At 45.8% G+C, this 144,179-nt stretch overlaps 2 protein-coding genes across 3 annotated transcripts; both read right to left on the bottom strand.

Annotated features, from left to right (window-relative positions):
- Positions 1-41,704: 41,704 nt before the first annotated feature.
- LIX1 (limb and CNS expressed 1) lies at positions 41,705-106,872 on the bottom strand. Of its 2 annotated transcripts, XM_056112611.1 has the most exons (6): positions 106,579-106,872; positions 86,724-86,887; positions 57,783-57,923; positions 55,587-55,682; positions 44,274-44,351; positions 41,705-42,003 (listed from the first exon to the last, which is right to left on the bottom strand). In XM_056112611.1, exons 1-6 carry the CDS (start codon positions 106,658-106,660, stop codon positions 41,716-41,718), a joined length of 849 nt encoding a protein of 282 aa, XP_055968586.1. In that variant the 5' UTR covers positions 106,661-106,872; the 3' UTR covers positions 41,705-41,715. The 2 variants fall into 2 exon arrangements, with proteins under 2 accessions (XP_055968586.1, XP_055968587.1); XM_056112612.1 differs by lacking the exon at positions 55,587-55,682.
- A 12,839-nt stretch (positions 106,873-119,711) lies between these two features.
- On the bottom strand, positions 119,712-136,442 carry RIOK2 (RIO kinase 2). Its single transcript, XM_056112528.1, has 10 exons — positions 136,333-136,442; positions 134,369-134,507; positions 133,187-133,303; positions 131,133-131,308; positions 129,474-129,562; positions 127,204-127,395; positions 126,554-126,646; positions 125,304-125,771; positions 123,334-123,427; positions 119,712-119,958 (listed from the first exon to the last, which is right to left on the bottom strand). The coding sequence occupies exons 1-10, from the start codon at positions 136,396-136,398 to the stop codon at positions 119,794-119,796; spliced, it is 1,599 nt and encodes a 532-aa protein (XP_055968503.1). The 5' UTR covers positions 136,399-136,442; the 3' UTR covers positions 119,712-119,793.
- Positions 136,443-144,179: the final 7,737 nt, after the last annotated feature.

The following is a 144,179-nucleotide window of genomic DNA, read 5'->3' as shown; positions in this document are numbered from 1 at the left end:
TTTGCGTCTGTTTGGTGTTGTTCCATTCTGTCCCCGTCTCACTGGCCATGCAGGTACTAATGACTTTGGAGGTCCGGATGTATGAAATATCTCCTCGTGTCCCCTTTCCTTATGGCCTCTATGGGCAGTAGTTTTAGAGTAGTCTAGGGATTTTTTTACTCTGAGCTATACCACGAAGATATGTACTTTAAAACATGTATATAGATCTTGTTGCTCCTTTTTCCTGTTCACGTCATTGTGTACCCAGGCCTTTGCAGGGATGCTGAGGTACATGATGAAAATGAAGGTTCATTCTATGAAAAAATCTCCTTTGTCCCCTTCCCTTATTGCCCGTGTGGGCAATTGCTTGTAGCGTAGCTTTTTTACTCACTGGTGGGGGGGAGGGTAGTGGTGGATTTCTGGTGTTGCATCTTTTTTTATGTGTGTATAGAAATGTTTGCTACTTTCTTGTTGTTCTTTCACTCTGAGCACTCCCTTGTTTGGACTTGTAGGGAAAAGGTGGATGACAGAGACCCAAACCAGAGGGGCAGCGTTTGCTCCCTTCCCCTGTCACCGAAAGTAGCTTAGAGCTTAGCTTCTTCAGGGTGTTTTTGTTTGCCTCATTTTGATTTTTTTTTTCCAATGGGGAGTGAACTTGTTCGGCAACATAACATAATTTTTTATTGTATATAAGTATTTTTGCCTCTCTCATGTTCGCTTCGTTTCAAATCAAGTCCTTTGCATGACTGTTTAGGGACTTAATGAAAGCTGAGATTGATTCTATGAAAACTCTCCCCAATTCCCCTTCCCTGATTGCCTTGATGGCAATGGTAGAGTAGGTGTTTGGTTCTCTTTTTTTACTGGGATGGGGGGGTGCATGGGTATAGCTGTTGAGTGTGTGTGTGTGTGTGTGTGTGTGTGCACGTGTGTGTGTGCGCGCGTGCACGCACGCATGCGTTTTTAATGTAAATAAATATTCACTGCACTGTGTGTTCTTTCCTCTGGCCCAGTTCTTTCTCTGGGGCACACAGTGAAACATGGAGGTCCATGAGTATGATAAATATCCTCTGCTCCCTTCCCCAGTTGCCTCTGGCAACAATTTTATCATTTGGGTGGGTTGTTTGTTTAAGGGGAGGGATTGTTTAGGGGGTAGGGAATGTGTGACCCTGTTGTGTTTGTGACTGCATCTCCCCTCCTCCCTGGCCCATGTTGCCTCTGTAGGCAGCCGTGAGTGAGAGGATTTGGTGGATGCTTTTACCTGTTTGTGTTTTTTATTAAATTACCTTGAATTACAAAGTTACTTGGTTTTTTGAGGGATTACTATTTAGGGCAAGGGGTGTTCTTCAACAGATGTAAATACCTTTCTATTTCTTAGTCTTATTTTGTATGTAGAGCTCTGCATGGCTTTGAGGGACCTGATAAAATCCGGGCTCGGTGGGTTGACAGACCATTCCTTCCGGTCCGACCTGCCCCCTCTTCAGCAGTAAGTAGCAGGTAGATTTGTTGACTTGTGGTGGCTTTCGTCTAGCTGTCTAGGTGTGCGCCTTGAAGATATAAATAGATGTACTGACATGATGTGTATATATCCCTGGCCTCTTTGTCCCCTAGAATTACCCTTTTTGTAGTCAGCTCTTTGCAGGGCTCCAACTTTAGCTAAACAAAACTTCAGACCCACCTTGCCCTGCCACCCGGCTTGTAAGCACAGAGTGTAGGGGTGCAGTTAATGGTCCTGTAAGCATGGATGGGAGGAGACACTTGAATGTGGCGGATCAGGAGAGCCCATCAGACCTACAGCTAGAGGTTGTGGATTTGCACTGGAGGAAGAGGCGAAGGACAGGCTGTAGTTTGGAAATACCAGGAGAACAGTTCAGCGCCAGCCCAGTGCTCCGGATCCTGAGCGGTGTCCTCTTGAGGTCAGGGTTTCTAGTCAACCAGGAGAGTTGGTTGTAGCATTGTCGCTGTGTGCCCGGTAAAAATCATTTCAAATTTCGGAATGAACCTTTTGAGTTACTGCCATGGACCCAAAACCTAATCTGGAAAGAATCTTGGGGGCTTGGGGTGGGGGGGAACCTTCCCTAGCAGAGCTCCTCTGGGAGGCTGTGCTCTCCTCACCGGCTCCATTGGCCTGGGCCACCATGTCCTATGTGTCCCTTTTCTCTGCACCCTCACTTGCTCCAGCTCTCTTCAAGTGCTCTCAGGAGCATGACCCCGTGGGATCTCATTAGCCATGTGTTTCTGCCAATGTGTCAGACATGTGTGCAGACCTGTATGTTTTGCGTTCAGCATTCGTGAATCATTCATGCACCACCTGGTAAGTGTTATGAGTTCACATTTTCCATCATCAAAGAAAATGCATGTGAGAATCTGTCCGTAGCTCTGCCACCTCACCGCCTTTCCTTCCTTTCTTTCAGCTGCTTATCATTATAAGTTTTGCAATTTGTAATGAATATAATGCTAACAGTTTGCCTTATTATTATTAAAATCATTGAGTGGTAGGAATCCTAGAAAATTCGCAGAGATATTATTTACCATATCAAAATCTCAGGTTCTGGTGTTGAAAAATTAGTAACTTTACTGTTTCTTAAATATGTAAGGGGAAAAAAGTTTATTTCTGACACACTTAACTTTGATCCTCTATAAAAGGGAAGGAGGCATCTTTTCGGACTAATGGTCGTCAGTAGTGATATTTCTGAACATATTTCTGAACAGTTCTTAATGTGAAATGCTTCAAAGGGAGTAAAGGTAGGGCTTAGTGGAATGAAATGCTCCAGAAGTTAAATGCTAGAAAGCATCAGTAGAAAACTACAGCCATGTGTGTCCGTGTATATAAAATAAGAATTAAAACATAATTGGAGTATCTGTGTTAATCACCAAACTCACAGTGAGACAAAACTTACAATTTTACACCTGTCTTGATTAAATTCAAGTGTTCCATGTCATTGTGAAAAAAATTTAAAAAGTCTTTCAATACTTTCAAAAGTAATAACTTTAAAACGTGTAAAGGTGTTATGTTTTTTTTTGTACTTAAACTCTATAAAGATCTCCAATTCCTGGAGTCCAAGCTTGTGGGTAGAATTCTGAATTTGTATCATCATCTGTCTTTTCGTGGATGATTTGGAAAATAGTATGTACATATATATATATAATATATATGCAGATTGTGTTGTTTCCTTGTAAAGGGAAAAGGCTTATTTTTCTTTATACTTTTGACAACTTGTTTTGCATATGAACAGCACTAAAAGGCATGTGTAACTGCAAGCACTGTTGCTTTCCTTGTGAAATGAAAATAAAGTATTTAAATATAATTGTTGCATTTGGATGGGAAGAGACACACATGGAGCGGTCTGTCTTCACGGATGACTCATTCAGCCAGGCCCAGACATGTCCCTGAGCAGCCTGGGCGGCAGGACCCAGCCTGGCAGCACCCCTGGCTCTCGTGTGGACTGTAACAACGTCCGTGGCAGCTCCCCTCCTCCAGCGTGCAAGCAAGAACACTGCAGGTGCCCCAGTCCTGCGCTAAACACTAGCAGAAGGCCCCGGAGGGAGGGTGGGCATCAGGAGCTCCGGGGAGTGGGGATCAGGTGCACGGCTTCCTGCAAGGGCTTTGCAGAGTCGATCTGCCCAGCTGCTCACCTGGTTCTGTGCCCACATGACCCTGACAGTGAGCTCAGGGCTTCGAGGTTTGCAGAGGTGAGGCCTCCTTGGGCCACTGACCTTTCACTGTGCTAAGGCGGGACGGTGAGGCGGTGGGCTTCGCAGGGGGATGCAGTGCTTGGGGCCAGTGCTACCTGAGGCCCCAAGGCACAGTGTTCTCTGCTGCTCTGACCACTGTGGGGAGACCTGGGGCTTCAGTGACTCATCTTTCTGTGGGTGTGGTTTGGGGGCCACCCTCGGTGGTGCTCAGGGGTCACTCCTGCAGTGCCGGGACGAAGCCCAGTGCCTCCCTCCTGGACTCCCGTCAACGCCATCCTCGTGTGCTTTACCTTTGGGAATGGTTGAGTTTTCTAAGAACCCCCCAGCACTGCTCAGAGACCCAGAGCCACTTCGGCCAACACTATGGGAGTCTGGGGCTTGGGGTCTGAGCTTGGCTGCCACTAGGATGGCACCCAGGGTGGCTCCACGGGCCAGAGGGCGCTAGTGATCAGCTCGGAGCTTCACACAGGTAAAGTACACACTCCACATCTTTGGACACGTTCCAGGCCTCTCCTGTAGAGTTCTTGTTTGAACTAAATAATTTAAATGTCTCTACTCCCACATGAATAAGGAGGGTTTTGGTTTTATTTTTGGTGGTGGTAGTGGTTGGTGCTTTTTGGGGGCTGTTTTTTTTTTTGTTTTTTGGGTTTTTTTTTTTTGCTTTTTGGGTCACACCTGGCGATGCACAGGGGTTACTCCTGGCTCTGCACTCAGGAATTACATCTGGTGGTGCTCAACGGACCGCATGGGATGCTGGGGATCAAACCTGGTCGGCCGCGTGCAAGGAAAACGCCTTATCCCGCTGTGCTATTGCTCCAACCCCAGGAGGGTTTTTCGAACGGAAAGACCAGAGTGTATTTGAAATACTGTGAAGAGCAGACGACATCAGTCAAGCCTGGAACAATTCCTTGCTGATTTCCTTTCGCCCCTGTTTTCTCCATCAATACACTACGAAGACTGCCCAACTGGAACTACTGTGGCATTAATTCATCAATAACTGCCTTGCATAGTGCATGGTATGGGGCGCATAGTATGAGTGATAGCACAGTGGGCAGGGCACTTGCACGCAGCTGATCCTGGTCAGGTCCCCAGCACCTTATATGAGCCCCATACCCAGCAGGAGGGGTTCCTGAGTGTGGAGCTGAGCATTGCCAGGTGTGGCCCACCCCAGCCCATCCCCCCAAAAATAAAAGAACCCCAACCCCAAGATCCCTGCAAACTACACTCTGGAGCATATGTAACTAATACCTTTAGTTACAGATGGAAATTGGTTTTAATTAGGGATTCATGATTTGCCAGGTAGGAAATGAAAGAGGGGAATAATTCCAATCTAGCCCTCTTTCAGGCTGAGCCTTGAATTTGCGGGGTTAAAAATTACACCTCTTGGGGATGGAGTCATAGCACAGCGGGTCAGGCATTTGCCTTGCACACGGCTGACCCACGTTCGATTCCCAGCATCCCATGTGGTCCCCCGAGCACTGCCAGGAGTAATTCCTGAGTGCATGAGTCAGGAGTGACTCCTGTGCATCACCGGGTGTGACCCAAAAAGCAAAAAAAAAAAAAAAAAAAAATTACACCTCTCAACTGGTCAATGGTTGGAACTAACCACCAGTTTGTTTGGGACTGAGGTAGGTAAGATAGAGAAGAGACCTCTCTGGCAATAATCACTGGTGGATGATCATGCTGGAGGGTTAAAAGTAGGCAAGGGATATTCATGATAACCTTTCAGTATCAATATTGCCCAAAAGGGGAGAGAGACATAGAGACAGAGACAGACAGAGAGAGAGAGAGAGAGAGGGAGAGAGAGAAAGCACCTGCCACAGAGGCAGACTGGGGGTAAGGTGATAGCAAGGAACCTGGGGACACTGGTGCTGGGAAATGTACACTGATGGAGGGATGGATGTTGTAACACTATGACTGAAATCCAATCATGAACAGCTGTGTAATGCTCTAAAAAAATTAATTTAAAAAAATTACACCTCTCCACTCTCTCCACTTACTTGCAAACTTTGCAGAAGGCACCAAAGGGGTCCTGGTCGAATTCTAGCCAGAAACATCACATCTTCCTTGCAGCACAGGTTATGGACTACTACACAGCACCTGCTCAGGGGCTTCTTAAACCTTTTCCTTTCGCAGCCCCGTTTCACCAAAGCAACGCAGCACAGACAAGGATTGGATTCTGGGTGTTTTTGACCATTATACATTCAGAAACATTTAACATTTGTGACCCTCACATTCAATTACCTGACCCTTTTGGGGTCCCAGCCTACAGTTTAAGGAGCTAGGACAAGGGCCAGGGCAATGGTACAGCAATAGTACAGGGTACAATGAATGCATTGCACACCATTTCAACCCCCAGATTCAATTCCCAGAACCTCATTGTGGTCCCCTGAGCATCTCCAGGAATGATCCCTGAGTACAGAGTCGAGTAATCCCTGAGCACCATCAGGTATGGCCTAAAAAGCCAAAAAGAAAGCTAGGCCCAAGTCATTTTATGGATAAGCCACCAGACGTGACCCCGTAGCTAAGACCCCTGAAGTATGTTAAATTTGCCAATACGTGGTCCACCTTTGAGACTAATGAGGTGCAGTGCACTCCAGAGACTCTTCTGTGGGGGATGAGGGCTAATAGCATTTGTATTCAAAAGAGACAATTCATTATGACGTGACCCCCTTATTTGAACTTTTAAACTTGGATGATGTGACCGATGCAGATACTGTGATCGCCAAGGCACACGTTTGTGAACACATGTATTCCCGCTAACGCATATGTGACAGTGTAGCCTCTTGGGTGCAGGACAACTGTCCAGGAGGCTCTAGTGTGCTTCCCTCACCTTGGAAGGGACATTTAGGAAGAAGGGACTGGCGAGGTGCCAGGTGCCATAAGCCAGTGGGCTGGACAGAAGGAACATCAAATTCATCAACTACGCCTAGTTGAGAATACCTACAGGTCAGAGGAGATGAACTGAATCCCACAGTGACTTGGAGGCTGCCTGGGATGAGTCTCCTGTCCTTGGGAGGGTGATGGAGTCCTAGAAGTGGCTGTGACTGCGGCCGCACCCCGAATTTCAGCAGACTCCTCTTGCTGGCAGGACAGAGACTTCTGAAAGCCCTGATCCTAAAGTAATTCGTTTTCTGTTTTCAGTCTGTTTTCTTAGGGAATGTCAGTGGACCCTGCAGTGATCTACCACCCGTGCACACAATGTCCTTCCTGCCTTGAGTGATCCTGGGCTCAGAACCCAGAACCCCTTCAAGACTGTCACACAAACCGCAGAGCTAAGGGTCTTCCTGAGTGCCGCACATTTCCCAGGACTCAGGAGAGGTTGGAGGCATCACTCACCCGCCTGACGGACTCTCCATGGCCTCCCCATCCCTGTGCTGTTATTGGGGGGTCTTTGTCCCTCCCTCCTCAAGCATGCACCCACTGCCCAGGAGCAGGCCGTGCTGGCTGCTCTCTTCCTCCCAGAAACCCCTCCCTGACTCCACGCTGCAGCATCTGCTCCCAGCTGTGCCATGCACTCTTTGGGACCTCCACTTAGTGACGGGCCACATGGTTTCTACGACTGGTCTGAGGCCTTTTGCTCCCCTGTCATGCTTTTTGCCATCTTTCCTCTATCTGTAAGCAGCTTTTCCCATTTTTATTGGGGTAGCAGGATTTACAATACCATTAACTACACTTTCTTTTTTTTTTTTTTTTTTGCTTTTTGGGTCACACCCAGCGATGCTCAGGGGTTACTCCTGGCTCATGCACTCAGGAATTCCTCCTGGCGGTGCTCAGGGGACCATATGGGGATGCTGGGAATCGAACCTGGGTTGACCGCGTACAAGGCAAACGCCCTACCGCTGTGCTATCGCTCCAGCCCCCTAACTACACTTTCATGCATGCATTGTACAACACCACCTGCTGTCTGAGCACAACTCTCTCCCTCTGTGTCCCAAGGGTCCCTCCCAATCTCCCCCCGGCCCCCGTGTAAGCTCCGTTCTATAGACAGAATTTCAAGTTCCAATGATTTGGGCCACTTTTTGTTTCCTCACTATTTCTTTATATCCCACATATGAGAGCCATCTTTTATTTTTAACTTATTTTGGTGGCACCATCTACACATACTTAGATGAAGGAAGCTAAGCTCAAATTCTATAAAATTGTAAGTCAACGAAAAGTTGATAAGAAAGCTCCCAGAAGAAAGCAACATAGAACTTTCAGACCTCAGTGCCAGGCTGTCTTCACCAGGGCAACTCAGAGGGGTCAGGTGAGTTCCCCTCCCCACCCCAACAGAGCCCCGACAGTTGAAAACCTCCAGAACTCAATCACCACCATGCTCACAGCCGCTCTTCACAGGCTTGGACGAGCTTCACCCATGAGTGAATTTGCAGAAAAACGCATATATGTGGGACCCGTGACTGAGATCTCCAAACTCGCTCAGAGTGGAAATAGGCCTCCTCCCTCCATCTCCCAAGTTGACCAGTAGCTTGGCCGTCACACCTACAAACTGTCCCTGGCACCATATGCCATATAATCTCATCAACGGCCAAGATCCAGATCAGAAATAAAGCTCCCAGAAGAGAGCAAATGAGGCCTCACCCCACACGTTCGGACGAGCCTCACACATGGAAGGAACTGGCAGAGGAACCCCGGTGTGTGGGACCCGGGGCGTAGAACTCCAAGACTGCTCGGATTGGGACTGGGCCTTCTCCACCCAAATCCCACATCTTCCAGTATGTAGGCCTTACACCCACCAACTGCCCACGGCGCCATGTAATCCCATCAACGGCCAAGACCCAGAGACTATTATAAAATCCAGCTCCCGGAAGCATCTTATTATCCTGGACATCTTATTATCTAGTTCTTACTCTGGAGAACCTGGCAGGCTACTAAAAGTACCCTGCCCACATGGCAGAGTCTGGCAAACTTCCCGTGGCATACTCAATATGCCAAAAACCAGTAACAATGATGGGTCTCATTCTCCTGACCCTGAAAGAGCTTCGAATGTGGCACTTTCTAAAATCTCAGGGCTAGGACGAAGGAGACGTTACTGGTGCCTGCTCAAGGAAATCGATGAACAACAGGATGAGAGTGATACAGTGATCTCTGTGTGTACGTGAGCACGCACAGACACATAAAACCACAGACACACACACACACACACACACACACACGGGTACACAGACACACATTCATACGTGATCATACACACAGACACACACAGATGCAGAGTTACACACAGGCACACACAGACTCGTGTACATACACAGACACTTGCATGAGACCAGTAGAGACATGGCTAGAGTTACAGGCACCTGGGCCACGTGCTCCAAGTGACAGGAGACTAGGAAAAGCAACTTCAGGAGAGTTACCAGCAGCGGAGACATTTCTCGAAGTGGCTGGATCATGATGGCTCCAGTTTCTGTCTCTCACCCCTCATGGAGTGGCAGGCGCTAGTGGCCGTGGTCCAGAAATACCCAGCAGCCAGGCAGGGAGCTGGCTGGAGCTGTTGTTGATGGGCTTGGCTCCTCCCTCAGTGGTAGTAGACCTGAGCACCCTGGCCCATGTCCCCAGGACCCCTGGGACCCGGGGTAGCCTGGGGCAAACAGGAAGAGTGTAGCCTCAGAGGCTTCCTGCCCCGAGCTGCTGCTCAGACACATGGAGGGCAAGCCCTGGCTGATGGGCTCCCCATGAAGAAGGCTTCCTAGGGACATCTCCAGTCTGCAGAGGGCTGCAGCTCAGCTTCTCGGCCCGCCGATGCTCAGGATACTGCAGGCTGCCTGCAGATTCTGTACACGTAGACCAGACTCGAGTGTAGGTGGGTATTTGGGGCAACAACAGGCAGTGAACTCCGGCAAACTCCCTGTGGGACTTGGGGCCCTGCAGACCCTACAGTGCTTGTTCAAGGGAATGATTTTTTTAAATTATTTTTATTTTATAAAGTAATTGACATTTTTTTTATTACATTTAATTTTCAAACACCAATCCCACCACCATTACACCTTCCCACCACTATATTTTGGGTGTTTCCATCCCAACCAGCAGAACCGAAATAATATAGTATTTTCCTCTAAGGTTGATGGTCTCATACTTTGAATCCCATGAAATGCGGTGCAGTACTCTTAGAGTATGGGTAGGGTGTGCCCTATGAGGTTCACATTTGTGGCTGTGCGGTCCAGGAAAAGGTTGAGTTCTGGAGGTTTTCAACTGCTAGGGCTAGGTCCCTTGGACAGGGAGAGGTCTCACCCACCCTCTTTGGGGTGAAACAACCTGGCATGGGGTCCGTTGGCATGGTTAAAACATTAGGAATGATGTTTTAAGATGGCGCTTCAGGATGCAGGACGCTAAACTCACCATGTCACACGTTAGGTATGGGGGCATGGGCCCTTATCCTCCGATCATGGTCAGCCAGCGGTCAGGGACGGGGGGTGCAGGAGCAGCAGGATAAAGACTTCTAGTAGCTCAAGTGTATGTCCCCACTCTGTTCCCCAATCCTTGTGAGTCATCCTACCCCCTTGCCTACTGGTGACAGGTAATTTCTGCCTGGGCTGTGGCCTTTAGAGTACATGCCTAGTGTGGATAAGGCCCTGGAGTTAGAGACACTGCTGGGCACAGCCAAACAAAATCATTTCTGGTTCTAGCCAAATAGTAGAGGTGAAAGGCAGCACTAGGAAACTATAAACCAATATTCTTCCTAAACAGATGCAAAAGCCTCTAAGCAAATACTAGCAAACTGAGTCCATCAACGTACACAAACAATTCCATATCACAATCAAGTGGGACTTCTCCAAAGAATGGAAGCGAATCTGACAGCCATGTTCACATCTGATGTGAATTAATGTGATGCATTGTATCAATTACATATCACATATTACACATTAAAACACACACATGAATCATCTCACCAGATAAAAGAGAAAAACATTTGAGAAAACCAAAATTCCCTTCATGTAAGAGTAGAAAAGAACTAAAAGGCACTTAGGCATTTTGGCAGAATCCATAATATAATGATGGGAAATTTAAAGATTTTTCTTCTAAAATTAAGAGCAAGATGGGGCTGGAGCAATAGCACACTGTATAGGGCGTTTGCCTTGCACATGGCCGACCGGGGTTCGATTCCCAGCATCCCATATGGTCCCCAAGCACTGCTAGGAGTAATTCCTGAGTGCAGAGCCAGAAGTAACCCCTGTGCATCAACAGGTGTGACCCAAAAAGAAAAGAAAAATAGGAGCAAGGCAAAGATTTCACTCTCACTATTTTATATTTATTTGGGGGGTTTCATCCAAACCCAGAGGTGCTCAGGGCTTACTCAGGCTCTGTGCTCAAGGATCACTCCTGGCTCTGCACTCAGGGAACTATATGGGATGCCTGGGATTGAATCAGGATTGATTGTCCACCCGCAAAGCAAATGCTCTTATCCGCTGTGCTGTCTCTATGGCCCCTCGCTAATTCTATGCAATATTGTATTAAATTTGGTTGTTGCCATTGTTGTTCTTGTTGTTGTTTTGTGAGTTTTTTTTAATCAGAACGATTGAACAACAAAATGTTTAAATTAAATAATACAAATTAGAAAAGAAAGTCATATCTCTGCTTGTGACGTGATCTTATATACGTAGGAAATTTTAAATTTAAAAAATCCTATGACAGACAGTAAGATAACCTGATTGATAATATCGAGTTTAACAAAGTTTCCCAAAACAAGCTCAAAATTTAAAAACTCAGTTGTGTTTCTACATATAACGAATGATGAAAACAAAGTTCAATCACTTTCACCGACCACAGAGGCGGCTCAACAACAGAGCATGGGTCTTGCATGTGTGAGGCCTGAAGTATAATCCCAGGATTTACAACAACAACAATTTTATATACAATGATGTTCAAAAACTTAAGATCTCTAGGAATAAGTTGAATAAAACACAGTCAATGCATACCCAACTGAAAACTGTGAGAACGAAAAGCTAGGGGGGGTCTGGTAGTGCTTGTTGGGGGCGAAACAGTGCCTGAAACCTAAACCACCCTGAGGCACGGAGGCCACTGACACAAAAGTCCCATCTCAGGAGCAGAATTCTAGGCCCCAGGACAGATGGATGACTCCATGAGAGGAGAGGTTCCGCCATGGAACAGAGATCATACAAAGAATAGCAAAAGGAGATCAGTATCAACTTCTCAAGCTATGCCCCTTGCCAATCACCTTAGCAATGGGTGGGTTGAGGACTGGGAGTTTGAAAAATCTCTATAAACTAATCTGGCAGAGGCAGAGGCATGTATATGCCTCTTCAGTGGGCAAGGCCCTCACCTTGCACGTATCCAATCTGGGTTCAATCCCTGCCATGTATCTTCCCCTGAGCCCCACCAGGAGTGATCCCTGAGCAAGAGCCAGGAGTAAGGCTTGAGCACCACTGGGTGTAGTTCCAAAACTTAAATAAAAGGCCCTCCCGTTGATCGTTGATTTGCTCGAGCGGGCCCAGTAACGTCTCCATTGGAGACTTTGTTGTTACTGTGTCTGGCATATCGAAAACTTAAATAACAACAATAAAAATAATAAGTGACATCTCAAGTAGAGAAAAGACAGCTGAATTCTCGGGTTAACTTCATTTAACTTGTTGTAAGATACTCTTTTGGTTGAAGTATATGAAGAAAATCTAGCTGATCGTAGACATACAATTGTCTTAAGAAGCATTTTAAGTTTTTTCAGATAATTGTGGACTTCCTCTTGGAGCACCAAACCTTTGAAGTCGTTAAATTTGAAACTCTAGTTGCAATGTAATCTGCACACCTCAGTAAATCGTTTTTGTACATTCATTTGGCTCAAGTGTGCTCATCTGTATTAAACTTTGAATGGATCTGTTACCCATGAATAATGTTGAAATATTATGCAGAAATTTGAGTTCTTGAATTTTATGCTTTTTATGCTTGAGTTTTGGATTTTGGCCTACACCCAGTGGTGTTCAGGCCTTACTTCTTGCTCTGTGCTCAGGGATCATCCTGGCAGGGCTCAGGGGACCAAATATGGTGGTGCCAAGGATTGAACCTGGGTCAACTGTATGCAAAGCAAGCACCCTACCCAAGTACTGTCATGCCAGCCTTATCCCTGTCTGATTTGATATTTGGAGAATGTCATAAAAATGGTCTTATTGTGTATAAGTTTCCTTTCCTTTTCTTTTCTTTTCTTTTTTTTTCTTTTCTTTTCTTTCTTTCTATCTTTCTCTTTTAATTTTGGCTCTTTGGGTTACCCAGAGATGCTGCCAGCCTTATCCCTGTCTGATTTGATATTTGGAGAATGTCATAAAAATGGTCTTATTGTGTATGTTTCCTTTCCTTTTCTTTTCTTTCTTTTCTTTTCTTTTCTTTTCTTTTCTTTTCTTTTCTTTCTTTCTTTCTCTTTTTATTTTGGCTCTTTGGGTTACACCCAGAGATGCTCAGCGGTTATTACTGGCTCTGCACTCAGGAATCACTCCTGGCAGTGCTCAGGGGACGATATGGAATGCCGGGAATCAAACCTGGCTCAGATGCATGCAAGATAAATATCCTGCCTGCCATACTATCATTCCTGCCCCATCTGTGTAAGTTTCTGAGCTTGGCTTTTTTCATTTTGCTCAGTGTCCTTGACATATCCAAATTATGTCTGATTCCACTGTTTGTGTTCATTGGATAGTATTCCACAGAGGGGTACACCATGGTTTGTTTCAACATTTTCCTATTGAGGGGCATTTTGTTCTTTTCCAGTCTGAGCCTCTCACATATCAGTCTTCTTTCAGGGGGAGTTGGACCACACCCAACAGTGCTCAAGCTTTGCTCCTGGCTTTCCGCTCAGAAATTACACTTGGTGGTGCTCGGGGGACCGTATGAGATAACAGGGATCAAGAACAGATGACTGGTTAAAGAAACTTTGGTACATCTACACAATGGAGTACTATGTAGCTCTTAGAAAAGATGAAGTCATGAAATTTACATACAAGTGGTACAATATGGAAAGTATCATGCTAAGCGAAATGAGTCAGAAAGAGAGGGATAGACATAGAAAGATTGCATTCATCTGGGGGATATAAAGTAACAAAGTATGAGATTAATACCCAAGAATAGCTGAGATCAGCACCAGGAGAATTACTCCATAACTTAGAGGCCAGCCGGGTATCCTAGAGGAAAGGGCAGTTCAGATAGAGAAGGGAGCACCAAATAAAGGGTGTTTGGAGGATCCTCCCAGGAGGGGAGATGCATGTCGAAAGTAGACTATGGACTGAACATGTTTGCCACTCAATGCCTCTTTTGCAGACCACAACACCCAAAAGGAGAGAGAGAACACAGGGGATTGCCCTGCCACAGAGGCAGGGTGGGATGGGGGGATGGGGGTGGGAGGGATATTATCCATGGTGGTGGAAGATGGGCACTAGTGGAGGGATGGGTATCTGATCATTGTATGATTGAAACCAAAGCACAAAAAATTGTAAATCTACAACTGTAAAAAAAAAAATAAAATAAAATAAAGGGGAAAAAAAAAAACAGGGATCAAACTCAGGCTAGCGTGTGTAAGGCAAGAGCTGCATCTGCCGTACTCTCTCCAGCCCTCATATTTCAATCTTAATTTGAATTTCCCTAATGGCTTTTAGTGAAAAAAATACATCTCTTTTGTAGGGCGGGCATTGAGTTGGAGGAGGTTGGGACATACCTAGTCTTGGCTCTGTGTTGATGGAGCACTCCTAGCGGGGATGGCATCCCTGCATGGTGCCAGAGAATGAACTGGGGTTGGCCACCTACGAGACAAGTGCTTTAACACTGTACTATGTCTCTAGCTGGGGAACAAGCCTTTATATGTGCTGATTACTTCATTCATTCACTCTTGAGGAAATGTCTGCCTAATATTGAGGCTTGACCAAGAAACCTTAGTTTATCCTTTGTTCTTCCAAGTAGAAATAGTGTTTCAGGGGCTGGAGTGATAGTACAGCGGGTAAAGCGCTTGCCTTGCAAATGGCAGTCTCAGGTTCAGTCCCTGGCACCCCCTAGGGTCTCCAAGCAGCCAGGAGTAAGCGGTGAGCATTTCTGGGTTTGGCCAAGAGAGAGCGGTGGGGGAGGAGGGTGCGGGAGGATGGGGAGGAAAGGAAGTAGGGAAGCAGAGAGGGAGGGAGAAAGCGAGAGTTCCATGGGGTTCTCTGAGCATCGGGTGGGCTCCGGGCACTTGTCATGACCTGGAAACTGTCCAGAAGGCACTTGCTCAAGTGGAATCAGTTGATGTTTGATGATTGATACTGTCTAGTGTCACCAGAGACATTCTCTAGTGAAACTCACATCATGGTTGACTTAAAAAAAACTATTATGTTTGAAAAATGGCTTCAAATTTACCCTAAAACTATGAAAATCGCACTTGCCTTTCACGTGCCCGTCCAGGGTTTGATCTTCAGCATCCCAGATGGTTCCCCCAAGCCCCACCAGGAGTGACCTCTGAGCACAGAGCCAGGAATATGCCCTGAGTACACTAGGAGAGGCCTAATCCACTCCCCACCCCGCCAAAAAAAAGAAAGAAAAAAGTAGAAATGAGGCCAACTGTAGTTGCATAAAGTGGAAGCTGGATGGGCTGTTCCTCTCCATGCAACGTCCTAAGGGACCCTGAGCCTTTGTCCAACAGATCTAGAGAGGCTGGACTTGCCGGAGTCTCTGCCCTTCCCATAGACAGACAAGACCTATCTCCTCAGGAGGACTTAGCTACAGCTGACTGATGTGAAGTGAGAAGAAGGGAGAGGTGACAGCCTCAGGCAGGGAGTCTGCCGGTTCTCACTCCAGCCACCTCAGTCACTCAAGAAGTGCCTGAGGAAATCTAGGACAGATGAGCCTCTGAGTGAGCACAGTACACAGCTCAAGTGCCCTCAACCCCAGGAGGCAGCCTGGAATCCGTTTGTTCTGCCAGTGTCAGGATGATCTCCCCTACCCCACCCCCAGGGGTTTCCAGGGGGGAATCCAGGCTGGAATGAGAAATTTCTCTTCACCGGAAGGATAAGCCAGTCCTAACCCCAGGTTTTGCAGATTTGTTGCCTTGTGCTCACAGAAAAGAACTACACAAGGAGACAATGGTGAAGTAAAAGAGCTTTATTTATAAAGAGCCTTATTTATAATGAGGAAGTGGGGGCGGGGAGGAGAGAGAGAGAGAGACAGAGAGAGAGACAGAGAGACACAGAGAGACACAGAGACAGAGAGACAGAGAGAGAGAGAAGAGATCAAAGAGAATGAGAGCTAAGTGCGTACATTAAGGTGGCAATGCCCCCCCTTTCCCCCAGCCCCTGAGAATTTGGAGGCTGTAAATTGTTTTTTTTCGGGGGGGGGGGGTAGTTCTTCCAAACTGTCCTCACCTGGGGCTTTCTACCTAGTTGAAAGTTCATTACCATGGAAAAGAAGAGTGAAAATTTCCAAGGTCCTCTTTCATGCCCTTATCACAGCCATTGGTTCCTGCTGGAGCTTCTCTTGGAAGGGGGGGTCTAGCCTTCTCTTGGAGGGGGTCTAGCCTTCTCTTGGAGGGAGTCTAGCCTTCTCTTGGAGGGGGTCTAGCCTTCTCTTGGAAGGGGGTCTAGCCTTCTCTTGGAGGGGGTCTAGCCTTCTCTTGGAGGGGGTCTAGCCTTCTCTTGGAGGGGGTCTAGCCTTCTCTTGGAGGGGGTCTAGCCTTCCCTTGGAGGGGGTCTAGCCTTCTCTTGGAGGGGGTCTAGCCTTCTCTTGGAGGGGGTCTAGCCTTCTCTTGGAGGGGGTCTAGCCTTCTCTTGGAGGGGGTCTAGCCTTCTCTTGGAGGGGGTCTAGCCTTCTCTTGGAGGGGGTCTAGCCTTCCCTTGGAGGGGGTCTAGCCTTCCCTTGGAGGGGGTCTAGCCTTCTCTTGGAGGGGGTCTAGCCTTCTCTTGGAGGGGGTCTAGCCTTCTCTTGGAGGGGGTCTAGCCTTCTCTTGGAGGGGGTCTAGCCTTCTCTTGGAGGGGGTCTAGCCTTCTCTTGGAAGGGGGTCTAGCCTTCTCTTGGAGGGGGTCTAGCCTTCTCTTGGAGGGGGTCTAGCCTTCTCTTGGAGGGGGTCTAGCCTTCTCTTGGAGGGGGTCTAGCCTTCTCTTGGAGGGGGTTCTGCCTTTTCTTGGAGGGGCTCTATCCTTTTCTAGGAGGGGAGTGGGTATCTAGCCTTCTCTGGGCCTGTGCCGCCAAGCCAGAGTCTCATCAGACCCCAGGTCTGCATCCACAAAGTGGGTTTGGCAACAAAGCAACTTCAGATTCCATCTTGGTTTTATTTCATCCACAGAGTTCATTGCCGGGCCTCCCTGACTGCCTGCATGCTTCAGCTTCACTGAGGCCAAGTTGCCGTTCCCTCCTCTCACCCTCCATTTTACAAATACGGAACAAAGGTCTCAGTAGGGTCAGCGAATTTCCAAGGTCCTGCAAAGCATCTATGTCAGAAAAAAAAGGGCCAGATCTCGCTCTTCTAGCTTTATGAAAACAAAACCTCGTGGTGGTTTGCACGGTTCATTGCTGTTTTGATCCACGGCCGTGTTCCATCTGTGTGGAAAGAACTAGAGACTTGGCTGTATTTGGAGCACCCACCTAGCTGTGCTCGTGAAGGGAGCCTTTAGCAGAAGCCGAATGACAGTAGCCAAACTTTCTTTTTCTTTTTGGGTCGCACCCGGCGGTGCTCAGGGGTACTCCTGGCTTCGCACTCAGGAATCACTCCTGGCGGTGCTCGGGGGACCATATGGGATGCTGGGAATCGAACCAGGGTTGGCCGTGTGCAAGGCAAACGCCCTACCCGCTGTGCTATTGCTCCAGCCCCTAGCTGAACTTTCAAACTGCTCTCACAACTGTCCTGAGTATCTACTTGTCAGTGAGGGCATGGAAAGAGGCAAGTTCATTGGGAGGATCCAGAAGGAAGGAATCAAGGGGTTAAGGGCCGTGGCCACAAGCATCAGCACCCCGAGGAGTGTGCCATGCACACTAGAAGAGCAGGGGCATCATTTCACAGCCAGGAAGAAGAAAGGGGGAGATTTCCCTCATGTGGTTGCTGGGAACATTCACCCACTTCTGAGTATCTTTAATTTCCCTCCCTCTCGCCCTTCTCCCCTCCCTCCCTCTTACTCTTCTTCCCTCCTTCCTTTTTTCCTTCTTCCTTCCTTCTTTCCTTCCTTCCCTCGCTTCCTTCCTTCCTCCTTCCCTCCCTCCCTCCCTCCCTCCCTCCTTCCCTTCCTTCCTTCCCTCCCTCCCTCCTTCCCTTCCTTCCTTCCTCCTTCCTTCCTTCCCTCCCTCCCTCCCTCCTCCCTCCTCCCTCTCTCCTTCCCTCCCTCCCTTCCTTCCTTCCTTCCTTCCTTCCCTCCCTCCCTCCCTCCCTCCCTCCCTCCCTCCCTCCCTCCCTCCTTCCTTCCTTCCTTCCTTCTTTCCTTCCTTCCTTCCTTCCTTCCTTCCTTCCTTCCTTCCTTCCTTCCTTTCCTCCCTCCCTCCCTCCCTCCCTCCCTCCCTCTCTCCTTCCTTCCTTCCTTCCTTCCTTCCTTCCTTCCTTCCTTTCCTCCCTTCCTTCCCTCCCTCCTTCCTTCTTTCTCTCCCTCCCTCCCCCCTTCCCTCCCTCCTTGCCTCCCTCCCTCCCTCCCTCCCTTCCTTCCTTTCCTCCCTCCCTCCCTCCCCTCCCTTCCTCTCTCCTTCCTTCCTTCCTTCCTTCCTTCCTTCCTTCCTTCCTTCCTTCCTTCCTTCCTTCCTTCCCTCCTTCCCTCCTTTCCCTCCTTCCCTCCTTCCCTCCCTCCCTTCCTTCCTTTCCTCCCTCCCTCCCTCCCTCCCCTCCCTTCCTCTCTCCTTCCTTCCTTCCTTCCTTCCTTCCTTCCTTCCTTCCCTCCCTTCTTCCCCTCCCTTCCTTCCTTCCTTCCTTCCTTCCTTCCTTCCTTCCTTCCTTCCTTCCCTTCCTCCTTCCTTCTTTCTCTCCCTCCCTCCCCCTTCCCTCCCTCCTTGCCTCCCTCCCTCCCTCCTTCCCTCCTTCCTTCCTTCCTTCTTTCCTTCCTTCCCTCCTTTCCCTCCTTCCCTCCCTCCTTCCCTCCCTCCCTCCCTCCCTCCCTCCTTCCTTCCATCCTTCCTTCCTTCCTTCCTTCCTTCCCTCCTTCCCTCCTTTCCCTCCTTCCCTCCTTCCCTCCTTCCCTCCTTCCCTCCTTCCCTCCCTCCCTCCCTCCCTCCCTCCCTCCCTCCCTCCCTCCCTCCCTCCCTTCTTTCCTTCCTTCCTTCCTTCCTTCCTTCCTTCCTTCCTTCCTTCCTTATTTTGGGATACCCCCAGCAGTGCTCATGGCTTACTCTGGGCCCTGTGCTCAGAGATCACTCCTCGGAAAATCTCAGGGATCTTATAGGGTTCCAGGGATTGAATCTGAGTTGGTTAAATGCAAGTCAAGAGTTTCACCCACGCCAGCCTCATGTTCACCCAATTCTGAAGTCAGATCTTGGTTTTCTCCTTGATATCAGGGATTTTTGGCTGCTCTGGACAGGGGACAGGAGAACGAGGCAGGAACCAGGGATTGGCTGGAGAATCCATGATCCCTGTGGCCAGGACGTGGGATGGAGCTGCAGAGCCACCTTGAGGGAGGTCTCTCTCTCTCTCTCTCTCTCTCTCTCTCTCACACACACACACACACACACACACACACACACGAACTTCTGCGTACAGATCAAGGATCAATATGAATTATTCCTTTCAAGCAGCCCAAGTGCCCATAGATTTTTGCCTCATCGTGTTGTGGTGTGAAGTGCCCCAAGCCACAATCTGCAGATGAGCATATCTGTGGTCCTTGGCCCTGCGGTGCCCGTGTAACTGACGGCGGAGACTGTACTAGTTCGTCTGAGGGGCCTACTGCCCTGCTCTCGTGACACAGATAATCCAAACCGAGTTCTCTGGCCAGGGCACAAGCCACAGATCACAAGAAGACCTTCCTGTCCCTGTCTGGGCAGGGAAGGGTTTGTCACTGTCTGCGCAGGCCTGCAGGGTCCTTGAGACTGCCAGCGCCTGTGGTGGCTGCACAGATGCTCTGGTCCCAGGGATGCAGGTGCTTTGGCACCCAGAGGGGACCATGTGGAACGCAGAGAATTGAACCTGAGTCTGCCACATGTAAGGCAATTGCCCGACCCGCTGTGCTATCTCTCTGGCCCTGGTTAAAATCTTGCTGTTGGAGGTTCCTTTGGTGGCTTGTGTGAAGTGGGGAGGAGAGAGGCAGAAGCTTCCAGAAGGAAGTCTGCTGCTTTCCTCTACCAACCTCTGTCACCCCCGGGAAGGCTCTAGGAGAGTTAGGACTGATGAAAGTCTGCAGTGAGTCCCTCCCTCCTGGCGGGGATGTTCACGTCCCACCAGCCATGCCTGAGCCCACTTGTTTTTGGAGGACGTGGGAGATGATGCCTGTGCCCGATTTCTCTGGGAGCTGAGGACTCAGGCTGGCGAGAGGAATTGCTTTTTCCAGGAAAAGAAAGTCAGTCCTAGGATTTCCCCCATGCCTTTCAGGTCAGCTGATTTTCCCTCACAGACTTTGTCACTTGGAGACAAATTGTAAGGGGTAACAAGTCTATTGGGAAATGAAGGTGGGGGAAGGAGAGATGGATGTTAAGATACAGACTCAAGAGAACGTGCAGGAGCTGGAGAGATAGTTCAGAGGGTAGGACAATTGCCTTGCTCACGACCGACCCAGGTTCAATCACTGGCACCCCATATGGTCCCTCGAGTACCACCAGAAGTGATTCCGAAGTGCAGAGCCAGGAGTAACTCCTGAGCACATTTGTGTGTAGCTGCGGGGTGGGGGGCAAAGGAGAGAAACACACACACACACACACACACACACACACACACACACACACAGAGAGAGAGAGAGAGAGAGAGAGAGAGAGAGAGAGAGAATGAGAGAGAACGTGCGCGCCTGTGCTAGAGAGAGAGACAGAGACAGAGACAGAGACAGAGACAGAGACAGAGACAGAGACAGAGACAGAGAGAGCACTTGGATTTCTCCAGAGCAGAGAGAGCACAATGTAACCTTTTAGGAAAGGTTAAGTATGATTGTTTTCCATACATGCCTTTGGTCCAAATTCTTTCACAAGCAGGAGCTAATAGAACTCTTCTTCCTGGGAATAAGTTTTGGTCCGGTGTTCATTCCTTCCATTCCTGCGGCAGCCTCTGTCCTCGCATCCCTGGTGCTCTTCTCATTGCCACCCATCAGTCTGTGGGTCTGAAATTCTGCATCTCCTGTCTTCCCAGGCTCCTGAGGTGGCTCCTTTGGGCTCCGTGCTATTAAACTGATTCCGGTTTTAGAGACTGTTTCCCTCAACATTACCAGGACCCTCCCATCATCCTGCCTGCAATGAAAACATAGATTTTTTATTTTTTCAAAAGGGGCTTGTGGACCACACTGTGTGGCACTCAGGGGCTACTCCTGGCTCTGTGCTCAAGAATGCCCCCTGCTGTGCTTATAAAAACCGGATAGTGTGGATGAAACCGGGGGCTCTCAGCATTGCAAGGCAAGGGTCTTACCATCCCTCTGTCCTCATAGGGTTACTTAAAGCAAGAATGATCTTTCAGTGAACTCCAGTAGCAAATGTGACATAACTAAATCAAATTATAGCTGAGATTCTGGTGGTAAAAGTCAGAAAGGAACATAACATATGTTTTAGTCCTATAAGATGCTCCATGAAAAGTGGGGACAGAGGTCAATCCAATCCTGAAATGACTCTCGGAGCAGAGCTGCTCCTCACACGACACAGACCCAAGGCTTTAGGAGAGGAAAGGACACCTTTCCATGTCCTGGGCCACTGATTTCTCACGAGACTTAAATTGAGTTCACTGGTTGCCTCGGAGGGAGACTTAGTCCAGAGCTGAGTTAGGTGGCAGAGAGGGAGCAGGCATAAATAAGGCAACCAATTTAGCCAATCCGGATATAGTGGATGCAGGAGGACATTGGGGGCAGAAATTCTGATGATGGGGCTGGAGAGACATTACAGGGGTAAGGAAAGTGTTTGCCCTGCACACGGCCCATCCAGGTTTGATCACCAAGCACCCAAGTGTGATCCCTGAGAGCAGAGCCAGTGTGGTCCAACCGCCCTCAAAAATATTTGTTGTGATTGATTCTTGTGGGTTATAATTCTAGGATCCCCCACTAAAGCTGTCTGTGGTCTGTTTAGAAATACAGGAGCTCACAGTGAGCAGAAAGGCAGGTGTTCAGGGCCCGACGCTGCTGCAGAAGTTGGCATGAACTTCCCTGTGCCCACAGGGGGGTGCTGCAGCTGCGGCTTGGGTGCTGAACCCCTGCCCCAAATTCCTTGCAGGCAGAAAGAAACTCCAACCTCAAGCTCTGGCCTTTAGGAAGACTGTTCTGGTATTTTCTACAAATGGTGTTTGTTTCTCGTCTCCCTACTCAATCCTCCTTTTTTCTCTTCCTACCCAATCCCCCAATCAATTCTAAATTTGCCATCACAGTCACGGTCCTCCCGTTGTTCATCGATTTGCTCTAGCGGGCCCAATAACGTCTCCATCGTGAGACTTGTTGTTACTGTGTTTGGCATATTGAGTACGTCACGGGTAGCTTGCCAGGCTCTGCCGTGCAGGCAAGATACTCTCGGTGACTTACCGGGCTCTCCGAGAGGGGCGGAGGAAATTTGCCATATACCCCACTAAATTCCCTTCTTCTTATCCTCTTCCTCAGCCCCTTTTGTTCCTCCTCCTCCTCCTCCTCCTCCTCCACTTCCTCCTCCTCCACTTCCTCCTCCTCCACTTCCTCCTCCTCCACTTCCTCCTCCTCCTCCTCCTCCTCTTCCTCCTCCTCCTCCACTTCTCCTCCTCCTCCTCCTCCTCCTCCACCTCTCCTCCTCCTCCTCCTCCACCTCTCCTCCTCCTCCTCCTCCTCCTCCTCCTCCTCCTCCTCCTCCTCCTCTTCCTCCTCCTCCTCCACTTCTCCTCCTCCTCCTCCTCCTCCTCCACCTCTCCTCTTCCTCCTCCTCCTCCTCCTCCACTTCTCCTCCTCTCCTCCTCCTCCTCCTCCTCCTCCTCCACTTCTCCTCCTCTCCTCCTCCTCCTCCTCCTCCTCCTCCACTTCTCCTCCTCTCCTCCTCCTCCTCCTCCTCCTCCTCCTCCTCCACTTCTCCTCCTCCTCCTCCTCCACTCCTCCACCTCTCCTCCTTCTTCTCCTCCTCCTCCACCTCTCCTCCTCCTCCTCCTCCTCCACTTCTCCTCCCCTCCTCCTCCTCCTCCTCCTCCTCCTCCTCCTTCTCCTCCTCCTCCTCCTCCAGTTCCTCCAGTTCCTCCTCTTTCTCCTCCTCTCTTCTCCTTTTTTTTGTCTTGGCATGTGTACCAGGATTTGGGTAGGGCCAGAACACTTGCAAAGAGTTAAATTGCTCCAAAGTGTTATTCAGCTCTAAAATATATGGACTCAGAATCCACACTTCCCCCAAAGCTAGTTGGGATTTCTCCCACATCTTGTTCTTGGTCTCCACGGTTTAGTCTTCTATCCAAGAGACAGACCCGAGACTAGATGAGATCAACACTGACTCCATGTTGTTCAGAGTCCGTGTTTAAAGGCAAGAAGTAGCTGGAGGAAAACTCAGCGAACACCAAACACACACACACACACACACACACACACACACACACACACACACACACACACTGTCTGCGTGAATGGATTTCAGTGGAATAGTTTTCACTCCAGGTGGGAAAGCTGGCACAAAGGGGTATTATTGAGCAATAATTACTTGTATATGCTAAGGTTGAATTCTTGGGGGGAACGGGGAGGGATTGCCCCAGAGGCATTTTCTTTAAGACCATGAGCTAAACGATGAAATTTCATGAATTTGAGATCCTGTGATTTAAAGAGTAATTATGTCTTTTCCAATGCACCTTTATTTAATTTCCAAACCCTTAGCTGAAATCTGACCCCAGGAATGTGAACAGGAAGGGGTGGGAAAGGTCCTTGCAAGGACCAGGGATCTCTGAGACACATTTGTCTGATAAACATCCCTTCAGTCGTGCCCGGGGGTCCCTGGCTGATGTGGCTTTGCTGACATTATACACAAATGTCTCTTTGCCTCCAATGTTGAACTAATCAGGTCTGTTTTTTGTATTTTTTTTTAAGTTCTAAAATGAAGAAAAGAAAAAGGCTTGAGATCTTGATATTCATTTCTCTGTTTCATTTTTACATCTTATCACTTTTTTTCTCCAGTCTTGTGAATTGTGGATAAAGGAAAACATAAATTAGTAAATGGAAAATTGAATAAAATGTCTTTTTTTTTCTTTATTTGAGAAAATACAGGCATGGCTGGGTACCACTTGAATTTGAAGATCAATGTTTTAAAACAATATCCCAGGACTGTTTATTAATTTACATAATAGATTCATTACCGAGTCCTGGCTTCAACTGAGCGTGGAGAACTTGATTGAATGTGCCTTTAATGAAAAACACTACCTGAAGCAATACCAAACACCTACTAAATTGTGGTGGTTAGCAACAGACTTCAGATGCATGGCACGGCGGTAACACTAATGAAGTACATTGCAGCAGGAAAGGCAAGGAGGGGAGGAATGGAGTCTCACATATGATTATACTTTGGACAGGCAAAAGACCACCTTTAAGAAGAAAGGGGAAGATAGAAGAAATAGGAGAATGTGTTTTCATTTCTTTTTTACTCATTGAGTCTTCCAAGTTTGCCCCAATAAATGTGTAAACTGCAGGGTACATGATACCATTGTTATTATTATTTATAAAAGCAAGATACTTCAAGTCCTCCAAAGACACACAAAATGTAAGATTGGGGTGGGTCCTTTTCGTGCTGACTGATTTGAAATAAAAAAGTTGTTCATCGTTTTGCTGCCGTCCCTGACACCCAGAATGGAGCATCTTAAAGATGTGCTCTCTCTCTCTCTCTCTCTCTCTCTCCCTCCCTCCCTCTCTCTTTTTCTCTTTTTCCCTCCCTCCCTCCCTTCCTCCCTCTTTCTCTCTCTCTCTCTGTCCCCTTTCTAGCCAAAACAGCACAGGAAGCTTTTATTGGGTTAGGTTTCCACAAGAAATTGTGACGCTTGTCCTGAAAGCCTTGGTTCATTTGCTCTAATTGCTCCTGACTTGAAACCAAACAAACCCCTTTTCTAACTTATGTGATTTCTATTCTTCCAACTCATTAAATAATCTCATTTAAAAAGCCTTTAAAGTCGAACCAAGTTTCAGGTAACCAGATCCCTTTCCTTTGTGCTTTCTATTTTATTTTATTGAATTGTTTTTTGTTTGGGGGCCACACCTGGCTCTGTCTGTGCTCAGGGCTCACTCCTGGCCATAGACAGTGCCAGGGAGGGGCTGGCCAAGGCCAAGGCAGCACCTAACCTTCTGGTCTCTCTCCCACCCTTCCTTGCCACTTTTCCGACCTGCTCCTTTCCCACTTATTCCTTTGAGTGAATTAAAAGTGGAAAAGAAGCAGATGTGAGTCTCACTGTTGATTTTGACTCCCACCCACCAAGAGAGAAAAGAAATGATTGTTTCAGCTGAAACATGGTTTTCGGTGATAGATTATTCGTTGCTGCTGTTTCTGAAACTCTTCCGTTACTGTGTTTTGGAAGGTGGGTGTGAGAAAAGCTTTTCTTTTTCCCTTGGATCCAGTCCACTTCTTTTGTTGGTTTCTTGGGTCATACCTGGCAATTCTCTGGGGTTACTTCTGGCTTTGTGTTCAAGAATTACTCCAGTCAGGACTCAGGGGACCATATGAGATGCCGAGGATCATCCAGGTCTGCAGCCTGCAAGACAAAAGCCCTACCAGCTTACTCTCTCTCCAGCCTGGGAACGAATCCACTTTTTAGCCCATCAGAAACAGCAACTGTTTGAGTCAGTCACTTTCTGGGCCTTCCTTGTGAGAGGAATTTCAGGAGGTTTTGTCCAGGCAGGGACTGGGACTGTGCCCCTCTTCCTACCAGCCTGTTTTTCATTCACACGACAGCGAAGAAACAGAGTTTGAGAAGAGTGGTCGGAAGGAATGAGCCAGCCTATGCTGGCTTACTAGGATTCTCGCCCATTTTCTCTGGTTTCTGACCTGACTTTAGTGGTCTTGGATACAAAACTCCTTCTTTTCTATTTTCAGATCAAGTCATCATTTGGGGGAGTGAATGGAGCCACACCCAACAGTGCTCAGGGCTTATTCCCGGCTCTGCACTCAGGGATCACTGCTGGTGAGCTCAGGAGACCAAATGAGATGCCAGGAATCAAACTCAGGCCGACTTTGTATAAGGCAAACACAGGATCCACTGACTATTTCTCTGGTTCCAGGTCAAGTCAACTTAAAGGTCACCTCTGAGAATAGTTATTTACAAGTGTAAGACAACAAAGGGGCCAGAGTGATAATACTGAGAGCAGTGCATTTGCCTTACACAGGGTTGGGCGGGGTTTGATTGCCAACAACATATAATGTCCCCTGAGCACCACCAAGGGTGATCCCTAAGCACCAGAGGTGGTGGCCCCCTAAATATAACAAAAAAAAACCAAGACAAGTCACAAGAAAGAATCATCAAAGTAGAGTTTTGAAATGAAAATCTAGACATTCTAATTGGGACTGCCCTTGGGGATTATAGTAACCTGAAAAGGAAAAGTAGTGTGTGTGGGGTCAGAGGGGGACCTCAGTGGGCTAAGTAGAGGCTTGCCTGAGTTTTCATGGGCCCATTCCTAGCACTGCATGAGAACCCCAAGAAACACCAGGAGCAACCATGAGCCCAGAGCTGCAGTAACACATGACCACAGCTGTTTGTGACTTCTCCAAAAAACAAAACAAAATAAAACGACGCAAAATAAAACATTCAGAATAGTCTTAGTAAGGTCATGGAAATTGAGGGTAACAATAATTACAAACCCTGAAGAGCCAATAAGCTTTTCTTGCAATTTGATGAAGAGAAGCTTAAGAACCATGGTAGGAGAAATAAGAAAGTGCCCCAAATAAATTGTAAAATGACGAAGTCAGACACAAGATACTGTGAACACATATTGGAACTCTGTATATGTAAAATAAAGACATAAGGTGTGAGGTAAAGTCACTGGTAGTTTAAGTCTTTTTTTTCCCCTGTGAATTTACTTTCAGAAAAGCTGAAGAGCATTTTTTATTTGAACAATTTCCACAGTGCCTTCGGGTGGCTTTGGAAACATCAGATGGCTAATGGAGAAACGGATTTTAAGTCTGAGTTCCTGGTTGTCAATCCCCAAGGAAAATTGCAAGAACCGAACATTTGGGCATTTGAAATCGGGTTTGTTGTTTCTTAGTCGGACAAGAAATTTGTCAGCTGTTATTTTTATGTCCTTGACTCATGTAAAAACAGATGGCTAATAGTAAGAAAGTATACTATGATCCTGTTGAGAGAAAACTGCAAGATTTGGCAATCTATCATCAAGAGATCTCTGTGGGCAGTGGAACTCCAGGCAGTCAGAACAAGCATTTGAATAGCTATCAAATCTCATGACTGTCCCATTGGGATTTTCCCTGCTGAGTTTTTTCATCTTCCAGTTCCGTCTGCATTTGCCCCTAATGTGCACAGACTGTGATATCACCGCAGTGCTGGGGCCTCTCCCTGTGACTCTCCACCAGCCCAGAGGCAGTGGTCCTGAGTGCTGCCCTGCAGGGACACCTGGGCCATCTGGTGGTGCTGGGGCCAGGTTCCAGGGGTGCCCCAACAGTGCTCAGGAAACCACCAAGATTTCCATGCACATCATCTACCCAGCCCTACAGCTGCAATGTACATGATTGCACAGAAACTCTTCATCACCAGCACATGAGCACATATCACGGATTCTGTTTTCTTTTATTTTGTTTTGGGTCACACCCAGTCATGTGCAGGGGTTACTCCTGACTCTGTACTCAGGGATCACTCCTGGCAGTGCTAGGGAGGACCATATGGGATGGTGGGGTCGAACCTGGCTCTCCCACATGGAAGGCAAGTGCCCTACCTTCTTTACTATCTCACTCACACTTGTCTCTCTCTCTGTCTCTGTCTCTCTGCCTCTTTCTCTCTCTCTCTTATAGGCCCCATTTCCCCTTCCCTTCCCACTGCTCTTGTTTCTGTGAAGCTGCAGAGCTTGGTGGGGTCACAATTGCAGGCACAAGGAAGTGCAGAGCAGTGCCAGGGATGGCACCCAGAGGGGCATGGGGAGCTGCGATGGGGCTCAGAGTCTCGTGGCTCCACCAAGGAGCCATATCCCTGGATTCCTACACATGATTCATTAAAAAAACAAAACAAAGTAGGCTTAACTCTTAGGTATTGCTCTGGTTTTTTTAATAAGGGTAGGAGGTGCTTGATTTTGTTTGCTTGGGGACCACCACTGGGAATGCTTAAGGCTCACTCCTGGCTCTACACTCAGGTATCACTCCTGGAGCCGCTCAGTGGGAAATATGGGGAGCCAGAAGCCACGCGCACGGCAAACACCCTGACTCTGTCCTATGTCTCTGGCCCTCTGCTTTGAGAATCATCTTCCTAGGATTCTCAACTGCAACTCTCTAAAGCTATACTCGGAGCTTCCTCCTTCTAAGGGCTGCAGAAAACAGGTGAATGCCCTACAATAATCTGAGGTTCAAATAAGAATGACATAGTAACATTACATATTATAGCAATAGTATTAAAGAAATTAAAAGTAGGCGATGGGACTAATTTATAAGGCTATTTTGGCCTAATATATCTGAATGTCATTTCAACATGCAATCAATTTGAAAAGCATCAATGGGATCTCTTACTTTTTTTATATGTCAAGTTTTCCAAGCCCCGTGTATATTCACAACAGCCTAGTACATGCCAGTATTCAGTATTTGCCTGTTTATGTAGCCACTAGCTACGTCGGAAGCCAGGGAAAGTCCCAGGTTATGAGACTAACTAGTCTTCTTTTGAGTGTCCCACAGTATTCTGCTATAAAATTATAGCAGAAATAATAAAAAATGAGTATTTACATAATTCTTTGTGCACTTATAAAAATGCCTGTGGCACAAATTTTATTTTTATTGTTATTATTTGAAGAGCCACTTCTGGCAGTGCTCAGGGCTTACTTCTGGCTCTGTGCTCAGGGCTTACTCCTGGAACACCCAGGGAACCTTATAGGGTGTGGTGTACTGAACAGGGATCAACCATGTCCAAGGCAAGCACCTTCTCCACAATAGTCTCTCTCTCTCTCTCTCTCTCTCTCTCTCTCTCCTCTCTCTCTCTCTGACCCCTATAGAATGAATTATTAGAAGTGAAAACTATAAGATCAAAGGATCAGAACTTTATGAATTTGAATTGAGCTGACTCCAGAAAAGACTAATAATTTTCTTTTTTTTTTTTAGTTTTTATTAGTGAAACACCTTGAGGTACAGTTGTAGATTTACAAATTTTTGTGCTTGGGTTTTGATTATACAAAGATCAAATACCCATCCCTCCACCAGTGCCCATTTCCCACCACCACGGATCCCGGTATCCCTCCCACCCCCCCATCCCCCCCATCCCACCCTGCCTCTGTGGTAGGGCATTCCCTTTTGTTCTTTCTTTCCTTTTGGGTGTTGTGGTTTGCAAAAGACGCATTGAGTGGCAATCATGTTCAGTCCATAGTCTAATTTCAACATGCATCTCCCCTCCTGGAAGGATCCTCCAAACACCCTTTATTTGGTGCTTCCTTCTCTGTCTGAGCTCCCTTTTCCCCTAGCATGCCTGGCTGGTCTCTAAGCCATGGAGTAATCCTCCTGGTACTGATCTCGGCTATTCTTGGGTATTAATCTTCTATTTTGTTACTTTATGTCCCCCAGATGAATGCAATCTTTTTATAAGACTAATAATTTTCACTCTTGCCAGTATGGTATGAGAATGTTCATTTTCTTACAATTCACCAATGTGGGATAATAACTTATTATATTTTGCTAATCTGATTAATGGGAATATTATGACTTTTGGTAAGTAGTGACATTGAAAATAGAATTTCTAAGTTGGGAATGTCTCTCAGCAGTAGAGTTATTACCTTACATGTGTGAGACTCTGGGTTTGATTCCCAGCACCTCAGGGAAAAAAATATCTATTTTTTTTAAAGTGTCTGTTGAAATAAATAAATAAACAAATAAATAAACTGTCCATCGAACTTTTCTCATGCCTGAATAAAACTGCCTTTGCTTCTCTGGGTTCATGGAAATAGGTATGATTCTTTGTTCTGTATGGTTAGATTCTGGAGACTTCTCTACTCTTTCAAAGTTGAGCTTCTTACCATTGATGTTTGGGAACTGTCTGGGAAGCCTGGTGCAAGTGTCAGGGTGGTCTCAAGCTTCTGGTTCAATACACAGAAACTGTCTACATGGCACAGACACTGTCACCCCAAGTCGCACATCTTTATAAAGATTGAGCAGAAGAACACAGGTATTTCTCTCCTATGCCCTATCTCTCCTATTATGCCCTGAGCCTGTAAGAAGTATGCTTATATCAAGAAAGTCTGGAGCGGGGCTGGAGCGATAGCACAGCGGGTAGGGCGTTTGCCTTGCACGCAGCCAACATGGCCGACACAGGTTTGATTCCCAGCATCCCCTATGGTCCCCCGAGCACCGCCAGGAGTGATTCCTGAGTGCACGAGCCAGGAGTAACAGCAAGGAGCAAGGATTCAGTGAAAATGACAAGAAAGGCCTTCATTATCCCAAAGTCTGTGGCTCCAGAGAGGTACCACAAGTCTTAGGAACTTGGCCACATTTCCCAGAGTCCTTTGACTTTGTTTCTGTTCTCAATGAGTTTTTTTCTCTTTTAATTGGGGATGGGTGTGGTTAGGCCACACCCAGCAGTACTCAAGGGTGAGGTTCTGGAGATGTGCCACGGTTCAGACTTGAGTTTTCTACATGAAAGGCAAGCACCTTACCCCCGTGCTGTTTCTATTCCTTCTTTTTTGGTTGTGACTCATGGGGGATTGGGTCGCATCCAGCGAGGTTCAGAGGTTACTCCTGGTTCTGCACTAAGAAAACTACTTCTGCCAGTGCTCAGAGGACCATATGAAATATTAGGTATCGAATCCCCTGGTCAGCATGTGCAAAGCAAGAGCCCTAACTCCCTGTGCTATCTCTCTAGAGTTACCCCTGTACTAATTCTCTGGCCTAAGAGTCCTTTTCTTTTGGGGGGATGATGGGAGTGGGCAGATGGTGCATACATAGCAGTGCTCATGGCTTATTCTTGGATCTGTGTTCAGGGATCATGCCTGGCTGTGTTTTGGGGGCCGTATGGAGTATCAGAGATCTAACCTGGGTCAGACACATGTAAATCACGCACCTCATTCCTGTACCCCTTATGATTCTTCTTGAGAAATATTGCTGTAAGGGAATTTTTGTCAGACCATGTATAATTTCCCAAGGGAAGACTGACCTTCCTTCCTTCCTTCCTTCCTTCCTTCCTTCCTTCCTTCCTTCCTTCCTTCCTTCCTTCTTCTCTTTCCCATATCAGGGGAACACCTCCCTCCCTCCCTCCCTGTCTTCCTTCCTCCCTTCCTTCCTTTCTCTCTCTCTTTCCCACATCTGGCAGTGCTCAGGGTTTATTCTTGGCTCTGCACTCACTCAGGGATCACTCCTGGTGGGGCTCAGGGGACCATATCAGGTGCCAGGGATTAAACCTGGGTTGGGCACCTGCAAGGCATGCACTTTACCTGTAGTACGATCTCCTCCACCCCAAGGATGTATTTCTTTTAAAGACAATGCTTATTTCAGATTATGAATTCTAGCTGTCTGGGATGTAATTCAGTGGTAAAGTACAACCGCACATATTCCATGTATGAAATCCTAGGTTTGACACCACTAAGAGGGGAGGGAAAAAAAGAAAAGAAAAAAACTGTAAGTTGGCACAAGCTCTGTGGAAAACCAAGCAAAAATGAAAATTCCATATAATACAATGATTCCACTCCCTAGATATGAAAATGCTAATTCAAAAGGATATTTGTACCCTTGCATCAGAACAGTATTTTCACGATAACCAGTGTATGAACTCAGCCCAAACACTGCACAAGGTTCTGGGGTCTAGATAAAAGGTAAAAGGTAAAGGCCCTCCCGTTGATCGTCGATTTGCTCGAGCGGGCCCAGTAACGTCTCCATTGGAGACTTTGCTGTTACTGTGTCTGGCATATCGAATACTCTCGGTAGCTTGCCGGGCTCTCCGAGAGGGGTGGAGGAATCGAACTCGGGTTGGCCATGTTGGCTGCGTGCAAGGCAGACGCCCTACCCGCTGTGCTATCGCTCCATTTCCATGGAGGTCTAGATACACAGTGAAAACATGTTGTGTTGTTTTCAAAAGACGAAATTGTGCCTTTGAGACAAAAATATATGGACTTCAAGGTGATTATACTAAGTGAAATAAGTCAGGAAGTAGACGATTTGGTGACTTTACTAAGATGAAAAATATGAACCACTAAAGCAAATTGGCAAAATACCACACAATTGGCTTCTAGATTTGATAAGAAAGATGGTTATTGGAGGGCAAAGGGATGGGAGATGAGAGGAATGAACAGAGGCACTTTTTTGGCGGTGGGAGTGGTGAGAACTACAGAGATGTGAGCTTAATCCCGGGGTTAACTCAGGGACTGGAGCACATCTACAGGTGGGTGCCTCAGGTTCACCCCTGGCATGGCAGGGTCCCTGGAACCTTGAGCTGACACCAGCCCAGAGGGAGCACAGTCTGCAGTGTCTTCCCATGCCCCAAAGAAAGCAAGCAGGCCGCTATCTTACCGTCACTTTCCTGCTCCTTGAGTCTGCATCCTGCTGCCTCTGTCTCCACCGACTAGTTACTGTCTTATTTTTTGGTGTGTGTAGGGAAGACAGCTCGTTGTTCAGGGCTTACTCCTGGCTCTCTGCTCACGGCTAACTCCAGGCAAAAAGAGAAACCATATGGGATGCTGGGAATCAAACCCTGGTCAATCACACGCAAGGCAAATGCCCCACACACTGTACTATTGCTATGGCCCTCCAGGGGATGTCTTTGCCTCTTTCATCACTCCACGTGATCTACTGGTTCTGCTTCTTCCTGCCCCTGTGGGGCACAACTCTTGAGAACAGGATTCCGCCAATATAGACTCTCAGTTCCAATGGGAGCGCTTTCCATGTGTCTTGACACAACGAGGTAGCTCAAAGAGTCTGGCTCAGAGCTGCAAACCAGATAACCCAGAACAGAACTGCCAGTTATGGACAGCTGTGACCTGGGAGGGAAAAGCCACACCAATCCAAATAAGAAGATTCAAGAAACAGAGGCCCTTCCCTCCCTGCCCCAGCAGAGCTCCGGCAGCCGAAAACCTCCAGAACTCAATTGCCGCCATGCTCTCAGACGCTCTCCACAAGCTCGGATGAGCCTCACCTATGACTGAATCTGCTGTATAATCGTATTCTAAATTTTAGAATTCCTGGAGCAGAATTCTCATACTCTACACTACTGATGTATCAAGAGTAGCACACAACATTTGATGGGATTTAAAGTAGAAGCAACAATCTCATGGGGGAAACAATATATCTATATATATGTGTGTGTGTGTGTATATTATTTTTAGTGTATTATTCCTAAAAAACAATACAAATTAATTTTTTTTAGTTTTGCTCTGGAGGCATGGTTTGGGATTGGGGGTGGAAACGTTCAAAATGTGGTGATGGGAAGGTGCAATGGTGTGGGATTAGAGTTGGAATATTAAATCTAATGAATTATTGTGAATAACTTTATAACAATAAAATTAAATTTGCATAGTTTATGGGTTATGGTTCATAGATTCATAGTTTGTGGTTCATGGGCTCCTGGTTCATAGTTTATGGGTTTATAGCTCTGATGGGTTCATAGGTGTATGTGCTCATGTTCATAATACATGGGCTCATAGTTCTTAGTTCATGGATTCATGGTTCATGGGTTCATGGTTCATAATATGTTGGTTTATGGTTCTTAGTTCATGGGTTCAAAGTTTATTGGTTCGTCAGTTTATGGGTTCATGGTTCATGAGTTCATGGTTCATTGTACTTGTGTTATGGTTCCTAGTTCATGGGTTTATAGTTCGTTGCTTCATAGGTTCATGGGTTCATGGGTTCATGGTTTATAGTACTTGGGTTCATAGGTTCATGAATACATAAGACCATATTTTATGGCTTCATGGGTTCATGATTTCATGGGTTTTTGGGGTGTCCATGGTCTCTGGGTTCCTCTCCATGATGGGGTACTGCACCCCCAGCTGTCACTCTTGGTTTCATGACACCTCTGTGGGGGGGCAAAATTGCATAACACTGAGACTACTCCTACCGACCCTTGGGGAGCACATGTACTATCAGGACCTTTGTTCTGCCCTTTCCTGGGGCCTGTCCTTGAGTGCCTGCTGCCTTATCACATGTCCTGAGCCCCCAGAACATGCTGTAGGCATGTAAGCTGCCAACGGAGCCTATAGCATAGTAGGGTCAGTGTGCAGGGGTGACGCCAGGCCCCAAGCACAGCTGAGGAGCCCCACTCTGGAAAATAATGAAAATGAAGAGAAGAAGAGGAAGTGGCTGGACACTGCAACCCCATCTATGGAGTGTCTGCAGGAAATCAGGGGCTTTGGAGACCCCATTTGGCTGCTCTCAGTCCCCCAGTGGCTTCCAATACTGTGCCCCAGACCCCTATATGGTCCTTGTTCTTTATCCACTCCTTGGGGACCACTCACTGCCAAGAGCTCGACCGGGATCCTGGGGATAGTATTTGGGGTGGCCTGTTGCATCCTAGGCCTGTGGGGATTCACCTACAGAGAATGTGCCCTTGGGATGAACGGGGCTGACAAAGGATGGAAGGAGCTTGACAGCAGGAAGCTGAGACCCCGCCTCACCTGGGCACCCGGACCGGCAACAGCTCTTTGAAGCTTTTACACAGCAGCTCTGCCCCCAGGCAGGAAGGCTGGGCTTAGCTGGGTGCAAAGGAGACCACCACCAGTTAACAGAGGGTTTTCATGGTTTCTAGTAAAAGGGGCTAAAAGTGATCCCAAATACTAGGCCAAAGAAGCCATGAGTGAAGCGTCTTGTTGGAGAGAGGTGCTGTTTGTCTTTCAACTCCTTCCGGCTCCCTTGTTCTTCCTTGTGCCTCCCCGCAGAAACTCCTCGGTCAACAGTTGCTATGTGAGCAGAAACACCCAGGGAAACCCAGCCCCTGGTCTGGACTCTGCTCAGCAGGTCTGCAGTGGCCTTGGGCTTTCAAATAAGCTCAAGTCATTCTGGTGCAGAGACTTCGAGGAAGAAGGCCTGGTTGGGCGGTGGGGAGTGGAGAGAAAGCAGAGGAGCTAAGGCATACACCTTGGATGTGGTCAACCCCAGTTCAATCTCCGGCATCACACGTGTTCCCTGAGCCGCACCAGGAGTGCTTCCCGAGGACAGAGCCTGGAGTTAGACCTGAGAACTGCTGGTGTGGCCCCAACCTCCCCATGCCCGTCCCAAGGAAAAGCTCAACCAAAAAATAAAACGGAAGCCAAGGCCTCGGTTCTTCCGCTAAGATATATGTCTGCACAGACATGTGTGCGTGCCTGCCTGACAGATGTGCAAAGACCAGTCCCACAGGTGTGTGTGTGTGTGTGTGTGTGTGTGTGTGTGTGTGTGTGTGGAGTAAGGGGGGGGGGCACTCCGAGAGCCTCTACTAAGGATCTGCTCCTTCCTAACTTAGCATTTGAATTTAGAGCCAAAGTCTAGACCTACCAGCCTTCGAACCCCTACTTCTGCCTGGCACCCCTTGCAGAGGTAGAATTCTTGGCTCCTGATGCAGCCTGCATAGTCCAGGTCCTTAAATTTCATCTCTCTCGAGAACAAAAGGGAATGCCCTGCCACAGTGGCGGGGGGGGGGGGGGGGGGGGGGGGGGTTGGGGGGATGGGGGGATGGGGGGGGATATTATCCTGGTGGTGGAAAATGGGCACTGGTGGAGGGATGGGTGTTTGATCATGGTATGACCGAAATCCAAGCACAAAAATTTGTAAATCTACAACTGTACCTCATGGTGTTTCACTAATAATAATAAAAAAAAGTTCATCTCTCTCTCTCTCTCTCTCTCTCTCTCTCTCTCTCTCCCCCTTTTCCCTTTATTTTTCCTTTTTGGTTTTGGGGTCACAACCAGTGGTGCTCAGGTTTACTCTGGCCCTGTGCTCAGGAATCGCTACTGGGGTGCTTGGGGAAACAGAGAGATGGGGTGCTGGGGATCGAATCCTGGTCATCATCCAGGTATAAGGCAAGCACCTTACCCACTGAACCACAGCTCCAGCCCTGTCAAGCTCACCCTTCTAATGCTGAGCGTACTGGGAACCAATCGATCATTATCCTAGCTGGCTAAAACAGTCTTCACAATAGCTCTTTAACATAACAGACGTTTTGATATTTGCATTTCTAAAAGGTAAACCAGAAAACCACACTGACATGGCATGTCTTGAGCAGTGTTTACCCTGGGCAGGATGAATGGTCATTGGAATGTCTCAGTTTGGCTCTTTCTTCCTCAGTCAGGAAAGGCCTCTCCTGATACGTACTTTGTCCTTATCAAAAGCACTTTAGGGATAAAGACAACTACTGCAGGTCTTGGCATTTCGAAAATGTCGCCTTGAAGAGGCAGAGACATGTGAAAACCTGGTGCTTTCTATGTTTTCTGAGACACAGATGATCAGATTTGTAATTGATGTAGGTATACAACATTTCAAGAACATTCATGACATTTCCGTTCCTAGGTACAGGTGAGTGGAATTCTCAATAAACATGTCAGTGGAATATGGATTTTAACCAAATGGACACCTCAATTCTGGTAAAGGTAAAGGTAAAGGTAAAGGTAAAGGCCCTCCCATTGATCGTCGATTTGCTCGAGCGGACCCAGTAACGTCTCCATTGGAGACTTTGTTGTTACTGTGTCTGGCATATCGAATACTCTCGGTAGCTTGCCGGGCTCTCCGAGAGGGGCGGAGGAATCGAACTCGGGTTGGCCATGTTGGCCGCTTGTAAGGCGAACGCCCTACCCGCTGTGCTATCGCTCTAGCCTCAATTCTGATCACTAGAGAAATAAGAACTTTATTAAATTTGCAATGTTCTGACATGTTCCCACAACTTTATTTTATTTTATTTTATTTTGCTTTTTGGGTCACACCTGGCGATGCTCAGGGGTTACTCCTGGCTCTGCAGTCAGGAATCACTCCTGGCGGTGCTCAGGAGACCATATGGGATGCTGGGAATCGAACCCAGGTCAGCAGCATGCAAGGCAAACGCCCTACCCGCGGTGCTATCACTTCAGTCCCTCCCACAACTTTAATGTCTAGTTTGCTTGAGGTCATTTTTTCCAGCCATAATAATCTGTGTGATTCCGATTTTGTGAAACAGAATTTCTAATCGAAACAGTGCAACTCTGCATATAAGGTGGATGGCATTTGTCCTAGAAATAGGTGGCCGGGGACTGTTTCTGGTGTAGGTTCGAATCCAGCTGAAAGTCTGAGTGACCCAAAGCATGGCTTAAAATGTTGAGTTCTAAATTAAGGTTCTGAACAGAGCAAGTCCTGAACTCTGGGAAGACCCACATATCCCTAGAAATACCACAATTTTGAATGTATGGATTTAAGTCTCGTTTCCTGGCATAAAGTCCACAACTTTTATTAGATTCTCATATGTGAGGACCCAGCAATCAGTAGGGGAGTTTTCATTTCAGGCATTATGAAGCGTGCTCTTCATGACTGAGAACAAGAAAAGGGGCTGGATGGGGCTGGAGAGAGAGCACAGCGGGTAGGGCATTTGCCTTGCATGCAGCCGACCTGGGTTCAATTACCAGCATCCCATATGGTCCCCCGAGCACCAGCACCGCCAGGAGTAATTTCTGAGTGCATGAGCCTGGAGTAGTCCCTGTGCATTGCTGGGTGTGACCCAAAAAGAAGAAAGAAAAGAAAAGAAAAGAAAAGAAAGGAAAAGAAAAGAAAAGAAAAGAAAAGGGGCTGAAGAATGAGTACAGGGGTTAAGGTGCTTGCCTTGATGCGGGGCAACAATAAATCTCTGGCACCATCTATAACCCCCGGAGAACTGCCAGGATTGATCCGTCAGCACTACTGGGGGTGGCTAAAAAGGATACAGAAGAAGAAAAGAGGAAAAACAATAAGACGGTGCTTTGCTCCTCAGCTCTGTTCTTGGGGTCAAGTTACAGATCTGTATTATGTACTGATACATCTGTCATAATGACAACCATTATGTCTTAGCTGAAACTGACCTGATTTTTGGTTCTCTGCAATAGCTTCCACACCATCCCAGGAAGATTAGGATGATGGCCCTAGGAGAAGCTGTTTTGTCAGAGGGGGTACCGGTTTCAATTTATAAGGCAGCGTGTAAATCTGTGACTTCTCAGCTTCTTCCTACAATTGCAGTTAGGGAGATGGAGTTAGCCAGAGTCCTGTATCTCCCCTACTATGGGAAGTGGGTGGTTTTCCCCCACCACAATTATCATACAAAGAACAATAACTGAGGCTGGAAAGATAGTACAGCAGATAAGTCACTTGTCTTGTGTGCGGCTGACCTGGGTTCAATCCTTAACATCCTATATTATGGTCTTCTGAGCCCTCTAGGAGTGATGCTGAGTTCAGAGTCAGGAGTATCACCAGGTGTGGCAGAGAGAGAAAGAGAGAGAGAGAGAAGGAAGGAGGGAAGGAAGGAAGGAAGGAGGGAAGGAAGGAAGGAAGGAAGGAAGGAAGGAAGGAAGGAAGGAGGGAGGGAGGGAAGGAAGGAAGGAAAGAAGGAAGGAAGAGAACGATGGATGAACTATGAAAAACTGATTTTTGTAGATTAATTTTTTATTTACTTTTAAAATTTTTATTAAAGAACCATGATCTACATGTTGAGTTTTAGGAATAGAATAATTCAACACCAATCTCTCCACTAGTGTCAACTTCCCTCCACCAGCTACTTACTCTACCCAAAGTTTAAAAAAACTTACTTTAAACAAAATTTCCTTTGACATTTGGCTTAATAATTGTAGCACTGTCCTCCCATTGTTCATCATTTGCTCGAGCAGACACCAGTAACATCTCCATTGTGAGACTTGTTGTTACTGTTTTTGATATCTCGAATATGTCACGGGTAGCTTGCCAGGCTTTGCTGTGTGGGTGGGATACTCTCAGTAGCTTGCTGGGCTCTATGAGAGGGACTGAGGACTAGAACCCGGGTCAGCTGCATGCAAGGCAGACACCTTACCTGCTGTGCTATCAATTTTAATTCCTTTTGAAGAAATACAAGGTAGTGATGCTATTTTTATGGTGACATTTAGCTTTGTAATGGGAAGGAATGTAATTTTCATTTAAACAACATTTTAAAAAGTTTACCTAATATTCGTAGTATTATCTCAAGACACAATGATAGGGTAAGTATGCAGCTAAAATTTACCACTGGAGTAAATAATATGATGAAGTTCATTTTTGTTTAATTATTAATAATAATTCCAAAATGTTAGATTAGTATGTAGTAGTTTTCATGGGAATTTAAAGAGTAACAATTATATTTGTGTATCTTTAGACATGAGAGTAAACTATCATATTTTCGGAACTTTAATGTAGCTACAATGGTTTTAGATTTCAAAAAGCCTATGCCTTAATAAGGGGGGAAAAGAAATCTTGTATAAAACTGAGGAGAATGATTTTCTATCATTTGAATCAAACGAAATGCAGAATAGTTCTTTTCATATTCCAGATATGGAATTTCGTAAGTGTTTAAAATGGACAGCTGCTATTCTTAAATTTAAGGGACCAGCAATCATCTACATGTTGTTTATATTTGTTTTGGGTCTTCTGTTGAATGAGCCAAGCCATTTGAAATATTATTTCTTTAAAGATGATTCAAGGCCGGAGAGAGTTCAAGAAGGTTAAGGTGCTTGACTTGCTCGTGTCCACCCCCAGCTCCATCTCCAGTACCACATGGCTCCCATTCTCATGAATGCATGAGAAACCAAATACAAGAACCATAACATGCACAAAATTGTTTGAAATAAACTCGTAACTTTCCCATTGTAGATGATGTCTGTTATTCATTTCATTCATCATCCTGTTATTCGTCGATTGCCTCGAGCAGGCCCCAGTAACGTCTCTTTCATCCTAGCCCTGAAATTATATTCAAGGCTTTTTAGGAGAATGAGACCCATCATTGTTACTGGTATTTGGCATATTTGGTGCGCCACGGGGAGTTTGCCAGACTCTGCCCTGTGGGCAGGCTATATTCGATAGCCTGCAAGTTTGTCCAGAGTAGATGATGTCTAAGGGGGAAAAAATAAGAACTAAATCAGTTGAAGTCATATTTTCAAATTAAAAACAAGCATCTGTGATTGCAGTACTCATAAAAATTAGATATTCATCCTTGAAGAATTATTAAAGGGCACATTCTTAGGGTCTGTTTTTGCTACACCTGGCAGTGCTCAGGGCTTACTCCTGGCTCCGTGCTCAAGGATCACTCCTGGCAGGGTTCAGGGGTCAATGTGGTGTCAGGGAAAGAATCCAAGTTAGCTGCATGCCAAGGCAAGTGTCTTCTGTGCTGTCCTATCTCTCTGGTCACTATTCTAGAGAACATTTATTACCATGTGAAAGAGAGCATTAAAAAAAAGTCTTGCAATGGTATTTTAAGCCACATGAAATGTATTTGCATTTTTATACTATTAGCAATTAAGGCCTTTGATAAGGGGTATCACTGTATCACTGTCCTCCCGTTGTTCATCGATTTGCTCGAGCGGGTCCAGTAACGTCTCCATTGGAGACTTTGTTGTTACTGTGTCTGGCATATCGAATACGTCACGGGGAGCTTGCCAGGCTCTGCCATGTGGGCGAGATTCTCTCGGTAGCTTGCCGGGCTCTCCGAGAGGGGCGGAGGAATCGAACTCGGGTCGGCCATGTTGGCTGCGTGCAAGGCAAACGCCCTACCGCTGTGCTATCACCCTAGCCCATTGATAAGGGCTGTCCAGAAAAAAAATTCCTGCTGTCAATTTAGACTATACCAATTAAAATGTAATCTATCTATTAGTATATAAACTTTATGAAGAAGCCCTAACCTTTGGTTAGCTTTAAAAATAATCCCTATTGTTTACTTAACTCGAGGATTAAAAAAAATAAAAACCTGCTATAATACTGGAATATAAATGCCCCCGTCCTGGCTGGCATTTTTTAAAGGGTTGCTGCTCTACCATATTCTTTCAGAAACCACATGCTCAATCTACTGAGGCCCATGCCAAACTGGCTTCAGGATGGGCCCAGGTCTGGAAAATGGTTTTCAAACCATCCTGCCTCCACCCTCCCAGTCAGTGGTATGTTGGAGGACGACCGGGTACTATAAAGGCACTGTCTTCAGATTCTCTGAGTAGAAGGGGTGACAGCTGTGAGGGTGGGGAGAGGGAATGGCAGGTTCAGCCAATCTTAGGGGCAAAGGCCCTAGCAACTGACTTCCTTCAGAGATTTCAGATGTCATCCTGGCTTCTGCCATCCCTGGGATTAATGTGTGTGTGTGTGTGTGTGTGTGTGTGTGTGTGTGTGTGTGTGTGTGTGTGTGTGTCTGGTTGTCTGTCTGTGACTGTGTGTGCATATGCATGTGTCTGTGTGTATTTGTGTGCCTGTCTGTATGTGACTCTGACTCTGTGTGTCTGTGTGTTTTGTGTGTGTCTATGTGTGAATGTGTCTGTGTGTGTGTCCGTGTGTCTCCATACGTGTCCATGTGTATCTGTGTTTGTGCATGTCTGTATGTCTCTCTGTGTGACTGTGTTTGTCTGTAGTCCCCGCGTGTGTCCATATGTATCTGTGCGTGTCCATGTGTCTGTGTATTTCTCCATGTTACTATGTGTGTGTCTGGGTTCATGTGTGTCTGTGTGTCCCCTTTCATGTCTGTGTGTCTCTGTGTGACTGTGTGTCTGTGTATGTCTGTGTGTCTCTCTGCGAAACTATGTGTCTGAGTCACTATGTGTCTGTGTGTTTGTGTATGACTATGTTTGCCCATGTGTATCTGTACATGCCTGTGTATGTCTGTGTCTCTATGTCCTCGTATGTGTCTGTGTGTGCATCCATGTGTCTCTCTATGTGTGTCCCCGTGTGTATCCGTGTGTCTCTGTTTGTGAGTCTGTGTGTCTGTTTGTATGTCCCCACACGTTTCTAGGTGCCAGCTGTGACAGCCCCCTAGGGGTAGCCACACAAGGCTGTGAGGCTCAGCTGGTCGTCACTGGGGGAGGAGGCGTCGGGTTCACTGTAGATCTGTGTCAGGGCTAAGCTCAGGATCTCTTTCTTCTCTTTGTAAAACCGGAGTTCCTGCCCGGCCTTCCTGGCCTGCTCCAGCTCCCGCAGGGCCGTCCGCAGCTCCTCAGAGAGCGTTCCCGGGGCCTCGCGCTCCCGCATGATCCAGTCCAGGGCCATGTGGCTCCGCATCTTCTCGTCCAGGGAGTACTGGGAGTAGTAGGAGATGACTTCCTGTGCAAGAGACACAGACCCGAGCATCAGAGACGGTCCAGCAGACCTGACCCATACGCCTCTCCACTGCCAGCCTGGCCCCCACCCACACCTGTACCATCACAGATGGACACACTTCCTCATGAACATGGGCAGGGCGTCCCTCCACACTACGTCAGAACCCAGTGACCTGAGCACAGAGCTCGGGCCTCTCTGGGCCTCTCTTGCCTATGCACTGAGCTCTCCAGTGCCACATTTGGTTTCTGGTCAAGAGGCAGAGGGAGCGATAGTACCCAGGAAGGCTCTTGCCTGACCTGGGTTTGATCCTCAGCACCACATATGGTTGCCAGAACCCCTTGAGGAGTGAGTCCCTGAGCACAGAGCCAGGAGTCAGCCCTGAGAGGCACAGGGCTGGCATCCCATGGGGGGGACACACAGAACTGGGTTTGGTCACATGCATTCAGAGAGCAGACAGCTTTGAATCCAAGAACGGGACTTAGAAACCATGAGTCTCATGCCTGTTCAGTTTGGGGAGGAGGTGACCACACGGCCCAGGGAACTCCAGCTCCTGCAGAGGGAACTCAGGCTTTACCGCCATCAAGACCATCATGCTCTTGATGTGCTCCTAGTCTCAGGTCTTGCAAGGTACCAAATATTACTTCCTACCTGTCAATGCCATCTCACGCAAACACAAAATGCCAGCACATTATTACCTCATGTGGAGGGCTGACGGCAGTTGCACTTTAAGAAGCTCATGTGCAGTAGATGAATTGCTTATTTTGATTTTTAAGAACATGTGGTATTTATTTATGACCTTAACAAATGAGAAACGATCATGGAAAAGTGTTTGTAACCAGCACAGCATATTTCAAAGTCCTTTTACAAAAATCAAAGGGGGAAAAAAAAACCAGCTGAAGCTATTGTCAGCTACCCATTCCTCTCCCATCTTTGATATTTTGAATGTCAGACGTTCTGAGAGAAGGGCAACGAAGGCCACGGGGCTCAGAGCCCCCAGGAAGTTCTGACATCTTCTTCATGTTCCTGACTTGTAGGAGTTTGGACCCTCAAATTCCTGTTAGCAAATTCTCAACAATGACTTTCCACCATTCCAAGTCTAGTGGTGGCTAAAGGACGATAAATCTGGGAGGGCAGTAAGTGAAACTATCCAATACTTAGGAGGAGCTTTTTCTTAGAAAAAGAAAAAACCCTCCCCCTGTTTCTGAAAGAATAATTTACTTTGAAGTAGGTAAACGGGAGTGATTTAATGCATGCTTGTCCACCTTTATAATAATTTCTGTTGAGGACTTCTGGAAAGCATAAAGTTTCTCCCAATACAGTCAACTTGGCTTCTCTCCAGGAGGGGGTTTCTGCATCTCCAGGCTGGATAGCTCAGCTGGCTGGAGTGTCCGCTGGGTGGGCACAAGGCCACAATCAGTTCCTGCCACTCACAGCACACTGAGCGCCACAGGGAATGACCTCCCCACACTCTGAGCCAGAAGCAGCCTCTGAGACGCACTGGGTGTGTCTCCCAAGTGAAAACAAGCCCCACTGGGGACAGAGCTTGCTTTGCATGCAGCCAACCTGGGTTCGTTCCCCGGGATGCCGTATGGTTCCTTGAGCACCACCAAGACTGATTCCTGAGCTCAGGGTAAACCCCAAGCTCTCCTTTGTGAGGCAAACTACAAACAAACAGACAAACATAAAAGCCCCCAGAGGGTCTAGAGAGATGGCATAGATGGTAGGTGCTTGCTTTGCATACTGCCAATCCAGAGTTGACCCCCGGAATCCCATAAGGTCCCCTGCACCACCAGGAATGATTCCTGAGTTCAGAGCCAGCCATGATTAAACCCTGAGCATCGCCGGGTGTGACCCCCAAACAAATAAAAACTGAAAAAAAGAAAAGAAGCCCCAAGAAAAAAACTAAAAGAAAAAGTGTGTCCCACCCACCTACTTGCTCTTCACATTGGAGACTGGAAGTAGGTGCACATTTCGAGCAGATAAGGCAGGCGAGACAGTCAAGTTTGTGTCTGCCTTAGCACCCCAGTTTGTCTGCAAGAGCCCCCCACTGTGAGGTCCCGACCAGACCTGGCTCCTTCACCTGCCTCTTATGGGCTTGTCTGGCCAGCCTGGGACTCCACTGAGGCTATGCACTAATTTTTTTTCTCGTCTTCTCTTTTACTCTGTAACTAAGTCACTGCATTTAAACATGGAAGACACCAGAGAAAGGAGTCTTCTAGAAAGATGACAAGCCCGATGCCCACAGACGCGCAGCCTTGGCAGGAGAGTCTCACCTGTCGGGAGCACCTAGTTTCACGAAGTGCCTTGAGGCTTCCATTCCAGTGCAAGAGCTGGAAGACGGTCATCAGCTCCTGCCAAACCCAAATGCCTGTCATTAGTTGTGACCACACAGTAAAAGCATCAGTTAGAGGCCAGCAGGGACGCCCTGAGCCCAGTGGGTCCAGGATAGAACACCTCAGCCTGTCACTGGCAACTCTTCAGATAGAGCCTGGCAATATTTTAGATGGTCAGTTTATTTTTTGTGTGAGCTTTATGGTTTTTTGTTAATAGCCATACCTGGCGGTGCTCAGGGCTTACTCTTGGCTCTGTGCTCAGGGGTGGCTCCGGGAAGTGCTTAGGGGACCATTTGGGATTTCAGGGATTGAAGCCCGGGTGGCTGCATGCAGGGAAGTACCTGCCCACTATACTCTCACTCTGGCCCCAAGATGAGCAAATTTTAAGGGACAGTTAAATAAAGCATGACATTGAATGGCCATAGAATGTGCCACCCCCAGATCGGCCACTTGGGTATAATGACCACTGGAGCTGTGGGAGTTTAGAAACAGTTCACGCAAAGACTCTCCACCCATCTTAAGTCAAGATTTTCTCCAGGAGCTGGAGCGATAGCACAGTGGATAGTGCGTTTGCCTTTCATGTGACCGACCCAGGTTCGATTCCCAGCATCCCATATGGTCCCCTGAGCACTGCCAGGAGTAATTCCTAAGTGCAATGCCAGGAGTAAGCCCTGTGCACCATTGGGTGTGACTCAAAAAGCAGAAAAAAAAATAAATAAAATTAAAAAAATTCCTCCAAAGGACCTCCTGCCTGAGAGGATGCCATCGGCGTTGCCACCCAAGGAAGAGTGTGGCTACAAGCGCCTTCCTTCCTTCCATCCTTTATTTGATGGCCCAATGGGGGATATTTTTTGGTTGGGGGGATGCCTGTGAGGTGATGCCTGGTGGTGCTTGGGGCAAGCCTCAGCCTTGCTCTGGGGTTGCTTCTGGCAGTGCCAGGGATCACACAGAAGGCCCTACCTCTCCTTAAGACTGAATTCTCAGCGACGTAGGTAGTTCCTCTTTGTTTCTTGGCTCTCTCTCCTGTAAACATTCAATAAACATGGCAATAAACTGCCACTTTTCTCTTGTTAATTTGGCTAAGAAGGCAGGTAGAAAAATGGAAACAATTTTGTCTCTGCTCACAGTACCTTCATCCTACTGAATACTTGGCAATCTGTAAAAAGGCTGAGAAGCTCCCAAAGATCTATATAAAGACACTCTAAATGTACTTTTAAAATAAAATAGGAGCTGAGGCGGGAGCGATAGCACAGAAGGTGGGGCGTTTGCCTTGCACACGGACGACCTGGGTTCGATTCCCAGCATCCCATATGGTCCCCTGAGCACCGCCAGGAGTAATTCCTGAGTGCATGAGCCAGGAGTAATCCCTGTGCATCACCAGGTGTGACCCAAAAAGCCAAAATAAAACAAAACAAAATAAAATAGAACCTGGGAAATAGTACAGCGGAAGGCACTTACTTCTCACACAATCCCCAGTATCACATATGTCCCACTGGACCCTGCTAGGAGTTATCTCTGAGCACCCAAACACAAAATGCAAACTATGAAATAAAGTAAGAGTGGGGCCCTGGGGTGTAGCCAGTGTAGAATGAAACTGTCACCAGTGTGGAATGAGACAACACCCACATCCGAGAGCATCCTTGGTGGCCAGTAAGAAGTGAGAGATATCTGAGACCTCAGCCATGCCTGTATGAACCCTCACCCAGGCATGCAGTCTACCACCGCAGCAAGGAGCGGAGGGAGTGAGAGAAACGTAAACCCTGATAGGTCATAGCATGGTACTCAACAGCACAGGCACATGCTAAGGTTCCACTCGAGCACAGAAATAGAAAAGACTCCCAGAAATCATTGCTTAGAAAGAGTTCTGTCAAGGTGCAAAGGAATTAGACAGCAGGGGAGTACTGGAGACGCGGTGCAGAGGTAAGGCACTGCCTTGCACACAACCCCACCTGGCCTTAAGGCACTCACCTCGCACACAGCCCCTCCCGGTTGATTCCCAGCCCTGAACACCCCCAAGGAGTGATCCTTGAGCACAGAGCCAGGAGTAAGCCCTGAGCACCATTGGGCGTGGCTCAACTACTCCACGCACTTAAATTTCTCAAAGTGGGACACAAAAACAGTACCAGGAATAGCCCTGTAAGCCACAGAATGGCCTCGGTAGCATGACAGCAGGCTGTAGAACATCATGCTTTTGTTGAACGCCCTTCTGTTATGCTGTCCATTAAGACAAAGCCACATCCAACCCCAGACACTGAACGCAGTGACTTTGCAGGACGAACCAAGTCCCATCTACCATGATTTCTCTGAAAGCCACATTTCCAGGAGACTGTGGATGTTATTGCAGACACACTATGCCGTTCTGAGTCACATAAAAATGCGGAGGGGGTCGATTCCTCAAGGAGAGGTGAGGAGGTGATGTTTATTTCCTTTTTTAAAAAATGGACATAGAGGGACAAAGTGATAGTACAGAAGGTAGGGAATTGCCTTGCACATGGCTGATCTGGATTCGATCTCTGGCACCACTTTAATTCCCTGAGCCCCACCAAGAGTCATCAATAAGCAGAGTCAGAAGTAATCCCTGAGCACCAGTTGTTAAGGTAAAGGTAAAGGCCCTCCCGTTGATCGTCGATTTGCTCGAGCGGGCCCAGTAACGTCTCCATTGGAGACTTTGTTGTTACTGTGTCTGGCATATCGAATACTCTCGGTAGCTTGCCGGGCTCTCCGAGAGGGGCGGAGGAATCGAACTCGGGTTGGCCATGTTGGCCGCTTGTAAGGCGAACGCCCTACCCGCTGTGCTATTGCTCCAGCCCGAGCACCAGTTGTGGTGCTCTCACTTAAAATCAAAAATAAATAAATGTAAAAATAAAATTAAAATGAACAGGGCTGGAGAGATAGCACAGCACGTAGGGCGTTTGCCTTGCACGCGGCCAACCCGGGTTCGATTTCCAGCATCCCATATGGTCCCTTGAGCACCGCCAGGAATAACTCTTGAGTGCAGATCCAGGAGTAAACCCTGTGCATCGCCAGGTGTGATCCAAAAAGCAAAAAAAAAAAAAAAAAAATTAAAATGAACACTGCTAGGTAAGATACTTATATGCATCTAACCTTGATTCAGTCCTGGTACCACATATGGTCCCCTGAGTACGACCAAGAGTGATCCTTGAGCACAGAGCCAGAAAGAAGCCTAGAAAACTGCTGGGTGTGGCCCCCAAAACTAGAACTAAAATGTAAAATAGCAAAGAGAAATGATCATTGCAATGTTTCTACTACACAACTGTCATGATATATTGTAAATATAATTAACAGAAGCAGAATAGGGAAATAAAGGAATTTTATGTTCTCAAAGATACATTATGTACTAAAAGTGTCTAACATAGAAATAGTTTTACTCCAGTATGCTTTGAACAAGAAAAAAATGCTTACATTCTAAAATTAATATGGCATTAAAAGATAATTGAAGGGGGTATGGTGCTGCCAGCAGGTCACTCTGTACCTGTGAGGCAAGTGCATCAGCAGCCTGATGGAGCCTTCAGACTTCCAGATACCCCAAAATTGCTGCTGTGCCTTTGACCAGACCCCATAAACTTGGGGAAAAGTTTACCAAGAAAGTAAACAACCAAAAGTTAGGTATGTGGGAGACACACCCACAAACCACCTCCGGCTCAGCTATATAATTGGAGGCATGGCCTCTCTGGTTCCTGATTGGACTGCTTAACGGCCATGATCCCAGAGACTCAGAAACAAATCTCAAAACTCAATGGCTTTTGGCAGAAATGTGTCCGGTCCCTGCAGTAGGTTACCGGTGCTGGGCCACCCCACATGGGAATAGGTTTCGTGCCTTGGCCTGTTTCCCCTGGTGGCCCAATGGCTGTCATCCTCCAGAGGCCACTGGACAGTCAGGTTTGGGCCCGCAGTGACAAGACACGTGGGGCCTCACGGGATGGAGGGGGAGTCGGCCCTTCCCCCCACCCCCTCCCATCCCAACAAGATCCCGAGTCGCTGCCCACAAACGGTCTCTCTGGCTCCTGATCAAGCTGCTTAACGGCTATGATCCCAGAGACTCAGGGACAAATCTCAGAACCCAGAGGGTTTTGGCAGAAATCCCTCCAGATTTAATTGCTAAAATTTCAGAATTTCAAAATTGCACGGCCACTACTGCAACCCCACGACATCATATGTTATTTATAACCAGCAATAGAAAACAAATTGTCTACTGTTGCCTTTTCGGCAGATCTGAGTGTTGGGGTAAAATCCCAAATAATGATGGTGGGTCTGGTGTCAAAATACTGAACGTGATCAAAGTAGAGAGAGAGAGAGAGTAATGTGGAAATCATCTGCCTCACAGATAAGGAGTGGGTGTGGGATGGGGGTATACTGGGGTTTTTGGTGGTGAAGAACGAGTGCTGGTGAAGGTTCGGGTGTTTCATTGTATGACTGAGACTTAAACCCAAACGTTTTGTAACTGCTCTCACAGTGATTTAATAAATAAAATTATATATATATATAAAGATAATTGAACATTTGTGTTCAAATGCTATAAAATCTCTATTTCCATGAATATTAGTGCATCTATTATTTGCTGGGGCTAGAGTGATAGCACAGCGGTAGGGCGTTTGCCTTGCAGGCAGCCAATGCAGCCAACATGGCCGACCCGAGTTCGATTCCTCCGCCCCTCTCGAAGAGCCTGGCAAGCTACCGAAAGTATCTCACCCGCACAGCAGAGCCTGGCAAGCTACCCGTGATGTATTCGATATGCCAAACACAGTAACAACAAAGTCTCTAATGGAGACGTTACTGGGCCCGCTTGAGCAAATCGATGAACAACAGGAGGGCCTTTACCTTTACCTTTTATTATTTGCTAGATATAAAATAAAGTTCATTTTAAAAAATTAATGGTCACATAGGGCCAGAGATATGCTCAATGGACTAAACACAGGCCCCTGAGCTGCTCCAGGAACCACTATGAAAACTGCCAGGTATGTCCCCGACACCCCCTACCTGACCCCCTCTCCCAGATGTAAACGCCTGGAATAATGGAAAATCCAGGAGAGATTTGAAGATAAAATGTGAGACCAAAACAAATACCTTATTTGTAATGTTGGCTTCTATAACACACACAGAGCGTTCCTGGTGAGGCTGGGAGGGCCTAGTGTTTTTACCACTGAATTTAAACACCATGATTTACGAAGTTGCTTATGATGATTCGTTACAGGCATTCAATATTCTAACACCAGCTCTAACACCAACACCACCGTCACCTTCCCTCTACCATTGTCTCCATTTTCCCTACCTCCCCTCAAGCCTCCCCTCAAGCTCCCCATAGCAGTAATAATTTATTTTATATTTCTTGTCACCATTAAATGACTAATGGAATGATAAAAAAAAATTCACCATCAAATAAACAAACAAACACTGTCCTCCAGTTGTTCATTGATTTTTGCTTGAGCGGGCCCAGTACCATCTCCATTTTGAGACTTGTTGATACTGTGTTTGGCCTATTGAATATGTCACAGGGAGCTTGCCAGGTTTTGTTGTGTGGGTAACTCTCGATAGCTTGCCGGGCTCTCCGAGAGGGGTGGAGGAATCGAATTCAACAATGTAAAAATTTTGTCTTACCATGTATACAGTGAGTCCTTGTCTGAGGGTTTACTAAGCTATTGTTGCTAGTTGAGACTTCTGTGTTAATGTTTCTGTTAGTCAAGCTTAGTTGACTTCTACGTCACATTCCCATCCAATCTGATATGCTCCTACTGGGATGCTAGTAGTGTAGACTTTGGAGCTCTCACTTCAGAATATTTGACTGGGCAGTCCAGCCAGAAGCAAGGCAATAACTGTTGGGGTGTGAGTGCAGCTGCCTGGGCTTTGGCAGGGTGGGACCTAGCCCACCCTCTCCCAAGATCGCCCTGGACATCTCACCCAATACTTACTGCTGGGCCATGTGGTGTTGGGTATCTGAGTTGGGGTCAGGTATCTATCCCTGTGTTGTCCTTCTCTTTTATTTGTTTTTTTGGCTCAGAGATCCTGGCTCTGCGCTCAGGGATCACTCCTAGTGGTGCTCGAGGGACCACATATAGGTCAGGGATTGAACCCAAGTCAGTCATGTGCAAAGTAAGTGCCTGATCCAGTTCAATCCTTCTGAGCTCCAAAGAACTCCTTTTGGGGGGATCACAGCCAGTCATGCTCAGGGCTCATTCCTGGCAGTTCTTGGGGTTTCTTAGAAACATGCTAAGCTGGGGGTCGAACCCAGGTTGGCAAACACCTTATAATCTCTCCAGTCCGTCCCTAACCCATCTTCTCGCCTTTCTATTCCTTCTTCTACAGAGGTACTAATCTTGCTCCATCACTTTAGAACGTATAATAAAGAATTTCAAATTCTTTCTGGCACACTCCTTGGTTCTCCATCCTAGGATGAAATTCATTACTGGGAAGTGCCTGAAGCTCTGTGCTGTGTCCCTGGACTCCAGTGGAGCTTTGGCACCACCACTGACACGCACAGGCTCCCTGGAGGCGGATTCCAACTTCGTGTATTCCTACACGCCACTTCCTGCTCAGCCCAGGTCCCTGTGCTGTCTCCCGGACCTCTGCAGTCTTTTTTTTTTTTTGCCTTTTGGGTAACATCCAGTGATGCACAGGGGTTACTCCTGGCTCTGCACTTAGGAATTACCCCTGGTGGTGCTCAGGGACCATATGGGATGCTGGGAATCGAACTCGGGTCGGCTGTGTGCAAGGCAAACACCTTGCTATTGCTCCAGCTGCCCTCTGCAGTCTTTGATGTGTTGTCTTGTCGATGATGTGACCTTATCAACAAGCTTGGGGAGTCTGGCAGGGCAGAGAGAACCACAGGGGTCTGTTTTAACTACACAGGCAGGGGCGAGACTCCAGGGAAGCAATGAATCAAAGTTGGCAAATCACACAGGTTCAGGATCTCTCATTGGAAATTTGGATATTTTGTTTTCATGATTTCTGTGCATTCAATTTGAGCGGGGAGGTAGTTGGGGTCACAGCGGTGCTCAGAGACTATTTCTGCATATTCGCTCAGGAGTGAGCCCTGACTGTGCTGGAGGAAACCCTGTGTGATGCTGCAGACTTAAACTGGGGTCATTAGGATGCAAGAAAGAGCTTTACTTGGTATATTCTCTCTCTCTCTCTCTCTCTCTCTCTCTCTCTCTCTCTCTCTCTCTCTCTCTCTCTCCCTTCCTTTTTCCCCCCTCCCCCGTCTCTACACCTCTTTCAGCATTCACTTCAAGTTTCAAAAATAGTGCCTTATTCTATTAGCTGGATCGATGGCTAAACTTTTCGGAGCTTTGTTGCTCCTTGATTTTGCACCTGAGACCAATACCACAGTCTCTTACTCTCTTCCCAGCCCTTGTCTGGGGAACAAAGCTGTTTTCTGAGTGATCCAGGCAGTTCCCTGGGGCCCTCCAGCCTGGCTTAATGCTCTGCTGTCTTGCAACACTTTGCAAATTTCCAACTCAAGGCGCTCCCTGCGTTTTCATTTCGCCCTGGACCGGGGCCCTGCAAATCACACAACCAGACCCCATTAGCAAAGTCAATTGAAAGTGGGAGAGGAAACCCAGCCCGGGAGAGTGGGTAACTGCAGCTCCCCTTGTCTGGCTCCCCGGCCAGCCGGTCATTATGTCATTCATCCCATAGGAACCGGCAGCAACCCTGGCTCTGGCTCGGGGCATGCCTGGCGCCACCTTCTATGAGAAACAAGCGTTGGCCTCTCGGCCACTTTGTGGGGAGAGAAGGCACAGCCACAACTGGGGGCTGGCAGGGCTCTGCGATTCATCAGCAATAAGAAAAACAAACAGTGTAAATGGAGAACTTGAAAAACAGGTGGGCACCATCTCCCCACCCACGAGGAGCGGATTTAAGAGGAAATTTGTTTATGGGATGGGGTTTTAAAAGGCGACCTGGAGAATTTAGCAGAGATGTAAATAAACACGGCTTCCTGGGACTGCATTAGGCCGGGACACAATCCCAAGAGCAGCCTCACTGCAGTCGGCCTCCAATTTGACCTTGACAAAATCCAGGCCCCCAGGCATCAAGCCACCTCCCCACAGGCGTCTCAGCTTGGCCTCCTTGGGGAAATCCACCACCCCCCACTCCTGCCAGTCAGCAGCCATCAGGAGACCCCAGTTTGCTTTGACATGCCACTGTCATCCATAGCAAGACCCAAACACAGCCGTGACCCACCAGGAGCACGGAACTGCAGCAATGCTGCGGCACAGTGCGGACACAACTGGATGCATTTAACCTGGGGTGGCAGGAGTGCGCCCCGGCCAGCAGGCGACCTTGAGCAGGGCCAGGAAGAGGGATGTGCTTCCTGGTTCTCTCCTGCTGTGCTGTCCCAGGGATTCTCCCTGCTGTCACCAGTTCCCCTGCTTCTGTCTCCATCCTGCCTGAGAACTTATGAAATATTCCTGCTGGATGACTTGAGTGATTCATTCAGCCCTTTAAACACCCGATTACAAAGACCACACAGCAAACAGCAGCCTATGAGGACAGGCAGCAAAAGCGATTCAAGTTTTACTAAAAAAAATGGTGAGCCAGAGCTTTTCCTACTCCTTGGAAGGAAATCTCAGATTTTTTCCCCTCAAAAAAACCCCTTACCTTCCCCATCTTTGGCAGACTAAGTCACTCACCCACGGTCAAAAATAATTCCTGGGTTTCTGAAAATACCTACTAAATCACATGCAAGCTACTATGTACAGGCACAGACAACATTCATTTATAATTTTCTTAAGGACAATATTCTCTCGTCAGAGATAAAGGGGAGAGATTAAAATCATAGAGGTTCTACCTTGGGGAGTCCTATTATGAAAGTCTCACAAAAATCCTAGCCATGAGCCCTGAGATTCTGATCTGATGGACACAAACACTGAGTGTCAAAATAGTTATGGTCACAGGTGGCAAGCAGATTTCACACATTGTCCGATATGACATTTTCTTTTCTTTTTAGGTCCTGAGGTCACCCCGGTTGGTTCCAGGGTTCTGACCTAAGCTTCCTACGTGGAATATCTGTGTTGGTCCTTTGAATTCTCCCCAGTCCAGGGCAGGTCTGTTAGTGCTTTTATATTCGTGTTCTCTGTCTCTCTTCTCTTCTCTTCTCTTCTCTTCTCTTCTCTTCTCTTCTCTTCTCTTCTCTTCTCTTCTCTTCTTCTCTCCTCTCTCTCTTTTTTTCTGGGCCATACCTGGCAGTGCTCAGGATTTACTCTTGATTCTGACTCAAGGAGCACTCCTAGCAGGGCTTGGGGGACCATACAGGATGCTGGGGATTGAACTCAGGTTGGCTACAGGCAAGACAAATAACTTCTGCCCATACTACCACTCCCCCCCGCCATGTACCTCTCTTGTAGCCCCGACTCTGTTTGATAGGTATGGAGGAAAAAAGGACCCCTGACAGTTCAACTTTCTCCGTATCAAGGGCCTTGAAAGTGCTTAATGTAGGGAAATGACTGTGTCCTCATCTGAAGCCTTGATGAGGTTGCAGAAAGCTGAGGGAATCCATGCAGTACCCTCCTGCACTTCAAGTGAAGTCACCCTTCCTCAGCAGCATGCCTGCACACAGGATGAATGCTGGCCTTCGCTGAACAGTTCCCATATGCAGAAACTGTCCTCTCTATCATACCATCCTCACAGAGGCACTAGTAGGTGGCACCACTAAAATCATTCTACCTGATTTATATATGATTGAGGAGACAGATTTGGGGGTGAGTAACCAGCCCAGCAAAGCCATTGATGGATGCTTTGTCTGGCTCTCCTGAGGGGGTCCCAAGATCAGTGAATTCAAAGGCTAAGAGACCAGGGCCACTTAGGGAGAATCCAGCATACCAGACATATTCCCAGGAATAATAAGAAAGAATATTTTTGCTCGCATCACATATGGGACACACACTCACACACACCACCACCACCACCACCACAGCCGCCGCTGTCACTGCCCAACAACTCTTTGGCAGGAGGAACAGATATACTAAAAAGTAGCCAACCATGGAGTTGAAAAGAGAATGTGAAAATTTGAATTTTCCCCAGAAAGCACTTGAAAGTTAATGGCTTCAGGGATCAACTGCAATACCACTAAAACATTTACTGTGCGTAAAATGTTGTGTTTCTGATTGTTTCTTGAAATCTAATCCATGACGGGTTTCTTGGAATCAAGTTGAAAACTAGAAATAATGCGAGTTCTTCATTATGTTGTTGCCATTAGCACTGCAGGAAGATGCATGCTTAGCTGCATTTGAGTTCAGTTTGTCAGAATTTTATGTTCCACACTCTATGGAGTTCTCTTCTGTCCTGTCCAATATAGGACAATAGTCAAGTCTGTGAGCTTAGAAGTCTGTCTACCTAGGTCTGACTTCTGGCTCTGTTCTTGCAAAGATGAGACAAGGATAATAAACACACACACACAATACACACACACACACACACACACACACACACACACGCACACATGTTTACGTAGAGAGGGTTAGATGAGAACATTCTTCCTGCTCAGCTCAGTGCCAGACAAGAGAGATGCATCCAACAAGTGGCAGCTGTTCTTACTGTGACAATTTTTTAACTTGCAAATACTAGATATTAAAGCTCTTTAGCCCTATTATTGTTGGTCCAGTAGCACATGAAAAGGGGTTGGTTACGGTGGCTAAATATTGGGGTTTAATGCTAGGAAGGAGCAGATCTTATTTAAGAAAACTACCAAGTGGTCACACAACACTTCAGAGGACTGGCTTGGCTTTGAGGGAAGACTTTGTAGTAAGGAATGAGTAGAATGTTAACAGCAACATTAGCTGGAAAAGCAGCTCACCTGTTTCTTTTACTTTTTTTGGGGGGGTCACACCCGGCGATGAACAGGGGCTACTCCTAGTTCATGCATTCAGGAATTACCCCTGGCGGTGCTCAGGGGACCATATGGGATGCTGGGAATTGAACCTGGGTCGACCGTGTGCAGGGCAAACACCCTACCAACTGTGCTATCACTCCAGCCTGTCACCTTAAGTTTCTTGACTGAAGTCTTTCACTTGCATTCAAAAAAGAAGCAAAGATTGTGCCTTGTCTCCGTTAGCCTGCTGAGTTGTGGCTAAGATGGAGTCAATGTGACACATTCTAAAAAGATTAAGTTAAGAAAGACCAAAACACACAGATGGGCAAAAATAGTGGATTACTGGGAGAGAGACATTAGTGGAGAGAGTGGCAGTCAGCCAGATTTCTCGGTGGTGGGATGAATAAACATGCAGAGGAAGTTGGTACCTGAAACTCCAGCATGGTCTTCCCCATGTTGGACTCCAACATGTAGTGGTAGGCTCCGATGCTGGTACTGGGGTCGTCGGCATCATCCAGAGTGCCCTGGGGAGGAAGCAGAAGTGGAAACCATTGCACTCTTCCTTCTCTTCAGGAGGTCATGCATAAAGCCTGGTGCCCCCAGCTCCTCCTGTGGGGAGTAGTAGCAGATGACCTGCAGCTCTCCTCATCTTTCAGGCTATGTTCTAGAGCCAAGACTCCAGCTGGCTGAAGATAAAATCCTGCATCTCATCTTGACTCAGAGTAAAAACGGTGCTGTCATCCATTTCAAAGGAACTTTTGATTAGATGGTGAGTTAATTATATTCTTGCTAACAGAATTATTACCCCTAAGCAGACATTCTCTCTCTCGGCTCAGCATTTGGTGGGTGACGTTGGTGATATTTGCACGGCTGCCCTCTGGAGCTGCTTTCATCTGCTGTTGCAATGCTCTTGGCTTTTGCCATCCAGAGATGACTGGGCAAAATGGTGTAACCGACAGGGAAAGGAGTCTCTGGTTTTATGGACTATTTATCATTTATTCCATGACCCACAGTGGGAGTTTTTCACACATGCTGCCGTTTGGTTTCTTGACCACTTCATCTTTAAGAATTGGTGTGTTTGTTTGTATATATGTATGTGTGTGTGTGGGGGGGGTGGAGCAGAAATGAAGTTCCCCCTCTGTTTGTTCAGGGAGAATGATGGTTAGAACTCACATGAAGACTTGCCCTTCAATATCCCGTAGCCTGGGCTTCCCAAGAAGTTGGGTTGAAGACTTTGAGACTGAATGAACAACAACTGTGAGCATAAGATAGCAACAAATTTATAGCTTTCGAATGCAATAACATTAACACACTGCTGCTGAAATATTTATGTTGGCTTTTTAAATATCCCAGAGGAAATCCATGCAGAAGGCTGCAAGCCATATATATTCTCTTCCCTTAGAAATTTCCAAGGGGGAAAAAAATGATAAATTACATTTACACTGAGGGCCCCTCCCTGCTGCTGAGTAAATTCTGCACCAATAAATCAGGCATCATTTTCTTAACTTCTCTTCCTCAAAGGCACTTAAAATTTGCAGACATAGAAAATAAAGGCTTCCTTTCATCCTTAAGGGGGGAGAGGAGAGGAGAGGAGAGAGAGAGAGAGAGAGAGAGAGAGAGAGAGAGAGAGAGAGTAGAGCTCTGTGATGGCTCACTGCAGGCCAGCCAGTCTGTACCAGCACTTTCCAGATCTCTATTCTATAAGAGCATTAATGAGGGGACAAGAGCACAGGCGCTCGTATTTGGGGATAATATCTTTTGCATTACCAACCAGCAGCTTCCCCAGAAAGACAAATCCTTTTTAGCTGAGGATCAAAGGAATCAAAGAAAATAAAATCTCAGTTGGGGTTTATTCATGCTAAGGCAAAGCCAGGAGGTGGCTAATCCCTTCCGGTAATGCCTAGTTTCTGCCCTTCCAGGACACCCAGGGAGACCCCTGCTATTATGGCCCCCAAAGCTTCCTCTGGAGGAAGCAGGGTCAGGACCACTCATCACTCACGCAGTGTCGCATCTACTGCTGTAGAGCTGAGACACTTCCTGTCAGAATCTCCCAGTCAGCTTATTGGCTCCTTAGACACTGGGTTTTATGATTAGGAAACCTCCAAAGCTCTTTGTAACAAATCATTGATATGAAGCATGATACTTCTACTAGCCACCAAATAGTGGGTCCATGGAGTTTCCTAGAAGACAGTACTTATTCTAGATATCAGTAAAGAATGCTGAATTTGGGGGGAAAGGAAGGGGTATTTTTCACTAGATTAAATTTGTCACTAGATTAAAGCAGATTCAACTGCACGTGTTCTCAGACCCTCAAAGAGCCCATGCTGTGCAAGTGGCAATTATTCCAATCAACAAATCAAGCAAATGATCTACTTTGATTTAAAGCTGTTTCATGGGGAGACAGAGAGGCCAAGAGCATTCTTAAGACTGGTCTAGGGAGCCAGCTTCAACCTCAGCATTTCCAATCAAAGTAGTCCTTCTAAGGGTTGTTGTTTTTGCTGAACATTAATGACTCAATGGGTAATAATTAAACCCATCTAGTGCTTAGAGAATTTGCTCACTTTGGCATCTCCCAAGATTTAAACCCAGTGCAGCCAGCTCCTCCCTCCCTGGTGGGCACTTACGCTGGTGGAGGCAACTGCTTCGTGCACACTCTCCATGATGAATTCCTTGGTGATTCTGCGAGAGGGCAGCTCATTGAAGAGGGAGTTGATGAGTGCCACTTTTGCTGCATCCCGGCGGGCCTCCGCTCGACTTAAGCAGCACTTGAGAAGGAAAGGAGAAAGGAGTGATGGAAAGATTTCACATCTTGTTGTTTCATCCTGGCATCACTGGGTCTTGGACATTTGTGCTTATCTGTTGGTTGTCTGCAGCTGTTCTTGCATACCCATCGCTAATCTCTAGACCACCCTGCAGAGTTCCTTTCAGCCCTGCAACACATGCAGAAGTCTTGGAGAGTCTTCAGATGCTTTTTGTCCCTATCACAGTGGCTTCCTATTCAATCTCCTATTGAATGTGGGCTAAGCACCAGGGGCTTTGCACCTTCTGCTAATAAATAATAATAATAAATAGAACTCTCATATGATCCAATGATACCACTTCTTGGTATCTACCTCCAAAACACAAAAACATTAATTCAGAAGGATATATACACACCTATGTTCATTGTGGTGCTCAGTACAATAGCCAAGATAATAGAAACAACCCAAATGCTCGACTATGGATGAATAGATCAAGAAGTTGTGGTATCCTGGTGAAGGGACGGGTGTCAGAACATTATATGACCAAACACCAATCATGAACAACTTTGTAATAGTGTATCTCACTGTGGTTCAATAAAAAGTTAAAAAAAAAAAGAAATTGTGGTATATATACACAATGGAACACAATGATGGAATAAGAAAGAACAAAATCATGCAAGTTGCCACAACATAAATGAAACTAGAAGGTACAATGCTGACTGAAATTAGTCAGAAGGAAAGGGATAATAGATACAGAATGATCTCCCTCATATGTGGGACCTGAGATACACAATAAGCAACAAAGGCAAAGTCAACCCAACAGGAGAACTGACCCACACAACTGGGTTTGGAAGAGGGATTGAAAAGGAGTTGTGTTGGGGCCCTAGGAAAAGAAGGGAGGTAGGTATACTGGTGAGAGGTATGTTGGAATGATGTGCATAGGAAACCCATCATTAACATATTGTAAATCACAGAACCTCAGTCAATTAAAAAGGTAAAAATAATGAAAATAGTAATAACAAGAAAAGTAATGGAAACAGTAATGCACATGCTACTATTGCATGCTAAGTGATTGTATTCATTATCACAGCCTTCCTCAATCCTTATTTCAGAAAAAAAAAACAAAACAAGGGGCTGGAGAGATAGCACAGCGGGTGGGGCAGTTGCCTTGCACACGGCCAACCCAGGTTCTATTCTCGGCATCCCCCAGCACTGTCAGAAGTAATTCCTGAGTGCAGAGCCAGGAGTAACTCCTGAGTATTGCTGTGTGTGACACCAAAAAAAAAAAAAAAAAGAAAGAAAGGTAAAAGAAAAAGAAAACAAAACCCAGATACCATCATAAGGAAAGAAAGGAAAGAGAAGCTACGTTAACACCTGTGCTTTAATAATTAAAAGCACAGGCTCTGGAATCCGCTTTAAAATTCCAAAGCTGGCCCTTAGGAGCTGAAAGACACTGGGCCAGTTAGTTTTCTCTTGTCATGGGACTGATATAGCCGTGGTGCACACAGGTCAAATCACCTGCTCAGTATGTGACTGAGGACAAAGCACCAGAGACGAAGCACATAACAGGGCTCATAATATGCTCGATTCAGTCCTTCATCCTCCCTACCAGCGGAGCATGCCTGTCAGTCCAACCCTTAAAGCTTCCGCTTTCCAGGGGCAGGTACCCCACCTCCCTGCTAAGCCTCAGTCTCATATTCTGCCCATGCCCACAGTCGGATGGCACACGCTCCTAAGGCCCTTCTGAGGTTAGGGGCTGGTCACCCTTCCCCTCACATGTTTCACCCAAGTGCAATTAATATTCATCCCAGGAATCCCCGCTTCCATCCAGTCTTGTTCTTGACTTCATCCTGCCCTCTATTGGTGTCAGCTGACCCAGTTGACCCAGCCTCAGGTTCTGGCTTTGTGTGTGTCCTGGGGCTTCAGTGACAGAAGCAAAGTGTCCCTGGAGTCCACTGGGCTGAGCTCTACTATAATGAATGTCAGTCTCCTACTGGGGATAAACACTTGGGCCCTGTCGACCAGTACTCCGGCTCTGCCCCAGGGCCAGCGGGACACAGGTTGCCCCTCACTGGACAGTGCGCTCTCCGAGGGCCACTGAAACACTCGGGTCTCAGATTCCGAGCAGCTGGGGAGCTGGGGAGAAGTGGCCGTCCTGCTGTGTGGGTTCAAAGAAAGCCGCTAAGCCTGATGCCCTCCATGTCTGGCACTTTACCTCAGCTGCACCTGCCCCGCACTGTCTCTGTCACAGCTGGCTGCAACCCGTGAGATTCCCTCACCCCACCTTTGTCCCCACACACTGAGCATGAGTGCCTTGAGGTCAGACTCTGGCCCTGCCCACTTTGCTCCTGCAATGGTCACCAACCATGGTGACTATGGGCAGGATCCCCAGGACACACTGTACTTCCTCCTGCACCTCTACACTGCAGGCCATGAAGCCTCCTTGTGTATCTGTGGGTACCTTCAGTGGACCCAGCATCAATGACCAATGGTGCTCTGACCTGGCTGGTAGGGGGAGCAGGGCATGAGCAGGCCCCCCAGCAGGGCTGCTGCCGCTGAGATGTGAAGGTGCATATGTGCTTTGCACTCAAAGAGTGCAACAGATTTAGAATGGTTTGGCACTCATTTGTGATATATTAAACAAACAATAAAACATAGTGTGAGACTAAAACCCAAGAACAGTAGAAACAAGGGCCAGGAGGAACAGTTCCCGGTTGGAAGCTTTCTTTAGGAGTTTGGGGGAGAAGGCAGTTAGGGCAAATACGGGACCACTATGAAAATGAGAGTTGGGCATGAGCACTCTGGACAGGAACTGCATGCTGCAAGGAAGTAAAAGGACAAACATTATAACTTTTCAGTAGCTGTGTTGCAAACCATAATGCCCAAAAGGAAAGAGAGAGAGAGAGAGAGAGAGAGAGAGAGAGAGAGAGAGAGAGAAGTGCTTGCTGTAGAAGTAGGGTGTAGGTGGGGGGATGGGAGGGAAACTGGGGACATTAGTGCTGGGAAATGTACACTGGTGAAGGGATGGGTGTTGGAACACTGTAAGACTGAAACCCAATTAAATAGTGTTGTAACTATGCATCTCACAGTGATTTAATATTAAAAAAAAAGAGTGCAATGAATGTTCTGGAAGCTGAACTGGGGACTGGTGGGGCCAGGGGTGTGCCAGTGATCTCAGCAGATAACTCAACCCTAACCTTTTTTGGTCAGAGGGGTCTGATGTTATTGCATGCTTATGTTAGTGTCCTCAACCAGTCCTTACTGGAATCAGTGGCCCAATCAATAGCAACTTCGCAGGAAGAAAGGAAGGGCTGGGCAGGGCAGGGAGGCTGGAACGGCGTTTCCTTAGGATTCCTTGGGGAAAATGGAAAACCATCTCTTCCTATTCCCTTAACTAGGGTGATGGCTAAGAATCTCCACTGGGTTCAACACTCGCAAGGTGGACAGATAAATTAGGAGTAAGGAGAGGCAGATAGGAGGTAGCAGGCCAGAGGCTGGGGATCACAGAACGTCCATGATAAAGAGCTGTGGCATGCATATTCTAAACCTCAGAGCCAACAACACTGGAAGCAGGAGACCCAAACTATGACAAACCAGAATGAAAAATGTGCCCATCAGGGAGGCAGGCTGGGCTGCGAGGGAACCTGTGGACACTGGAAGGAGAAAATTGATGCTGGATTGGCGTTGAAGACACCGTGTGTGTGTGTGTGTGTGTGTGTGTGTGTGTGTGTGTGTGAAACTCAACTGTGAACGATTTTGCAAATCATGGTGCCTAAAAGTTTTTTTTGGGGGGTGTGGGCTTCTGGGGAAAAGCATGATGCTTGAGGGGATTATTTCCCACTATCCTGATTCCATTCCATTCTCAGGGTTTTTTTTTTTCTGGAGTTATTTAAAAAAATCATCCTACTTATTTTTCTCGGGCCCCTATGTGGCTACATTAGTTGTTTCTTTTTTTCTTGCTTTTTGGGTCACACCTGGCGATGCACAGGTGTTACTCCTGGCTCTGCACTCAGTAGTTACTCCTGGAGGTGCTCAGGGAACCATATGGGATGCTGGGAATCAAACCCGGGTTGGCCGCGTGCAAGGCAAACACTCTACCCGCTGTGCTCTCTCTCCAGCCCGTCTTTTTTTCTTTTCTTTCTTTCTTTTTTTCTTTCTTTCTTTCTTTTTTATAATGTAGGAGCACTGCTATTTATTCAGCCATTGATTAAGCTGATGGAATTGGGCATGAACTCCACATTATTATTGTTACTATTATTATTATTGCTACATGAGTTTTAAATAAGTGGTCTTTCACTGAGATTCAGATGTCTTTTCTTTCAGGAAGCTCTCCCAGATTGCTCCCAGGCCATGATGGGAGGACCCTACTGATCCGCACCCCAAAGATAATGTGGCTTAGTACCTGCAATACACCTGAATCCAGAGTCCAACCTAGGAAAGGCAAGCACAGATCACTGAAGCACCTGACAAAATGCTTGAGAAATTCTCTTAAGGAAGATAAGTAAGGATATAGGCTTCTTGTTATTAAAATTCCAGAAGGGCCAGAGTGAGAGTATTAGCGGTAAGGCACGTGCATGCAGCTGGCCTAGGCTAGATCCCCAGCGTCGGTCCCATATGGTCCCCTTAGCCCTGCGAGGAGTGATCCCTGAGCACGAAGCCAGGAGCAAGCCCTGTGAATGACCAGGTGTGGCCCTCAAACAAAAGAAAACAAAAATTTCAATATGAGCATATTCTGTGTAGTACTTATAGCTGTGCAATATAAAAATGCAATGGATAATGTTCAGAGGAGTGATTAGCCCTAAGTTCAGACACTCTGAGAGGTCCAGTCTTGCTTGACTGTCGGTTTTGTTTATTATTTGGACAACCAGTTTCCTGTCAAAAAGCGGAGTTTTTGCAAACATTACCTGACATCTGTAGGATGTCAGCTCATTTTAATAGGATTAGGGTTTTGGCTTTACAAAATCTAAACTAGAGGCATTTGGGGTTTTTGAATTTGGAGAATTAGATTCAGACCTGGGTCCTCTCTAGAAAGTACATAAATTTCTATCTAAATACTAGCAATTTAAACCATCTTTCATAGAGAGAGACCCAGTAAACACTGCTTAGATAAAAGAAGCTATCTATTTTAAATAAGACCAGCTAAGTACCAGATCAAAGGCGCCACATACATTTACAACCAAATGGCACTGCGTCTGGGATCAAAGGACTGCCCGCAGAGAGCTGGAAAGAGCCTGTCCCCAGTAAGCATGAAAAAGCACTGCAGAGACGCGGCCAGTATCAAGATTTTAAGCCGACACATGTCTTTACTTATTTTATTGTTTCAATGTACAGAATCTTGGGATAAAACGAGAGAGAAAGTGTACCAATTAATAAGTACATAAAATAAAAATAAATTCGGAGCCATCAAAGAGTTTTTCTTGCTCTTATTGTTCTCTGCATTTCTCAAAGACAAGTACTTCAAAATGTCTATAATGTCAACCAGCCGCATTCTTTGAAAAATTTGGAGCTACAAATCCAAGCGTGTAAGGGCTGCATTATTCTCTTTAGGGCTCCTTTCATGGGCCCTCTTCAACCAGGAGAACCTGTAGCCAAGAGCAAATCTAAATCAGAATGTGAATTCTGCAGAAAAAAAAAAAAAGCCAAGGAACTGTCAGAATTACCCTGAAACAGTGAGGAGTGCTGCAAGAAAATAAAAGATGGTAAGTGACAGGCTGTTTTATTGAGGTGTCCAACCTGGCCGGCAAAGACAGCAGCTGGGGGTGAGTGAGGTATGATGCTATTTCAAAGCCGCTTCCCACCAGAGTTAGACTTCCCAGGTTGGATGACTTGTTCTTGCGATTTTTTCAGCCAGACCCCAACCATAACCACAGATTTGTAAATTGTGCCGTATCCACTAACCATTCTAGCGCATTCATTTGGAAGGACAGCTTCTGTCCCTTGCATGAGTGGAAGTGCATGGCTGGAGGATTTAACAGTTGTGGCTCTACTAAAGGCAGCGTGGGCTGCTAGCATCTGGTGTCACACAATTTCCAAGTGACTAGCAGACCCCACGCAGACATTTGTCTTGATGCTCAGATGCCTTTCGTTTGCTGCTAGATTTTTATTTATTTTTGGGTGTGGGGACCACACCCAGTGGTGCTTAGGGTTTATTCATGGCTCTGTGCTCAGGGATCATTCTGATGGGCTTAGGGAACTATAGGGAGTGGAGGGATTGAACGGAATTGGCTGCATGCAAGGCAAATGCTCTACCTGCTATATTATCATTTCAGTCCTACTGTTAGATTTTTAAACCAGTAAACTCCAGGAAGGAAGAAAGGAAGGACGACGGAAGGAAGGAAGGAAGGAAGGAAGGAAGGAAGGAAGAAAGGAAGGAAGAAAGGAAGGAAGGAAGGAAGGAAGGAAGGAAGGAAGGAAGGAAGAAAGGAAGGAAGAAAGGAAGGAAGGAAGGAAGGAAGGAGAGAAAATATAAACAGGCATGTCCGTGGCGTTGCACAGGAAAGCCAACGGAATGGCAATAACGGCAGAGACTTAAAGATAGTAGTTCCCTCCCAAACTACAAGCACTGCTACTGAAAGAATCCATATTAGGGCATCAAATTTTTGCGTGCTTCAGCTAACTTGCAACATTGCTTTCTGTAAAACTGCTTGGCTGCTTTGCACCTGGGGTGGGTGGGGGGGACTTGGAATGTGAACAGGGCATAACTTCTTTCTAAAGTGTGACAGGATTCAGGTGTATTTACTGTTCCTGAAATGTATTGTCTCAGTAAAGCACCCTGCAGACTTGGGTAAAGGATAACTCAGGATGCGGGTAGATTGCCCATTCCGGGAATGTATTGTCTCAGCAAAGACCCCTGCAGATGTCATGGGTAATGGATAACTCAAAATGTGGATGGTCGGGGAGATTACCTAAGGCTTAAGATTCTGGCTATAACCTTGCTTGTGCTGACAATCGATGTACGTAAATGCTGATCTTTGAATCTATAGGCTAAGGAGTGATGTACTTTTAAATGGATTGGTTAAGAAAGTATATGTTGTTACAAATCTATTGGCTATGAAATGCGCGAGCTTTGTTGTAACGGTTGATGAAGGCCTATATAAGACCCCCTTTGAAGCAGCTCGGGGCTCTCAGCCACTGCCCACTCTGGGGTATGCTGTGGAGCCCCAGCATGCTGGTCTAAATAAACCCCGTTTGTACTCCTGCAGGAATTGTGTCTGTCTGGTCTCTCTGCGCCTCCCAGGGCCAGGGGACTCCCGATCCCAACACTACATGGTTGCTGAGAAACCACGTGAGATTTCAGATCCTCAGAAAAGTGAAATTCATGTCTGCTTTTGCTATCAGCTACAGATAACTAATATAAATATTTTGCCCCCGTCAGGTAATTAGAAAGCATCTCAGCACAATAACAATTCTTATTTCTGACAGATGCCGGCACCAAACCAAGCAATTATATTATGAGCATAATCTTTCTTCTTGTTTGTTTTGGGGGTCGCACCTGTTGGTGCTCTTTTCTCAGGGGGCCATAAACAACACCGGGGACTGAACTGAGGTTGGCTGCGTGCAAGGCAAGTGCATTCACCCCTGGACTCTCTCTCTCTCTCTCTCTCTGACTCTCCACTACCATAATCTCAAGAGGTCGATTCCTTTCCCTTACTCTTATTCTACAGATTAAGTTACATATCCCAAGGTCATACAACTTTAAAAAGTGGCCAAATAAAATTTAATGCCAAGTCTGTCTTATTATTTTGTTTTCTGTTTTCTTTTTAATTTGGGGGCCACACCCAGTTTGCTCAGGGCTCACTCCTGACACTGTGTTCAGGGGTCATTCCTGGTGGTGCTCAGGAACCATATGGGCTGCTCGGGTCAACCAAGTGCAAAGCAGATGCCCCACCTGCTCTGACCCCAAGCCTGTGTTACTTGAGGGAACAGACAACCCATCTCTACTTGACACAGAAACTGCCACTCACCTGGAATAGGGAGAGTGTGTGGTTTGGCTGAAGAGTTAAGGCATGCTCCTTACTGTACACGTCTTTACCCAAAGTTTAACTTGTGCTATCCATGAAGCATTTTGACATAAGACTCCAAGAGTTTCTCTTCCCATCTGTACCTGACTAACTCAGCCTCATAAAGAAGAAAAGACCCAGAAAAGAAGTAGTAAAGAAGCTGTGCCTGGTGAGAAGGGAATGCACTAACAATTTATCATATTGAAACAGGTGGGCAGGGAGGGGAGGGAACCCAGTGGGAATGAGGTGTAATAAATTCAGGCGTAATAAAACCGGGGTAAGCTCGCCCAAGCAGTTTCCCTGTCGTGGGCTCCTTTCCCAGTCTCAGAGTCTGGACATCCTTGTTCTGAGAGCACTAAATAACGAGCCCTGTGCCGTATCTACACAGGCACCCTAAGAAGCATGCTCACCAAACTCTGACCAGTCCTGGGCTGCCACGCCCCAATTTGGGATGTGCTAGTCCTTTTTCTCACCTTATGGGGTTCCTTCTTATCCTTGCCTCTCTCAGATTTCCTACGTACTTTTTAATTTTTTTCTTTTTTGTCTCACTCTGGGCTGGAGCGATAGCACAGTGGCAGGGCATTTGCCTTGCGCACAGCCAGGCTGGCTGAGCCAGGTTTGATTCCTCCGCCCTTCTCAGAGAGCCTGGCAAGCTACCAACAGTATTCAATATGCCAAACACAGTAACAAGAAGTCTCACAATGGAGATGTTACTGGGCCCGCTCGAGCAAATTGATGAACAACGGGAGGACAGTGTTTGTTTGTTGTTTGCTGCTTCACTCTGAATCTGCTTCTAAAGGTCTTTTCTGCAGGCAGACAGGAACCCAGGGAGCCTGGAGAGAGGCTGGGACTGGCTTTTCTTTTCCTGAGGAGAGTCAGACCTTGCTCCAGCCTGAGATCTCCTACTCCCTGGAAGGGAGCTTGATGGTGCAGATCAGGTGGGTCTCAGGAGCTGCTGCTGAAGGATCTGGAGGGATGAAGGATGTGCTCCTTCAGAAGCGCCTTCTCCAAGGCCTGGCCTGCCCCAGCAAGACGTGGAGGCCAGGCAGGAGTCAGGGTGCTCTCCCTTCAGCTCTGGGTGGCCACTACCCCAGCTGTCTCTCTGTCTCTGACCCACCCCCACCGGCCTCTCTGTCCTCCTCCCTCCTGTTGTCCTTTTGAAGATTTTCTACTGGATTATGGAGCGATAACCCAGCGGGTAGGGTGTTTGCCTTGCACGCAGCCGATCCAGCTGACCCGGGTTCGATTCTTCTGCCCCTCTCAGAAAGCCTGGCAAGCTACCGAGAGTATCTCGCCTTCACGGAAAAGCCTGGCAAGCTATCCGTGATGTATTCGATATGCCAAAAACAGTAACAAGTCTCACAACGGAGACGTTACTGGATCCGCTCGAGCAAATCGATGAACAACAGGAGGACAGTGCTCTGGAGAGAAGGAGGATGTGGAGAGCAGAGAGCACGGCAGTAGAAGCCCATGTGCCATCCTTTGCAAGGAGTCCCAACTTCAGGCTGAAAAGGACCCTTCAACCAAGCTGAAGCCATAGCAAGGGCTGGAGCGATAGCACCGCGGGCCAACCCAGGTTCGATATCTCCATCCCTCTTGGAGAGCCCGGCAAGCTCCCTGTGGCGTATTTGATATGCCCAAAACAGTAACAACAAGTTTCACAATAGAGATGTTACTGGTGCCCGCTCAAGCAAGTTGACGAACAATGGGACAACAGAGCTACAGAGCTACAGAGCGACAGTGCTACAGTGTAACCAAGCTGGGTCAATAGGATCTGAGGTTTTACCATACAAGGTGATGCAACTATGTGAACAAGTGTCTGGCATATCTCCAAGGGCAAAAGTTATTGGAGCTTCCACAGCTCCAGCAGATAAGAAGTTTTTTTTTTCAAACCCAGCAGTTTCATATCTTGGAATCTACCCCAAGAGCCCTAAAACTCACTCAGAAAAGACATGTACATAATCCTAAATTTATTGCAGCACTATTCAGAGTAGCCCAAATGTGAAAACAAGCCCAGTGCTCAACATCTGACGGCTGGATAAAGAAACTACGGTATATCATCACAACGGAACACTTCTTGGCTACAAGAAGTGATGAAATCAAGCAGTTTGCGACTATGTGATGGATCTGGAGAGTATCATGTTGTGTGGTCAGGAGAGAGACGTAATAGAGTGACCTATCTCATATGTGGCATACAAGAAACATAATAAGGAAACAAATGCTCAACAGAACCTGAGAACAGGTTTTCAGTGGGAAGTTTAATATGGGGGACTAGGAGGGTGGGGATGGATAGATGGACATGGGGACAGTAGTAAAGGGAAGTGGACACTCTAGTGGTAAGTGTGGTGCTGGAATGTTTTATGTTAGAAACCTACTATTAATAATATTGAAAACCATTGTGCCTACAAATTTTAAAGTAGAAAAAAAAATGACCCTAAGACCAACTCATCTGCCTCGTACATTAAGGTAAAAAGGTAAAGGCCCTCCCGTTGATCGTCGATTTGCTCGAGCGGGCCCAGTAACGTCTCCATTGGAGACTTTGTTGTTACTGTGTCTGGCATATCGAATACTCTCGGTAGCTTGCCGGGCTCTCCGAGAGGGGCGGAGGAATCGAACTCGGGTCGGCCATGTTGGCCGCTTGTAAGGCGAACGCCCTACCGCTATGCTATCACTCCAGCCCTCGTACATTATCCTGCACTTTTTTTTTTTGCTTTTTTGGGGTCACACCCAGCGATGCACAGGGGTTACTCCTGACTCTGCACTCAGGAGTTACTCCTGGCGGTGCTCAGGGGACCATATGGGATGCTGGGAATCGAACCTGAGTCGGCCATGTGCAAGGAGAACGTCCTATCCACTGTGCTATCTCTCCAGCCCATATCCTGGACTTTAGACCACTGGTAGGTTCCAGCTGCCTACAACCCCACTAGGAGAACAGCAGCCAGAACTGCAGGCTGAAGCGCCAGCTCAGAGCTTCTCCTGCTTCTCCAGGCTGCCGGGGAGCTGGGGCGCATGCAGTGCCAGGCTCCACATAGGGGCGTATGCCCACTGAGATGGCCCTACACTGTAGCAAGAGTATTTTTTAGAGCAAGAAGGTGCTGTAGCGTGAGCTCCAGAGCCTCACCATGCATCAGTGGTGGGATTAGACTCAGATCTTTAAAAAAAAAAATCATCACATCTTTAATTTTGGGTGTTTTGGGTCACACCCAGTTTGCTCAGGGCTCATGCCTCACTCTGCACTCAGAGATTACTCCTGATGGGGCTGGGGTGACCATACCGGGTGACCCAGATTGGCTGCATGCAGGGCAAACACTCAACCCTCTGTTCAATCACTCCGGCCCTAGATTCAGTCTTTAAAAATCTTTTAATATCCATGGTCAAGGAAAACAGGGGCCAAGAGGACTGACTGTTCAATGGTTGGAATCTACCACAAGTGTATGTGAGGCCGAGGGCAGGTAAGACAGAGAAGGGACCAGTTGACAAGAATGGTTGGAAAGGATCATGTTGAATAAGAACTGAAGGTTGAAAGTAGGTGAAGGGATGTACTTGACAACCTTTCAGTGTCTATATTGCAAACCACAATTCCTAAAGGGAGAGAGAGAGAGAGACAGAGAGAGAGAGACAGAGAGAGACAGAGAGAGAGAAGGAAAATAACTGCCATATTGCTGGAGCGATAGTATAGTGGGTAGGGCGTTTGCCTTGCACACGGCCGACCTGGGTTCAATTCCCAGCATCCCATATGGTCCCCTGAGCACCACCAGGAGTAATTCCTGAGTGCAGAACCAGGAGTAACCCCTGTGCAATGCCGGGTGTGACCCAAAAAGGAAAATAAAAATAAATAAATTAAAAAAAGAAGTAGACTGGAGGGAGGTGGTGTGAGGGAAACTGGGGACACTGGTGCTGGGAAATGTACACTGGTGGAGGGATGGGTGTTGAAGGCTGTACGACTAAAACCCAATCATGAACAGCTTTGCAATGTGCTCACAGTGATACAATACAAAAATTAAAAAACAAATCTTTTGAGAGGGACCAGACAATAGTACAGCAGGGCACTTGCCTTGCCTGAGGCCAACCAGATTTGATCCCCAGCACCCAGTATGGTCCCCTGAGTCTGCCAGAAGTGATCCCTCAGCAAAGAGCCAGGAGTAAGCCTGAGGACTGCCAATGTGACCCCCAAAGCTAAAATAAATAAATCAGTATCTTTTCTTTAACTCGGGTTGTTTTCTTGGGTGGAGAGAGGCGGAGGGACTACCAAGTAGGGCTAAGGGGCCCTGCACCACTTTCCATTGATTCTCAGCTGACCTGGCAGTGCTCAGGGCAAGGGCGGTGGGGGGTGTCCAGGGAACCCCAGGGCAGGGGGGGCACACAGGGTCAGGGAAGCACTTTGGTCCAGCGCCTTCACCCCAGAACTAGGTTTTGTGGAGTGGGGAAAGTTAAATGACTTGGGGGACCTGGTATTCGATATGCCAAAAAGAGTAACAACAAGTCTCACAATGGAGATGTTACTGGTGACCACTTGAGCAAATCGATGAACAACGGGACCACAGCGCTACAGTGCTACAAGAAAAACAGTATTAATGTTTTATATGTGATGCTGAAGCTTAAAAATCGGCCTTGTGGGCTGGAGCGAAAGTACAGCGGGTGGGGTGGGGCTCTGGCCTTGCATGTGGCCGACACAGCTTCCATCCTGGGCACCACAGTTGGTCCCCTGAGCCCCACCAGAAGTGATCCCTGAGCACAGAGCCAGCAGTAAGCCCTGAGCTCTGCCTGGTGTGCTCCCAAACTAAAACAAAATAAGGAAAAATAAAAATTGCCTTTGCGATCTGCAAGGAGCGGTGACAGGCCCTTCATGGGCTTAGGGTTGAGTAGGAAACTCCCCTCTCTCCCACAGCCCTCACTCACACATCTGTGCTCTAGCCAAGATTGGGCACTGATTGGGCACTTCCACCACCAAATCAGCCACTTGTCTGACACCTCCTCTTGCCCCGAGTGTCTCACAGTCTCACTCAGCTCTGAGACCACATCAGATCCCACTTCTCAGGGTGTCTGTCTGGCACGTCTGCTGCCACTTCAAAAGTTCTTCATCACTTTCCTGGGGGTGGAAGACACCTCTGACATCCCTCCCCTACCCCTTGAGTCCCCGCACCCCCCCTCTGTTCTCAGCATCGCTAGAACAGCTCACAGATCTCAGGAAAATGAGCAGCTGTGGATTTACTGTACACAAAACAGCCAGACAAAGAGAGACTGAGGGCAAGGTCCTTCCAAGTGTCCCTGCGCTCACAGGCCACCAGCCCTGTATCCTCTAACCTCACTCTTCAAAGTTGTTCTGAAGGTTTCACAATGCCCGCAGTCTCTGGTTATTGATGGCTGAGTGAATCTCCTTTCTCTTGAGTATGGGAGAGGCACTGAAAAATTTAATTCCTAATCATGAGGCCTGTGCTCTGGGGATCAGCCCCCACCTTGTGGAAAACCTTGGGTTTTCCAAGAGTGATGGCATTAATTTAAACTCCTTCTAGGTAGACAGACACTTACAACAGACTATCTATCACCGGTTATCACCTCTATCGCCTTTATCACTCTTGTCATTTGGCAAATTCCAAACAGGTTAGGTTCTGGGTGCCAGGAACCAGGCCAGAGACCGAACATACTTTCCTTATGATAAATCACAGTGCCGCAACAGCAAACTCACCTCTCCCAACACAAAAATAAATGCAGTTTCTTAGTAAAGGAACAACTTCTACTGAAGAATCAGTGAAAGTGGCATTCAGGTTGGGGGAGGAAAAAGTGCTTGATGACAGTTTGTCTGGAAACTAACCCTTTAGAAGTATGCGAGCACAGCCACCTCACTTGCATCTCAATTCCCTTCACCTTCTTCACGACAATTTCTTAAAGTGTTGCACTGTGCAATGGCAATTCAGCCAGGCCTAATTCGAAGAGCATCAGGCGGTGTGAAATAAAGTGGCCAGTCCACTTATTATACTGTCCTAAAGCTTAAATGAACTGAAACAAAATTCTGGAAATCATGAACATGTTTTAAATAGAAACGTCTAATAAGATACTAGTTTTTTTTTTGTAGGAGTACTGCTATTTATTCAGCCACTGATTAGCTGATTGAATTGTGCATGAACTCCACCTTACCTTTTTTTTTCTTTTTCCATTTTTTTTATAATTTTATTTATTGAATCACCGTGAGAGCAGTTACAAAGCTTTTGGGTCTAAGTCTCAGTCATACAATGAAACACCCGTACCTTCACCAGTGCCCATTCTCCACCACCAAAAGTCCCAGTATACCCCCATCCCACACCCTCCCCCTGCCTGTGGGGCAGATGATTTCCACATTACTCTCTCTCTACTTTGATCACATTCACTATTTCGACACCAGACCCACCATTATTTAAGATTTTACCCCAACACTCAGATCTGCTGAAAAGGCAACAATAGACAATTTGTGTTCTATTGCTGGTTATGAATAACATGATGTTGTGTGGCTGCAGTAGGGCCATGTGGTTTTGAAGTTCTGAAATTTTAACACTTAAATCTGGAGGGATTTCTGCCAAAAGCCACTGGGTTTAGAGATCTGCTACTGAGTCTCTGGGATCATGGCCGTTGAGCAGCTTGATCAGGAGCCAGAGAGGCCATTCATGGGCGATGACTTGGGGGTCTCGTTGGGGTGGGGAGGACAGGCCCGGCTCCCCCCCATTCCGTGAGGCCCAGCAAGTTTCGTCACTGCGGGCCCAAGCCTGACTGTCCAATGGCCTCTGGAGGATGACAGCCACCAAGTCGCCAAGAGGGAGCAGGCGGAGGGACAGAACCCTTTCCTCCCTGGGGTGGCCCGGTGACAGTAACCTACTGCGGGGTCTGGACACATTTCTGACAAAAGCCACTGGGTTTCAAAATCTGTTTCTGAGTCTCTGGGATCAAGGCCGTTGATCAGCTTGATGAGGAGCCAGAGAGGCCGTTTGTGGGCGATGACTTGGGGGTCTCGTTAGGGTGGGGAGGACAGGCCCGGTTCCACCTTCCCCCCACATCCCGTGAGACCCAACAAGTTTCATCACTGCGGGCCCAAGCCTGACTGTCCAATGACCTCTGGAGGATGACAGCCACCAAGTCGCCAAGAGGGAGCAGGCGGAGGGAAAGATACTAGTTTTATTGTTGTCTCTCTCTCTCTCTCCCTTTCTTCCCCCGCCCTCGTATATGTGTGTGTGTGTGTGTATGTTTGTGTGTGTGTGTTGGTTGTGTTGGTGTTTCCGCCATACCTGGTGGTGCTCAGAACTTACTCCTGGCTTCCTGCTCAGGGATCACTCCTGACTCCTGTCAGGACTTGATGGACCATATGGGATTCCAGGGATTGAACTGGGGTTTGCTGTGTGTGAGGCAAAGACCCTACCCACTACTGTCTCTCTAGCCCCCAATATTATTATTTGTCGTTGTTGTTTCTAAAATTTGAGCACCTCAGGTGATGCTCAGGGTCTACTCCTAGCTCTGTGCTCAGGGAGCACTCCTGGCAGGGTCAAAGGACTATATGGGGTGCTGGGGAACCTGGGTCAGCCATCTACCAGGCAAACACCCTGCCTGCTGTACGATGGCCCTGGACCCCTAATTCTTTATTAAGTGATTAAAAATGATGTATGAATGTGCTTCTATGACATAGAAACACTCTCTAGCTGGACTGATACAATTTATACTCTGAACATAATTTCCCTCACAGACCACTTTTGATGAGTAATTTTCCTCCCAAATGTTGGATCCCAGACAGGGTACCAGTGGGGTAGATGTTTTGAGGGTTCTGCTATTGTGTGGACCCTCTAACCCCAAATACAGAGCTTTCTTTAGAAAAGCATGCGGAAAGAAATAGGTCATTTCTCTCTGTCTTAAGCAACGGGCCTCTTGGGACTTCTTCACTTCTTCTTCATTTCTGCTGTTCTTTTTCACTCTGCGTCTCTGGCGAGACCCCCAGCAGTGTGTGGAGGGCCCCGCGGTACAGAGGATCAAACTTGGAATGGATGCACACCAGTGCCCTCACCACTCTGCTCTCCTGCCAGCCCCGTGTATGCGGTTTAATGACACCAAGAAAGAAGAAGAAAAAAGGTCACAGATCCCAAAGATGCAGAAACCAAGTGAGGCACATTTGACTCGTTTTATCAGCCGGCCCCGGTGGCCAAGAAGTTGAAAACTGGCTTCTGAGAAACTCGACTTCGAAGTACGAAGGGTAACTGCAAGTGGTCGATTTTACCTGGCTGCACGGGTGCTGAAGCAGCATTTGCTCAGTGGCACAGCTGCTAGCTGAGCTGGCCACCAGGTCGGTGCAAAGGCAAAGAGGTGGACAGTGAGACCGAGGCTTCTCGAAGACTCGCTGCCCTTGCAGGTGGCTGCAAAACACTTTGGGCTTTGTAACTAAGTGGCAGCCAGTGACCCTGGAGCCAGAGTGAGGGGCCTGTGGGCTGGGGTCAGCGTCACTGACCCCTCTGATTCCTCCAGGCACACAGAGAATGCCACAAGACAGGCCCTGCTGCTAACTGACCCCCTTCCAGCCCCAAGCTGCCGCCCTGCTAGGCCAGGCACAATGGGCCCGCGACCCCGTTAGCAGCACCCGCCCCCACATGGCCTGTGAGAAAGGGCAGCCCCGAAAGGCAGCTCCCCAAGGTAACAGCGGGAGCAGCTTGGAGCTCTGGGCCTGCTGGGCCTGAGGGGGGAGGGGTGTCTGGGGCAAAGGGGGAGGGGACGGACCTGGGGGCCCAATTTTCAGAGAAAACTCACCAGTTCCTGTCAACTGAAAGAAATGTTTCATGCACACAGAAGGTCAGCATGTTATTTTCATAATATAAACCACCTGGCCTCCCCCTTCACCTCTGCTGCAGATGCGGGGCTGTGCAGGGCCTCCACCGGGGCCTGGGAACGCGCCAAGCCCCGCTGTGCTCAGCTCCTGGAGGTTGGCCTTTCCCCTCTCTCCCCCTTTCCCTGCTCTCTTCTCCTTTCCTTCCCCTCCCCTTCCCTCCCCTCTCCTCCCCTTCCCTCTGCTCTCTCCTTCCCTTCTTGTCTTTCATTTCCTTTTCTTTTTTCTTTTCTTCTTTTCTTTTCTTTTCTTTTCTTTTCTTTCTTTTCTTTCCTCTTTACTCCTTCCCTTCTTTCCTTTTTTCTTTCTTTTTTTTTTTTTGAGGGTCACACCTAGCAATGCACGGGGGTTACTCCGGCTCTGCACTCAGGAATTACTCCTGGAGATGCTCCTCGGAGGACCATATGGGATTCTGGGAATTCAACCCTGGTCAGCTGTGTGCAAGGCAAACGCCCTACCCACACTGTTCTATAGCTCCAGCTTCTCTCCTCTCCTCTCCTCTCCTCTCCTCCCCTCCCCTCCCCTCCCCTCCTCCTCTCCTCTCCTCTCCTCTCCTCTCCTCTCCTCTCCTCTCCTCTCCTCTCCTCTCCTCTCCTCTCCTCTCCTCTCCTCTCCTCTCCTCTCCTCTCCTCTCCTCTCCTCTCTACTTCCTTTCCTTTCCTTTCCTTTCCTTTCCTTTCCTTTCCTTTCCTTTCCTTTCCTTTCCTTTCCTTTCCTTTCCTTTCCTTTCCTTTCCTTTCCTTTCCTTCCCTTTCCTTTCCTTTCCTTTCCTCTCCTCTCCTCTCCTCTCCTCTCCTCTCCTCTCCTCTCCTCTCCTCTCCTCTCCTCTCCTCCCTTCTCCTCTCCTCTCCTCTTTCTTTTCTTCTCTTTCCTTTCCTCTCCTTTCCCCTCCACTCCCCTCCCCTCTCCTTTCCTCTCTTCTCTTCTCTTCTCTTCTCTTCTCTTCTCTTCTCTTCTCTTCTCTTCTCTTCTCTTCTTATATCTCCTCTTCTTTCCCCCTCTCCTCCTTCTTTTCTCTTTTCCTTCTCCTTCCTCTTCCCTTCCTTTCCCTTTCCTCTTCCCTTTCCTCCCCTCCTCATCCCTCCCTACCTCTTCCTTAGTCTTCTTCTTTTTCTTTTCTTTCAAGTTAAGATGAAGACAAAATGAACAGACAAGCTTCAGTTTGTTTGACATGGAAGGACTTGGCAGCAGCCCCAGACGCTGGATGGCACAGAGAGGGCTAGAGGAGGCTGGGGCGAGAGGCACTCGTGCTCTTCCTCACCGAGCAAAAGGAGTCAGCTCGCTACAGGGCTGGGGGATTCCAGCAGAGTTAGATCAAGTCTTTTTCCTCTTCTTTTATTCTTTCTTTTTCTGTTCTTTCCTTTACCCTGCCCCGTCCCCCAGGGTCTGGGATTGAACCCTTGCAAAGCAAGAAAGCAAGCGCTCTACCCTTGCACTAGTTCAGGTTTTTATTTGTCAGAGAACGTTTCCCCGTTCTTGCACTTAACTTCACTCTGCTTTTCTCTAGAGCAGCTAAGCCAGAATCCTTTTTGCTTGATAAGGAAAGACAGAAATTAAAGTTGGGTTAAGGTAAATAAAACTCTCATTAAAATAATATGCACTTCCTCTTTCATGAACGAGTCATAAAAGTCTGATCGTTGGCTAAAATATGACTTTCAGAGGGAAGGGGTTATAACTAAGCTTCCATCTTTGGGGCTCATTAGTTGCAAAACAGGACGCTTTCCTGTGGAGCTATTTCTAGAGGAAATAACTTCTTTAGAAGTTCCGTTACATTGCAGCCCGGATCCTGCCTCTGAGTTAAGGTACACAACTCTGGAGACAGAGGAGAGGTCATGGATGGCTTCAACCAGAAATATCCAGCATTAAAGCAGCATTAGTGAGGGTGGGTGTCAGCTTTATGGCAGGAACTAAGTCTCCATATGGAGCCTGGAATGGCAAGGCCCGGGCTTATTAAACGATCAGTGACTAGAGCACATTACAATCCCATCAAGTCAGGTTCATGATCTAATCAAATCTTTTCCTAGTCCTCTCCTGGCAAAAACTTAGAACTTAATTGTGATTTAAATATTCTTTTCATTCCCTGGGCTTTGAGAAGAATCAGTGTATGAAAGTATAAATAAATCCTATATTTTCATATCTGGTAGGATAGATAATGTCTGCTTACTACTTTAAGTAGCTAAGATAAAATGAGATTAGACTCCCTGATCCTTCAGGCAGTCTTCTTCTTAGAAGAGCTGTATGCTACGTTTTTAAAAATCAGTAATATAAAAGATCACAGTCCTTTTGGAGCTTTCAAGGAGCACATCCGCCCTGACTGTTCCACCTCACATCTCCCAGATGTTCTGCCCCTTTCTGGAAAACCAAACACTGACTGACAATTAAAAAGGAAAACTCAATCAACAACTTACTATGAAAATATTACATGTCTCCATTTCACTTGGTGCTTGACATTATGCAAATATCCCGTTACCTGGCCCCAGGGTTTGACATCTGTATTCACTTTCTGTGTACGAATTTTAACAGTGACAACAAAACACTTTGGTGAAAAAGAGATGACACCTAATGAATTAATGCCTAACACTCCACATGAATTGAGCAATCACATCAGTGTTTTATCTGGAGGGAGAAGAGAGGGGAGGGGATGACATATTTATTCAGTCATTATTCATCAATGAAACAATACCCAGGACTGGACCAATAGTACAGCGGGTAGGACATTTGCCTTGCATGCAGCCGACCTGAGTTCGATTCCCAGCATCCCATATGGTCCTTTGAGCACCGCCAGGAGTAATTCCTGAGTGCAGAGCCAGGAGTAACCCCTGTGCATCACTGGGTGTGACCCAAAAAGCAAAAAAAATATATATCCAAAGGAAGTTTGGAGACTAGAGTGAGAGTACAATGGGTAGAGCACTTGTTTTGTGTACAGCCAACCTGGATTTGATCCCCAGCATCTCATATAGTAAGCCAGAGCATTGCCAGGAGTGATCCCTGGGTACAGAGCCAGAAGTAAGTCCTGAGAACCATTGGATAGCCCCCAAACAAAAACAGAACACACACACACACACACACACACACACACACACACACACACAGTACGCGCGCGCACGCCCAAAAAGGGAAGTTTCCCTTTTATTCCAAATAAGAATCAAATTCAGAAACTCCAATCTTTCTAGTAGACTCTATGTAAAAGAGCATGTTACTTGATGGAGTCACAAACCTTTTAATGAAAATATTACATAAGAGAAAATACTCAATTAAATTCCACTTTTGGATGTGGGAACAAAGCAGCTGCTGAAGGAGTGGTTCTTCTGAGTTCTTGGGGTAGGAGCAGAGAGGTAGTCTGTGGATCTTGGGTTGCTCTTATTGTAAAAGACAGAAATTACTGTATGTTTTTTATGGTCATGATGTCTACCTATACACAGCTGGGAAATGGTGACATGCCTAGACAAAAGTGGTATAAAGAAAATATGTCCCGGGCTGGAGCGATAGCACAATGGGTAGGGCATTTGCCTTGCATGTGGCCAACCCAAGTTTGATTCCCAGCATCCCATATGGTCCCCTGAGCACTGCCAGGAGTAATTTCTGACTGCATGAGCGAGTAGTAAACCCTGTGCATCGCTGGGTATGACCCAAAAAGAAAAAAAAAAAAAAAAGAAAATATGTCCCAAGTATGAATTCCCTTTTAAGCCCGGAAGGTCAGAAGGTGGCTTCTTTTAGGGGCTGGAGAAATAATGCCGTGGGCAGGGCACTTGTCTTGCACGTGACCAACCCAGGTTTGATTCCTGGCACCTGATATGGTCTCCTCAGCCCCATCAGCTGTGATCCCTGAGCATTGCCATGTGTGACCGCCCCCCGAAAACAAAAAACAAAGATAACTTTTTATTTATTTATTTTTTTGGCTTTTTGGCTTTTTGGGTCACACGTGGCAATGCACAGGGGTTACTCTTGGCTCTGCACTCGGGAATTACCCCTGGCGGTGCTCAGGGGACCATATGGGATGCTGGGAATCGAACCCAGGTTGGCCACGTGCAAGGCAAATGCCCTACCGGTTGTGCTATTGCTCCAGCCCCAAAGATGACTTTTTAAACATAACTAAAGCAGAAGTAATCACATGTTCAATATAATTCTATGAAAGAAAAAAATCAATGATGCTTTACTTTTTTTAATGTAAGAAAAGAATACTGTTTTTACTTCTCTTGCCTCCACTGGACTCGTTTACAAAGACTAGTTACAGGTGGGCTTGAGGGAACTCTCCTCTGTCTCTGTCTTTTGTGGATTGTGTGTGTCAAGACTGGGGGCTGGAGAGATAGCACAGCGGGTAGGGCGTTTGCCTTGCACGCGGCCGACCCGGGTTCGATTCCCAGCATCCCATAGGGTCCCCTGAGCACCGCCAGGAGGAATTCCTGAGTGCAGAGCCAGGAGTAGCCCCTGTGCATCGCCGGGTGTGACCCAAAAAGCAAAAAAAAAAAAAAGACTAACTGAAAATTCTTCAATTAGCCTTCATGAGCCGTTCTCCTATAGACTTCAGTGGGAGGTTTCTTTGCAGAAAACCAGTGGTTTGAGTGCTTCTGGGCCTTTTGACTGCTTTCCTTTGAGTAATCAAAAACTAAAGCTCAGCTCTGAAGACTACTTTTCTAAAGAATGAATGAACATAATCTCTTGCAGCTTTCAGAAACCCAGAGGGATTAATCCTGCTACCCCGTCCTCCGCTGCTTCAGTGTTTTTAATCACTTGGCACCATTGGAGGTGACGTCCTCAGCACAGTGAGAGGCGACTGCTGGCATAATGGCTTCTCCATGTCTCAGCACATGGTCTGGGCATTAATAATCCATCGTGAAATGCTTTGCAGTGCACAGGGGTGACGTTTGATTATGTGAAAGGAGTTGTAGGAATGAACAGAGAGGCCCTTACAGGCCAGCTGCTGGCCTCACCATGGTGAAATGCTGGATGGTGAGAAGAGCGTTTAAGATGGCGTCTGAACTGACAAAAGCGTGAGGGCATTACTTTAAGAGAAACGTTCTCTCTTCCTGATTTTCCTCCCTCAAATAATATTCTGAAGGACCACATGGGTAAAAGATTTGGGGGCTAAATCACCCAAATATATTCTCAGAAAAGATCTGATTTAGGAAATTCTGGATCTTTCAAAGCAAGGATGTTAATAATTCCCCTGACAACCTTTAAACATGATGATTTAAACATAAGGTATAGGAGGCCCCGAAGTGATCAGAGCAATCAGTAAGAATTTTAGTTTTATATTTTGAATTCTCTTTCTTAAAGACCAAATACAAGATGTTTTTACGTAAGGGAAGTACTATAATTCCATGTGGAAATTTGTGAAATTATAAAGAAATTTATAATTTAAAAAATTAGATGTCTTAGATTCATATTCTCTATATTAATTTATTGACCTGTCAGATGCATTGCATTCTAGATAGACGAACAAACACAATGCATAACTGGGAATGAATATGACCAAAAATTAGGTATATATGGCCAGGGCTGTTCAGGGGGAGTTATTCTGAAAATTAAATCCGGAGAGAATTAGATTTAAAAAATCAACAGCTTTAAATTAATCCACTTTTAAAACTTTAACCACATATATGATCATAATACCAGCTGGTTTTAATGTTACTCATTTGCTTTCCTAACCTACCTACCATCTAGGGAACTAGAATTAGATAGACCACTTTAGTTGACTATTGATTATGTACAAAATTGTACAAATATCAGCATTTTTGTTCTCTTTTTTTGCGGGGGGACCTACCTGGTGATGCTCAGGAGTTACTCCTGGCTTTGCACGCAGGAATTACTTCTGGCGATACTGAGTGGGACCATATGGGATGCCAACGATCAAACCTAGGTGGGCTGCATGCAAAACAAGTGCCCTACCTACGGTACTATCTCTCCCGCCTATTCTTGGAATCTGTCATTCGTTCATTCTGCTATCTTTCAACAAAACGTTTTAGTCTTGACTCTAGGCAAAACACAATGCTTGGAGTAATAGAGATAGAAGGTCTCCAAGGTACTTCATTTAACGTAGAGACAGAACCAGTACACATATTGCTATGACATAGAGGAAGATACAAAACGTACTGGAAGAAAATTTAAGATAACTATTTAGGGAAATCAAAGGCTGTAGATAGTTCTAGGAGGACAATTCTGACAAATTCCTGGAGCATGTGACATTTGAGCAGGTCCTGGAAAAGAGACAGCTTCAGAAATGAAGAGAAGGTGGAAGCAGTGCTGAGAGAGGGGGTGGAGAGCAAGTGTGCAGGGAGGTCACATGTTGGTAGGAACAGTAAGCAGAAGCTTGGGGTGTCGGAATCCTCCAGAAAGATAGAGGAGATGCCGGGGCCAGCTGTAGGGTCTTTATTAGTGGAACAAAGAATGTAGACTTTATTATTTATTTAATTTATTTTTAGGGTCACACCTGGCGATGCACATGGATCACTCCTGGCTCTGCATTCAGGAATTACTCCTGACAGTGCTCAGAGTACCATATGGGATGCTGGGAATCGAACCCCGGTCAGCCGTGTGCAAGGCAAACACCTTACCCGCTGTGCTATTGCTCCAGCCCAAACGAAGAATGTAGACTTTAATAAGAAGGTAAAATAAGGAACCTGTGAAGCTATTTTTTAAAACCTTTTTTTGTTGTTGTTTTGGGGCCAATCCTGGGTTCGATTGCACCTGGAATTACTTCTGGTGGTGCTCGGGAGACCATATGGGATGCTGGGAATTGAACCCTGGTGCAAATAAGTGCTCCAGGACTTACTCCTCCCTCTGTTCTCAGAGATCATTCCTGGCAAGTGCCCTTCCCACTGTACTAACTCCCTGGCCCCCTAAAAATTATTTATTGTGAAATAATTTGAGACTTATGGATGAGTTGCAAAGATAATATAGAGATCCCACAAAATGAGCTCCTATAATCCACAGAAGTTATGATGTAATATTCTTAGATTATACTTCTACGACTGAATCCCCTTATTTATTTCTGAATATAGCAGATGTCTTATCTTCTAACTCTGACTCAGAAGAGCTATAACCTTATTTTTCATATTTATCTTTTCAAAGACATGTTTCTTGGTTTTATTCTGAGCTATCAGTTTCCCTGGTGCTTGCTTACATTAAACATTCTAGTGATGTTTTTTCACAAAACAAGTGAAGGGCTGGCTCAGGGCAGGGATGCATGCCTGGGAGTGCAGAGCCCGGGTTCAACCCCTGAGCGCACACGGACCTTTCTAGCATCACTCCATGTAGCCTTGGTAGCCCCCAGCACTGTTAAGGAGATGCGCCCCAACCCCCTGAAAAATCTTTTTTTTTTTGCTTTTTGGATCACACCCGGCGATGCACAGGGGTTACTCCTGGCTCATGCACTCAGGAATTACTTCTGATGGTGCTCGGGGGACCATATGGGATGCTGGGAATCGAACCCGGGTGCAAGGCAAACACCCTACCTGCTGTTCTATTACTCCAGCCCCTGAAAAATCTTTAAGAAAAGCAAAAACAAAGCAATTTTATTTTAAGTTGAGTTTAGAGCAAAGACAGAAGTAGGTAAGACACCTGGGATAAATTCAGGATTGACACATTTAATCTAGTATTCAAGTTCCAGAGAGAGAAAAAGAAAGTAGAAAGGAGGACATCAATGAGAAAAGCAGTTCTCTTTAAACTCAAGGAAATCACAGGTTTCTCCTCTGACGCGGTTCAATCCAATTGTGAAAGGTTTCTTGCTGGGGCTGGAGTAAACCCTGAGCACTGTGGGGTCTGGTCCAAAAACAAAACAGAAAACTCTTTGATCTGTATATCTGGTAGAACGCTTGTTGCTCTGTGTCCTACAGATATGTGGGGGGGGCTTGGATTTTTTTGTGTATGCTTGTTTATTTGGGTTGCCAGGGTTTACTCCTGGCTCTGCACTAAGGGGGGACTGTATGGGTATTGGGGATCGAACCCAAGTTGGCCGTGTGCAAGGCTAGAATCTGCTGACCCTCATCTTTGATTCTTCTGTCCTGAACCTGTTGGAATTGGATTGAACCACGTCAGAGGAGAAACTTGTGATTTCCTTGAGTTTAAAGAAAACTGCTTTTCTCACTGATGTCCTCCTTTCTACTTTCTTTTTCTCTCTCTGGAACTTGAATGGCGGGGGCTCCGGCAGCCGAAGACCTCCAGGACCAGCCACCACCATGCCGAGACCACTCTCCGCACACCTGAAGGTACTGGCAGAGGGACAAATCCATGCGGGTTCCAGGGCCGAGATCTCCCAGCCTACTCGGATTGGAGTCGAGCATCCTCCACCCAGAACCTCCAAATTCCAGTAGGCAGGGGTCACACCCACCACCTGGCCCCCTGGCGCCGTGTAATCCCATCAATGGCCAAGACTCAGAGACTATAAAATCCAGCTCCTGGAACCGCGTGGCCGCATTCGCGGCCGCGCAACATCTTCTCAGGACATCTTTTATGACATCTTACTATCTCATTCCTACTTTGGACAAACTTGCAGGCTATCGAATGTAGCCTGCCCACAGGGCAGAGTCTGGCAAACTCCCTGTGGCGTCCCCAATATGCCAAATACCAGTAACAATGATGGGTCTCATTCTCCTAAAGAGCCTTGAATATAATCTCAGGGTTAGGATGAAAGAGACGTTACTGGGGCCTGCTCGAGGCAATCGACGAATAACAGGATGATGAAATGAAATGAAATGAACTTGAATACTAGATTAAATGTGTCAATCCTGAATTTATCCCAGGTGTCTTACCTACTTCTGTCTTTGCTCTAAACTCAACATTGACTTTACTATTTTTCACCTTATTAGCCTCAAAAATTAGGCTGTTATCTCTGTCTACTCACCAATTTTCTCTTCTTGTTTACGTTTGTGGTTCTAGTTTGGAACTCCTATGTTAACTTTCGCTTCTGTACTTGCTCTCTCTGCTCCTGCTTCCATCTGCCTGCCACCTGCTTCCCCTTTATCAAGACAGTTCAGAGGTTTTCCTTAAAGAATCTCCTTTTGAAAGTTTCCACCTCAAATCCCATTCAAAATATGGTGGTGGAAAGGTGCAGTGGTGGTGAGATTGGTGTTTGAATATTAAATATAATGAATTATTGTGAGCAGCTTTATAAGAATAAAATAAAATTAAAAAAAAGAATCTCCTTTCTGTGCACCACATCCTCCTGAAAGACCTTGACTGCAGTGGTAAAGGGGTCCCATTTCACCCTCAAAAACGGAGGATGGACTTGCAGGATCTTGGGGATTAGAGTTGCTGCCTTTCTTCCCCCTTCTCTGCCCTTCCCTCCCCAACCCCATCCCCACCCCGGCCTTAGCTATGACATCTGCAGTTGCATTCAGCTCTGCAAGGAGGCTTCCAGACCCACCTTCAAATCACCCTCAGCAGACAAGTCCTGAAGCAGTTCTGAAATCAGCTTTAACATCACCCAAGCTGCTGCCAGAGGCATTGCTCCAAAATACATGAGAATGGAGAAAGAGAATACGCATGCTCAGAATCCCTCAGGGTGCTGATCTGACACAAATGAAATTTTTTTTTTTTTTTGGCAAAGCAGGAAGAGCTCTCAGGGGTTGAAGCAAGTACTTAAGGGGCCTCACAGGGCGCCTTGGGGCCACAGTCTCACTGTTTCCCTGCCACACACACAGGTAATCCCAAGTGGTTGTGAGTTCTTGTGCTCTTGCCTGTTCCATGCCTCTGCCGGTCACTCCCCATGCTGAAGCTGACCTCTCCCCTGTACCAACCAGCAACAAGCACACACACACACACACACACACACACATACACACACACACACACACACACACACCTTGCCCTTCTCCTTGGATTTTCCCCAACAGACATAAGTTTGTGAGTCAACTTTATTAAATTGTAGTCTCCTCTCCACAAAGGATTTGGTCTGACAGAAAACAGATACGCGGTAACAAGAAATGATGAAAGAGTGAGGGGCAAGTTCAAATGGAGAGTGCAGGTAGAAATACAAATAACATCAAGTGTGAGGTTAGTCCTACAAACGCCCTGACTTAGAGTCAGTTCCCTGCCCTCCCCATACATTGAGATACACTGGGGGCTGGAGAGAAGTGCAGGACAGAACCGACTTGCCTTGTATGCAGCTGGCCTTGACCCTGGTTTAAATCCCCGGCACTACATATGGTCTGCTGAGAACTGCCAAGATCCACTCCTAACACAGAGCCAGGAATAGCCCCTGAGCACTTCTGGGTGTGGCTGACTCCCTCTCCTCAAACAACGAGATATACTGAAAATTTGCTTCTGGGATTCTTAGTTGTCAAAAGCTAAGTGGGAAATACAGAGCTTGTGAGTTTCACACTGCCCAAAAGCTATACAGTATTTGTGCATGTTATTAAAAATTGAGAGATAGTTTGCTGTACTAAGGTATGATCTGATGAAGGTGACTGGTAAACTGTGAAGATCCTTATTTTATACTTTTACTGACCATCAAATATCATTCCAGGTAATCACCTTTCATTCTTTTTCCTTTGGATATTGATTTCCTTAAGCTATAGACAATAACCTCATTCCTTAGTCAAAGGCTTAATGGCTTAATATTTCTTTTTCTTTTTTTTTGTTTTTTGCTTTTTGGGTCACACCCGGCGATGCACAGAGATTACTCCTGGCTCATGCACTTAGGAATTACTCCTGGCTGTGCTCGGGGGACCATGGGATGCTGGGAATCAAACCTGGGTCAGCCGCGTGCAAGGCAAATGCCCTACCCGCTGTGCTATCACTCCAGCCCGATGGCTTAATATTTCTTCACCACTCAGTGTTTTTTTTTATACACACTGGTAATCAGGTTTTAAAGGTTAGTATAGCACCGTAGCACTGTCATCCCGTTGTTCATCGATTTGCTCGAGCGGGCACCAGTAACGTCTTCATTGTGAGACTTGTTACTGTTCTTGTCATATTGAATATGCCACAATCTCTGCGTGTAGGTGGGAAACTCTCAGTAGCTTGCCAGGCTCTCTGGGAGGGATGGAGAAATTGAACCCGGGTCGGCCACGTGCAAGGCAAACACCCTACCCACTGTGCTATTGCTCCAGCAAATTATTTTGAGTGAGTTGGGAATCGAACTAAAAATGCACCACTGTTCACACTGATGATGAATCTAGTAAAGACTTATTGAAAATGTCTTCATAATAATTATCAAAGTGGGATGATATTAGAACAATAGTAGAGTAGGTAAGGCCTTGCATGGTTCTAACCTGGGATTTATCCCTGGCATATGGTCCCCAGAGCACTACCAGGAGTAATTTCTGAGGGCAGAGTCGGGAGTAAGCCCTGAGCATTACTAGGTGAGACCTGAAAACAAACAAAATTATTATTATTATTATTATTATTACTATTATTAATGTGGCTTATATAATATATACTATGGAGAGATAAACTCAGTATATCTGTTTCACATGACTCCTAGTTGGCCAGTGGGTACATACCACAAAATAAAGGTCAGAGGCCTCAAGGAAAGCAGACATACAGCTTCTCAGAGGCAGAACAGGCACTTACTACAGAGGCCTGACTTCAACCCTGAGTTTCACTTTTGATGTTAGCTTATGCTTTGCTATGTAATACGCTGATCAGCATTTAATTACAAAATTCACGAGAGTGGAGATTTGGTTGATGGAAGGGTCTATTGCAAAGACTGCCAAAGGTACCTTGTTCTTTAAGTTTTATTCCCAAGAATTTTGAGGAAAAAGGCAACAGGCATTAGGCAAATAGATGTTGAAATTTGTACTTTTCATAAAGAAGCATCAGGACCCACCATATTCTAAAACACTTGCATTTAAGCAAATCAGAACATCTCACCAATTTTCCCTTATAAGTGGTGAAATATAGTACATTCTTTCTCAGGATGATCAAGAAAATTTACCATGGTACTATTTTATGAAAAAGCTAACTTCTTTTTTTTTTTTTAAAAAAAGCTAACTTCTTAAAAAAAAAAAAGAAAAGTTAGCTTTCACCGGCCAACTTTTGGTTGTTTCTTACCTGAAAGTTGCCAAAACAGCTTCCTCCTGGGAGGGTGACGTAACTCACAAAGGGAGGTCCCGGGGAAGGGAGGGACTCGTAGATCACCAAGCCTTCGCTTGGGAACGCAGCTCTCTGCTTCTGCTTGCTTTCCCAGAATTCCTGTAGCATTGACACGACATTCACTGAAAAGACAAGAAACATAATCAGTTATTATGTGCAGGTGGTATTGTAAGACACATTGATTCCTAAATGAGAGTACAGGAGAACAGAACAGGTGTATTTGGTGAAGAAAAGAGGGGCTTCCAGTAGTGAAAGAAGCACACAGTATTCAACAGAAATGTGTTCATTTCTCTAGGAACGTGACTGAAGGGATTCTAATTCTCACTACACTGCATTATCTTAAATTTACTCTAAAATTTTTATCTGTTTTGTTTTGGGTCCGCATCTGGCAGTGCTCAGGGGTTACTCCTGGTTGTGCTTGGGTGACCATATAGGATACCAAAGAATGAACCTGGGTAGGTTCATGTAAGGTAAACACCCAACCCACTACCATTGCTCTGCCCCTAAAATTTCTTTCTTTCATTCTTTTTATTTGAGATTGAGTTTTAAAAACTCTCACTCTCCTTAAAAAATTTCTCTGAATAAATATAAAATATCATAATATGAGACTAATACTCAAGAACAGTAGAGACGGGGCCAGAAAGATTGCTCCATGGTTGGAAGCCTGCCTCATGAACTGGGGGAGAAGGCAGCTGGGATAGAGAGGGGATCACTAAGTCAGTGATGGTTGGAGGGATCACCTGGGGTGGGAGATGTGTGCTGATAGTAGATACAGGACCAAACATGATAACCTCTCAGTGTTTGTATTGCAAACCATAATGCCCAAAAGGAGAGAGGGGTATGGGGGAAATTGTCTGCCATAAATGGAGGGAGAGGGGTGGGGCTGGGGTGGGAACGGATACTGGGGACACTGGTGGTGGAAAATGGGCACTGGTGGAGGGATGGGTGTTCGATCATTGTACGACTGGAACTCAAACATGAAAGCTTTGTAAATGTAGCTCACAGCGATTCAATTAAAAAAAAAATCTCTGAATAAACTCTGTCTAGAGTTATGATTATTCATTGTCCCGACCTGTATTTCTCATAGACTTGTGAGCTTACACAATGAAAGAAAAGGAAGTAAAGATGTAAGCAATGCAAATTTCTTGAGACTCATCTCTTGGGAGACTTAAGAACAGAAAGGCACAGATAGACTGCTCCATAACTAAAAGCCTGCCTCAGGAGCAAAGGGGAGAAGGCAGCTGGAATAGAGAAGGGATCACTAAGGAAAAGATGGCTGGAGGAATCTGTTGGGATGGGAGATGTGCGCAGAAAGTCGATAAAGGACCAAACATGAGAACCTCTCAGGGTCTGTGTTGCAAACCATAATGCCCAAAAGTAGAGAGATTATGGGGAATCATGTCTGCCATGGAGGCAGGGGGAGGGTGGCAAAGCAGGGGGGGGGCGTGTACCGGGGATATTGGTGGTGGGGGATGTGCACTGGTGGAGGGATGGGTTGTGATTGGGATTGTTGTGTGATTGTAACCCAAACATGAAAGCTTCTAACTATCTCATGGTGATTCAATAAAATTTAAAAAAAAAAAAAAGAACAGAAAGGCAGAAAAAAAGAAGATGGTTTCATGTCCCTCCCCACCCAGATGCAAAGAAGAATGCAAGGTAATTGTGTAATGGTAGGGAGCTGGGAAAATCTATGAGCGAAACTAATAATGCGGGGACCATGTCAAGAACTAGGTCAGCTCAATGACTTCAGAAAGCATAGCAGTGGCTAGAGCCATATGTTCTGAATTTAGTGACCTGTGATAGCCTGCAGAAGTTCCAGATCAAATTAGGTTGGTTTGTTTATCCTGTACTGCAAATTGAGTTGTGGAAATTAACAAGGATAATAAAATTGTGAAGTCAAACGGGACATGAAAGGTCATGCAGGCAAAGCTCTGCCTCATGCAGGAATTCCTTGTGTAATGCCCAGACAGCTGCCACCTGAATGTGCGAAGACCTGGCACTTGACATATCTCAAGGCAGTCAGTCTGTTGCAATTACTAATGGCACTAACTGTGAATAGGTCTCTTAGGGGAATGGAAGGTGCTTCCTTTTAAGGTTCTGATAAGGGGTTGATTTGCCATTTCTGAGGCCTTATAGATATTGATTGCCTTATTCACACGAAAGCTCAGCAGACATTTGATGACATGGTAGGGCGTCTGTTCTTTCCATCTGCCTGGCATTTGCATTCTCTCCCTCGGGGCATTGCAGACGTTCCCCTTGAAGAATCACATTCCCTTTAATCAGGCCTCTCCAGAGCTGAGGTGTGGGGATTTGATCCACGCTAACCAGAAAGCCAATGAAACCAGAATGTCAGTTGATTGTGAAATGGTGGAAGAATAGGCCCTCTCTCTGTGCTCTTCTCCCATTACACACACACACACACACACACACACACACACACACACACACAGAGGTATGCATGTGCAAGCACACACATGAGTCTCTTGGAAGGAGAGGGGAGGAAAAAAAAAAAGGTGCTGCCCAAGCAAGGAGCAACGGGGCTGAGAAAAAAAGAATGCAAGAGAAGATTAAGTTCTGAGCTCTCCTGACACATTGAGACCCTGGGTCCAGCTATGTCCACATCTAGGATATCCGATTGTGTCTTTGAGTCATCTGAACAAAGCATCTGCTTTGTTTCCTTAAGCTGTTTGTACTGCTGTCAGAATCAGAGCTTAGCTTAGAGGTACTCATCATGTACGGCACTTTCTTTCTTTCTTTCTTTCTTTCTTTCTTTCTTTCTTTCTTTCTCTCTTTCTTTTTTTAAATTTTATTGAATCACCATGAGATAGTTACAAGCTTTCATGTTTGGGTTACAATCACACAACAATCCCAATCACAACCCATCCCTCCACTAATGGACATTCCCCACCACCAATATCCCCGGTATATCCCCCTTTCCCACTCCCCCTACCTCCATGGCAGACATGATTCCCCATAATCTCTCTCTACTTTTGGGCATTATGGTTTGCAATACAGACCCTGAGAGGTTATCATGTTTGGTCTTTTATCCACTTTCTGCACACATCTCCCATCCTGACCGATTCCTCCAGCCATCTTTTCCTTAGTGATCCCTTCTCTATTCCAGCTGCCTTCTCCCCTTTGCTCCTGAGGCAGGCTTCCAGCTATGGAGCAATCTATCTGTCCCATGCATATACTACTATCCTTAGGTATCAGCCTCATGTTATGTTGTTTTATACTCCACAAATGAGTGCAGTCCTTCTATGTCTGTCCCTCTCTTTCTGACTCATTTCACTTAGCATGATACTCTCCTTGTCTATCCATTTATAAGCAAAGTTCATGACTTAATCTCTCCTGCCTATATGTTCATTGCAACACCGTTCACAATAGCCAAAATCTGGAAACAACCCAAATGCCCTAGAACAGATGACTGGTTAAAGAAACTTTGGTACATCTACACATGTACAACACTTTCTAGGCTGCTTTACTTCTGTCTACTTCACTTATCAGCTTCCAGTATACATATAGTTTAGGCAACATGTAAGGTGTCCAAGAAATTGGATGGCTGTGAAAATCTTAAAACTTTGGTGTTTAGTATTTAAGAAATGTTTTGGGAATGAAACTGGGAAAATATAATAATTCCAGTGGGAATAACTGATTTTTTAGTTTATAAAATTCATATTGGAGTAAATATTGCTCATTACAGAGATTTTTCCTGAATTAAGAATATTTGAAATGATTTTCTTTTTCCTTCTTCAAAACAGAACTGCAACTTTTATCTTCTAAACTGTGTTTCTGTCTCCCATCTTCTCCTGTCTCCCATTTTCAAGAAAACGTTTTTTTGAGCTGGTATGTGTGTCTAGTTGCGATTAACAGCCAGAATTTAGTGATATGCCTTGAAGATTGAAGTCTAAAGTCAAAGCTTGTGGCCTGGTGCTCTGTTGGTCAAGAAGGATCACTGTCCTGCCAAGTCAGTTGTTCCCTGCTGAGTGACATTTAGCTGAGAAACGGAGCAGACCGACGCAGACTCCTGATCAGGTCAAGCGAACACAAGAATTTTGGCATGTACGGTTATGTGGACCAAGGAGTACTAAGGCATGTAGAATTATGCATGAACTAAAGCAGCACTTGTCAAATTTTTCATTCTAGGAGATTTCTTTGATGATCCCATGTATGTCAACGCCTCAAAGAGTGCAACGTATGCATTTCATGCACTTGCACACACATAATCCATCTTTCTATCTCTGTCTCCGCTGGCGACTGGAGAAGCAGATGAATGGAGTGCAGAGGGAAGAAGGCCAGCTCACCTCTTGGAATCTCAAAGATGGCTACATCAGAGGATGCTCTGTTTATGAAACACATGCTCCTTCATTTTTTTTTTTTTTGAGTAGCAACAACAAGGGTCATGGACAGTGTCAATGAAGATGTGAGCAAAGGGTCCTCTACCGCTGATGGAAACCACCCAGGTCTGAAGCTCCAAGTCTGAGGCTCGGCCTCACCATGGAATCTATTCCAAAGTCTTGTCTCCAGCTGCACTGAACCTGCAATTCTCAGCCCATCACTTGGAGAAGGTGTCACCTTTGTTTCTTATTTATTTAATTATTAGGGATGGGGGTGGTGTTGGTGCTCAGGGCTTATGCTCTGTACTCAGGGATCACTCCTGATGAGTTTAGGGGACTAGATGGGCTACCAGGGATTGAACTCAGGTTGGCTGCATGCAAAGCAAACACCCTCCTCACTATAGTATTGCTCGGGGCCTGGGCGGTGGCACCTTTGGAGAGTTGTTAAGTACAGTTGAAGTCGTGAGGGTGGAGAGAGCCCCTGAAAGAAAAGGAAGTGTTTTCAGGGCTTTCCTCTTCATCATGTGAACATGCAGCAAGAATGTGGCCCTCCTCCTGCCAGGAAGAAGGCTCTTACCAAGAGTCAAATCTACTGACAATGCAGCTTGGGTCTCTCAGCCTCCAGAATCACGAGAGGACCAATGTCTAGTATCAATCACCTGTGTACTGGTATTTGGGGTCAGCAGCCTGACTTCACAAAGAGAAGCCTTTTCAGTGGCTCTGAATATGTCGTGTGACAAGACGCGGTGCTCTGTGTTTACAGACAAGTGTGACTGCTTTATTTATCACTGGCTTTTGAATGTGTGCAGGTTGGTCATCAGGTCTCCCAGGAAGTCTCTTGCACATGAGGTTTTCATTTTTCCTTCTTCAAGTTCCCTTTTGATGACTGAGTTCAGCACCGAGGCTTCCAAAAAAGGCAACTGAGTAACAAAGATTCTCCAGCCATGTGGCATATGTTGGTCATCAACTTTTGACCGTCTGTACTGAAATCCCCAAGTAGTTTCTGCCAGGAGCTTGTTCCTGAATATCTGAATATACTCTGCTCTCCCCGCCTCCCACTTTACTTAAACACTGTAACTTATAAACTTCTTTCCGATGCATTTGTTACAGGTATTTGATATTCCAACCCCAATCCCACCACCACTGTCATCTTCCCTTCACCATTGCCTCAGTTTTCCCAACCACCCTCACCCTATTCCTATCTCAGGCCCCAAATAATTTATTGTATATTGCCTGTTACCATGAAATGGCTAATGGAATGATCAAAAACCACTTCTGTAAAAGAAAAGTTGTAAAGATTATTATATCTCACCTTGGGGACATTAAGCCTTTGTCTTGAGGATTTACTAAGCTGCTGTTACTAGTGGAGGCTTCTCCGGTTCATGGTTTTGTTACTCGATCTTAGTTGGCATCTACATTCCATTCCACTCAACCTGCTGTGCTCCTACTGGGACGTTAGTATGGTAGAGATTGGAGATGTCCAGAAACTCCAGAATAATTAACTGAGAAATTACACAGCAGTTGTAGTGGAATGTGGGTGTGGCTGCTGGGGCCATAGGCTGCTTTAACATCAGGGTCTTGCTTCGAGATCTCCTTCCTCTTTTATTGTTGACAGTGCCCATTCCCTCTCTCCATGCAATTTACTTCAGTAGTAATAGCATTTCCTCCATCAGGCCTTCCACACTGGTGCCAGTCCACATGAATCTCCTCTCCTGGGCTTTTCTTTCACCAGCATCCCTATGTCATAGCCCTTAGTCTCCTAGAAACCAGGCGAACAAAATGGATGCAGTGCATCTGGTTCAATTTATCAAGTATCAATTTATCAACTGGGCTGCCCTCCTTCTTTTCAGAGGGATAAAGTGCCTTGTGATAACAGTTTATTTTCAGGAGGACGTTTTTCTGTTATTTAACTCAGCACAGACTGTGAGATTCTAGAGGGGCAGGGACTCTGGTTCAGTCTCCTGTGCTATTTCCTTGGGATCCAACATCAAAGTTTCATCTTGAAGCAGCTGTTGGAATTCATGTGACATTTAGCAGAGCTCTGCCTACCAGAATAGTTTGAGTGCAAGCAAGTGAAGATAAGTAGAAGGTAGGTGAAGTCATGAAGTTCATCAAGACTTCCTCCTGGAAGCAGAGGTTGCCTACATGGATCCCTGTGGTGTGCTGATCCCATCTGTGTGTGGATGGCAGCCTGGACCCAGCTGGCACAGGTACAGAAAGATCAAACCTAGTCAGAGTGGAGACATTATTGTACCTTACTTGCTGGCCTGACTTGACCTTCATAATAACTAGCACTCCTAGGAAACAGTAGGAACTGATCTGTTCCTATAACAATAATATCCTGTCTATTCCCTTTGTAGACTGCATGGGGCTCAGTTGAAAAAGAATTTTCTGGAACCTGTGGATCAGAAAATCATAATCACGTAGTAGTGTGACCTTGGCATGCTCTAGCTAGCACCTGTCTTGATCAAAAAATAATTTTAAGGCAGAGTTCTGCCTCTAAAGTTTACAGTGTGACTGATGAAATCACATACACATAATTGGTGAACAAAGTATTGGTGTGACTCTGTATGGCGGAGATGACTTCAAAGAAATCCTGAAACCTTAAAAATGTATGGTACCATCTACACAATGGAGTACTATGTAGCTGTTAGAAAAGATGAAGTCATGAAATTTACATACAAGTGGTACAATATGGAAAGTATCATGCTAAGCGAAATGAGTCAGAAAGAGAGGGATAGACATAGAAAGATTGCATTCATCTGGGGGATATAAAGTAACAAAGTATGAGATTAATACCCAAGAATAGCTGAGATCAGCACCAGGAGGATTACTCCATAACTTAGAGGCCAGCCGGGTATCCTAGAGGAAAGGGCAGTTCAGATAGAGAAGGGAGCACCAAATAAAGGATGTTTGGAGGATCCTCCCAGGAGGGGAGATGCATGTCGAAAGTAGACTATGGACTGAACATGTTTGCCACTCAATGCCTCTTTTGCAGACCACAGCACCCAAAAGGAGAGAGAGGGAAATGCCCTGCCACAGAGACAGGGGGGATGGGGGGATGGGGGTGGGAGGGATATTATCCATGGTGGTGGAAAATGGGCACTGGTGGAGGGATGGGTATCTGATCATTGTATAATTGAAACCAAAGCACAAAAAATTGTAAATCTACAACTGTAAAAAAAAATAAAATAAAATAAAATAAAGGGAAAAAAAATGTACGGTACCAGCAAGTCAACTGAGGTAAAAGTGTAAGACCAGAGAGGTAGTACAGGGATTAAGGTACTTGCCTTGCACATAGCTGACCTCCGTTGAGTCCCCAGCACTGATAGGGACCCCTACCCCCAACCCCACCCCCAGCACTGCCAGGTTTGATAGTGAGCAAAGCTGGGTGAGGCTCCAGGAACAAGAAAAAAAAAAGTAGGTGATGCAGTCTTGGAAAGTCAGGGGAAACCTGCATATGAAGAAGAACTAAAGAACTAAGCTAAATTCCCTCAAAGAAATGAGATTTAAAGGGGGCATAGGGGTAGGGAGGAGACTTTTGAAAATGAGAAAGTCTGGGGAGGGAGTTAGGTAGTAGAGCCTGTGCAAAGCACTGAGTTGAGTCCCCAGAAGTGCATCAAGCACTCCCAAGCCCCTGGCACCCCTGCATGTGTCTCCTGTTTGAAAAAGAGCGAGTTTGGCAGAGAGTAAAGGAATAAACAATCATGTGTCATCAAAAAACGACATGAAGGAGAGACCGGAAAAGGTGTCGCTAAGAAAGAATAACAGGGCCAGAATGATAGAACAGCAGGAAGAGTGTATGCCTTGCATGCAACTGACGGAATTTTAACCCCCAGCATCCTATAGCAGGGTCTGGAGCGATAGCACAGCGGGTAGGGCGTCTGCCTTGCACACAGCCAACATGGCCGACCCGAGTTCGATTCCTCCGCCCCTCTCGGAGAGCCCGGCAAGCTACCGAGAGTATTTGATATGCCAGACACAGTAACAACAAAGTCTCCAATGGAGACGTTACTGGGCCCGCTCGAGCAAATCGACGATCAACGGGAGGGCCATCCTATATGGTCTCCCGAGCATCACTAGGAATAACTCCTGATTGCAGAACCAGGAGTAACCCTGAGCATCGCTGAGTGTGACGCAAAAATAAACAAACAAAAACAAAAAAAATGAAAGAACAGAGTGAAGGCACTTACCTTGTATTGTTCAGCTTTGGCTGAACCCAGTTTTGTTCCTGGCAGCACATATAAATCAATCCCCTGAGCACTTTCAGAGTCACTCCTGAGCACAGAGCCATGAATATCCTCTGAGTACTAATGGGTGTGGCCCAACATGCAGGGCCCCCTCACCCCGCTGCCACAGTAAATGAACAAATGGGCTAGAGGGGCAGAGCCAGAGCTCACTGGATTGGTGAGAGTTCTTTGCATGTAGGCAACCTGGGCTGGTCCCCTGGAACCACATAGTCTCCGGGAGCACCATCAGAAATGACCCCAAGCACCAAGAGGGGAGAATCCCCTGATCACCACTAGGTGTGGCCAGCAAACTCCCCCCCAACCCCGCCCCGGCAAATAAATAAAAGAGAAGAAGGTAAGTTTGTGAAGAGACAGGAGAGATGCGGTAAGGGGAGTTATCCTCCGTGAATGACTGGAAACCACCCCACGTCTTGGCTCCCCAGCTTTCCCCGTGTGGAGACAGAGACCTGGAACTCTGTCTTTTCCTATGGGAACACCATGTGAGGGATTCATCCTCAGGGGAGGTGCCCATGCGCCTCCAGACGGGAATGGTGCTCTGGAAGGGTTGCACAGAGACACCTGTGCAAAGAGGGTAGCAGTGAAGCAAGCAAGAGTCATCTGCAGTTTGGAAGATGCAGAGAGCTCCTCCAGAACATGCAGATACGTGGGTGGCCTTTCTCCTAAACATTCAGAGCTAATTATCTTTCCAGAGGGAATGCAAAAGATGGTGACCCAGTTCATGTTTTCAGACAGGAATTCTAAGATGTGAAGGATATACATGCACCAAGGTTTATGATATGTTACCAAACAATCTACTGTACCAGGACACACCAAAATGCACAACTGTCCCTTGTCTCTTCACCGTGAGCAACAGAAAGGCTGTTTGCCCAGCAGATAACGCCATGGGCCATGGGGGTAGGATGAGCTTGGGTGGTGGAGCCTAGTCTCACCACCGTGTGTGAGGCTCTGGTGCCAGAAGGCCTGGGTTTGAATCCCGGCCCACTGTCTCCAGACACCTGCCTTACTGCTTGATGCCTCAGTTAATGGCAGCAGCTCATGGACTTGCAGCAAGGCCCAAAATGGGAACTGCTCATAACAAAACTTCTTCTTCAGGGTAGGCATTAGGTCGCTTGGAAGGGTAGGTATTAGAGGTGGCTATTATTTGTGGTTATAGATGGTAAAGGAAGAAAGAAAAAGGCTTGATTATAGACTTGCTTCTTGAATCTTGAAACAAACTATTTCTGGATGGGGAAAAAAACGTATCATTAAATATTCTAAAAATAGTCTACAAGTTTGAAAATTCTCTAATTGTGCACGTAGCATTATTGAATTGATTTCCAAAATATGTAAGGAGTTCAGAGATGAGGGGAAAATTTTTCTTTTGATATCAATCACTAGTAAAGTCAATTTCTGTTTTTTTTTTTTTTTAAGAATGTTCATACAGTTTTTCAAAAAGGCTGGACCAGTTGGCGTTCCCACCAGCAATGAAGGAGGGTCCCTTTCTCCCCACATCTGCTCCAGCACTGGATGTTCTTGTTCATTTGGATGTGTGCCAGGCTCTGTGGTGTGAGATGATATCTCATTGTTGTTTTGATTTGCATCTCCCTGATGATTAGTGACGTAGAGCATTTTTTTTAATGTGCCCTCTGGCCATTTGAACTTCTTCTTTGAGCAAGTTTCTGTTCATTTCTTCTCCCCATTTTTTGATGGGGTTGGATGTTTCTTTCTTGTAAAGTTCTACCAGTGCCTTTTATATCTTTGATATTAACCCCTTATCAGATGAGTAATGGGTGAATACTTTTTCCCGTTCCATGGGCTATCCCTGTATCTTGGTCACTGTTTCTTTCGAGGAAGGCACGACTTTCCTCCTTTTTTAAAAATTATTGAATCACCGTGAGATAGTTACAAAAATTTCGTGTTTGAGTTTCAGTCATACAATGATCGAACACCCATCCCTCCACCAGTGCACATTTTGCACCACCCATGTCCCAATATCCCCCCCTTTCCAGCCCTCCCCCTGCCTCTATAGCAGACAATTTCCTCCATCCTCCCTCTCTACTTTGGGGCATTCTGGTTTGCAATATAGAAACTGAGAAGCTATCAGTCTCTATATGTTTGGTCCTTTATCTACTTTCAGCACCCATCTCCCATCCTGAACGATTCCTCTAAGAAGGCTCCACTTCGTTCAGGTCTTCCAATGACAGAAAATTCTAGCTGGGGAAAAATGTCTGGCCAAACACCAAGACAAATTAGAAAAAACGACAATTTATGGATATGTCACTGAAAGGCTTTTAAAGTGATTAACATATTTTTAATTGATTCTCTCCCTTTCAAACAGATGGCTTTATGTTATGTAATAGTTAAGTATAAACTTTAATTAGATTAGTCTCAGCAGGTGATATTTTGAAATGCAGTTAATTAGCATTTCCTATTCTAGCAATTCGATCCCGAACAACTTGTTCTTGCCCATGCGATTTCTTAGTTTTACTGAAGAAAAAATAGGGAAAAGAATCCCAAAGAATGTAAAGGGGAGTTCAAGATATTTCCCTCATGCAAAGTGGGCATTTTTCAGGCCTTCGGCTTGGACTGTGTCAAGAGCTCAGGCCCAACCAGCAGACAGCTGCTTCCCATGCTCAGACTCTCCAAGTTTGGACCAGGATGCTGGAACTTTGGTGGCTCAGCATCTGTGCTGAGGGCAACAGGAAGCTATCTCAGTCCCTTCAACCCAACAATGGGAGGCAGCTCAGATCCTTAGAACCTCTCTCCAAGAAGGCTCCAGACTCAGCAGGGCTGAGGCGGGCAGAGACTTTTGTTCCCCAAAGGGAAACTTTCTCAATGTTTTTCCTGTTTGTTTTTCCTTTTCTTCTTCTTCACCCTGGTGCTTCCCTGAGGGGCTGGGGAGGATATTAGTCTTTTGGGGCTGTTTTACAAAGCTCACTTTAGCACAAAGATATTAAACATATTTTTTAGTTTACTTTTCATCTTAGAATTTAACAATGCAGAACTGAAAATCATCTGGAGAAAAATTTAAAAAAAACTCATCTTTAATTTTTATTTTTCAAAATTTTTTATAAGTGACTCACTGTGAGGTACAGTTACAGACTTACAAACTTTCGTGCTTGCATTTCAGTCATACAATGATCGAGTACCCATCCCTCCACCAGTGCCCATTTTCCATCACCCGTGATCCCAGTGTCCCTCCCACACCCCCATTCCATGTCCTGGAAGAATAAGCCATTTTTCAAATGATGGCAGAACAGAAAACATATGAAGGAACATGAGGAAATCCCAAAGCACACTGAAGTCTGAATGCCATTAAGGGGACCAGGATTCAGCACAGCAACAAGCAGGGCTTCCCACGTGTGGCTTCCCCATGGTCCGGAGGTGAGATGACTTTACCCCCACATCAAAGCTCCATGACCTCAGACCTGCTCAAATGGATTTAAACAATCAGGAAGTCCACATCTTCCCTGGCTCTGCCGGGCATCTAGACTGCACTCCTTTGAGAAGCGTCACTGGGGGACCCGTTGAAGTAAGATCAGCCACCAGCAACCCAAGCAAGGCAAGCAAGGAGGGTCTGGAGTGACAGGACAGCAGGTAGACCATTTGCCTTGCATGGCGCCAACATTGGTTCTATTTCTGGCTCCACATATGGTCCCCCCAGCACCACCAGGAATGATCCTTGAGTGCAAAACCAGGAGTAACCTCTGAGCATCGCTGGGGGTGGGCCACAAGCCAAAACCAAACAACCATACAAAGAAACAAAAAAAGGAAAGAAAAGGCAGGTTGCTTTGCTAACCAGTTGTGTGCAACCAGTGCCAGTGTGGTTTCCAGTGCACTAGGCCCCTTCCCTGGCTCTAGTCTCTGTAAAAAAAAGTTCCTCACAGGGCTGGAGCAATAGCACAGCGGGTAGGGCATTTGCCTTGCACACAGCCAAACTGTGTTCAATTCCCAGCATTCCATATGGTCCCCTGAGCACCGCCAGGGGTGATTCCTGAGTGCAGAGCCAGGAGTAACCCCTGTGCATCGCCAGGTATGACCCAAAAAGAAAAAAAGAGTTCCTCACAATTCCATTGCAATATCTAACCAGGGTTTCTGGACAAGGAATGGAGTCTGGTCCTAACACACAGGGTGTCTCTGGCAGAAGGTAGTTCTGAAGATGACATGAGGCCTCCGGTGCAGAGGATGATGGCAGCAGCCCTGGCAGCCAGGGATGGGTGAGGACACCCTTCCCCCTCAGGCTCCCTCCCAGCTCAGCCTGCCTATAATTAGGCTGAAGGTGTCAGGGAACACAGGGGGCTTAGTCCCAGCTGCAGTTTACTTCCGCCTAAAGGGGAGACCCTGGGAAAGGGGAATAAAAATTGCAAAAAAAAAAAAGTTTCATTCCCAGTCTGTGGTGCCACCTTCCTGGCTGCTGGCTTCAAGAAGGTCTTTGGGATTATAGGGCAGTGCAGATGTGGTTGCGCCCTCCTGGGACATGCAAGTGTGGGGAAACAGGTGCTGAGAGGTGCTTACTCTATGCAGAGTCCCCCAGAAAAGAGCAAAGGATACAGGATGGGCAGTTAGTGCCAGCAGAGTGGTGATGGGCTGATCCGGGATATCAAAACAGGGATCAATTGATTCTCGGTCAGGCAGCAGCAAGAACAGCACGGTCAGGTCAGAGAATGTGGCAGCAGAGAGAACCCAAGAACCAGAGGGCTGTGAACCTGGGCTGTTTTGTCCAAATGAAACTTTCCATTCTTTTTGCTTGCAAAAGTTTCACAGCTAGGATGGTCTTAAGTACCTTGACAGTCTAAACTGATGTGAACATTTGAACATTGGCGAACAGAAAGAAGAGCCCGTGGGGCTAAACCTTCAATATGAAATGTATTAAATAAAGAAGATTCTTTTATGAAAGGCTTCTAAAGTGGTCTTACATTTCTTAAATCAATCTGTAGCACATAATCAGTAAAAGCGTGTCATTTAAACAGAAAAATCATATGCTCAGAAACGCACTCTGGTCCAGCTGTGTCCTATTATGGGCTGTAACTTAACACATGAGTTTCAGAAGTTGTTAAAGTTGAGTTCAGGCTAACAAATCTTAACTGTTAAAAATTTTAAAAAGCTTATGGTGAGACAAGACAGCAGGGCCATGAAGAGGCGCCAGCTATGCTCACAGGATGAATGTCAATCATATTTTACCTGGGCTTACTAAATCTCATTTGCATATTAAGAAATAAAGTATTAGGATGGGTATGCCATTAGGGGATCAAGAAGTCACTTACTTTTTCCCATGTGGAAATTTTTTCCGCTGGGGCAGAGACTGTAATATTTAAAGTCTGCCAAATGTGTATTTACTAAAAACAAAAAAGGACAAGAACATTACTGATGTTACCAATAACCAACTTGAAACGTGCGGTTTTTTTCCCTTTGAGTAAAAGTTCAGATAAAAATAGTTGCATCTTGTAATAAATCAAATAAAATTAGCATTTGAATAGGTTTCAACAGAATGGACACCCAGAGTCTGAGTGCTCAAATTATCGTCCGAGTTCAAATGAGTGTAATTAAGACGCCATTGTTAATCCAAAATGAGTTAGTGACCAGTGGAGGATTTTTGGTTCTTACCCCTATTCTTTCAGGCACATGTTTGTGATGGAATGCAATGCAATATGTGTAGGGATTTTACTGCACACGGCCTTCATCCATTACATCCTTCTCCAGTCTTTTCCGTGAAAAGCAAAAACCATAAATGTGTCATCACGTTTATAGATTTCAGGTAACCACCAAAAACCACAGCATGGAGAAAATACCTAACTTTTAGATTTTCTGCCCCTATGCTGCTGTTTCATCAGACTCATATTTACTAAGATATTCTTCATCGTTTTATAGTCTAGACCAAATTTTTCCAAAGGACAAAGCTATAGTTCTTGAAGTGTTCACCTATTTGATATATACACACAGATTTCATACCAAAAAAAAAGTCTCCCAAGTGGAAGAGTTAATACACCATCAATATGGGAGAAATTTCCCACTAGCTGTGCCAAGAAACAGCCTTGATAAAAGTTCATGATAAAGTTTTCACTATAAAATTCAGGGAAACATATCAGCGAAACCCATCATGTCACTTCATAAGTCAGTGCTATAAATCACCATGTTCTCGTGGCTTCACTGACAGCTAAGATGACTGTGTGAGAAAGTTAGCCTTGATTTCGCTTTTAGTTAGTAAAACACTCTTTCTATGCACAAGTCCACATCCACAAAACTTGAACCATGTCTGAGTGCTGTGAAAAAGCTGCAATCCTCTCTCCAACTTGGTGTCAGAGAAGTACCACAGAGCAGATGTTAGTATCTTCTTTCCCCCCCATGCAACTTCAGGTCAGATCTCACAGAACTAATCTAGGATCATGGTCAAGGCCAAAGACCTCAAGTCCCTGTATTTCAGCATGACTACACTTACCGTTCCACCCTCTTTCCCTCCTACCTCCTCATCACATTCCTCTTGTGTTACCTGATTTACTTTTGGACCTGCTGCACCCTCTCTTTGAAAATGCCCTTCCCCTCTCAATCTCCTCTGCAGATGTGCCAATTCGACTGGTCTCTCGAGTCCCAGCAGGCGTTTCTCTACCCCACTTTTGTTTCCCTAACGGACAGCACGAATGGTGATGGCCATGACACTGTAGGACTGTAGAAGCTCCTCTGAGGAGTGATGGTTTGTTGTGGCTTAAAGGGGAGGAGTTGGGAGATGCCATCTGAACCCTGGCTCTGGGTGACCTTGAGCAACTGCATTCCCCTCCATGGTCCTCAGCTTCCTCACTTCTAAATCACACACATATCTGGCAGATTGCCTCACTATGAAGAGTTCATACCGTCAGCCTTGCTGTGAAGAGTATATGCCCTTACAATAATTACAGTAATAGTTACAGTAATGCTGTAACCACATCCTGCCATTACTGGGAATGGTTGAATGAAGAACCCCAAGATGGTGGATGAGTGTGTGTGGTACACTTGTCATCTGATGAGTAGGTTCCACAAAGCCAACCACGCAATGCACCATGGAGCCACGTTCCATTCCTCTGCAGTCTCTCAGATGACTAGAGCAATGCCCCTCAACCTTCTCCCCAACTGTGGCCCCCTTCCAACCTTATTTCCTTCCTGTGCCCACTCTGTCCTACCAGTTGGCCTTGTAGCCTCATGATGTGGCCCCCGTTTATGCAAATCTTCACCTGTGAACCTTTGGGACTATGTTGAGGGCCCCCAGTTGAGAAAAGCTCATAGAGAGAGTCCCAGGGCTACTTGTTAGAAAGTGGAGGCGGTTGGGTGGTAGAAAGCAGGTCAAAGTCAGCCAGAGCAAACTTCAAGTCAAGACCTTACTTTAGGGGACAAAGAGATAGGACAGTGGGTAGTGCACTTGCCTTGCATGCAGCTGACCCCAGTTGGAGGTTGACTTCCTGGCACCTCATATTGTACCCAAAGCCCCACCAGAAGCGACCCCAAGCACAGAGTAAGCCCTGAGCACTTCCGGGTGTGGCATACCACCCGCCAACCCCCACCCAAAGGGTCCACTTTATTTAAGCAGTTTCCATTTGAAAAGTGAATTAAGCAAAATTGCGGGAGTTGGGGGCGGGGGTTATGAAATGTTATGAAATTCATTTCATTCTAGAAAATAAAACACAATACAAATGATGCCAATTGCCCTATGAACATCTTGTTGAAAACAAATGAGGCATTTATTTATTTATTTTGCTTTTTGGGTCATACCTGGCGATGCACTGGCATCACTCCTGGTTCATGCACTCAGGTATTACTCATAGCGGTGCTCGGGGGGCCATATGGGATGCTGGGAATCGAACCCGGGTTGGCTGCATGTAAGGCAAATGCCCTACCTGCTGGGCTATCACTCCAGCCCCGCAAATGAGACATTTAATGCACTGCAAAATGTTGCTTGGAGGCCTCCTTGACTAAAAGGAGAATTTAAATTTATTTCTGAAATGACCGTAACTATCTACATGTGCCTCTATCATACACCAGAAACTATCTGGGTACGTCTTCTTTTTTGTTCGTTTGTTTGTTTTTGTTTTTTGCTTTTTAGGCAATGCATGGGGGCTACTCCTGGCTCATGCACTCAGGAATTCCTCCTGGCAGTGCTCAGGGGACCATACAAGATGCTGCGAATCAAACCCAGGTTGGCAGCGTGCAAGGCAAACACCCTACCAGCTGTGCTATCGCTCCAGCTCTTGGGTACATCTTCTTGAAACAGAAAATTGAAAATAGAAAAATCGAAGAGAAAATTCAGTTTACTGTTGCTTATTTTTAAATAAAATCAAAAGCCAACTGAGGGCAGCCAATTAACTGAATGATGACTTACATCCCCTGAATTATGCCTAGCCAACCAACAGTGAGACAAATGCCTTTGTATTTATACAAGATAAACTTAGAGGGCTGGAGCGATAGCACAGCGGGTAGGGCGTCTGCCTTGCACGCTGCCAACATGGCCGACCCGAGTTCGATTCCTCCGCCCCTCTCGGAGAGCCCGGCAAGCTACCGAGAGTATTCGATATGCCAGACACAGTAACAACAAAATCTTCAAAGGAGACGTTACTGGGCCCGCTGGAGCAAATCGACGATCAACGGGAGGGCCTTTACCTTTACCTTACCTATAAACTTAGAGAAAATACTTTGAGAGAAAGAGAGATGAAGAGGGAGGGAGGCAGGAGGGAGCGAGAGAGGGAATGTATGTGTGTGTGTGTGTGTGTGTGTGTGTGTGTGTGTGTGTGTTGCGTTTCTTTGTTCAACTTTGCTGGGTCTTAAAAATTCTTGAATTGGCTTTTCATCTGCAGAATATAAGATGTGCAGGAGTAATTTTTCTTAAGTAACTGACAGTAACGTGTGCTGAGCCCCTTGGTTCTGGCAGGATTGGATTTAACTGGGGAAGAAGAACCAGGAGTGCCTGGGAGAGGAGGCTCAGAACCTGCCACTCCAGACTGATGCTAGCCTTGACAGGATGTGTAGAGCAGGAGGGGGATGGAACCAACTCTTGCCTGTGCCAAAAACCAGTGCTAGAGTCCAAGTGCTAATTCTGAGCCTTGAGTTGCATTACCCAGGTATTTTGATGACCTACTCCAGAGTGTAACTAAGCTTGTTCCCATATATTCCAGGAGGATTATGAGTAGTTAGGATGTTTTGACATGAGGAAACCGGGTGCAAATTTTGCCACTTGGCTTACTTTCCTTTCGTCATTTTTCAGATGAGAAAAACCCAAAGGGTGAGAATTAGCAGTCTATAATATTCACACCTTAGGCCATGCAGTGCAGGGGAGCTACACTCTGGCAGGCAATACTATCTGATCAGTGTGGGTTCTTTGTACAAAATAGGAGGCCGTCCGTTTCATATATGAGTTCCCACAAAGGTCTGGATGGCAAAATAGGTGTCATTCCTTTTAACTCCCTTTCTATTTTATTCTCACTGCTCAACTGCAAATTCTTCATGGGAAAAATTCAGTTTAAAAAGTGAGCCGTAGGGGCTAGAGCGATAGCACAGTGGGTAGGGCATTTGCTTTGCATGCGGCCAACCCGGGTTCGATTCCCAGCACTCCATATGGTCCCCTGAGCACCGCCAGTAGTAATTCCTGAGTGCAGAGCCAGGAGTAACTCCTGTGCATCGCCGGGTGTGGCCCAAAAAGAAAAAAAAAGTGAGCCATAAAATTCCCTAATGAGCTTCTTAAATTCACAGTGAGTTCAGTTAAAAAAAAAATACATACAAACAAAAACCTTTTCTATTTCCTTTCACTCTTCTACCCGCATACAGACTGTCAGTGATAGCCCCTGGTCTATCCAATTTACCCACAGCTTAGGGCAGGTCAAAAGTCCTTTTTCCTTTCACTAAGTGAATTTAGTGCTATTGTGGGAGGGGGGCATTCTTTCCTTCACTTAAAGAAACATACCAAACCTGAATAGATTCCAGGAGAGACTGAAGGAGGGTGATTTTTATTAGTTCTGGCAGCTATTGACATGCTTGAAGGCAGTGTTTAAAGAAAGAAGAGATCAAAAAAGAAAAGGAAAGACCAGATAGACAGAAGAAGAGAATAGAAAGACAAAAAAGAAATAAAAGAGAAAGAAAAAGAACATAAAAGAGAAAGACAGAATAGAAAGAAAGAAAAAGAGGAAGGAAGAAAAGAAGAGAAGGGATAGGAAAGCTTTTACTTTATGCCTTGGAGGGCAGATTGTTTACAACTTAATTTCCAAGAAGAAAAATTTATGGAATAAAATGGCCTAACATTTCTTTCTTCGTCACATATGAGAAATATAAACTAAAAGGACATCTGGAAACTAACATTATTCAGCAATCAGAAAGCAAAAATCCAAACCATTGATGTTTTGATGGAGACAGACATAATGAGATTCACAAAGAAACCTGTAACCTATTGAAGTAAGGAAAAAAAAATCCATATGCATTATACCTTTTGGGCAGTAAAGTTCTATTTCCAGAAGCCCTTTGTAATATGAAACCCACTGTAGATAAGATGCAAAGTGAAGATAGTCTGTCTTGTGGCAGCAGGAAATCAAATTGGTTCCAGAAACGAAGTTACATGACAAATGGTTTAATGGTATTGCTAGAATGGGAAAACTTGATTGAATTATTTTTTCAAAATCATTAAAAAATATTTTGAAATAACATTGCCACAGCCATTTACAACTTTCCCTGGGGGATTGGTGTGATGGGGGGGGGGGGAGAGTGGTGGGGGAGAAGGAAGCCCTCTCCTTTTTTGAGTTTTTAACTAAAGTATTACAATTAACTGCCAAAATGTAAGAGTTCAGTATTGTTAAGTTTGGTTTGCAACAACAATTTTCAAGCACAGCACGGGCACTTCGACTGAGTATAACTACTGCATGTTATGGAGAATTAAACAGATTCACAAAGACATATATTTTACAATCATATTCAAGTCCATGTTCATTTGAATCCCAGTACCAATCAGTCTTGCTTGTACTTAAGTGTGTGGGAAAGTTCATTAAGTCATTAGGTGACCCTTTGATTTTAGGAGAGACTTAGCTTCTAACCGACTACCAAGATGGAACGGCTAAGATCATAGGTGAGATGAAAGCAGAACTTCAGTCAGAAACAAGTTAAATATCACTTGGACCACAGCACACGACTACAGAGATTTAGGAGAAATCATACTTAAATGGGATGTGACGAGACGTTTAGATCCATTTTCTAAAACTGCTACAGAAAAAAAAAAAGACACACCATTTCCCCTTCAGTACTTACAGTCTTTGAAGACCAGGGCAGGATCTCTGTGAGGCAGCACTTGGGCAATGATGTGTCTCAGAGCTTCCAAGGTTCTGTCCATCTCGGGTCTGTCTGTGGGAGCCCGCTGCACAGCGTCCTCATGCCTGAGTTCCTGCAGTCCTGGGCTGAATTTGTGCAGCCCATTGATGCACAGGATTACCAAAGAATCCCTTTTAACATCTGCCAATCAGACGTTTCCCAGAATCTAAAGACCCCTCAGGGGGCCCTCCTCCCAGGCTCACTTATCTTTGTTGTAGGCTGAGCTAATTAGCTCTCAGGGCTGGCTGACAGGCGGTTCCCATTGCTTCTCTCTGCTAAACACACCCACCTACCGGTTAGGGAGGGAAGCTCACCGATCCTGGGCACAGCTCTCCTGCCAACCAGATTTTGTTTGAATGGTGCGTAGCTTTCTGACTTGGATATTTCTTTGAGGCCCATGTCTTTAACTGTGAATACAGAATCAGGAAGATTCTTTCCTTTTAGATCTTTTAAGATCATAGTAACCAAGGCGTTTTCAGCTGAGGAATTGCTTCTCACCGTGAATTATTCTTGTAGTCATCCAGATTCTTCTTTGGTAGAGGATGACAATGACACCAGATTTTGTCTTTAGCCAGGCAGCAGATTTTGTTTTTGTATTTGAGCTCAGGAGTATCTCTTTGGGACCCAAGTTATAAAATGTACTGAAGGGCAGTTCACAGCCTTCCTGGGGACATGTACTACCCTATTCACTCTTCAGGGGAAACCATTCTCAAGTTTGACTTTAATTAATTCTGATATCATTCACTTCCTTTTAGCTAATGATCATACTATTACAAACGATTTGAAACAAAGTACAAATGCATAAAAGCATTTTCAGGAAGAGAGAGTGAGAGAGAGGGAGAGAGAGAAGATTTCTATTAGAGAAACTGGAAGTTAGCAGCTTCTCTGACAGGAATCTCTTTCTAAAGAGAGGGACAGATCTAGAACTATTATTCTCATATTGGTATGTAAAGAAGCATAGTAAGGGAATAATAACAAATGGCCCAAGGCAACAGAACCCAGAACTGGTCTACAGAATAGAGCTTACCGAAGGCATGGTTTGGGATGGATGGGGGTGGGGGGCAGGCGTGGGTGGGAAAGAGCCTGAGACAACGTGGAAGAAAGCACAGATGCGGGTTGTGGGATTAGAATCTCTGTTCATGAAAGGCTATCATGAAAAGTATTGTAAATCATGGTGTATCAAGAAAAAACACAAAAAATAGAATGCTCAGTGAAGTGAGACTGATAACATAAAAACAGGGAAAAAAAAAGATGTGGGATCCTGGATTTTTAATCAATACATGAACTATGGGATTACATTTAATTCCATAGCACCCGAGATAGGTCAAAGGGCCAGAGCACAGGCTCTGCAGGAAGATAGCCAGATTTCCATCTAGTGGTTCCCTGAGCACCAGAGGGAGTGACCCCAGGCACAGTGTTCAGAGCTTCCCTGAGCACCACTGAGGGGGATTCTTAAACAATAATAGTCATTCCAGTAATATAAAAGGTAAAGGCCCTCCCGTTCGTTGTTCATCGATTTGCTCGAGCGGGCCCAGTAACGTCTCCATTGGAGACTTTGTTGTTACTGTGTCTGGCATATCGAATATCGAATATCAAATACGTCACGGGGAGCTTGCCAGGCTCTGCTGTGTGGGCGGGATACTCCAGTAATATATAGAAGATTTTTTACTGTGTACTTTTGTGGAAGGACACTGAATTTAGAGTCAGAAGATCTAGAATTTGACACATCCTCTATATTAACATAGAGGAAGTACGCTTCCCCTGGGCTCAGAGTTCTCACCTACAAAATTAAGATGCTCTTTTTCAAATCTTACATGACTCGATGAGCATTTTACAAATCAGCACAAGTACTGCCACATAATTTTCTTTACTTCAGGGCAATCATGTACATCCTAAAAGCTAAACTGGTGAGTAGCTTCTTTTTTTCTGACAATTTGTTATTCATATAATAATATGGGAGACACAAATAAATAGGATGAATTCAAAGCTATTCACCACTAATGCTAGTAACTAAAATAAAAGGCAAATATTTGTTAAGCAATGTCTGTATGTAGTGAATTTATCACCAAAGCTGTAGCTTCTGTTCTCTACAGTTTCTCTTTGATTTTTTTCAGGGTTGGCATCTAATCCTGCTAGGACCTCAGAGTCTCTCTACCCGGCAATTCTGGTGTGTCACAGTTCTGACTGGTCACTAGGGCTAACTAGGGGCTCCATCACCATGTGGTGCTGCAGAGATGCAGGGTCTTGCTCACGCCAGGCAATCGCTCTGCTGGGTCAACTATGGCTGCCCTACCTTTTCCTGACCTTGTACCACTGGAGCCCAAGTACTTTGATTACTCCATGTAACCATTTTTCAAGCCTGTCTTGATATTTGATCTTCAAAGAAAGTTTTTTTTTTAAAGAAATACATTAGAAGGGCCAGGAAGATAGTAGAGGGATTAAGGGATTTATTTGACATGCTTGTGGCTGACTCCAGTTCCATCCTCAGCACTACCTACGACTTCCCAAGCCCTTCTAGGAGTGATCCCCGAGCATAGTTGGATGTGCCCCATTCCCCACCTGCCACACGTAACAAAAGACATGATGGGGAAAAGCTTTACTAGACTGTGGGTTAATACCTCCCAGAAAAACTCCGAATTATTTAAAGGTGGGACAGAGTCAATGCTCAAGTAAAGACTAGCTCTGAGGATTCCAAGCTCTCAGTTTATTAGTTTTCGGTGAAAACCGAACAGACTGCCTTAGCAACTTGCTTGCTGACTTCCAACATGCAATGTTCTTTGAAAAGGATGATCTGATTTTTTTTAATTATTACTATTTTATTGAATCACCATGAGATAGTTACAAGCTTTCATGTTTGGGTTACGACCACACAATGATCAAACACCCATCCCTCCACCAGTGAACATCTCCCACCAGCAATATCCCTGGCATACCCCCACTTTCCCACCCTCCCCCTGCCTCCATGGCAGACAATATTCCCCATATGCTCTCTACTTTTGGGCATTATGGTTTGCAATACAGACCCTGAGAGGTTATCATGTTTGGTCCTTTATCTACTTTCTGCACACATCTCCTATCCCGACCGATTCCTACGGTCTGATTTTTGATGGGAAGGGTAGAGAGGACTTTTCTGGTGGCTTTTACCACACTTCTCTTTTATTATAAATTATCTGGAGGTTTTCTAGATTATCTAGAGATTCCTCCGCCCCTCTCGGAGAGCCTGGCAAGCTACCGAGAGTATTCGATATGCCAGACACAGTAACAACAAAGTCTCCAATGGAGACGTTACTGGGCCCGCTCGAGCAAATCGACGATCAACGGGAGGGCCTTTACCTTTTTATCTAGATTATCTAGAGATTATCTAGAGAGTTAGTATAGGAGTTGATGCACTTGCTTGCTGAAGGCTGTCCCAAGTTCCATCCTGTACTGCATTTGGTCCCGTGAGCACTGCCAAAGGCCACTCCCGAGCACTTAGCCTGGAGTAGTCTCTCAGCACCACCGGGTGTAGCCCAAACCCTGCCCTCTTCCCCCAAAGTTTATCTAATGATTTGTTCCTTTCCTATGCCTTGTGCTTTAATTTTTTATTTTATTTTTGGCTTTTTGGGGTCACACCCAGTGTTGCTCAAGGGTTACCCCTAGCCTAGCGTTACACTCAGGAATTACTCCCGGTGATGGTCAGGGGACCATATGGGATTCTGGGGATCGAACCTGGGTCAGCCATGTGCAAAGCTAATGCCCTACCCCCTGGATTGTCACTCTGGTCCCCGCCGTGTGCTTTCTGACAGAATATCATCCATGTTCCCCTTCTTCACTACCAACCTTTTGTCCAGGATAGGGATTAATTTTGTTGTATGTTCAAGAGAAAAAAAGATTATACAAATCATGACTAGAAAGGGTCTGAAAAAGGACTCTGAACTCTTCAGTTGGAAGAGATGAAGTCCTGGGCAGGAGTAGTAGAACTGTGGGTGAAGTGCTCGCCTTGTACAGGGCCAACCAACCTAGATTCAGTTCCCCGAGCCATGCCAGGAGTGAGCCCTGAGCACAGAGCCAGGAGCATCACTAGGTGTGGCCCCAAGCAAAACAGAACAAAAAAAGGGATGAGTCTTCCATAGGAGATACATTGGGAGGGCCAGAGAGACATTACAGTGGCTAGTGTACTTGCCTTGCATCTAGCCAACCAGGGTTCGATTCCTGGCATCTCATATGGTCCCCTGAGTACTGCCAGGAGTGATTGCTGAGTGAAGAGCCAGGAGGAGTCTCTCAACATCTCCAGTTATGTCACCCCCCACTCCCACACAATAAAAGACACACTGGGAGGAGACACCTCACTAAACCTGGGCTTACCTAAGTGCCTTTTTCCCCCTCTTTTGATAAAGAATTTGCTTCTTTAGATTTTCTTAAGTCTATAAATGAACTTGTTATATAATTAAATTATAAATTATAAATTTAAGTCTTAAGTCTCCTGCCCCTGCACCTGGTTATCCTCACAGGGGCCCCTTGAAGGGGGCGGATTGAGTTTCCCTTTCTGCCCTAAGCAGAGCCTCGGAGCTGAAGACCTTCGGGACCCAGCCACAGCCATGCTGAGACCACTCTCCACACGTTAGGATGAACCTCATGCATGAAGGAACTGGCAGAGGAACCCAGGTGTGTGAGACCCGGGGCTGAGATCTCTAAGCCTGCTTGGTTTGGGACTGGCCTCCTCCACCCAGATCCCTCATCTTCCAGTAGCTAGACAGTTACACCCATCAACTGCCGTGTAACCTTATCAATGGCCAAGATCCAGAGACTATAACCCAAGCTCCCAGAAGTGCGCGGCCGCAACCTTTATTATCTAGTTCTCACCCTCAGAGAACTCGGCAGGCTACCGAGAGTAACCTGCCCACATATATGCCTGACTGGGAACACCTGTAAAGGTGATTAAAGGGTGTCACAAAAGCCTCCTTCCCTCCGGGGAGCCCGGCAAGCTACCAAGGGTATCCTGCCCGCACGGCAGAGCCTGGCAAGCTACCCGTGGTGTACTCGATATGCCAAAAACAGTAACAATGATGGTCCTCATTCCTCTGACCCTGAAAGAGTCGCCGGTCCCACTAGCATGTGACAGGGATGAATGGAGATGCTACTGGCGCCCACTCGAACAAATCAATGATAGTGATATTGATAAATGAAATATCATGTCTCATGGAGTATAGAGTGTGGGGTGCTTAAATCTTTACAGCAAAAAAACTATACATTGAAATAAAAATCCAGACTACAAATGAGATTAGGCCAACCCAGGGGAATGAGTTTGATAAACATAGGACTTAAACTTAAGATTAGTTGGAGATGTAGGTTTGAGCAAGTTCCATATATTTGAGATGAAGTTACCTGTAAAGACTGCATCATCAGTGCACTCTTAATTCAATGCAGCTACACTTATGGGTGTGCTTGCATCAAGATAAAAGTCTTGTGCCCATCCATTTCACACTGTAGACTGTAATTTTCATTTCACTTTCCAGGCACTCTCTACCAGAGCACCGTACTTAGCAAATATCCTGCTGACATGGAAGAAATAGGATTTATTTTCAAAATTTGTTTCAATTTGTTTAAAGGAGAAACAGAAAACTGCAGAGGTCAAGATTCTATTTTCCCACACTGGAGACAGAGGAAGTTAGAGAACTCATCCTTTATTCCTGTTTTTGAAAAGACATTGCAGGGGTTACACTTGGTGGTGCTCAGGGCTTCTGGCTCTGTGCTCAGGGATCACTCCTGGTGGGCTGGAGAACCATATATAGTACCAAGGGTCAGTCTTGGGTCAGCTGTGTGCAAGGCAAGCATCCTACCTACTGTGCCATCACTCCACTTCTAGAGAACTAGTCTTATCCCCACAAGGGAAAGTTCAGTGACCTTGAGCTCATGGTAGAGAGAACTCTTCACCACTTCCCTGTGTACACAAGAAAACCCAGGCATGAGCCACTCGGGGCTTTGGTTTATGTCTTCTCTTGCTGTGTGGGGACTATTCTCCCAGCAGAGCTGCGGTAGGGAAGGGATCAAACTCAGAGCCTTGCACACAGGGCAGGACCTGGCTCTGTTCTGATGGGTTGAGTCAGTGCAGTGAGACGATGAAAAGGCTCTAGATGAAAAGGAGTGAGAAGATAAAAAGGAAACCATAATTTTGTTTTCTAAAAAGGGAGGTAACTTTGTGGAGGCTAGGGCTCATGTACCTCTTGTGGTATTGTGAGGACTGTCTTTCTTACCTGTATAATTCCAGGAAGCAAGTCAGAGTTTATGCATTTGGCTGGCTGCAGAGGTACCCTGGGATCATTTTTCTACCATTTATTATTATTATTATTATTATTATTATTATTAATCAGCGGGCTGGAGTGATAGCACAGCGGTAGGGTGATTGTCTTGGGCTGAGCCGGGTTCGATTCCTCTGCCCCTCTTGGAGAGCCCAGCAAGCTACCGAGAGTATCTCGCCCTCACAGTACAGCCTGGCAAGCTACCTGTGACATATCCGATATGCCAAATACAATAACAACAAGTCTCAAAATGGAGTCGTTACTGGGCCTGCTCGAGCAAATCGATGAACAACAGGAGGACAGTGTTTGTTTTGTTTTGTTTTCAGTATCAGCAGCAGGTAAAGGTAAAGGCCCTCCCGTTGATCGTCGATTTGCTCGAGGGGGCCCAGTAACGTCTCCATTGGAGACTTTGTTGTTACTGTGTCTGGCATATCGAATACTCTCGGTAGCTTGCCAGACTCTCCGAGAGGGGCGGAGGAATCGAACTCGGGTCGGCCATGTTGGCCGCTTGTAAGGCAAACGCCCTACCGCTGTGCTATCAGCAGCAGCATTGTCATCATCATCACCATCATAGTGCAGTGCTGGGGATTGAATCCAGCACGTGTGGAGCAAGCACTCTCCTGCTGAAACACATCCAGTTTACGTGATTGCGACTTACCAGTTCCATCGTTTCTTTTCACTGTTTCCCAAACTTTGATGACTTTAGGTAAATAATTTTATATAAAAACGTTTTTTCATGTCTGAAGAAAAATCTCCTGCATAACACAATAAGATTCTATTTCAGATGATCTTAACCTCGGTACTACTGATTGGGCAAGCTCTAGATTCAACTTCTAGATCCCCCCAACAATTCTAACATAAATCACGTTCCCTTAGTTGCTACTGTCGTCGTCGTTGTCGTCGTCGTCGTCGTCGTCCTCCTCCTCCTCCTCCTCCTTCTTCTTCCTCTTCTATTTCTTCTTCTTCTTCTTCTTCTTCTTCTTCTTCTTCTTCTTCTTCTTCTTCTTTCTTCCTCCTCTTCCTCTTCTTCTTCTTCTTTCTCTTCTTCCTCTTCTTCTTTTTCTTCTTCCTCTTTCTCTTCTTCTTCCTCTTCTATTTCTTCTTCTTCCTCCTCCTCTTTCTTCCTCTTCCTCTTCTTCCACTTCCTCTTCCTCTTCTTCTTCTTCCTCTTCTATTTCTTCTTCTTCTTCTTCTTCTTCTTCTTCTTCTTCTTCTTCTTCTTCTTCTTCTTCTTCTTCTTCCTCCTCCTCCTCCTCCTCTTCCTCTTCCTTCCTCTTCCTCTTCTTCTTCTTTCTCTTCTTCTATTTCTTCTTCTTCCTCTTCTTCTTCTTCCTCTTCTTCTTCTTCTTCCTCCTCCTCCTTTTCCTTTTCCTTCCTCTTCTTCTTCTATTTCTTCTTCTTCCTCTTCTTTCTCTTCTTCTTTCTCTTCCTCCTCTTCTCCTCCTCCTCCTCTTCTCCTCTTTCTCCTCTTCTTCTTTTCCTCTCCTCCTCCTCCTCCTCCTCCTCGTCCTCCTTCTCCTCCTCCTCCTCCTTCTCCTCCCCCTTCTTTTGTGGTGGTGTGAGGACATACCTGACAGTGCTCAGGTGTTACTCCTGGCTCCACACTAAGGAATTACTCCTGGTGGGTTTGGGTGCCGTACGGGATGCTGGGGATCAAATCCAGGTCAAGTGCAAGTAAGGCAAGTGCCCTACTGGACTGTCTCTCCACCGCCCACCCCCAGCTTCTTCCTTTTTAAATTCAAACATTTTATGTTCAAGGCCTATAATTGCTCTTTTCCCAATATATCAAGTTAAACTTAAGCAAATTTCAAAAATCATCTTTAACTTAGCTCTTTGCTGCACTGAGTTTCTCTCTCAGTGATGCCTAACAAGCACACTGCATTTGTTCTGTCTTCTAAATTTTCTGCTTGTTCCCTCCGCAAGATTCTGTTTCTCAGTCCTCTTTCAACCAAATTCTCCTTCTGTCGAACCACTGAGAAGATCACTCTAGCTTTACACTCACCCACTGTCCTCACATCATCCTTAGCACTGGATCAACGGTTCCATCTATTTTCTACTACCATAGAATTGTTATGTTTATTCTTATGTCTCCAGATGGAATTGAGGTTTTTAGTCAGCAAATATTTTACCATGAAGACTGAGATAATTTCACCTGACATTATTCAGTACACTGTGTGTGTGTGTGTGAACATCTATTATTTTTCTTCCTAAAGAAGGTCAAGGTCCTTATTTAGGCAAGCGGTTTAAAAAAAAACCAAAACCAAATTCGTTTCTTTCAAGTGGTCACTTGTATTTGTTAATGGAAGTATGTAGTATTCTGATAATTGTCCCAAATCATATGCTTGTATTACAAGCCATGCTCCTATATATATGGAATTAAGCCTATCGTAATTCGATTCCACATGCTCTATACAATTTAATTTCCTAGTTGTCATTTGCCATATTAAAAGAAAACAAATCTTTAAGCTGTTAACAGTATCAGTCTTGGCAGGAGTATGCGTATGCTGTGGTGGGCCCTGTGGTTCTGATTGTCATGTGACTTTGGTCTTTCCGAATCTCACCTTTTCCACGTCCCACACAGCTCCTTACATTGGTTCCATTATTTCAGAAAGTAAATCAAGGACAAACTAAATCCTGCCTGGTGCTCTTTAGGAAGCTGTTATGGGAAGGAATGAATGAAAACAACCACAAGAGCGAGCCCACCCAGAATGTTGACTCTGTGGCACTGAAATGCACCCTTGGTGCCTGGAATGTGTCCTGGGAATCCACTGTGCTCATTTCTTCATTCTGTGGAGGGGGCCGAGAGTCACAGAGCAACCGGCTCATTTGCTGGGTTAATCAGGCACCAACGATGCATTTTGTCAGAAAATTGACTGAGTGTTTGGCTACAAGAATGATTACCTTGAACTGAATTAACCCAGCAGTTAAGTCTCCCTAAGACATGTTTACAGTTTTGGAGAAACTGAAAAATGAGCCAGAAGTTCACCAAAGAACAATAGTGACAAGTATCAGCAAAACTGTATTTAATTCAAACAGCAAGTGGATGACACAGACAAGCAAAGTATATATAGGTCTCAGTAAAAACCTCACCAAAAGACTATTGTCAAAATATTAGTGAATTTCACAGAAAGATATGGTCAACCTGAGATTCTCCTTTTGGTAACCTTGTCATTTCAGCAATTTTCAGTAAATATACAGTGTGCATCAGACTCTGAACTGAACAGGGTTATTTCACTTATGTGTCATGAGAAACAACCTGGTGACAGGTACAACTGAACGCCTTCATTTCACAAATTGAAGACAGTGAGGTCAGAGGCTTTGGAAGTCACCAAGGTTTGGAAAGTGGTAGAATGAAGATTTAAATTTGAAATTCCCAGACTGTATTTATCTTGGGCTGGAGCAATAGCACAGCGGGTAAGGCCTTGCACGCGGCCAACCCGGATTCGGTTCCTCTGTCCCTCTTGGAGAGCCCGGCAAGCTACCGAGAGTATCCTGCCCACATGGCAGAGCCTGGCAAGCTCCCCGTGGCGCATTCGATATGCCAAAAACAGCAACAACAAGTCTCACGATGGAGACGTTACTGGTGCCCGCTCGAGCAAATCGATGAACAACAGGAGGACAGTGCAGCGCAGTGCAATATTTATCTTGCTAATAAGCAATGGGCTGGGGTGATAGCACAGCGGGTAGGGCGTTTGCCTTGCATGCAGCCGACCCGGGGTTTGATTCCTCCGTCCCTCTTGGAGAGCCCGGCAAGCTACCGAGAATATCCTGCCCACACAGCAGAGCCTGGCAAGCTCCCCATACCGTATTCGATATGCCCGAAACAGTAACAATAAGTCTCACATTGGAGACGTTACTGGTGCCCGCTTGAGCAAATCAATGAACAGCGGGAAGACACTGCCACAGTGCAATGCTAGTACGCACAATTACAGATTCGCCTTATTCACAGTAAACTTTGGTTCATTGTTAACTGTAGATGTTCTGGTTAGTTTTGGTTTGGTTCTGGCTTTTTTGGGCACACTCTGTGTTGCTCAGGGACCAGTCCTACCTTTGTGTTCAGGGGTCCCTCTTGGCAGTGCTTGGGAATCCACGTGGTGGTGCAGAACAAGCCCAGTTTGGCCCCTTATGCAAGGCAAGCGCCTTCACTCCTGTACCATCTCCTCTGCACAACCAGAGATGTTTTACAGCATGTCTGACAGGACAACCTTCTAATTTCTGCCTAATGGATGCTTAAAAATGTATTTTAAAAATAATTGCAATTTGGAGCCCAGTTTTTAAACAACCTCAAACCAACAACATACACCAGAAAAATAAAATCCTTACTGAATAACTTATTAGATCTTTGGTAGTTAGCATTTACCTTTACCCAAATGAGGCAAAGAATTAGGCCTTTTTACTTGATTCGTATGCTTAAATGTGTGCATTTGAATGATTTGTTGTGAGGGGCAGGAACTCTTAGGTAACCAAGAGCTATGTCTATATTTATCTGCCATCTGAAGTCCTCCTCCCAGTGATAAATTAGCCATTTTACGTGGGCTAGCGGGTATTCTGTCAGTAGGTAAAGCTGCCTGGGGTGAAGCCAGTTTGCTTTCCAAATGCTTTTTTGTCTTGCGGCCATGTTCGGTGGTGCTTAGGCCTTACTCATAGCTTTGTGCTCAAGGACCACCCTGAGGCTCGAGGGACCTTACAGGTTACCAGGCATCAAACCTTGGTGAACTGTGCAGGCAAGCTCCCTGCCCACTATACTATCGCTCAGGCCTCTCCCAGCTGCTTTTGACTCTCTGATCAGAAGAAAATGTATATAAAAAAAACCGTTCTGTGGTTCTCATAAGCTGTCTTCAATATTATTTTCCTATAAAGATTAAAAAACAATGAGTACCTCAACTTGTATATCTCTAAAATTTAAACTGTATGAAACATTTTCCAAATTGGTATTTTTTTTCAAGGACAGTTGAGTTTCTTTCACCTATACTCTTTGTGAATAAATCATCACTACCAATTTTAATCAAAATTAATTTTGCAATGGTAAAAATAAATCTACGATTTATTAGTCTTGGCAAGAATCTGTTTTCTCCAGTAATCCAGCATGAATGCAGGTCTGTCTCCTGCGGGCTGAGCACGCCACCTAGTGTCCTATTTTCACTGCAGATGATGCAGATTTCACTCAACTTCCACCAGTCATAAATCCGCAAGCATGTCTTCACATCTTCTCACAAAATCTTTGTAGGAGGAATCATGTTGTGCTTTCTTTGTTTCATGCATACATATTTGTTCATACTGAATGACTACCTCAGTTAAGACTATTAGGACACTTCTTTCATTAACTTTTCTACTAATGCTTAAGTTTTCTCTGGTTCAGACCCGCATAAAAACTGGAGACTATGAAAATCATGATTGGAGGCTGGAGAGATAGCACAGTGGGTGAGGCACTTGTCTTGTTCATGGCCTACCCAGGTTCAATCCCCAGCATCACATATGGTCTCCTCAGCCCAGGAAAGAGCAATCGCTAAGCACAGGACATAGAATAAGTCTTAAGTCTTAACACAGCTGGGTGTGGCCCCCAAAACAAAATCATCATGGGACTACCTTAAATTTCCATTCCTATGATCATATTTCCAACATTAAGTGGCAACAAATTAAATTATGCAATACTTTGTTCTTGTTGGGCTGGAGCGATAGCACAGCAGGTAGGGTGTCTGCCTTGCACGCGGCCAACATTGGCCGACCCGAGTTCGATTCCTCCACCCCTCTCGGAGAGCCCGGCAAGCTACCGAGAGTATTCGATATGCCAGACACAGTAACAACAAAGTCTCCAATGGAGACGTTACTGGGCCCGCTCGAGCAAATCGACGATCAACGGGAGGGCCTTTACCTTTTGTTCTTGTTACTAGAGACTTAGACAGTAGATTCTATCACTAGACTAAATAAAATCTGAGTAAACTGTCAGTTTCAGACAGCTAGGCCTGTATTACCATTCCAATAATCATACTTTACAGAATTCTTTAAAAAGGATACCCATTGTTCTAAGTGAATTCTGCGCTTGATTTTATGTACGCTTTTTTTAGAACAACCCAAGAAAGTGTAAAAAAACCAATTTTAACAGCAAGGAAAATGAGGCAGGAGAGGAGAAATACAATCTGTCTTGGTTTATTTGCACCACTATGAAGTGGAAAAGGCTGGGACTTGAAATCAAGCAATTTAGTTTTTGGTAATGATTCAAAAACCACCACAAAAAGACACCTATTAGGAACAGTACTAATCTAGAGTGCAAAAATTTATGTTAAACAAACAAAAACAAAAATGCTTCTAGACTGATGGGTGGAGGCAAATGGGAGTGCATGGGGCCATTGGTGGAGGGAAGTGGACAAGAAGGGACCAGTGTTGCAACCCTGTATGCCTCAAACCCAATCACAAACAACTGTAATTTCATGGTGACTGAAAACAAAAACCAAAAGTGCTACATAAATTTAAAAAACACCAAATATTCCTTATAAAAGTTTTTTTTTTTTGCTTTTTGGGTCACATCCGGCAATGCTCAGGGGTTACTCCTGGCTCATGCACTCAGGAATTACTCCTGGCGGTGCTCGGGGGACCATATGGGATGCTGGGAATCGAACCTGGGTCGGTCCCGTGCGAGGCAAATGCCCTGTCCGCTGTGCTATATCACTCCAGCCCCTTTAAAAATTATTTTTAGAAAACAGATTTTCAGCAGATTTTATCAGTCAACTAAAGTATATGGAAAATGGCATTGTTTTAACAGATTTATATTTATTCTTTAGAAGACATCAGAATCAGTCAAATGTATAAGAGTTTATTAAGGGATGCTCTGGAAGGATTAAAAATATATATATACAGAAATAGTCATGACATAAACATATTAATCTCCCCAAAAGTTGGCTGCTTCTAAGCTTGATTTTATATTTTGCATGTTTTCTCTTCGTTGTTTGGTGAATACATTCGCTTCCCCTTTCTGCAACCGACGTCTGGCAGCTGCTTTTTGCTGTCTGGTCAACTGGCGTTTCACCTTTTGTTTTACCAGTTCCTGGAAAGATTCCATGAATTAATATCACTCTGACCATTCTGATGAGTAAATAGACAGCCAATAAAATGGGTTTATATTACGGCTGTTTTTCAAAGTTCTGTTAAGATCATGCATCAAAAAAATTCCAAGTATGACAACTCTATACAAACCAGTCATAAAATGACATTCTAGCCTTCTAGTCATAAAATAGGGGAAATTAAATTCCTAATGGAAATACAGACGATGGCAAATAATCCTTTGACTAACACAACCATAGTGCCACCTGGTGTCCATCAGAAAAACTGAGAACAAAATAAATCCATAAAAACTAAAACCAACCCCCATAACAATAACCCCCCCAAATCCCAAACATTCACAAAATAAAAGGATTTCTCCTCTGCCTTACATGGTTTAGAAGTAGGAAATTATGTTTGAGAATATCACAAATGCTGATGTAATATGTCCCAGAGTGTCTCTGAAATTAAGGTGAAGCAGTAAGATGCAAATCGCTATTCTTAGGGGGGAAGGCACTGAGATCTGGGGACACACAGAATCCTTTCTCACAACAAAAATCATACATTGGAATCACTTATCATCATTGGGCTGCCAAATTATGACTTATGAAAGTGAACAGACAGAAAACGTGAATTTTCTGTTCAAAAACCCTTTCCGCCAAGTGCCGAAGCCTGCTCTTCAATGATTTCTAACACACATCAGACACCACACCAGACTGAAGCAAGGGTCGGGTTAGTATGATGCAAGGCATAACTCAGCGTTTGTTCCAACACTGACTATGGGTCTGAGAGGTACAAGGTGTAGGATTAAGGTGCCCAACAGTGTTTCCTGAATGGACCCACCTGCAACCTAAAACTTGGAAAACGAAGAATAGCTAGAGGATATGGTTACGCAAAGAAAAAAAAAAAAAGGAATTTTTTTGTACTGGAGGACCACAACTGGCAGTGCTCAAGGATCATGCCTGACGGGGCTTGGTGGACCATATGGGGTTTGAACCTGGTTGGCTACATGGAAGGCAAAAAGCCCTGATGTAGGATAACATGGGTTTGTCGTTTCTGCCTCGCCACAGGGAGATTAGGTTTTTTTGGTTACTCCCATCACAGTGCTCCCATTCCTCTGTGTTTATTTGTAACCTCTTTCTTTGTGTTCTGCTTTCCCAACCAGTGAATCACATTTATCTCCCAATAAGACTCTGTTAACTTGTAAATATTGCTTTTCTCCTCTCCTTAGTCCAATAACTTAATTAACAGCTTAATTCTAAGTATTATTATTATTATTATTTTGTAATGGATACAGTAAGAGATACATTAAGCTTGTAGGGTGGCTCTCCCAGGGATACCTCACTATTGATCTCAGACTACAATGCTCAGGCCAGATTAGTCTTCCCTAACCCTAGCAGGGTCCTAATCTAGTTGTTACTTTTTGGATCATGACAGCATTTGTCTATGACCATGATCTTAACTTACAGTTAAGTATTATGGCGCTTTGGCCTAGCCCATTTCGATGCCAGGGTAGCTCACAGCTTGCCCTGGGTCCATTCAGTCCCTTGTCGGGACCCTGCTTTTGGGGTGCTAGGAAGTAAGGGAAACTGAGGCTTAGGTCGAGAGAACAGATGCCCACGAGTGAATATCATTTGTAGTCAATTAACTCCCAAGTTACAAAAGCACGGCATTAACTGTCTTCCTGTGTCTATACAAAAAGGACATCACTCTGAATTAACTATGCAAAGGTCTTAAGGAGAAAACCAGTAGGACAAACCAATGGTATCCTACATCCTACCTGCTGTACTATCGCTCTAGCTCCAGATAATATTGAATTAACGGTGTTAACAAGCTCAGGCTCCTTCCGTCAGAGAATTCTGAGTGTGAAGAAAGGAAGAGAAGGATTCTGAATTCACAGATGCACATGGGCTGAAGAGATTGTGCAGGGATTGAGGGATTTTCCTTACATGCAGTTTACCCAGGGTCAAACCCTCAAGCCTCACTAAGAGTGATCCCTGAGTTCAGAGCCAGGAGTAAAACCCTGAGCACCTCAGATCCAATACCCCTCCTGAAAAATAAGCACACTGAGAGTGGTCTGGCTTCCTGGGTGGGTCCTGTCTTAGGGAGGTCACCACAATTGAAGCCCACAGACCACCTGGTTTCAGTTCTCAAAGGTCAGGTCTTCCTAAGTCCTGGGTACTGCACTCAACAAGTGCTCAGGGCTTACTTTCTTGCTCTACACTCAGGGATCACTCCTGACGGCCTCAGGGAACCACGGAGGGTGCCAGGAACTGACTCCCTTGCAAGGCAGATTCCACTAGATGATCTCTGGCGTCCATTTTTCTACTTCTAAATTTTAGAATCAGCCAATAAAGCAGATGCATCTGCACACTGCAGCTATGGTGTGAACATGCTGGCTATGCCTGAGCTACGTCAGGAAACCTAGCAGGGTGTGTACATGTACATGTGCTCTGAGTCTGGGTAGTAAGTAGCTCCAGTGCCACTTAGGTGGCAGGCCCAGTGATCCAGACACAGGATGGCCTCCCAGCACCCCTGGGTATGGTCCCTCCCGGCCTACCAACTTTCAAAACAAAATTCACCCAGTGTCCCCCGCAAAGCTGCCTTAAGTGAACAGAGTACCCTTCTCCCCCCACCAGCTGCACCCGAGGCTGCTGTTGGCCACCCTGCCGGACTACTGCAGTGCCCTCTGCAGGACATTCTGCCCACAGTGAGAAGCAATGCTCGAGGCCAGGACTTTGAGAGAACCTTCCCCACTTCTTTCGGTCTGAAAAACTCGACACAGGCAAGCGCTGCCAGAAACATCTTGACTCATTCCGCATCTGAGTCTGCAGATTGGAGTTTGCTGAGTCTTCACAACGACACATTTCCATGACTCACTCCACATGAAGCTGTGTGACCACACGTGACAGTCAGGCTCACACTTTCTGGTTGGATGGACACCAAGCTTCTTGCCATTTCCCACCTTCTTTCCTTAGAACCCGTCCTGCCAGCTGCCCTGTGGCTCATGCCATGCCCCCACTGATGTGATTTTCACCTGCAGCACCCCTGGAATATCCCAGGGGTTCACTGGGAATGGTATGAGCCTGGCTGAGAAACACTGATCTAGACTGCAGGAGAATCTACAAAAATCCCCCTGTGACTGAAATTCCTCTGTATTTTATCTTTCGATTTCAAGCTAAGTTACATCCAGCCTTTCCCTGAAAAGCTCTGGATAACTGCAGCTAAAAGTGAATTCTTTTCCCTTTATTACTAAATTTGCTCTTGCTATACCTGGATACTGATAACAAGTGAACTGTGTGTTTGAATGACCCTTACCATGCATCAGCTCAGGAATGGGGTACATGTAAATGATCTAAGAGAATGCTGAAAGACTATTTACCGGAGGAATGGTTGAACAGCTTAAAACACTGCCTGCAGAAGTGACACTCAGAGTTCGTGTTCGAGACTGGTGAACATTTTCTATATCTTCATCTCTAAAATGCAAAAATCCAAAATTACAATTTATCAGTTTTCATAATTATACTCAATTTCACTCCTGATGTGCTGGTAAGACAAAAAAGGGCAGACAATACCGCTGAGTTCATGACTTTCAAAACTGCTGAAGGTAGAAATCCATACCTCAGTCCTACGACACAAACATTTTCTGGTGTGTTCTGGTAGTTACTGTAAAAATTTTGGAATGGCAAAAATTCATGACCATCAAAATTTATTGTTTTCCCCAAGCCAGTCTTTACGATGAACCCTCTCCTCTTCTGAACTATACAAATCTACCTCTCCTAATTTAAATTAATGGGACTCCCTCCGGCCATTTTCACACACCACAGTATCAAGTGGAAACAGCGTCTGCTACATGGCCTGCTGGGAGAAGGCAAAGAAAACCGCCACTAGGGAAGTCTCAACCAGATTCAGATTGGTCAAAGTTTTGACTTCGTAATGCGTGGCCTAACTCTGGCTTGGCTTGGCACCACGCAGGGTGGGAACGGAGCTCAGGCCTGGTGCACGCTTAGCACAGGCCCTCTCCCAGGACGGCCTCAGTGTGGACCTGTAGCTAGTTTCCAAGAAACTCAGATGGTTTCTAGGTTCGGCAACAACTATTATACTATGGTCCTACTCTGGATAATAAAAGTTTTGTTCGACATCTGACCAAGAATGCTCATCTAGAAACCATTCTGTTTTCAGAAGACTATTTCACCAGTATGGGTTTTCTTTCAAGATCCTCATCCTTGATTTTAATTTCACATGTTTATTATTCAAGTGGCAGTAGCTCCAAGAAGAGATACAGAGCTACCGGGAGAAGGATCAAAATTCTCACGTTTTGTTTGCTTTCTAGAGAAAGAGGCAGCGTGTGATGTAAGTATGAATAAGAACTGAGAAATGTATTTTAAAAGTGTACTCCTGATTTAATTTTGTCACACTGCTATTCTGAAACAAAGCTACTTTAATAAACTAACTGTTCAGTTCTGAATAAGATATCCTAAATCTTATGAACTAAATTTTAGATCTCATGTTAATCTGAGGTTAATATTTGTAAGAAAAAAAATCTTAAGATAACTTAACATTTTTTTTTTTGCTTTTTGGGTCACCCAGCAATAGTCAGTGGTTACTCCAGGCTCTGCACTCAGGAATCACTCCTGGCAGTGCTCAGGGGACCATATGGGATGCTGGGATTCGAACCCAGGTCGACCACATGCAAGGCAAAAGCCCTACCCGCTGTGCTATCGCTTCAACCCCATAATATAACACTTTTAACTATATGGAACAAATAAAAGTGTTCGATCTATCAGAGAACTCATGGCAGGTAGATTTTAATTATATTACATTGATCAATTTATCCAGTTTTAACTAATGATCTCTTTTGTGAGGAAAAGATAAACAACCCTAGAATAACAACCAGCTGCACATACAATCTGTCAATTCTGACTATCTTGAAAGTCCTTTATAAAAGTCTTATTGCAATGTCTTACAGGGAGCACATTCCCATGTTTGCTGGACTATCATTAAATGTACAATCACAAACACGTATGAACTCACCCATGCCAAACCTGATCCACATATTGAGAAACCTTAGTACTGTCTGTTCTTCTATCTACAGCCTGATCAGTCTGTCACGAAACCTATATTCACTAAGTGCAAGTTCCCAGGCTGCATATGAGGGGAAAACTTCTGAAAAATCTCACCAGCAGACCCTGGAGGGTCAGTCAGCAGGACAAAGGGTGTTTCTGTCTTACCCAGCTGGTGCAGAAGACAGCTGCCACACTCATTTCGGGGGAGTCACACTGCACCCCTCCTACAGCAGCACTGGAGTCTCGTCTCCAGATCAAAGCGGGAGCACCCAGCAGTCATGCATACCTGAGCAGCCCGGGCTCCAGGGGCGGGTGCAGGGCAATGAGCTGAGGGCACATGTCTCCGCACTCATCGGAGCCCGCAGCCAGGTCATCGTTGTTGTCACCTGTCTGTTTCTCCTTGGAGAACTCAGCCAGAGAAGTGCTTTCTGCAACCTGCTCTTTCATCTCGCCTAGCGCCTGACTGAGCTTGGTCATTCTGAAAGCCTGTGCGCCAGGGTGCTCTGCCTCTTCCTCCGGGAGGTCCCAGGCCCCTGAGGACCCGAGCCCATGGCCAACTGAGGCAGCCACAGAGTGTGGCATCCTTCCGTCCTCTGCTCCGGGTGCTTCTTCCTCGGACAGCGAGGAGCCAGCTCCATCCCCTGCATCCTGGGACTCCTCGTCGGGGCCCGCTGGGTCAAGCAGCCCGTCATCCGCTTGCATTTCCTTTGTATAGCCGCTGGCAGAGACCTCAATGTCCAGAGAGTCCTCCCTCCTAGAACAGGTCACACAGTGAGCAAGAACGACATCGACCTGACCGTCAGCCATGCCACCGCTGAGGACACACATACTCGTTTCACAGCCTAGCATCTCAGAAACCTCTTCTCTGCCTAAACTGTAACACTGAAATTACCTAAGTATACAAAATCAAAAGGCACCCATTCACCATTATGAAACAGGCCAATAAAAAGTGACAGACAGCAGCAGAAAGGCCACAGAAGCTTCAGCTGCCATTCCACTTAGAAAATTAACTTCAAAGGAGGTGAGAATTCTTTTACGTAAAGATTACCCCCATGCAAGATAATTTAACTAAGTACATAAAATGAGGAATCGAGAGCCCGGCAAGCTACCAAGAGTATCTCGCCCGCACGGCAGAGCCTGGCAAGCTCCCCGTGACGTATTCGATATGCCAAACACAGTAACAACAAAGTCTCCAGTGGAGACGTTACTGGGCCCGCTCGAGCAAATCGAAGATCAACGGGAGGGCTTTACTTACTTACTTACTTACATAAAATGAGAAAATCTGGGATCGGAAATGTATATGTATAGCAGAAGTCAGTTATGTTCCCTCCACCCGTCATCAGTAAGCCGGCCTCGATGAAAGCAAAGGTGGTGTTTCCTAGCTCTTTAAAAGTCACTGTGTTTATATACCTTATAGAAGTTTACAAGCACCAGCAATTATAAGGCCAGTGGTCACTAGCTGAAATGTTTTTCAGATGAATGTGTTAATTAGACAGGCCTTTAAATGCAAATACCTTAGGCAATCAGAGTACATACTTGATATCACTGAAAGTTGGGTAAAGCTCGCTTTCATAGTTGAAGCGCTTCATGAAGAAATCTCGAATGCACTTAACATCTCTGTCAAAATACCTGCAAAAGCAAGACCTGTTTCAGTGGCTTATTTTTATCTATTAGCCATGAAAAAATCCTTTCTGTATGCCACTTCATAATTCCTACACGAAAGAGAAAATATCATTCATTATTTAAAAAACTAAAATTAGAGTTCCTCAAATATCAGCTGTTATTGGCACGAGTCCCATGATTAGAAAACTCAAGCTATCCCCATAACTTATAACTTATTAATCCTCAGTACTTCAAGTTAAGTCACATTAGTTCCTTGTAAATTATTGCTGCTTAAACTTGGAAACATCATAGAACGCTTACAATTTTGGTGTCTGTATAATGTACTTTTATTTGGGGACTCTTCCTTTATCTTATTGAAAATGGCTTATTAGCTGTCATCTGAAGATAAATCACTCAACAGCTGGGGACTCATGTTTTAGCACTGTTTGTTGTAAACATTGCTTATAGTCTATTTTGTAATTATGTATCTTGCTCCTGAATAAAGATATTTTCTGAAGGGAATCTTGAAGAAGAGCTTCCCTGAACACAAGCTGGGTAGAGCACAGGCTTTACAGTATACAGACCATTCTGCGTTGGGATGAGAAGTCGAGACCATCTGCGGAAAATCAATCATGGTGATGTGGTCCTCTTCATCCAAAATGAGATTGAATTCATTGAAGTCTCCATGAATCAGCCCATGATTCGCCAGCTTGACAATTAGCTCCATAGCTTCATCATATACTGATGCAGGATCTTCAACCTGGTGTATCTGACATCTGAAAGTATTTATGGATTTTCAGTGAGGGTCTGTGATTTACAATACTGTCTGTTAATGCTAGGGTTTCATGCATATGACACTGCTCCTTCCACCAGTGTCCACTGCTCCCTAAGTGTAGGACTGCAGTTGATTCTGTATTTCCATTACCATGCCACCCTTTCTTCAGCCTTCCTGAGAGCCAAGCTTCTCTCCATGTGCTTTCTCTGAATGTTACCCCTTTCCACTCCAAGGGAGTCATTTAAAACAGGCGTTCAAACACTTTGCTATAATGAAAGAGCTTTTCTCATTCCTACCATTGGCTTCAATCAAGGTCGCTCAATCAATGACAATTCGGTCTTTATCAAATCTGACCTGCCAGTCAACTTCTTGCTCCTCCTTTAAACACCTGCCTTACTTACAGAATACCACCAATTTTTGAGCTCCCCTCTTTCTGCATTGCCCATTTCTTGTTACTCTCTTTGGACAGTTCTTCATCTTCTCCCAGACCTCCAGATTTTCAAGCTCTTCAAATGTCAATTCTGGGACTTTTTGTTTTACTGAGACTCATTCTTGGTGACTGATGCAAGTTCATGGGTTTAAAATCAGTGGATACATTGATTCAATCTTGACTTCTCCCTGGATTTGTTAGACAGCTCTGACTCAGGACTGTATACCAGTGGAATCTTCCTATCCTACTTTTAAACTACTCTTCCCACATCCCTTCCCCTTTCTCAGAAATGGAAATACATTGGGCTCAAAGCAACTTGGGTCTCCTCTTTCACCTGCCCCTTCTCTCTCATCAATAGACGAGTCCAAATAAATCATATTGCCTCAGCCAGAGTGTGACTGTTTTTCACCACCTTCATATGACTGATTTGCGGGACCTCACTTCTTTTTAATTTTTGGGCCATACCTGGCAATGCACAGGGGTTACTCCTGGCTAGTGCACTCAGGAAATACTCCTGGTGGTGCTCCGGGGACCATATGGGATGCTGGAAATCGAACCTGGGTCGACTGTTTGCAAGGCAAATGCCCTAACCACTGTGCTCTGGACCCGGGACCTCACTTCTTGCCTGAACAATTATAACCATCTCCTAACCTGCTTTCCCAACCCTGTCCTTATCTCAATGCATCAACCAGAATGATGACCTGAGACTTTGTCAGCTCAAAATCTTCCATGATCTCAATCAAAGATTGAAATGTCTTGAAATGGGGGCTGGAGCAATAGCACAGCGGGTAGGGCGTTTGCCTTGCACGTGGCCGACCTGGGTTTGATTCCCAGCCTCCCATATGGTCCCCTGAGCACCACCAGGGATAATTCTTGAGTGCAGAGCCAGGAGTAACCCCTGTGGATCGCCAGGTGTTTCCTAAAAAGCAAAAAAAAAAAAAAAAAAAAAAAAAAAGTCTTGAAATATATCAAATTGAAATGGTCTTCACTTTAAAGTTTTAGGCTGAATATATTTCAATAAATGGACACCCTCTTGTAGCAGTTACTAGGATCTGGTTTCCTACTGCTTCTCAGAGCTCAAACAATGAAGATTCCTCCCTGCATTCCTCAAGCTCGGCTCCAGCAGCGCCTCTCCGTTCCCCAAACAGGCAGGCATGTATCACACCTAAGCCCTGCCTGATGCTCCGCTGTCCCGGAACAGTTTCCTCTCTCCTTTCAGGATTATGCACAAAATAACCTCAGCAATGCAATTTCTTCCTGACTACCCTATGCTAAGTACCAGCCTTCTATGACTACTCTGGAACATCATATCCCACTTATGTTTTTAGGGGTCCGAGAGGGAGTTTGAGCTATACCGGTCAATCCTAGGGGCTATTCCTGGCTCTGTATTATTTGGTGGCAGGCCTTGAGCTAGGGTTGGCTGGGTCAGCCTGCTTAGCGTTCATCCACAGCGTTGACTGGCATGTCAGATATTCCCTTTTTTAGCTATTTATTGTATGTCTTCTACTACCAGAATCTAAGCTTTCTGTGAAGAATTGCTTTGTTTTATTACTGCTAACCCTAAGGCAGTGCCTGACATACAAGATTTAGTATAAAAATCTGAATATATGAAAAATATCAGAACCACTGTTTTATGAATAAATACTTACAGAGGGTAACCACTTATGAGTTCCATGACCACAGCATGGCGGTTATAATCAACTGGCTTTGGAACTGGAAAACCCCTCTCATGTAATGCCTGAAAAATAAGAAAACAATGTGAACCAATAGAGAAGTCATCACTTTTTAGGAAAAAAAAAGTAAATGTACCTGCCCACAACTAGATAAACAGCAGAACTTCACAAATTATAGTGACACATAATCATTTATATGTGACTAACTCACAACAGTAGATGAGAAGTACACAAAAACAAAATTTTAAACCAGCTTAAACTCACTTTTCCACCAAACACTAACTACTGAAAACGCATTAAATATTTAGCACTGTTATGATAATAAACACCAGCGTAACAAAGCCTTAAATAAGGCAGCTTTAAGTTTCAGGATATTTTATCAGTTTCGGGGTATTTCCCTTATATTTTTCTAAGTTTCCATCACTTATAGACGTGTGCTAAAAATTCAAATGGAAAAATAAATTGTAGAGTCTGCATTATTTTTATTTGGTTTTGGGATCACACCCAGTGGTGCTCAGGGCTTACACCTAGCTCTGCACTCAGGGATGACTCAGGAGACTATACGGGATGCCAGCGTCAGTCGTGTGCAAGGCAAGTGCCCTACCTACTGGACTCTCTCTCCAGCCTCTGTAGTTTGTCTTTTGGCACTTTTGAAAATGAACTAATTGAGTGACGAGGCATTTTGGTTTATGAAGTACCAACCTTTTTAAAGACCACAAAATGGAATATAAATAGGGCTGGATCGATAGCATAGCGGGTAGAGTGTTTGCCTTGCACGCGGCAGACCTGGCTCACGCGGCTGACCCAGGTTCGATTCCTCCGCCCCTCTTGGAGAGCCTGGCAAGCTACCAAGAGTATCTCTACCGCACGGCAAAGCCCGGCAAGCTACCCGTGACATATTCAATATGCCAAACACTGTAACAAGTGTCACAATGGAGACGTTACTGGGCCCGCTCGAGCAAATTGACGAACAACGGGAGGACAGTGACAGTGACATGTAACAATATACACAGTCTAATATTCTGGGTCAAATGTGACATTAGACCACTCACAAATTTATCTTTTCCCTCACATTGAACTTATTCTGTCCAGTATCCTACAATTTCCAAGGTTCTCTCAAAATATCTGCATTTGCACTCTCTGGCATCTGCAAATTCTGCCCTTTTATCTGTGTCCCCAGCAGTAATGCTGGGCTCGCCGGCTGTGACCCAAAAAAAAAAAAAAAAAAAAAAACCAAACACACCCAATATTCTATTGTTGACTAAAAGGATGAATCAATTGTTTTTCTTTTTGGGTCACACCCGGCAACGCACAGGGGTTACTCCTGGCTCTGCAGTCAGGAATTACTCCTGGCAGTGCTTGGGGGCCCAAGTGGGATGCTGGGAATCGAACCCAGGTCTGCTACATGCGAGACAAACGCCCTACCCGCTGTGCTATGGCTCCAGTCCCGCTGTTGTGGTTCTTCCACAGAAACAATCACCAGGAAAGCAAGTTCAAGGGTTAGACGTTTTCTGTAGGGTTCGGGAATGAAGGTAGGGAAATCTGGGGTAACTTGGGGACTGATGTCTCTATCACTATAACCATTTAGCTACAAGTGTTACTGGGCTGAAAACTGTACAATCATTTAAAAAATACCTTCATATAGGCAAATTCTTTCATTGCAGAGAGACGAGATAAGTAAAGCCAAGACACGTTATGCCTGTGTTTATGGTAATCACGCTTGTTTTTCAGGTTCCGAAACGAGGTCCTTCCCAGCCTGTGAAGCTTTAATGCAAACTGCTGGCCTTTTTCATCAGCAATAATGTAAATATCTAGAGCCAGATTTAAAAAGGGTTGTTAGTCACATTTCACTCCAATCACCGAAATATTTCTGAGTTTGAATTTATTTGGATCAAATTTTATCCTAGTAAGTTGGAATACTTTCCGTCCTGTAAAACTAATTCCTGTAAGAACCGGTAAGACAACAGGTATCAGGATCTACGAGTGGTGTGACAAAGGTTCACGCTTACAAATGTGCTCAATGCTCAACTCACTGATTCTGGGGGTGTTTGGGGGCCACACCTGACTGTGCTTAGGAGCAGTTTCTGGCTCTGTGCTCAGGGATGACCCCTTGAGGGAGCCTACGGCGTGCCAGGGATGTAGGGTTGGTGGGATGCTGCAAGGCCAATGGGCGGGTGGCTTAAACCTGATACTATCTCCAGCCACACTCAATTTAATGGAGAAACATCTCTCTGCTTCCTAGTGTCCAAAAAGTAAACCTTCCAACATCTTTCCGTAAGAGTTGTTGGAATATAATCCTGTGATAAATCAAAAGAGGAAGTTCTTCCCAAAGTGTTCCAACTATTTAAACTAGTTAATATTTGCAATGCTGGTATTGTAACATGTCAAATTATTCAGGGTAATTCTAGACACCACGTCTCTACTGAGAGGCAGTCTCTCACCCTGTCTGAAACACAGATCAGTGCAAATTTTGGAGGAAATGTATGAAGAATTTTAAGTGTACATAACTTTTACTCTAGTGATTCAATGTCTAACAATGCATCACAAATTTATGTGCAAATCTGCAGAGAGGTCTGTAAGTCTTTCACACCACAACAAAATGACAACGAGGTGTGTGGTGTAAAAAGATGCCATGGGTAGTGAACACACAAACGCGGGAGACCATGAAATACAGCTTCCTTTCACCTCGGATCTGAAGGTGTGAACACACGCACACATTACATACACAGAACCCCAGGACATTATGTACTTGTATTGATGCAGGGAGCTTCTAGAAAGACACGTAAGAACAACAGTGACAGCTTTGAGAAGGAGAAATAGGAGTTTTGGTGAGGAGTAAGATTTATGTCTTACTGTATGACTATACTTCTGTGAAACTGCTCGTCTTACAGGCTGTGAAGTCTTTAAAAAAACCATGATTTTTTTTTAAGTAGAAAAAAACAAAAAGGGAGGCACATCTTAAGAGATGTGTTCCTGCTTCATCTTATACAAACACAATGCTGCTCTTAGTACACTTGTGCGACTTATATGACCATATGGAGATGAATGCAAAAAACACAGAAAGCATACAAACAGCAGAGTGATCTCCCCTGGGGTATTTGTGCTAATAATCCTCTTGTCTTTTAATTTTAGTTTGGATATTTTAACTGTGGAGGATAAGCATTGTGTACTAGGGAATCGTACAAGGGAAATACTTTCTGGTTCTTTATTTCTATTTCCTGCCTAGAAAAATAAACAAACACTCCTGCATGACGCTTCATAATGCCTTTTCTCCCTTTTACATGGAAGTAACTCTGCCTTCCTGATCATACGGCTCTGACGTAGAAATGGGGTGTTTGATATTCAGTGTCTTCTACTGCTTCTTCATTACATATTTTAACTATTCAAAAGTTCAATTCATCAGCTATAAAATGAAAGTAAATTATCTGTTAATGTTTTGGTCATTAAAAGAAAACTGATCTTACTAACGGATCTTGCTAACTTGCTAATCTAGTAAAACTGATTTTTTGGTGATTGATTTGTGAAAAAAAAAAAAAAAAACAACAATTTAGCAAACTATGGGTGATTTCACAATCTGTGTTGCTCTGACCAACAATTCTAATTCTGCTTTACTGGCCAAGAAGGGGAAAACTAAGAGATGAGTGCTTCGTATATACAGTGAAGGAAACAACTGTGCTATCAGCACTTACCAGATTCTTTGCCAACGCCTATTTGGTTTCCCACAGACTCGACGACTTGTCTAGCGGCGAGAGTTTTCAATGCCAGGTAATCGTAGCCTGCGTTTGTCAGCCGATAGCCCTGCACAGCTAGAGAGGCCAGAGGAAAAAGACCAGACCTCAGACACAGTATATCACTAAGTTCAGTCGGTACAGCTCGGGAGAACTTAAACACAGGAAGTCCTAGCTGGTAAAATTTGATCCCGTTTTATGAATGCAGCATTTCCTTTTATCACTGTTTTCCCACAAACTGATATTAAATGCGTGTCACTATAATCACAAATCACACAATCACAAATCATCCTGTTAGTCGTCGATTGCCTCGAGCAGGCCCCAGTAACGTCTCCTTCATCCTAGCCCTGAGATTATATTCAAGGCTCATTAGGAGAATGAGACCCATCATTGTTACTGGTATTTGGCATATTGGGTACGTCACGGGGAGTTTGCCAGACTCTGCCGTGTGGGCAGGCTACATTTGGTAGCCTGCCAGTTTGTCCAAAGTAGGAATGTCACTATAATAAGAAACTGAAAAGTGGTAGTACTGTTGAGAAACTGGCGTATCAATCTCATCAGTTTATTTTATGTCTTTTATAGTAAAGAAGTCACACACACTTTTAATTTTTTTTTTTCTAGTCATGACTTTGGCATTTTATGAGAAGGACAGCTTTAGTGCGGATGGTTTAGAGAAGTCATGCCCTTCAAGTCCTTTGCCAGGTTATATTTCACAACGACGGCAGCAACAACATCTCTACACTACTTGCTCTTGTGTGACTGGAGCCTGCTAAGCCTCTCTCTGGAGGTGGAGATGATTTTCTCTCCTCCTTGACTGGGAGGGCCCTGTGACTGCTCTGACCAAAAGAATACAGCTGGAGTATACTATCCTGGCTCTAAATAGGACTTTTTTGCAAAGTGCAGCGCCTGCTGAATACCTGCTCTGGGGGAAGTCAGTTAAAATAAAAACAACACAAATGGGCTGGAATAGTATAGTGGGTAGGACGTTTGCCTGGCATGAGGCCGATTGAGTTTGATCCTCGGCACCCATATGGTCGCCAGGGGTGATTCCTGAGTGCAATTCCCCGCCCCCCACCGCAACCCCCGAAAAAAAAAAAAAAAGAAAAATCATTAATGGTGGCCGTGAATCAACCAAATACTTACTTTTGGTACGTTCCCAAGCAATGAGTTTATGTTTCACTAATTCTCTTAAAACTTTATTACAGCCACCATGTTTGAGGCTGGCTATGGATGCAATCAAACTGCAGGGAACTATTTCATGATTCTTCATGCCCATTTCAACCTGAAACGAAAGGAAACATCACAGAATTATTACCAAGACAGAGACAGTCTATTCAAACTTTGTCAAGGAATAAACTTCTAACTTGTCTGGCAAAGCAATTTCCCAACCAATTGATTATGGGACATCATCAAATGCCATCTACTAAACTGCAGGCACCAACAGTAAGGACTGTAAAAGCTCAGTGGTGGTTCCTGACGTGACAAATACTAAAATATTTACTGTCATCTAAATATTCGTCTTTAAGTACCAAACCTGGGCATTGTGGGGAATTAAAAAAAAAAGTCAATGCTTTACTCCTGGAAAATGTATTAGCTAACGGCGATAATAAGTATATAGATACCTATTAGAATTTGGGAAAGATAAGACCTTAAAGAAAGACCACTGGCTGCAACAGAATACACTTTCTAGCTGCAAGATGAATTTCAAGGGCACTGTATAGCACATGAGACTGACCTGGAGAGGAGATGCAGGAGTGTATTAGAAGTAGACAAGAGACTATCAAGACACACACACACACACACAAAGGAAAAGAAAAAAAATAAAGACTTGTACGGGACACCTGTGGAAAAGGTGAGGATTGGCAACAGCTAGCAGATTGGTGCTATAGAATTCAAGACAAGGAGGCTCACTCCTGGCTGGGATCCAATGCAGTGGAGCATCTGAACCGGGGTTCGACCACATTCAAGGCAACCCGTAACACTCTACTCTCTCTCCAGCCCTTTGACTTAACTTTTCAAGTCCAAACATGAAGCTTTGAAAGAACACAAAAGGACCCCATGCGAGTCACACTATATAGTTCTCACTGGTTCCTAACTTCAGGTTTTGCAAAAATGAAGGAGCACTCCGGTGGTGCTCAGGGACTGCTCCAGGCGTGGTCAGGGGACCCAGGCGACATCAGGCACGGGTTGATTGTGGTGGTGCCAGGCACGTACGCTACTGACCCCCCCTGTGCCATCTCTCCAGCTCCGTGCTAATACGCTTTCTGGCTAGCCAGCAATTTCCCAAGATTGATGTACCAGGCATCTGACACTTACAAAAAATGCATTGACTTTGGGGTCACATCCGGCGATGCACAGGGGGTCACTCCTGGCTCATGCACTCAGGAGTGACCCCTGGCGGTGCTCGGGGGACCAGATGGGATGCCGGGAATCGAACCGGGGTCGGCCGCATGCAAGGCCAACGCCCTCCCCGCTGTGCTATCGCTCCGGCCCCCGCCAAAAGCGTTGAGCGACCGAGAAACAGCGCAGCAGAGCAGGTCGGGCGCTTGCTTGGCAGGCGGCCGACCCAAGTTCCACCCCCAGCATTCCCTGCAGTCCCGAGTCCCGTCCGGGGTCCCCAAAGACCCTAAGGAGAAGCAAACAGCACCCTGCACCCTGCAACGCGGAGGGCTGCACCCTGCAAGGCCCGCACCCTGCAACGCGGAGGGCTGCACCCTGCAAGGCCTGCACCCTGCACCGCGGAGGGCTGCACCCTGCAACGCGAAGGGCTGCACCCTGCAAGGCCTGCGCCCTGCACTGCGGAGGGCTGCACCCCGCAAGGCCTGCACCCTGCAACGCGAAGGGCTGCACCCCGCAAGGCCTGCACCCTGCACCGCGGAGGGCTGCACCCTGCAACGCGAAGGGCTGCACCCTGCAAGGCCTGCACCCTGCACCGCGGAGGGCTGCACCCTGCAAGGCCTGCACCCTGCAACGCGGAGGGCTGCACCCTGCAACGCGAAGGGCTGCACCCCACAAGGCCTGCGCCCGGCACCGCGGCGGGGCTGTCCCTCGGCCACCCGCTGCTCGGGCCCCGCCGCTCTCCCGCGGCGTCCCAGCCGCCTCCTCACCGCCGTCAGGACTCGGAAGTCATCGCGGCTCAGGTAGCGCAGCTTGGCGGCGTTCACCTTGCCCATGGCAGCTCCGGGAACGCGGCGGGCCGGGACCAGCGGCGCCCCGAGAGGCCGTGGGCCGGGATTCGCCGCGCGGCGCCAGCCGGCGAAGACCGCGCATGCGCCAGACCGCGCGCCTGCGCCGAGGCTCCCGGAAGCGCCGCCGTCCGCCGCTCCGACCCGGCGTGCCCCTCGCCTGCGAGTTATTGCGCCTGCGCGTCAACTGCAGACACGCCCAGACTCCCGGAAGCGCTGCAGCTGGGGGCGGGCACGGCGCCTGCGCCGCTCTCGGGACCAGGTCCTGGCAGGTGCACTTGCGTGCCCCCTACTAACGCGTACCAGGCAGACGTTTTCCAAGCATTTAGAAGAATAAGCAGGCACCAGCGATTCTGTGTTTTTTCTTTGAAAAGTTGTGCTGTCTTGGGATTGGCACGGCGGTCTGTCAGAAGTGCCTCTACAGGATGCTACTTTATTTGCGTACCTATCGGGTCTGACAGGACCCACTCACAATCAATCATAGTCACAAATCATCCTGTTATTTGTGGATTGCCTCGAGCAGGCCCCAGTAACGTCTCTTTCATCCTAGCCCTGAGCTTATATTCAAGGCTCTTTAGGAGAATGAGACCCATCATTGTTACTGGTATTTGGCATATTGGGGACGCCACGGGGAGTTTGCCAGACTCTGCCCTGTGGGCAGGCTACATTCGGTAGCCTGCCAGTTTGTCCAAAGTAGGAATGAGATAATGAGATGTCATAATAAGATGTCACACCCACCAACTGGCCCCCTGGCGCCGTGTAATCCCATCAGCAGCCAAGACTCAGAGACTATAAAAACCAGGACCCACTCCTCAGAGCGAAATTGTAGGAGGACGGGAGGAGTATCTTCATCCCCAAACCACTTACTACTCCTCTCTAGTCGGCGGTGCAGGCTCGGAAAGGGACCGGGCTGGTACTCCAGCAGTTGCGGGGCCTGCGCTGGAGGAGGCGGGGTTCAGCGGCGCAGCTGGTCGGGCTACGACTGCGGGCTAGTAAGGATCCCGACAAAGATAGCGAAGGTTTAGGCACTCTCCCGAGGGATTTGGGGAAAGGACTCACGTCTCTTCTGCACGACCTCTCTTCACCCCCAACTTGCACCCTGCAGAGGGGGCAGACGCTGGTCTGATGATAGCCACGGCAGCAAGAGAGAAGCGGGTGTGCACGCTTGTTTGCCTGTGCTTGCTCCTGCTTGCGTCTTTATCGTGGGTCGCAACCTCTGTTTGAAATCTTTGCAAAGCAGTTACTCAGGGGTCGGAGAGGTCGTTCAGGGAGTCCGGCTCTTGCCTGGCAACAGGCCACTCGAATTTGGTCCCCAGCACCGTGTATGGACCCCCAAACTCCTCTAGGCGTGATCCTTAAGCGCAGAGCCAGGAGACAGCCCTGAGCATTGCCTGGTGTGTGCTCTCTCGACACCTTCCACCCCAGCAATTCTTTTTTTTTTAAATTGTATTTATTTATTTTTTAATAGTGAGGCACCATGAGGTACAGTTGTAGACTTACACATTTTTGTGCTTGGGTTTCGATTATCCAATGATCAAACACCCATCCCTCCACCAGTGCGCATTTCCCACCACCTCGGATCCCAGCATCCCCTCCCCCCCCCAGCCCCCATCCCACCCTGCCTCTGTGGCAGGGCATTTCCCTCTCTCTCCTTTTGAGTCCCATGGTCTGCAAAAGAGGCATTGAGTGGCAATCATGCTTGGTCGACAGTCTACCCTCAGCATGCTCTCCCATCATGGGCGGATCCTCCCAACACCCTTTATTTGGTGTTCCCTTCTCTTTCTGAGCTCCCCCTTCCCCTAACATGTGTGTTTGTCCTCCGGGTCATTGAGTAAAATTCCTGGTACTAATCTCTGCCATACTTGGGTGTTAGTTTCCTATTTTGTTACTTTATGTTCCCCAGATGAATGCAATCTTTCTATGTCTATCCCTTTCTTTCTGAGTCATTTCACTTAACATGATACTCTCCATGTAGTACCACTTGTATGTAAACTTCATGACTTCGTCTTTTCTAACAGCTACATAGTACTCCATTGTGTAAATGTGCCAGAGTTTCTTCAACCACTCATCTGTTCTAGGGCACTCAGGTTTTTTCCAGATTCTGGCTATTGTAAACAAACAGACAATTGCAGATGTCACTTCGACTATACTTTTTTGCCTCTCTGGGATATATTCCCAGGAGTGGTATTGCTGCAATTCTTTCGATAGGCAGCAGGAGGTGTGAGTATTGCGTGTATCACAGATATGATGGCACACACTTTATATTCTAAATTCTGCTCCTGACAGCTATAGCTCATTGGTTGAATTGGCTGGAATTGCTATCCTTGTTGTATTTCCTACAGTTAATTACAAAATGTCTTACACTTTAAATATATAGTTTTACTTTAAGCATTCCTCCGCCCCTCCCGGAGAGCCCGACAAGCTACCGAGACTATCTCGCCCACACGGCAGAGCCTGGCAAGCCTGGCAGAGCCTGGCAAGCCACCTGTGATGTATTCGATATGCCAAACACAGTAACAACAAAATCTCCAATGGAGACGTTACTGGGCCCGCTCGAGCAAATCGATGAACAACGGGAGGGCCTTTACCTTTTACCTTTTACTTTAAGCATATTTTTATGTAATCTTAATTAAGATCATTGAAGAGCGAAATATTAAGTTTTGTGCTATTCTAATGAAACCACACTTAGTAAAAATGAGAACAAAAGTTTCACAGACATTTTTCTTTTCTTTTTTGTTAATTTTCATTTTCTCTTTACCCCATGTAATAAACATGCCAGAATATTTGCTCAGTTCTAGGAAAGTTAATCCTAATCCTTAAATCTTGTGGTGGAAGGGGAGGAATTTTTTTTCTTTTTGGATCACACCTGGCGATGCACAGGGGTTACTCCTGGCTCTGCACTCAGGAATTATCCCTAGTGGTGCTCAGGGGACCACATGGGATGCTGGGAATTGAACCCGGGTCGGCCGCATGCAAGGCAAACGTCCTGCCCGCTGTGCTATTGCTCCAGTCCCATGGAAGGGGAGGAATTTGAAAAGGTGGATCTAAGCAGAAAAAGACTGGACTGTCACGGATACTGTGATGTTGACACCCACCTCCCATCCTTAAGGAATGAAGGATTTACTCTCCACCAACAACTGAGAATGTTGCCAGCCTGAAGAGCTCAGCTGTCTGTCTCAGCTGGGAGTTTGTAGACAGAACTGAGCCAACCTTATGCTTTGTTTTTTGGTTTGCCCAATGTATCTCTGAAACCAGGCACTGATGAGTCTGCCCATCTAAGGCCTCAACCTCTATCTCAACTCACTAATTCTGAAGCATCATCTCTGTGAAAGTCCCGGAAAGTCAACTCATGCCTACTAGCCCCAGTTAAATTCCTCGGCTTACTTCCTTGCTCTCCTCCAGAGATGGATAATAACACACAGCCCGTCAGTATATCTGGCCTGTTTCCCAGGGAACACTATTTCCACCAAAGTTTTCTGGGTCCTCAGGTTAGCATTATTAGGATCACCTATAAAACTAGGGTGCAGAGATTCATTTTAAATTACTTGGAAGAGAGCATACCATAACCACACTGCCAGACCCCATGCCAGGCTGTTTCATTTGGGGCAACCTGGAGGTGGGGCTGGTGAGTCAGGTGCCAGCCCAGGCAGCCGAAAACCTCCAGAACTCAACCACTGCCGTGCTCATGGCCACTCTGCACATATTTGGGCTGAGCCTCACCCGTGGGTGAACCTATTCCTGGACATCTCATACTTTTCACAAATAATATTCCAAGAGTAGCATACCACATTTGATGGCGTTTAAAGTAGAAGACAACCAATCTTAGAGGAAAACGTATTTTTACAGATATATAAACACACAAGACTCAACCTTTAACAACATGTTAGAACTCTCTTATAGAAGGGCTTAATGGCCCCTGGATGAAATACAACAATCTTCATAGACTTTCCTCTCAAGAAACTGTTTTGGATCATTTTCAGGGGTTTATTCATAACAAAAAGTACAAAATAAATTATTTCAGTACTGCTTTGGGGCAGGGGTTGGGGTTCTGGATAGAAACACCCGAAATATGGTGGTGGGACGGTATAATGGGGGTGGGATTGGTGTTCAAATATTAGCGCTGCAGCACTGTCCTCCTGTTGTTCATCGATCTGCTGGAGCAGGCACCACTAACGTCTCCATTGTGAGACTTGTTACTGTTTTTGGCATATCGAATATGCCACAAGGAGTTTTTCAGACTCTGCCGTGTGGGCAGGATACTCGGTAGCTTGCAGGGCTCTCTGAGTGGGGTGGAGGAATCAAACCCGGGTCAGCCGCGTGCAAGGCAAATGCCCTACCTGCGGTGCTATGGCTCCTGCCTGTTCAAATATTAAATGTAACAAAAATTATGAAAAAAAACCTGGGGTATTTAGGACCTCCAGCTGAGAGATCATTGTCCTTATTCTGCCACTAACCCTTTTTAGACTTTGATTAAACTTTTTGGTTGCTGTTATTGGTACTGTTTGGGGTCTATACTCAGTAGTGCTCAGGGTCGATTCTTGGCTGAGAACTAATCTTTAGTAAGGATCTTACTACAAAGAGGGGCATTGGGGGAAATAGGATGGTATGGGTGGGGAGAACTGGGACAGTGGTAGAGGGAAGTAGAAACTCTACAGGGGGTGTGGTGTTGAATGAAAATAGTATTATGAACCATGGTGCCTAAAATAATTTTTAAAAAAATATGAAAAAATGAGGTGTTCAAAAGTTGAATGGTAATATAATTAGCTGAAATACTTACAATGTCTGTAAATGTTAACATCCACTTAAAATAACATGTAGTTTTTTTGCCTTTGTGTTTGTCACTTGGAACTTGATTATGAAGAATGATCTATGAAAACGCTTTAATTTTCTCTAAAATGTATATGATGTACACCCTCTAAGATCCAAATTGTGAAAAAATGGGTTTTAGTTAAGCCTAATGAAAGGCAGTAATTATGCCAGATCCCAAATACTGCAAATTCTTTGCCATCGGTCACTTGATCACTTGATCACTTGACTTCCCGTTAATCATCTATTTGCTCGAGCGGGCGCCAGTAACGTCTCCATTTGTCCCTGTTGCATGCTAGTGTAGCCCAATGGCGTCTGTTCGCTCTAGGAACACGAAGAGCCTCAAAACCATCGTTCATGATCTTGACGAAGAAGTCTGACCATCTGGTAGGTGGGCGGCCACGCGGTCTTTTGACATCCGTGGAATTCAGTCAGTAACAGCTCTAGTCCAGCGGTCGTCTTTAAATCTCATTACGTGACCAGCCCATCTGATTTTTGACACCTTGGCAAACGAGACAGCGTCCCTGATTCTTGATCGTCGATGGAGGTCGGAACTCCAGATTCTTTCTCTCATTTGAGTGAAACGTGATACTCCAAGCATAGCTCTTTCAATTCCTCTTTGGGAGACCCGAATAGCGTCCTCATTCTGTTTGCATAGGGCCCAGGTCTCTGAGGCGTAATATTAATGCAGGAAGAACAGTGGAATAAAAGAGATGTGCCCAGAGCCGGAGGTTCTTCGTCCTCTTAGCTATTTCTTCGATGCTCTTGAAGGTGTTCCAAGCCGCTCTCTTCCTCCTGTGCAGCTCGGGTGCCAGGTCATTTGTCATGTTGACTTCTCGACCTAGGCACACATAGCTGTTGCATTCAGAGATGGTCGTTCTATTGAGAGTGAATGGGGCGTCAGGAACGAGGCTGTTTCTCATAAACATTGTCTTCGTAAGATTCAGCTGTAGTCCGACCTTTCCACACTCACAGTCGAAGTTGGCCAGCATTTGTGCCACTTGGCTAATGTTTGGTGTTATTAAAACAATGTCATCAGCAAAGCAAAGGTGATGTAGTTGCCGACCATCTATCTTCACTCCCATTCCTTCCCATTCTAGTTGTCGCAGGATGTTCTTGAGGGTGGCGCTGAAGAGTTTCAGTGAAATGGTATCACTCTGCCGAACCCCTCTCTTGACATCAATGATTACTTCTTTGAAGAATGGTGAGGTCCTGGTAGTGAATCCGTAATACAGCTCATGGAGGATCTTGATGTATTGAGCTTGAATGCCCTGATTGGCTAGGGCTTCAATGACTGCTTCCTTCTCAACAGAATAATCAATGAACGTTAGACAGAGCAGCATCTTGAACTCCTGAGAAACCTCAATGAGCTTGGTTATCGTGTGGATATGGTCGATGGTGCTGAATCCTTTGCGGAACCCGGCTTGCTCGCATGGTTGTCCTTCATCTAGTGTTCTGCCAATCCTATTCAGGATGACTCGAGTGAACAACTTGTAGATGCCATTGGTACATTTATAAATACCAAAAAATGTTTGTTGAAAGTGACCCTGAAAAAGGCATTTCTATACTAGAAACTTTCATCCTAGCGTTGGAAGCCAGTGTTCTTCAGGCATGTTCCAATGGTTGTACTTCTGTTACTGTAAATGGGTCTCCCAAAGATAAGATTGTTTTATTTTATTTTATTTTATTTTGCAGCTTTGCAAAGCTGCCATTAATAGTCAGAGAACATCTGAAAACGTCAAAATTAGCTTATTTAACAGTGATTGGACTGAGCAGCGGCACTAAGACTCCAAACTTGTTTTTTCCACATATTAGGAAGTTCTTGTCAAGGAAGTCACACGTTGACTTTAATTGATCTGTGGTTTGCTGCCTGAATATTAGTTAATGTTGAATTTGTTTTTTTCTGAACATATCTGACATAGGTTAAACCTATATGGGACAGAGTTACAGTGTCGTATAGCCAAAAACAACGAATGGTTGGTCATTTTTAGAACTCTCACTATTTCTATAAATATCTGAAGTGGTATTTTCTACTACAGAAAATGGGACCTCTTTGTATTCACTGGAAGAACTCATTACTGGATAACCTGAATCCCTTCTTGGGCTTTTCCTTATGGTTCCTGCCATTAACAATGTTTTGGTTTGCTTTATTTTGGGGACACACTTGGCAGTGCTCAGGGCTTACTCCTGGCTCTATGCTCAGGAATTACTTCTGGTGGTGCTCAAGGGACCATATGGAATGCTGGGAATTGAACCCTGGTTGGGGGCAGGCAAAGAAAGTGCTTTACCCTTTGTACTATAGCCCTGTACCCTTTTAATATTCTAAATCTTTAACTTGGGTAGGAGGGTAAAAGAAAGTAATGTGAAATGAAATGCTATCTTTATTGTCTGTCTTTTATGGATGTTGTAAGAATGTCTCTTAAAAATTGAAGACTATGAGAACAGATGACTGGTTAAAGAAACGTTGGTACATCTACACAATGGAGTATTATGTAGCTGTTAGAAAAGATGAAGTCATGAAATTTATCTACAAGTGGTACAATATGGCAAGTATCATGCTAAGTGAAATGAGTCAGAAAGAGAGGGACAGACATAGAAAGATTGCATTCATCTGGGGACATAAAGTAGCAAAATAGGAGACTAACAACCAAGAATAGCCGAGATAAGTACCAGAAGGTTCACTCCATGGCTTGGAGGCCAGCCGCACATGCTAGAGGAAAAGGCAGCTCAGATAGAGACGGGAGCACCAAATAAGGGGTGTTGGGAGGATCCTCCCAGGATGGGAGATGCATGCTGAAAGTCGACTATAGACTGAACATAATTGCCACTCAATGCCTCTTTTGCAAACCACAGCACCCAAAAGGAGAGAGAGAACAAAAGGGAATGCCCTGCCACAGAGACAGGATGAGATGGGGGAATGGGGGTGGGAGGGTTACTGGTATCATTGGTGGTGGAGAATGGGC

The sequence above is a fragment of the Sorex fumeus genome, unplaced genomic scaffold (assembly GCF_029834395.1).
Source record: "Sorex fumeus unplaced genomic scaffold, SorFum_2.1 ptg000018l, whole genome shotgun sequence".
NCBI lineage: Eukaryota > Metazoa > Chordata > Mammalia > Eulipotyphla > Soricidae > Sorex > Sorex fumeus.
Note: the sequence above shows the minus strand (reverse complement) of the source record. Positions and strands in the feature narration are given on the sequence as shown.

Excerpts from the sequence above, each read along its gene's own strand:
- LIX1 (XM_056112611.1), bottom strand. The coding sequence starts at position 106,660 with ATGGACAGAACCTTGGAAGCTCTGAGACACATCATTGCCCAAGTGCTG. Across the intron at positions 55,683-57,782 it reads AAGCAGTTGCCTCCACCAGC|GGCACTCTGGATGATGCCGA; the intron begins GTAAGTGCCCAC and ends CTTCCTCCCCAG. Across the intron at positions 44,352-55,586 it reads AGACCATGCTGGAGTTTCAG|GAGCTGATGACCGTCTTCCA; the intron begins GTACCAACTTCC and ends TGGGTTTGGCAG.
- RIOK2 (XM_056112528.1), bottom strand. The coding sequence starts at position 136,398 with ATGGGCAAGGTGAACGCCGCCAAGCTGCGCTACCTGAGCCGCGATGAC. Across the intron at positions 126,647-127,203 it reads TCTCATCCCAACGCAGAATG|GTATTTTGACAGAGATGTTA; the intron begins GTCTGTATACTG and ends TTGCTTTTGCAG. Across the intron at positions 119,959-123,333 it reads GCTGTTCAACCATTCCTCCG|GAACTGGTAAAACAAAAGGT; the intron begins GTAAATAGTCTT and ends GAATCTTTCCAG.